At 42.8% G+C, this 132,726-nt stretch overlaps 5 protein-coding genes across 18 annotated transcripts; 2 read left to right on the top strand and 3 right to left on the bottom strand.

The window, feature by feature from the left end:
• Positions 1 to 2,674: 2,674 nt before the first annotated feature.
• On the bottom strand, positions 2,675 to 12,286 carry LOC308110995 (progesterone receptor-like). Its single transcript, XM_080465656.1, has 9 exons — positions 10,882 to 12,286; positions 9,689 to 9,825; positions 9,330 to 9,446; positions 8,748 to 8,891; positions 8,428 to 8,634; positions 7,703 to 7,847; positions 6,617 to 6,747; positions 6,316 to 6,467; positions 2,675 to 3,414 (listed from the first exon to the last, which is right to left on the bottom strand). The coding sequence occupies exons 1-9, from the start codon at positions 11,730 to 11,732 to the stop codon at positions 3,250 to 3,252; spliced, it is 2,049 nt and encodes a 682-aa protein (XP_080321782.1). The 5' UTR covers positions 11,733 to 12,286; the 3' UTR covers positions 2,675 to 3,249.
• A 244-nt stretch (positions 12,287 to 12,530) lies between these two features.
• LOC308110993 (moesin-like) lies at positions 12,531 to 22,683 on the bottom strand. 2 transcript variants are annotated; one of them, XM_080465653.1, is made up of 15 exons: positions 22,258 to 22,405; positions 21,682 to 21,729; positions 21,374 to 21,457; positions 21,201 to 21,296; positions 20,953 to 21,075; positions 20,180 to 20,331; positions 19,995 to 20,078; positions 19,767 to 19,913; positions 19,438 to 19,534; positions 16,459 to 16,622; positions 16,144 to 16,274; positions 15,817 to 15,977; positions 15,402 to 15,494; positions 14,868 to 15,101; positions 12,531 to 13,252 (listed from the first exon to the last, which is right to left on the bottom strand). In XM_080465653.1, the coding sequence occupies exons 1-15, from the start codon at positions 22,264 to 22,266 to the stop codon at positions 13,088 to 13,090; spliced, it is 1,788 nt and encodes a 595-aa protein (XP_080321779.1). In that variant the 5' UTR covers positions 22,267 to 22,405; the 3' UTR covers positions 12,531 to 13,087. The 2 variants fall into 2 exon arrangements, with proteins under 2 accessions (XP_080321779.1, XP_080321780.1); XM_080465654.1 differs by lacking the exon at positions 21,682 to 21,729 and having other exon boundaries at positions 22,258 to 22,683.
• A 3,156-nt stretch (positions 22,684 to 25,839) lies between these two features.
• zc4h2 (zinc finger, C4H2 domain containing) lies at positions 25,840 to 37,435 on the top strand. Its single transcript, XM_080465652.1, has 5 exons — positions 25,840 to 26,069; positions 27,115 to 27,286; positions 27,525 to 27,697; positions 35,542 to 35,704; positions 36,725 to 37,435. The coding sequence occupies exons 1-5, from the start codon at positions 26,017 to 26,019 to the stop codon at positions 36,836 to 36,838; spliced, it is 675 nt and encodes a 224-aa protein (XP_080321778.1). The 5' UTR covers positions 25,840 to 26,016; the 3' UTR covers positions 36,839 to 37,435.
• A 5,424-nt stretch (positions 37,436 to 42,859) lies between these two features.
• On the top strand, positions 42,860 to 47,971 carry LOC308111499 (ankyrin repeat and SOCS box protein 12-like). 2 transcript variants are annotated; one of them, XM_080466434.1, is made up of 4 exons: positions 42,860 to 43,076; positions 43,317 to 43,643; positions 45,093 to 45,621; positions 46,538 to 47,971. In XM_080466434.1, exons 2-4 carry the CDS (start codon positions 43,359 to 43,361, stop codon positions 46,681 to 46,683), a joined length of 960 nt encoding a protein of 319 aa, XP_080322560.1. In that variant the 5' UTR covers positions 42,860 to 43,076; positions 43,317 to 43,358; the 3' UTR covers positions 46,684 to 47,971. The 2 variants fall into 2 exon arrangements, with proteins under 2 accessions (XP_080322560.1, XP_080322559.1); XM_080466433.1 differs by having other exon boundaries at positions 42,866 to 43,071.
• A 2,099-nt stretch (positions 47,972 to 50,070) lies between these two features.
• On the bottom strand, positions 50,071 to 98,622 carry arhgef9a (Cdc42 guanine nucleotide exchange factor (GEF) 9a). Of its 12 annotated transcripts, XM_080466420.1 has the most exons (15): positions 98,538 to 98,613; positions 95,448 to 97,123; positions 91,884 to 92,216; positions 90,923 to 91,049; positions 90,698 to 90,804; positions 69,373 to 69,552; positions 68,008 to 68,097; positions 66,604 to 66,804; positions 63,388 to 63,567; positions 62,868 to 63,100; positions 61,715 to 61,844; positions 59,815 to 59,946; positions 55,938 to 56,181; positions 55,617 to 55,685; positions 50,725 to 52,245 (listed from the first exon to the last, which is right to left on the bottom strand). In XM_080466420.1, exons 2-15 carry the CDS (start codon positions 97,047 to 97,049, stop codon positions 52,070 to 52,072), a joined length of 3,804 nt encoding a protein of 1,267 aa, XP_080322546.1. In that variant the 5' UTR covers positions 97,050 to 97,123; positions 98,538 to 98,613; the 3' UTR covers positions 50,725 to 52,069. The 12 variants fall into 12 exon arrangements, with proteins under 12 accessions (XP_080322548.1, XP_080322547.1, XP_080322546.1 ...); XM_080466425.1 differs by lacking the exon at positions 68,008 to 68,097 and having other exon boundaries at positions 55,594 to 55,685; positions 98,538 to 98,622; XM_080466424.1 differs by lacking the exon at positions 68,008 to 68,097.
• Between the last annotated feature and the right edge of the window lie 34,104 nt (positions 98,623 to 132,726).

The raw sequence follows: 132,726 nt of genomic DNA, 5'->3' as shown, positions 1-132,726 counted from the left end.
ACTCCTCCTCCTTCAGCCCATTACACAGGCCTCTTTATGCTGCGCTAAAAGCTGCTCATGTTCAAACACTCCTGGGAAAAGCTCCTTAAAACATGTCAGGATGAGAGGCCCTGTCTGGTAAAATATTAATAGGAAGTTAATTGGTTGTTAATGGACTGGTGCTTGGGCAGGAATCACCCTCCATTAGATAGGCCAAACGAAACACCCCATTCAGGGGTGTCATCTTACCACCTCTCCAATCTAATTGGTTTCCGGTCATTGTAGCCCGTGTGTTGCAGTGATCTGGTGTTAAAGACATTATTGCTTGCGTTTTATGTAACGTCCAGCGAGTTGGACCAAACATTTTTCCTTTTGATTTTGGTGTAATGGGTGTTCGGTTACTCCGGGGTCGAGCTTTCACCGTCTCCACTTCTCTTTTTAATTGTGCACTCTTTATTTCATCTTTTCACACTGTAACTCATTCCTCGTTTCAGACTCCTTCTCCCTTCATCTCACACATAAGGAAATAGTTTCGACTTTTGTTGTTTGCGGCCAGAGCGACTGCGCGCTCTCTGTGGTCGCCATTACCCAACAGGAAAGAGGAAGGAAAAAAAGGGGAAAAGATCTCTCTTCTGCTAGAGTAGACATGTAATATTGATGCAGAGCAGACTTGGAGAAACAGAGAAATCAAATGGAATCTAAACTAAGTTCAAATGTCGACATCAACACATACATTTTTGATCATTGCAAACCTACGAGACGCCATGCCTTTTAAAGGAAGCCGCAGGGGCATGTGATGCGAGGGTTATATATTTAGAAATAAGTGATATTTCAGCGTGTCTTTCAATCCGGAGTCCGTTCAGCTCCGATTCATTTATGAGAGGGACAAATACTTGTTGAAAGAGGTTGCTCAGGAAATGGGACTTAAAATGGCGGGAGAGGTTACCCAGAAAGAGGGGCTTTTTTCTTTCTTTCTCTTTTATAGATTGGGGTTTTCAAATGCACCACGTAACTAAAATAAAAGCGATAACTTTGGAAGTAAAATGATATTCAAACCAGACCTTTAGAATTGTGTGAAATTTGAAAAAAAAAACAACAAAAAACTTTTGTTCATCTTTCATGGTTTCTTGATGAAAATTTCTAGGGATTCAGAATACAAACACATTCTAGACCAACTTAGAATCACAAATTATTGTCTATCCAATTGTTTGTGCACGGTTTATTTAATGTTACGGTTCAGTGCGATGAGGTTTACTCTCGTGACTCAAGCTATTTAACGGTAACCCCACTCAAACACTTAGTGAATCCGTGTCCAATTACAACACTAAGCAAATGTCAATGGGTCCAGCAGATGTTGTTCCACTACACACTCTTCGCCTTGGCTCATTTGACTAATGCAGATAGCACAGCCGCCACTAGATGGTATTCAAACACAGGCAGCGGCGGGTGACGTGCAGAAGTGGGGATTTCAATCCATTTTCTCGACCTGATTCATTCAATTCACTTTGTGTGGGAGGCTGCAGCCAATCCCAGGCGAAGGCCCGACAGGTCAGGACAAACACAGACAGCCGCACGCTCACATTCAAACATAAGAGAAATTTAGGGTCACAAATTAACCCGAAACATGCAAACTCCAGACGTGGAGGTCCTCAGGCGGATCCGATTGAGGATTGTGGGTATTGCTTTCAGAGATAAATTGATGGATGTATCAGCTGCGTCTCCTCTGACCAGCTCTGTGACGCGTTCTGCCTCCCTGCTGTGATCCATTACCGCGCTGGGGGAGTAAACCTGCATGTGGGTGATGCAGTGGTGGAGGAAGAGACTTTAATGTATTGCTGAAGGGAAATTAATCTTTCAGAAACACGAGACAAGGATTACCTCAAAGTACTCTGATTTCTTCCCTCAGTCCCCAAACTTGAGTTTGAGGTTAATTGTTGACCCCAAATGACTGTATGTAAGTGAATGTATGACTGTACGAGTCTCTGTGTTCTGGATTAGCTTGGATTGGCGCCACTGACCCTAATTTGGATAAAGGCAGTACAGAGGAGAGAAGGAAGAAACACGGGAATGTAATAATTAATAGACAGAGACCAAAGTTTAAGAAGTCTCGTACCAAACAGTAGCTCCATCCCCACTGTAGACGAAGAGTTACACAGTTGTGCGTCGTTTTTTGACTTCTTTTTATTACGTCTTAAGCTGGAAATATTGCAACAACTGAGCAGATTCTTGGCTGGATATTTTACGTTGAGCAAAACTGTCATCAAGCTACAATGAATGCATTATGATACACAACAAAGCATCTGCAAAAAACACTTTTAAGAAACTGTAGAAAAGTTACAACAGTATGAAATGTCCACTCTGGAAAATTTTTTACTTTAATAACACTTGGCACTCAAAAAAGCAAACAAAAAAGAAAAACCCAAAACAAAAGGCACCCATGTTTGTTGACTAATGGAATATTTTGTATAATTAGTTTTGTCATTGTTTCTGTGTGACCTTTTGACATCAAAATTTCATAAATATACAGTTTAAATTGGCAGTAATGCAATCATTGGCACTTTCGGAGAGTTTATTTAGACAACACATGGAGCCATTAGTCAAATATAATTTCTAATGGATGACAACAGCTCTCAGAAATGTTTTCATATGCCTTCGGGCGAGATAGCTTCGCTTCTTAGCATGCATGTCACAACCATTTATTAACTGTCAGTCAAGGTTTTTTTTTTTTTGTTTTTTTTCTTCGTCTCTGGCGCACACAGTAACGCTCATTGTGTGAAAAAAGCAAGTGCAAATGTCATAGTACAGCAACACAGACAAGCTGCAGGGATGGGAACTCTTCAAACAGGTTTTTCTCACTGCTGCCTCACCTTGTGAAATTAAATATTGCCTGTTGTCAATAAGCAACCGGAGAGGGACGAGGGAGGCTACACGCCAGGAGGTTGACCATTCATCGGCTCGTGTGGAGGAATGCATGCAAGTGCTTTAATCAGCCCCAGAAACACTTGATGTGCGTGATACAGTGAAACAGGCAGTAGGACGGACAAGAGTAGTTATAATTAGATTACATGAGACTGGAAGAATGTGCTGCCTTCTTCTCTTTTTCAGAGTATCTAAACACACCCTTTCACTCAAGATGATCCCTCACTTCTTTTTTTTTATTTTTTTTTTACCTTTTCAAATCATTTACCAATAGTGGCCATTTCAGCTTCATAGAAAGAAAAAAGATAAAAGAAAAGAAGAAAAAAAAAAAAGGTTGGTACAGCTCGTACTCTAGGCCGTGTTGTGGAAAAGGATGGGCTTGACCATGCCCGAAAGGATCTTGGGCACATGAACGCTTACGATCTCCGAGATCATCTCGGGGAAGTTGACGCGGGTCTGCAGGGACTGAGCCTGGATGAACAGGTCGTAGGTGAACTGGTGCAACTTCCTCACGATCTGAAGGAGAGAGAGCGAGAGAGAGAGAGAGAGAGAGAGACAGAGAGAGAGAGAGAAATAACACAGTGAGGTTATGAGGCAACAAAGACGATTTTGACTGACTGCGCACGGCGGACAGAAATAAAAGAACAAAGTCAGAAGATAAAATGACACCGAAGGCTGTAGGAGCCGGTTTAAAAAGATAACACTTATTGTGACACTCTTAAGCTCAGCGGAGGGAGGAAAGCCGAGAGGGGTTGAACTGCAGAGTTTTGATCAGCTCTGGTCTCCTGCCTAAAGGGCCCTGCAGACACTCTCTGGCTGCCCTCCAGCTGGAGAGACACAAAGCTGAGCGTTAAAGGGTAAATCCGCAGTGAAAGACAGGAGGCTGAAGCCTCTGCAGCCCGGCTCTCTGTAGGAGGTACTTGAGAGCATGTTACTCATCTCATTGTGATTCTGAAAATCTGTTTCTGATTCTGGTCATGGCCCTATCAATGCTGTCTGGGGCTTTTTTCCCCCCTCTGAAAACTAATTGTTCACCTCGTGGTATTAAAAGTTCTGCTGGTGGAAAAGTCAAAAAGTTGATCATCTACTCCCCCTAGTGGTGACACACAGCTCCAAAATATCTAAAACGTTTTATTCTTAAAGCCATGTCAGCACAGTTTTAAGAACAAACAGGTGAATATATCATATAGCATTTGTAAAAGTTTGTATCTAAACTTAAAAGTACTTTTTTCACACGTTGATTATGATGATATTCTGCAAAGTTATTTTTGCTTCCTTTTTCAAGGTATTCAAATAAATAAATAGCCACTGGATGACAGAATCATGCATTCATTTCACAATCTGGCTTTTAAAATATGTTCTGAGACTTTAGATTTATTCATTCATTTATTTTATAGCAAAGATTAAAAAAAGAAAAGAAAATAGATATCTAATTCATCTTTTAACTTCCCACCTGGAAAACAGCATACTTTGTTTTATTTTAAGGCTCTTGCCGAAGTACAAATACTTTCGGTAGCATTCGAGAGTAAATCACATTTCATTTGGTGTATTTTTGCTCATATTAAATATGAAATGGTCACTTTAAAAAAGGTGATTCTTCCTACACCCATCAGTCCGTTTCATGTAAGACAGACGTAAGGCGGCGTAGAAAGGAAGCAAACACTGAAGCTGAATGAAACAGACAAAAGGGAGTGTTCACCTCAGCGAAAACGCAACTATTGAACATGATGTGTATGACAGGGAGAAGTAGTGTCCACATGAAGAGATTGAAGGCAGCAACACACTGCCTATCCACTGCTTTATTTAGGACAGATGTTTAATGTTCAACAGCCTGCCAAAATGTTCTTTTACAAATATCTACTTTGTCCATTATAAGACTGGTACTATTTAACTTTGACTCGAGTTAAAAAGTCCCCGTGTTACATTTACTTGATAAATGTTTTATAGTCTGAACTTTAATTTAAACTAGTGGTTCATCCGGTTCATGTCGCTTGTACACAGCATAGGTGATATGCATATGAGGCTTTTTGCTCCTGGAAAAAAAAAAAAGATTCCCCATATCAAAGACCCTCTTGGTGCTCGTCTGTTAAAACCAGCCTCAGAAACCTCGGGGGTTAGGTTTTATCAGGCCGTGTCTTTCAAAGGATCATGCTTATACTACCTGAGAAATATTTCTAAAGTGAGGAGGATGTTGTCAGAATCGGATCTTGAAATTGATTTTGTCTCGTATTGACGACTGCAATTCTATTTTCACTTGCTTCAATGAGACCGTCCTCTGCAGACGTCAGGTTGTACAAAATTCTGCCGCAAATCTTTGGACAGGTACGCCTACATCGCCCCCATTTTGTCAACTCTTCATTCGCTCCCAGTCAAACTTCAAATTGACTGGAAACATTTTGTTCCTCACTTTCATTGCCACCTCAGGGCGCATCCTCCGATCTTCAGGCTCCTGAAGGTCCAAAGACCAGCTATAAAACCCGGGGGGGGGGGGGGGGGGGACCTGTCCTTTCAGGCTGTGGCCCCCCCAGGCTATGGAGTGACATGCCCCTGTCCCTCTGCACGCTCCACTCCACAGACTCTTTTAAGAATCACTGAAAGACTTTTTATTCTTTAAGAAAGCTTTTGGTTAAATGAATGCTCCACTTTTACTATGGATTTTCTGAAATTCCTATGTTTGTTTTTATTGCTCATATTTTATGTACAGCACCTCGTAATTTTTGTCTGTGAAAAGCGCTTTATAAATAAACTTTACTTACTTTTGACTAAAGGAAATCTATCATGGTGTGCAGAGAATCTGTAAGAATATTTAATATCATTTTTTTTAGTTGCCACAGTTCTTTGTGAATTAAGTGAAGAGTAGTTTTGTGTAGTTGTGTATTCTAATAAGGAATTATTACAGTACACAATTATTAAGGTCAGATATAAAGAAGTGAAGGCACTTCAGTAATATATTGATTCAATTTAGAGTCAGTTTAATCGGGTTGAATCCAGACACATTCTATGAGGTGAAATGTAAAAAAAAAATAATAAAAATACTGAAACTAAAACCCACACATCAGCTCAGATAAAAACAAATCTGATGTAACACTCCTCTGCCTGCAGGGGGAGGTAGTATAAAGAGTTGAAAAAAGGAGTCAAATCCACAAAGCCATTGTCACAAGAGGAAAAAGAGAAATTGGAAGGATTACTGATGCCAGCAAAGGTATTAATGACGGTGGAGTTTCAGCTCGGCATGAATAAGAATTGCCTTCAATTCTAAAAGCAACGCATAATAAATTCAGCCATGAATTTATCAATATAATGAAAAATGGACGGTTAATATCAAGGCAACACTGTCCTGCTGTGTGCGTGTCGTCGTCTCTGTGGAGAGGCTGAAAGTTGTGTGAAAGTTGTGTGAATGGGATTCATGTGTATTACCGACTGGAGGTAGTCCAGCAGCTGCGTGAGCTGGAACAGCCTCTGCGTACGGGTGGTCTCTCCGCGGCGGCTGGCCAAGCGATCCAACTCCTTGATGTAGGAGGTCCGCAGTTCATCAAAACAACGCTGGTTCTTCAGGCCCTCCACTGGCACTGTGACCACAAAGCCAGAACACAACAATAACTCTCGCAGACTTTACCCCATCAATTCTCTGGAGTACGGCTGCACTCCGCCGTAGTCGTATTTCACTTGCTGAGCTGACATTTAGGTTATTATTGAGACATAGTCCCGGCTGACTCACTGATGCTGAAGAGGACCAGGGCCTTCATGCAGAGGAACTCCTCCTGGGTAACCTTCAGCATGCAGAACCTCTGGGAGAGCAGCTTCATCCTCACGCAGTGATCGTACATACTGGACACTTGCATCCGCTGGCTGTGAGGAAATAAGAAAAACAGCGTGTGAGTGGAGGAAAAAAGGAGCCGGAGGTGCAACAAAAGAAGAGGAAGAAGTGCGAGGCCACGGGAGGGGTCGGGCCGAGAGGAATACAGAAAGGAGGAAGACAATTAACGGTTGCGGAGACAAGAGTGGAGGGGGGAAAAAAATGATGAAAAGGCGGCAGAGGTGAGAAAAAATGAGGAAGATGGATAATGGAAAAAGAGATCGACAGAGAGGCAGAGAAAAATGAGGGTCAGCGCGGAGGGCAGGCGTATCCATTACCATGCAGGTCAGAGGCAGCGCGATGCGGCGACAGAGGTCTAATGCAGGCCGAATGAGAGTTTTGCTAATGTTGCACAAATCACCATCCAATTGGAAGCTGCTCGGAGGGCCCGCGGCCAGCTTTAGCATTCACAGCATCGCCCTCTTCCAACAATTTACTGATAAGAAATGGCAGGACTGTTATTTATGTACACGGCGTACGTTGATTTGTGGCACCCGAGTTTTTTTCAGAAGTGCAAAGAGGAGAGGCGAAACAAGTGTCAGACACGTTTGAGTGCGGGCCTTGAAGGTTGCAGCACAAATCAAAACTTGTCAAAGTAAATAATCGAAGAGCGGAAACAGTTCGTAAGACCGTCGGCTGGCTTGTGTGCAGATGAAGGGGAACAGCGCTTTCAAGGTGGTTTCCTCTGAGGCCATCATGAACAGAGCATGCATGTTTACGGGCTCTTCTTAAAAGAGCGGACGTATCCTGTGATTATTCAGAGTCTCTCCCGTCAGCACGTACACCTGGGGGCCTCCCCCGCCACTCGTGAGCACAGGTGATATCGCAAGGGAAACCTCACAGCATCACATGGCACTCGGAAACTTTCCGTTTGAGAAAGACACATTTCATGAACTTTCTTTCACTCAAAAATAATCCAGGTGACGTGAACGTGCCGTTCTGACTTACTCATTAAAGACCAGGTCCGGGGCGAAGTAGAGCAAGGAGCTGTTGGTAAGCGTGTACGACCTCCACCCCAGAGCGAAAACCATCACCCCCATCCACGACAGCTGAATCAGTGACATCTGATCGTCCACATGCAGATCACGGAAACCTGTCGACAAAACCCATTAATTACCATGACTGCGCCACTCCCTGAAACCACACATGAGGAAGTAGCTATTTTAAATTCATTTCTAAAACAATGGGAAGAAAATATCAAAGATTACACAGCGCTGAAGAAGTGCTGTCACGTTTCACCCCTCATGTTTCACCTTAGATAGATTAATAGCTCCCTCTAGTGGCAAATATTAAAACCGCCTTGTTCACATTGCACAGGACTGACATGGAGCTTGAACTGGCACAGAAACCTGGCAACATCTTCTCTCTAAGATCTTGAGGCTTTGCCCAGCGCTAACAGATTTCAGATACGTCTCCAGATAACTTCGAAGCCCATCTCAATTTACTGGGAAATGTCATTTACTTAGAGGGTGCTCCCTTCTGCTTGCTCAGTGGTATCCAGCCCCCCCACCCCCACCCCCCCTTGCTGAAAACGTTGGCCTTGCAGTTTTTTTGTTTGGCTTTAAGTAAAAATGATATGTCTGGCGACAGAGTGAAGGTGAAACGGGTGCTGCGGCGGCCTATTAGCGCACATGGCATCTGCAGGGTGTTGCCTTGGCCATGGAAGAGTTTACCTGGCATTGCCTTGGCCCAGCGCACCACAGTTACCAGCTGTCTCTCCCCCAGCTCGTTGAGGCTGGTGAGCAAGGACGCGGGGCTGTCTGGCTCGGCGGGGTCGTGCCCGGCGTTCACCACGGTCGGCTCGATGGCCTGCAGGATGCTGAGCAAGGACAGGCAGGAGCGCAGGGTTGGGGGAATGCCAAGAACCAGGGCCTGAGACGCTGCTCAGGACAAACAGACAGACAGGATGATAAATGAAGCAGACGGACAGCACAAAGACTAAACTTGATCAGATCTTTTAAAGCGAAAGGTTCCGCCTCGACGGGATCGTCACCTTGAGCCCTGGCACCTGGATTTCCATGTTCCAGGGCTGCGTCTTTCCTCCCGGCCCTCTCCTCTCGCTCTCCATGCCCCCAACCACCGGGCTGTGGCTCCTCCTCCCCGTTTCTTGTCTGGCCGGCACCCTTCAGCCTGCGACCTTGAATTGACCACAGACAACACAGGAGAAAGCAGAAGACAAAGGGGGAGAGAGGAGCAAAGACGCTTACAATCTGTTTAGTCTAATTATTGCACAATAGATAGCTGGGAAAGTACAGCTACTATAATTGGGACTCCACTTATCATGCAACTCATGGAGCTTTCCCTTATCATAACCATGTGAGGAGGTTTTCGTCCGTTGGCCAATCAGCCAAAAGAAATTTTTTCTCTTTTTTTTTTCTTTCTTACCTCTGCTGAACTACATTTGTTACACTGTACTCAAGTTGGACCAGTAGAATCTAAGGTATCCGACTAGTTTGACTCCAAATCACAACTATTTTCCATTGTCTCTCTCTCTCTCTCTCTCTCTCTCTCTCTCTCTCTCTCTCTCTCTCTCTCTCTCTCTTGCTGAGTCGGCGCTCCTCCTCCCGTGCCTCACCTTTCAGGCTCATTCCTGACATGAAGCACCTCTTTAGGCGACATGAGGCGCAGTTTTTCCGCCTCAGCTTGTCGATGGTGCAGTCGTTCCGGCTGGCGCACAAGTGGTTCTGCTTGCCTAGAGGCACACAAAAAAAAAAAAGAACGAAAAAAGTGAGGGGAGCAAGTTCAACAATGGCCAGGGCCTCCGCTCATAGCAACGATATGTGGGTGTTTACTGATAACAAATAACTCGCCCTCATGATGTAAGGTCACTGTGCCCTGTTCACATCAGAGAGCAAGTGGATGTGCAAAATTAAATCACAGGCGCAAACGCACCACGCATGTTCGCCAGCGGAATGGAGAGCGTCTTTCACCCACCTGCAGCGGCCCTCTTGAAGAAGACCTTGCAGCTGCCGCAAGTGACGGCTCCGTAGTGACAACCAGAGGCATCGTCGCCACACACCTGGCACACTCTGCGGTCTGATAGGTACACACCTGGGAAGAAGTCCTCATGCCTGCACGTACAAACCACATTGTAGTTTGCATTTCAAAAGGATTTCAAACCAAAGAGGTTCTTACAAGATTATTCAGTTTTCTCTCATTAAGCACAAAAAGTCGACAATTGTGACGCAGGCTGTGAGGGCTTTCGTGCCGAATCGCATCCCACTTTCAACTCGTGTGTTTCTTATCTGTTAACTGATTGTACGACAGGAGAAGGCAGCGGCAGCCAAGTGTTTGGCAACCTGTTATTGAGGAATGGCAGGTTTAATCTCTTCATGAATCGGTAACTGGAAACATTATCCTCAATTTGATGCTGTTCTTACAGTGACACTGATACATTGATTTGTATTTCTGGGCCATGTGTTCAATCAGTCAAATGAGAAATGAGGATGTATGTGGACAGTTTCACAGCCACAAACTAGGATTTTTAAAAAAAAAAAAAAAAAAAAATTGGGGGGGGGGGGGGGGGTTCACACAGCGTCCAAACAGGATTTTTCAGGGCAATTTTACACCCATAAAATGGAACTTCTCTGAAAAGTTTCACAGGGACACATGATAACTTTTCAGAAGAGCTTCCCACCCACAATTAAGAATTTTTCTGGAACTCCTGGGGAAAGGTTGAACTTTAATTCAGCCTAACTTGCATGTTGAAACACACTTCGGTCAAGGCCAAGAAGAGTACACAGGGTTAGTGGAGTACACGCTGATTTTAATGCTAAAACTCAGCTCTGGCTGAGCCCGTATTAAACTACAGGGTAACAATCCAAAGCATGGCTATTAAAGCCATAATGTTTGTTGTAATTATGCCATAGACCTTTTTATTTGCCATTTTTTTAAAACGGAAAAACATGAGTGAATAAAAACAAATCTCAACACTACAAAGAAAAAAAAAACTGGCGCTTTGTTGACTGTGTAAACAGACACTCGCAAGCTGAGTTCACAATTAGAAAAAAGATGGAACACATGGGAGAAGGTGAGTAGTAAAACATAAATATGTGTCGTGGTTATTGCCGGGGTGGAAATGACAAGCAAAACAGAGGAGAGGGGCAAAAAAAAAAGCTGTTACTTACCTGAAACTGCGGTCTGTGCAATTCAGCCAAATTGGAGGCTCCGTCTTGATGTTGGAAAAAGTGGGTTGCCCTTGAGGAATTACGCTCGGGAAACTTTCCACTTGGCCGTACCCTTGTGCCATGGCTGCTCGCATGCCACCTTTAACACCCTGCTGCTCGCCCCTACTGTACCAGACACAGCGGCATTCCTGCTTGGCTCCGAGAGACGCTTGCTCACAATTACAATATTTACACTGGAAATTATGTCCAGCGGATGCGCATCGCTGTGGCTCGGCTCGCTCGCTGTACGCGCGCTCATTTGCGCACCACACTCCCGGGGCATCTCTGTACAGGGTGGAAGCGGCGGAGTAGGCAGAATATGGCTTCAGAGGCACAGAGACATGAGAGGGCGCGGGCATCTCCTCCACCGGGCTGGCGAACACGTTCGAGTCCTTGCAGACGTATCTGGAGATCACCGAACCGCGCGTCACAGCCTGCGCGCTGTCCATTTCGTCCGATCTGAACAGATCCATGCAGCTCACCTGTTGTATGCCGTGGCACACTTCTCCAAAGTCGTCCTCTCTGAGGCTGGAGTCGCCCAGGACGAACCTGTTGCTGTCCGAGTTCATGTTTCTAGCCTGGGAACGGCTCCCCGCGGCGGGGTCGCAGTCTGCAAAGGCGCTGCTCGAGCACTGGTTTGTGCTGTTGAGCGGAGATGCCACCGAGTCCAAACCCAGAGACACTGAGACTGCTTTGCTGAGCTCAGTGGTCGGGCACGCATACGACTCGGCGGTATCCAGGCGATCGCGCTCATTCATTAATAAAGAGTTCGGCGTTTCCTCTAAATCGGACAAGCTCGACTGAAAGGCCATGTTCGGCTTCGTCCTCGGAGTCAAAGCGGCGCGCTGTGTGCACGGAGAGCCAACAAAACAACACTTTCCTGGCGAGAAAACGCCTACCCAATGAGGCTCCACTCATGTGTGTCAGCGGATGGGGAATTCAGATTAGTCGTCGACGTAGGCTGTGGCGAGGGAAGGGACGTCCCGCACGACCCGACCAGTGCTTCGGTTCACACAAATGAACTTTTTCCCCCTTCCTGCTCTTCTTTTGACAAAGTAGCCTCTTAATACGTGCCGTCGCTGTCTTTTTACGCACACGCGAAAATGCGCGTCAGGGGCACGAGCGGAGGAGGACTTTGAACTTTGACGTGCGGAGTAAACAGTAACCCCAAATGTCACTATTTACCGAATTGGAAACTTAAGCCGAATCTCGCGAGAAGGAACCTTGAACAGACGGCATAATAACAACAACTTATTATACCGGGCAGCTGCTGCCATGTTTCCCCAGCTCCAGTCTCAGTCGATAATAAAAGTAGCACATTCACCCTAAACCGTGTGAGAATGACACAGGCTCGTTCACGTGTATTAATGTGGCACCGTTTCATGTGAAAACGCACTCTTGACCACGGCAGCGGGTATAGCGCAGGCTCCAGTGGTCATGCTGTACTTTCATCTGTTTATTTTTGGACAGCATGTGATTTATCAGCAACGGGAGAAGGGTGCAGATAAGTCTGCACACTGCTGAGACACGTATAAATAATGATATTTCTATAACCATATTCCAAACAGGAATAAAAAAGGGGGAGAAAAAAAAAGGAAAGAGAAACAAGTGCGGTGATGAGAGATGAACTGAAGAGTACACTTGTTTATTTATTTATTCATTTAGTTATTATTTACTTGTTTTGGACGGGCAGACAGGAATGCATCGATACCTGGCACAAACCTCACACAGATAAGCACTGCAGGATTTCCCATTCACTTCGTATAATTGCTTTAAATGTCAGAGCTTCAATTAATCAACAGTAGAAAACAAAAAATAAATTGCAGTTGTTGTGTAATCAGATTGATAAGGGCAGTCTTCAACTTATTTTATTTTTCAATATAACTGAAAACGTAGATAACCTGTTAGTCCTATATGTATAATAGTGCTGGGAACGTTTGTTTGTGGAGAAATTAAAAATAGTTTTTTTGACAGACAGTTATAATTCCTCAGTTGTTTGTTTACAATCGTGATGGAATTAAAAATCACAAAATAATAAAAGAAGATATAATATAATTTGTTGTCACACTGAAGCCCTTATTTCTTTATAATTTACAAAGCTACTGATGCGATAATCTCCTACACCTCTAAGAATTTCTCAGCCGAAGTGGGCCAACAGCACACCTTCTCACATGGATTCAAACTCATCAATGCGCTGCTTAGTGTTGCCCTGACGAATCTGACGCAGGGTCTTGTATTTATCGCGGCCCGCCCTCACATTTTCGGCATGGATCAGGTCATTGGGGGTCTTTTTGCTCTCATCCACAGCCTCAGCCAGCTCAAAGCTCAGGAACTGGGGGGGGAAAAAAAAAAAAAAAAGCACAAACGCAGTGAACAAAATCCTCCTGCCAGAGACTGTGAGACTATTCAGAAACCTTACCCCTCTCCCCCTATACTCCCATCAATCCCATCTGCAAACACTCTTTTGTCCATCATTATTAAGGCCATTTTTGTGTTGAGTCATCTTTACAACGTCATATCTCATTTTGGCTGAGAGATAGAGACCGTGGATGAGATTTGCAGCATGAATGAAATCAAAAGAATGATAATGCACAAATGCAACAATGTTTAATTATGTAAAGTGCACTTAGTTCTGGTGAAACGCCATTTTTTGGGGGGTGGGGGGGAACTAATTAGGCTGCCTTCCTTACAGCAGACTGCACATCTGCACATTTAACCACACATACAGAGCGAAAGTGTATGACAGGGAAAAGGAAGTAGCATGCAACATATGTGGGTGTGATAGGCTGAGTCACAACCATACGCTCCTCGGTGCCAGTGATCAGCCATAACATTAAGACCAGAAACAGTAAAAGTGAAAGACGCTGATTATCAATTTATCATGACATCTATAAATGCCTAGGAAACATTAGGCGGCAAGTGAATTATTTACTTTGGAAATTGACATGTTAGATGCAGAACAATGGGTGAGAATAAGGATTTGAATGAGTCTGGCATAGGTCAGACAGTAGCTAGAATAGTGCAGTGGCCTGCGTCCATGAAATGTGGTTCAAGGAAGCCAAAGTGGTAAACCAGCAATAGGGTCGGGTAAACAATTGTTGCACATGAGGAGTTAAGACTGTGTGATCCAGTCCAACACACAAGCTACTGTAGCAGGAAATGCTTCAGAGGTCAATGCTGATTCTGACAGATTGGTGTCAGATTACACAGTGCTTCATATTGGGTTGTGTTACAAGATCAAAAGGAGGATACACAGTAGTAGGCGGGTGATCGTAATATCTTTGGTTGATTAGTTTACAGTGAAACGACTATTTTAGGAATTACTTATCAAAAAACCATGACAGAAGAGATGGCGTGATGACAAAACTGGAAATAAGATGAACATGTAACTGCTATGTAACTTTGCGCTGTAAACACGTGTTTTGAACCCTGTGTGCTTGAAGCAACAGGTCAACATTCACAATGACAAAACTAATACATCTTGATACTTTGTACCTGACAGTTACTCCTAAAAGCAAACCGTCTGACAGTGTCTCAGATATTTTCATTGTAAAACCAAAAGCAGGGATGAGTGACCAGTGACTAATGTCAGTGAGAACAATTGTTCAATTCAATTCAATTCAATTCAATTCAATATGCTCTTCATAAACCATTCCAACTAAATATGAATTCCTTTTTAGCTCCGAGATGCACATATTTAAAAAGAACTGTGACAAATAGAAGACCACACCAGTTTGAATAACAGTGTTTTTGGAATCAGTGTCAAGGGCTTTCTTCATCCAACTTTGGTTCGGTGTTGGTATTTAGTAATTCATTCATCTCTTTAAAGCTCCCAGACAGCTTTGGGATTGCTCGCCTGTAGCTGAACATGACCTCTGACAAGGAGGTGATTAAGACAAAAGCAAATCAGTCAAATAGAGAAACTTGCTACACTCATCTAATCGTACCTTGAGGTTCTTCTGCAGCCTCTGGTTCTTCTGGGCCTCTGTTACTCGTTCCTCCTCGCTTCGATCTCGTACCATGCCCGGGGAAGTCAGCTCAGCGCTCGCCTCAGCGCTGCTTTCGTCCGTCTCATCATGCTCGTGCATATGAGAGTGGACGGGATCCTGGATGTGGACCCCCATGAGTTTTGTCTTCAGCTCATCTTTGGTTCGCTCCAGATCGGATTCCACCATCATTGCCTGGCAACACATGAAACAGGCGGCGATGCACCGAGGTTGCATATTGAAGTACACAAAAAAGTGATAAATCCTCCTTTGAATATGTGAAACCTTCTCATCAAACTTTTTATATGCATCACATGAATGGAAACTCATCCCCAAATAATGTGAGGATTTAATAGGTGCATTTGTATGCTGATTTGGTTCACATGCACTTTACACGTCAACTATGGCTCTGCAGGACTGAGATTTGATCCCTCTGGCCTCATGTTTGATTCATCCTCTATCATCTCCCTCATGGGGCCTTTTCTTGACTCTCACCCTTTGCTGCCATCTCTTTGCCTCCTCGTCCTTTTTCTTCTTCGCGTCTTCCAGCTGGGAGATCTTTGAGGTGAGATCTGCCAGTTCAGTGGCCTATACAAGCGCGGACACAAATGGACAGAGAGTGGAGTTAAGAGTGCACCTGCTCAAAGGTCATTGTGCTCTGTAAGTGTGCCAGAGAGGATGTGTGAGTGTGTGCCAGCGTGTGCACTCACGATACACGTTTATGTGCAGCGTCATGGCTCTTTCACAGAAAATTTGGATTTTTTTTTTTTGTCTTTTTGTTAAGACTGAGCAAAAATCCGACAACATAACTGACTTGAATTGTTTCAAACGTCAGGCTTGATGTATGAGTCTCTGATCACAGGGGGAATTTAAGTGGATCAGTGTGTTGGTGTGTTGCGCGCATGAGTACCAGGTTTTCCTGGCTCTTAATCTGGCTTTCAGAGTGGTGTAGCAGGGCTGCTTTAGCCTCGACTGCAGCTTTACGGTCCTTCTCCAGGCGCTCAGCTTCCTCCTGAGCAATTGTTCTCTCCTTTTCTAACTCCAGCGCCTTACGAGTCTGTTCCTCCAGCTCTGAAACAAGCACACAAGTGCACATGAGCTTTCCAACACACCCAAACGTACCAACATCCTATAAGCTTTATAGCTGTACTCAAAAAAAAAAAAAAATGAATCTTATAACATATAACATATTGAGCTTTTAATAATTATTTAGTAGGAAAGACTCAAGTTGTCAGACCATCTTGAGCTCTCTTTGTCTGCTCTTCAATCTGTCTCAATCTTTCCATCAGTTCCATGGTCTCACGAGCAATCTTCTCAGTTTCCTTCTCGGCGTTTTCTCGCTTTTTTTTCTCACTCTCGAGCAGAGCCCTGACAGGAGAATTGTGCATAAATACACATGTGGAGGAAAAGGAAGACAGAAAAAAGAAAATCTTTATCTCCTGACAGCTTTTCTTTTTTTTTTTTTTTTTCCCTCCCCCAAGTAGAGAGAACACACTGTAAACTGTAAAATAAATAAATAAATGAGACAGAAAAGCCTTTTCTCCTTCTTTACCTCTCCATCTGCCTCTTGCTCCTCTCCTCCCTGGCTTGGGCCTTCATCTGCTGCACCTCGATAGTGTCAGGTTTGCGTCTGCGCATGTATAAGTCGTGGTTCCCCATGCACAGCGCCAGGATGCGTTTGTTGATGCGAAGGCGAGGTACATAAAAAACAAAATCCTTGAACAAATCAAGAAAAAAACAAAAACAAAAAAAAACACCCATCACTGATTTAACAGACTCCATATTCCCATCAGCCCTGTTTCAAGTTTCAATAACTTAAGAGCAATGCTTTGATTTGGAGGATTTAGTGAGATTTTTTTGATTATTTTTTTTTAAACTCTTGGTTGCTATCCTGAAGTCTTTGCATGCACTCAGAAGGCAAGTCGGACTCAGGGGCTAAACTCATGTTCATAAATGAGATCAAGCAGCAGCTGCTCTTATTTTAACACCTACTGTAATGTATGCCGGTTATTCCTGTCATATCAGTAACAACATTATGTGTAATTGTCACACAATATTTGCACAGCCACATTTATCATATATGTGGTTCTGCAAATGTTTGCATACAAACGTGTAATGCTTCGATAATGAGCACTCTAGGTCTTGGAAAAGGAATGTCTACTTAATCCTCTCCACAAGCATCTATAAATGAGTTAAGCTTAGTTAAGCTTTTAATTCAGCATACCATCAAGGTGGAAAAAAAGGTATTTGGTTTCTCTGAATTTGCAAGTGCAAGTTGAGACCCTCTAAAATATACATATTGCGTCCATCCATACACAGAGACAGACAGACTACTCACACCTACGGTCACTTCAGAGTGACCCTCGTGTTTCTGGACTGGGGGAGAAAATCCATGTATGCGCAGAGAGAACATGCAAGTTTCACGCAGATAATCCGCAACCAGACTTGAACCGGCGATTTTCCCGCTGTGAGGCAAGTTTGTATTACTGCAAAGAGCTAAGAGTAGATCAAATTGTAATTCTTTTTTTGCAAAACCTGAAAAAGTTTAAATATACAAAGAACTTTCAATGCCTAATGGCGTAAAAAAGAATGTCCTCCGTTTGCGGCATGTATTTTCTTTTTAATATTGTGCTGCAAATCCTCTGCAACAGTATTTCTCTTTATGTTAACGTTGGTAAAAGCCCGACACGTCCTAAACCACAGGATTTCTCGAGCCTTCAGCCTGTCATTGTTAAACAAATTCACACTCACAGTATACAAATGACCGGTCATGAGAAATAGCTCCTATGTCATTTAATTGAACGTACACGGCCGCCAACTGTAAAGATGTTCGAAACAGCAGTTACTATTGTGAAAAGATTCCAGCGACGTTTTCTTTGTAATAGTCAGACTTTCCCACGAGACAGGTTGAACCATCTGGTAGGCCGTTTCTGGCCTGCGGGCCATATGTTTGACACCTCTGGCTTGTCTGGTCTAGTCAAGCATGGTCTTGTTTTACACGGGTGTTTGGTCTGTTCATGTTTTGATTTCATATTCATTATTTCACCCTTTAAGTATTATGTCTGGCTGTTATATTTCCAGTTGCCCTTTATGTGGTTTACCTGACTGGTCCGTTTGATTGTCTCCACCTGCGCGTGTGTGTGTGTGTGTGTGTGTGTGTGTGTGTGTGTGTGTGTGTGTGTGTGTCTCGCTCTGTCTTTGTATCCTTGTTGGCCTCTTTAGTTTAGTTGCCTTTCGAAGTTTGTTTCTTTTCTCCACACGATTTAATTTCTCTTCAGATTCATTTGTTTAGACTGTGGTGTTTCTGTTATTGTTTTGTGGACTACAGCTTTTGTTTCTCCTTCTATGCTTCTGTCTTTGTTTGACTTCTCCATCACTGCTCTGCTCAGCAAAAATAACACTTGGGCACATTTTCAGGTTGCTCATACCCAGTACACCTAAAAAATAGAACGGAATAGAATAGAATAGAATAGAATAGAATAGAATAGAATAGAAATACGTTATTAATTCCAGTGGGAGTAGAATTAATTTGTATGATCAAATATGAATGCATTATCAAATACAGTATATAAAGAACCATTATGCACCATTATGAGCTTGAACTGAATTCTGTCTTGGCTCTTGATCAATCATCTATATTTAGATTTTTTTTTGTCTTTCTAGGCCATTTGTATTTCACCCTCACTGATTTGAAGTTAAGAAAAACAATAGTTTCTTTGCATCTTAATAATAATAAATGCATTTTTTGTTTCTATACAGCTGTTTTTTCTACAGAGAACGGTTTTCAGGGGTGTACTGGAGTTCCTTGCAGTGATTTCCCAATCATATCTGTTTTCAATGTCTCAGACAAGATCCTGATGATTCAGTCCAGTTCTGCACTGTTTTTTTTTTCTTTCTATTTCTTAAATCTGTCTAGAGAATTCTCTGCATTCACGGAATCTTTCAACAATATTATGTGCAGGAGATGATGAAACCTTTGCCTTTGTTCATGCTGTGCAGCCTGTCGCAGAATAGTGACCTCCTCATTTTTACTTCTAAACTCTGAGATGCCCTTTTTTTATCCTCAATTATGATTCCGAACAGTTGCCTTTTAGCTTTATTGTTTTTTTTTTTTTTTTTTTGCCATTACACAACTTTTCTAGTCTTTTCTTTTCTTTTCTTTTGTTAAAAAAAAAATCAAATCTTTAAATGTTTTACGTTTCATATGTTGTCCTTGTACTACTTATAATAAATTGATATGGGATGCTGTTTTTAGTGGAATTCTAAACCATGGCACTACTTTTCGAGGACTCAGAATAAGAAAGCTGATTTTTCAACAAAATGTAATTCAAATGTCAGGTATTTAAATGCTTATGGGATGTATGAACACTAAATAATGGATGGAGCTCACTTGTTTGAACAACTTCCAACCAGTGAAAGTCCACTCATTCACACACAAATCCACACACACTCACCCCACAATGGAGACAACCATGCAGAATAGCCAAAACTCCAGCGGTCTTCATACTACAAATGTTTACGTTTCACTTACAGGAGCTTTCCTGTCAATCGGCTTGATGACGAATTTCTTGTCATTGAAGGAAATGTTTCTGATCTCACTCCAGGGGAAACCGATCTTCGGGGTCATTCTGTAACGTAATGGTTTAGTTTACAATTGGTTTGCAGTGTATATGGGGGAATTTATACTTTTCTACATCTATATCAAGATTGACTATACAGCAGTGTGTTATTTTATCTAGGGATTCCATATAGTTACAATTTAAGATTTAGACAAAAGACAAAATAGAGTTTTTGTTAACCAGCCAAATAATCCAACATTTTCAGGAAACAATCCATTGAGTTTTTTGAGTTGTGACCTACCTGTCCTTTTTGTCATAGATGTTGAGTCCCAGTGCGTCCACTCCTAACCACAGCTCCGACCCCTTCTTGTTCTTGATGCTGAAGTAGTTGACCCCATACATCTCCAGATCCTGGGCTATCTTCAGATACTCCACCATTGCATCCTCCCTGTGGTGGTGTGGCACAGTTCCATCACTCTCTGAATATCAAAAAGTGCATTGACACTTCTTGGAGTAAGACTTTCTGTACCTCAGCACTCCCTTGTGCTCCTGGTGCCACACCTGGATTCTTTCCTCCCACTGATTCTTATTCAGCTTGTGTTGCTCCAAAACCCTGGTTTTAGCAGTAAAGCGGATCCGCAAGTTAGAATTCAGATAGCCGACGCTGGGATTAAGTTGAACTGTGGTAATATTAAAATGCATAGAGCGGTCTACCTCTGCGGCAGCAGCTTCTCTCGAGAGAGGTATCCTGGGACGTGATAATCTTTCCGGTAGTCCCCATGTTTGACCTGGACGGCGTACGAGGCCAAGAGCACTGCAGTCTCAGGTGGACAATAAATGTCATCATTTAGGATGCTTTCTTTAACCTAAACCATGAAACAAACACATGAAAACCATGTTTTCACACATCAGTCTTTTTTCATTCAATGTAGTATATCATTTCGGCAACAAAGCTTTCTGATGGTTTAACAATAACTGTGGTGTGTCTCACAGACAAAGAGTTGTTTGGGTAATAAAGTGTTATTTAGTACCTGGACCTATTTTTCCTTCATGACAAATCTCACACGGTTTAACAATACTTTCATTAGTCACCACAGATTCAGTTGTTAGCTGAAGTTCACTATTTTATTTTGATTGCTAATGTTCATCCGTTATTATGTCTGCAGGGCACCACTCCTGCACAAGACGGCCAAACTTCAATCAACACATCCGCTGTGTCCACATTGTAATGTTTTTTTTTATAGGAATTCTGTGTTATTGCTGTTGGTATTTTTATGTAAATAATGCCTCTGTCCGGGTAATTAGTACATTAGTCAGAAATTAGAATAGTGCAATTCCCTTTCGCTGCATAAAAACACGCAATGCCACCTAATTCAGAAAATTAATTACAGCGACTAATGGTGATCATTACGATTCAGTGTCTCAAAGGTGCCAATTTAAAAGATGAATCTCTTTTTAGAAAGTCGGTGAATGCACTCGTCTCTGACCTGGAGGAAGAAGAGGCGTTGTGTCGCCTCCTGGATCAGTTCGTCGGCGACGTCCTCGGGGTAAAACTTGGCCCTGAACTTAATCAACAAAGGGTTATCCTTCTTTACGTCTTGGGCGGTCACCTGAGATTGACCCCAACACAACAGAAGGATGTCAGGGTGAATACATGCGTACTAATTAGCCTTGATGGAGTGACGCTGAGCCCCGTTTACTACTACGACGTCAACGACAAACCGTCCCCCCTCACCCTCTTGTTCAGTTTGAGCCAGGTGGAGAAGCCTTTGCTGTCGTGATACTGGAGGCCAAAGAACCAGGTTTCCCTCAGTCCGATGGTCTTCACTATCTGAATACATGAACAAATGCATCACAGTTACACTTTCATCTGTCGTAGCACCTGTGCGATCATAGTGTGAGATGTACCTGATCAAAAAGCTGTTTGCCAGTGGTGCTCGGCAGGATGGCAAACTCCAGCTCCGCATCCATGGTCGTAACTCGGACATTGATCTACCGGAGAAAAGACTCATGGTGAGTTACAAGGGGGAAAGATATCCATGCAATTCGTTCAGCTGTGTCTCCGGAGAAGAAACGAGGGGCATGCAGAGCAATGGCTGGGTGAGCAGAAAAGAGGAAGAGTACTACCAATTTAGTAATAGCGTTGTTTGTTCTTTGAAACAATGCGAGAGTGTTGGTTCTTTGACAGCAAAATGACCAAAAAGAGTGTTTCTTACATTCTTCTGTTCAACCAGGAGCATCCAATCGCAAGAGGTTGGTGGGGACTACAATCAAAAGATGAAGCCCACAGTGTTTTAGACCTAACCGAGTACATGGTTCCATCCATGATGCATAAGTATTAACGACGAATCAAAGCAGTGACAGTGTTATACTTGCAATTGTTGAAAAATGCAACCCAAGCGGAGTGTTTGCTCCATTCCTCACAAACCTTTCCAGGATGTGCTAAGCAAGGCAGACCGCCATTAGTGCCAATTTTAATGATAATAGAAATAATGTAGCCTTGCCGAACACACTGTTTCAATGAATATTCATGTAAATAAGGACAGAAAGCTTAACTTTGCAACTGTTTTGTTTATACTGGAACAGCACTGCAATAAGCCCAAGAACACCAAGCCACCAAGTTGGAAACAACTGGCTACTAGACATGACAAGCTGATAGGCACTTATCAGGCTTAAGAAGTGCACTTTAATATGATTTTGTAGCTTTTACAAAGCGGGTTTACACATTTGAAAGAAGGAGGCGGTGAAATTCTCGGAGAAATAAAGGCGTATAAGAAAACATGCGTACTTACAGTTGACATTTGTGTTTTTCAATCTGCAGCCGAAACACTTCTTCTGCTCCGTGTTCTTCCTTTTTTCAGAGAGGAGCCTGTAGTAGAGCCTTATCTCTCCAGAGTCATATGAGACTGCTTGCAATACCTACAAGGATTATGGCCGAGTGAGAATGGGCCATTGTGTTGTTCCCAAGTTGTTCCGTTAATCCAATGGCAGTCCTGGCCCACATGTTTTAAAGAGGCAGCTTTCTCCCCTCTGCAAACACTTTCCCCCTGAACTCTACAGTGTTTTCATGGTGGAAGACCTGTTTAGAACGCATGTGTGATCTTTGTTTGCGATCTGTTTATAGAGGAAAACAAATCAACCGTATGGGTGGTACCTAATGTTCCAGTCGTGGCAACGTCTCCAGTGCTCCTTGTAATCTAATAATCCTTTCAGTTTGTATTAATGTTGCTGTGTCATACGGTGATGTGTTGTTTGCTTTTTTTTTTTATTATTATGAAACAATTGCAATATGGTTGGGGCACTGTAGATAAAAACAACTTAAAATGATTTCCAGTTTTCATAAATCAAAATTTTCTACTCAATAAATTAAAGATAGGTGTTAAAAGTAAGATTTATTCATTTATTTATTTGTAATGGCAGAAACACGTTTCCCAAAAGGTTGGACAGGGACAAACTGCTGGGAAAAAATTATTAAAACAACACCTGCAGATGCATCTTGCAGCCAAATAGATTAAGAGACAGCAGGTTTGTATCACTGGTAGAAAATCAGCATTTTACAGAGGCATCTCACCATCTTCTATATAGCTTTGATATTTAAATTCAAGGTCACACAGTCCGGAGCGGATCCGACCTGAAGGGAGGGTGCGTATAACCTGGATACGGATCAAGGATCTTCTCGCTTTGAAGCGTGTGTGTTGATCGCTGCACCAACCAGAAGTGACTCATCCCCAAAAAATGTATGTCAACGTTGTAAAAACGCCATCATGAAGGAGTTATGATTAGACTGGAGTGATTATGGAATTTCACAGGCGTGACTGTGTACTGGAAACCACTGCACTGGTTCAGGAGTACCTCCCGAAGTCACCATCTGTTAACACAACTCCAAACCCAGCTCTGTGTGCTCAGAACAAGCCACTGGGAAGGATTCCGCTCCGTTATCAAGAATGAGCTCATTTGAAATGGACTGAGGCGAAATCTTCAGATGAATAAACATTTGAAACCCTTTTTTGGAAACCACTCAGGGTTTGTCATGAACAGTAGAGAGAAGAAGGACCGAGCTTGTTATCGGTTTAAGAGCGAACAACCTGAATGATCTCTGAGTGCATCAGTGTTTCTGAAATGGACACATCTGAAACTGGAATTATCCGTATATGAAAACATATTTTTTTTCAAAATGTGAATAAAATATGAGTTTGTGCAATTTGCAAATCATTGCATCCTGCATTTATATTTTACACCCGGTCGTTTTGGGATGAGCATTGCTGCTTGTTGTAGGGAAACTAGTTCCAATATTGCATTCATTTCTTTCGTGACTTCCTTATCTTCCAACGTGTAAATGACAAACAAATACGTAAAGGAATCCATTCATTCGAGTACTGTACCTTTTTATTATTATTTTTTTTACACTTGACGCTTCACTCAAGAATCTCCCTTTACTCTTTCATTGTATACTAAGTAAAAAGTTGGAAAATTTGATAATATTTATAGAAAAAAACTCAAAATTCTGACTTCTGAAATGACATGAAATGTTTGAAATTCCACTCTCCAGGAACAGCAAGAGATTTAGGTTTATGGCTCTGACCTTTTGTACAAAGAGGGCAGTTTTTTTTCTTGATTTATATCCACTGATAGTCCACTGAAGCCAACGTTCGGCTGGTGCTGGTTTTAATGTGCTGATCAGATGCTCGTTCGAGGGAGAGAGAACTCACAACGACTCTTCATCCTGCAGATAAAACGACGCCTTGCTGGGCGATTGCTGGTAAAGTCTTCTGGACACCCTCGGGTCAGAAAGCTTGAATAAGTTCGATTTTTACCATCTAAGTTGCAGGTTTTCATTGTTTATTTAGTCATGCCGTGTGCATTCAGGCTCATCAATGCACAGAGTGATTTTGTGTTTTTTTTTGTCAGTATTAGTGCCATCTGAGTAGCCTTGGCTCTGTTCACGTGGTGAATTTGATTCCCAGCTCACTCTGTCCATGTAAGTACACTGCAATACCCACATTGCTTCAAGTGTGCAAACACTGTACATGGTGTGCGTGGATGATTGTGTAAGCAAATGCTTTGCTTAGCAAAAAGCACTTTGAAACTACTCAAATAGAAGTCCTGGTAGATGGGAATGTTTTACACATTTCTGTCTGCTGATGAGGCCATTGCTTGATTTACAGTGGCTACACACATTTAAAAACTACATTCACCCATCCATTCAATGTATTGCTCCATCCTGTGCAGGGATTGGATCAAATTCCTATTGAACAGGCATGTTTATGTTTGAGTGAAAAAAATGGAGTACCCATATGGGGACTTCTAAAATAAAAGAGCCAAGTGAGCATTTCACCTCTGAAAAGTCGCGAATATTTTTTCCTTCTACCCTGCAATAAATAGAAAGGTTTGCTGGTGACATTTTAAAAACACTTCAAAGCACTGAAAACCTAAACCTGCATTTAATCTCCTAAGAGGCCCCTTAAAGCCGGAACCAAGTTGTGTTATAGCTTTACATATGTATCATTTGGAACTGTGCACCATGATGATCCTTTTTCATCACATACAATGTCCAGAATCCTTTATATTATTTTTCAGATATGAATATTTGTGCTTTGATGCCATTTAATTCTCAAATCATTGGTTTGATACAGCTCAGATTTATTTGTAGAATATATAACATGCAGACCTCTGAGGTCCTCTGGAAGAGGTTTACTGAGTAGCAAACAAGGTGAAGCAGCTTTTAGTATCGACGCTCCTCATCTGTGGAAAACATAAACTTCATCCTGACACACTCATATCATTAAAACACTATAATTTGCTCTGGCTTTCCATTAAACAATAGAATTTACTTATTGCATTATCCTTATACAGCTTATATTTGATCTATTCTATATTTTTTTACCATTCTAAAGCACTTTCTTTTAATTTATTTCAAAATTGTAATCGCTTAAGATTAAGATTTTTTTATTGCCTTGTTTTAATGCATTTCCTTCAGCTCTTTGTAGAGCACTGTGACTTGCATGATGTCTGAATAGTGCAATAGAAATACATTTGCTGTTTTTTACTTGCTCTGTATGCACACTGTAAAATAATTCAAAGTTGAGTAGTACGACAGTAAAAGTAATCCAGCATGATGATTACAAAGAGTCCAATGCACATGATACTCTTGCAGTTGATCGTTTGAGCATACACTGTTACTCCTGACAGCTTCTTGTGTGCATGTAGCATTAGTTCTGAGTGACTGATGTGTAAAATTGTGTTGCTTTTTTTGCACTTCATGCGACCGTGGTGTTGATTTCACCCCGTTGGCCACAGACCCCATGGCCGCAGATATAAAAATAACGCGCAGATACCAATCTTAATTTGTTCTGAGTGTTTATTTCGCCGCTTCCTCCGGTGTCTGCAGCGGGAGGGCACTTCGCTCTCCACCTCGGCTCGCGCTCCTCTCATTACGTAGCCTCTGCTTCCTTCGCACGGCGGGCGCGTGCTGGCGTGCGCGCTCTCGTGGCTCTATTGTGTTTTTATCCACGGGGGGGAGACCACCGGGGCGACAGGGGGCTACGAAAACCATGGCGGACGAACAAGAAATAATGTGCAAACTGGAGAACATCTTGGAAATACGGTGAGGCTCCGGCTGTCGAGCGGCACGAGCATCTGCCAGATGTTCGTCTCGCCTCGTCCGGAGGAACGTTATCTTAGCTTAGCTTAGCTTTAGCCGTCTGGGACTTCATGGCTTTTGTTACTGAGCTAGCTCCTATTAGCTCTACTTCCTCCAGCAGCATCGTGAGGCTCGAGTCTTCCCTCTGTTTTTTTTTTTTTATTATTTGTTCCTGGCACGGCTGCAAACGGATCCAATGTGGGATTGTGACACTCAAGCGAAACTTTTGGTCCATATGCACCAATATTCCAGATGTTAGTGCCAGATGTGCGCTGTCTGTCTGCCTGCGAGGCAGCTACCTAGCCTAGCTGTCTGTCTGTCATTCAATTAGTGTGCAGGGAGGGAGAATCCAGTTTGTTTACACTGGAGAAGCTATTTATGCCCAGGTTATTACAGTGATTAGAGTTACTTGAGGCTGTGTGGACTGTCTAATGTTACAAAACGAGCTGATCACTGAGGTTATGGAGAATAAACAGGAGTTTGAGTGTTTTCATTTCTAATTGTTTTGTTGTGTTGAGGAAAGGCTGCATGTTCCCCCTGTGTGGCCTTCTGGTAATCTGGTTTCCCCCACACTCCAAAAATCTGTGTTTGTGGTAGTGTTGGCCTAGAACTGTTAGAGAAGCCGACTTCGGATGTGGGGTTTCACAGGTTCAATTCCCACAGCGGACAGGTCACCTGAGCAAGATCCTTGACCACCATCAGCTCCATGAAGCGCCTTAATGTGACTTCCCAGTTGCTTTCTAATAAATAGGATGGCTGAATGCAGTAAAAGGGCTTCCCCACAGGGATTGATAAAGCATGATTAGTTTAGTTTAAATTGCCCGTCATGTGAATGTGTGTCCGTCTCTGTTTGTCCAGTGTTCATGGGGAATCTTGCTCTTGATTATTTTCAGAATTTGGATCAAGCAATATAGAAGATTAATAAATATTGTTACTTGAACAATTTAGCATCAGATAAGATTGCAGTAAATAACAGCTGTTTTTTTTTTTTTTTTTTTTCCCTATGCAGGAATAAGACCATCCAGATGCAGAAGATCAAGTCTCGTCTAAAGATTGAGTTTGAGGCTCTGGAGTCTGAGGAGAAACATCTGAAAGAATATAAACAAGAGATGGATCTCCTGCTACAAGAAAAAATGGCACATGTGGAGGAACTGCGCCTTATCCATGCAGATATCAATGTGGTGAGGGGTTCCTGCTCTGACAGATTAACATTGAATATAGACAACAAATTACACGTTGGCTTTCACAACAACATTGATAATGCTGATGCTACAATGTGAATTTATATCACGAATCTTTGGTTCACGAGGTCAGCTTCCCTTCAGAAGTAATTTATTACGTACGTAGGTGCAGTTCTGGAAAGTTTATACCAAAGATAATACACGAGTACTCCTCAAACATCAAACTTTGCCCTTTCAGATGGAGAGCACTATCAAGCAGTCGGAGAATGACCTGAATAAGCTGCTTGAAACGACTCGCCGCCTTCACGACGAGTACAAACCCCTGAAGGAGCATGTCGATGCCCTCAGGATGACTTTAGGTCTACACAGACTCCCGAACTTGAACGAAGAGGAGGAGAAGCTCTCCCTGGAGTTAGTGTACACACACACACACACACACACACACACACACACACACACACACACACACACACACACACACACACACACACACACACACACACACACACACACACACACACACACACACACACACACACACACACACCTTTGAGCAGATGTACTTGGGTAAAGTGTTTACATTCATATTCTATGCCATCTTTAAATCTCAATAGAATTTTCTTCTGGCTCACAGCAAGCCAATCATTGATGCGTAATACAGATAAAATGTATAGACATGTGACATTTCTTTTACACTCTCAAGCACCACGATGAGCTGTTTTCTCTCACCTTTGTTGTCAATGTGCAATTTGGAATCACTGTAAAATATTATCATAACATTACCACACACTCCCACTCTTAAATCATCTACTGTACTACCGTAGTATTGAGGTCACAGACAACAGTAATTTTCTTCTTGTAGTAAAAAAAATTACAGCATCTTGCGGAATGTACCCTAATCCTTTCATCACTACCAAGGTTTATGTTTGGAAATATTTTAGGACGCAGGACTGATGACAGGTGATGTTTCGGTATTCCTTCACATAAAGTTACATAACATTATGAAGTACAATATTCAGTCAGCAAAAAACAGCCACAAGTTCAGACTGAAGCAGATGCAGGAGTTAATCAGACTTGCTGGGCCATCCATAACTGGTAAGTTTAATTAGATCCATCATGTAGATTTTGGAGAAGAAAAAACAGACACCCAAGAATTGAGCCTTGTGGTACACCTTATCCATTCCTCATTCATTGTTGGGCTTAGATTCGTAGTTGGATTTATAGGTTTGAATCAAAAGTCTTTGTAGCTTCAATCATATGACCGTTTGCCTCTTTCTGACTGTTTGTGTGCTGGACCCAGGTTTATCCTGAGTTTTACCAGTTGTCAGCTTGTATTGGATCCAGCTCGTCTCCATACTCACTCCATGATCACTCACACCTTATATAGGATCCATCTTGTGAGGAAATCTTTAAGAAACTCTTAAACATACATTTCTGAAATAGATATTTGATTGTGAAGTGGAGCAAAAAGTCTTTAACTCTAACTAATTAGCTTAAATGAAGTGGAGAAAGAATAACAAATCAATTTTGGAACTGACCCACTGCTTTAGTATTTTTCCCTTTATGAGCACGCTTTGGCAAACTTTAATTATTGAGGAACAAGTCTTAGTTCGCTGCCTCTTTCTCGCTCACTGTGATGGAGCAACAAGCAAATCCAACTTTGTAATTTGTCAACAATAAGTTATCGTTCAAGATGAAAGTAATTGAAAATGGTTTCCAAAGGGGGCATGTATGAAAGCCAATGGCTTTGGCTTGCGTTTCTCACACACTTCCTCCAAATATTCAGACACAGGGAGAGGACAGACAGCAGTCTGGGAGCTTCATAATTTGAAGAAGTCTAAGAGGAATTCACTTGATGTGTTGTTGACAGATTCTAAGAAAACAGAGATTAATTAGCTCACAGAGAGAGATGGGGACAGTGCGAGTCATTAAGGGAGTATTTTTAAAGAAATTAGGGTATTTTACCCCAAATCAAATGTCCTGTGTTTTTTTTTTTTCTTTTAATTCACAGATTATAAAATCCCTTTCAAATGTCCAAAGTACGCCAGTCCTGTATTTATGTAACTGACACTAATGGTTGTGGATCTGAAATTAGGTACAAAGTCCATTGAAGTGGCAATTACATTGCCAAGGTCCAAGATGTTTGTAAGCAAGCCAAAAAGACGATAGAAATGGTAGACAGTCCAGTTGTCTTCTGGACTGTCAGCACAGTGGGGTTTCTTTTTTATTATATTTTTTTACGATTTCCTTGAATTGAAATTGCATTGTGACCAAAGTACGAACACTAAATTTATTGCGCATGCAATCATGCGTATAGTTATAAATATCCATGGAATAGTCCTATTGCCTGTCCTTCTGATAAATAGGGGGACAGCAGTTTATGACGCGGAGTTGATTTATTGGCGGGTTTTGTAGGGTAGCCAAATTCTTCAAAGAAAGCTGTTGACATGATAGACCAAGCGAGGTTATAACAGTCGGGCACTTTGGCAAGACGTGTCCAAGCACACATTGACATCATATCTCTGAAATGTCAAAGGCAAATGGATGCGTCCTACCGTTTGATTTGAATCATGTCAACATGATGGAACTAATTCTTTGCAGAAGACAAGCTGGTGCTAAAATTTGAATATGATGCAAGATTTGTGAAAAAAATAAAATAAAATCAGAAAGACATTTGGATCGAGCTCGGCTGTGAAATGTTGAATAGCCTACCATGGTGATGTGAGTGGAACTTCAGTCGGATGCATTGCCGAAAGAAGTCTGAGAAGGCTCAATAGCTGATCCTGATAGGATGCTGTACGAGTGGTGGCACAAAGTAATGACAGTGAGCGCTTTGGATTCAGACATGGTTGCACGACGTGTTATTTCAGCGCCGCATCGACGTGCGCATATGTAGTAATCATACCACGACAAGCACCAGTGCAGATGTACGTTGTTATCACAAACCAACACACGCCGGGACAAGGTTAAATCATCCGAGTGTCCGTTGCTAACCTGCTAATCCCCGGCAGCAAATCAAAATAGTCCAGTGTTTGTTTGGCCGGCGATGCTCAACGCTTCACTCTGTATATACACTTTGCCCAGGAGGCGGTCGTCTCATCCAAACCGGACAACAAATAGGATTCCGGCTGTTAAAAGTGGAGATCTGTTAAGAGGTGCTTGGCAGCGGACACAGGTTTCTCATTTTCTTTTTTAAAATTTCTTTTTGCTAACTGACTGCCTGTAATTATTGCATCAGTGTCATGCCACACATCCGTTTACCAATAAAAAGCCATATAGCATGTCTTGGCATGCATAATTTAGTCATACACTAGAATGTGGGCACACCACCTTTTTTTAGTATCGTTATTATCTGTGGAAGACTCACACAATCGATCAGTTGTGTTTAGTTTATTTGCCCCTCGGAGGAGGTTGGTTGGCTTCACACCTTGCGTGTTAAGGTTGACGCAGTTGGTTTCTTATGGAACCGAGTATAGTGCAGCGGTCGCACTTCCGCATGACGATAACATAATTGGATATTTCGGTTGCACCAAGGTGTGTCCCAACCGCCTCAGGGACTCTAGAAGTTGGAGCTAAAATACCTTCCCTTGTTCGACGGGATTGCTCCGAGAACATATTCGTATTTGATTAAAGATGGCAAATGAAAATACCAATAACTGGAGCCAAGCCAAGTCTCAAGAACTTCATTGAATGTACTGCGTATCCCGTGTTCAGTGGATATTTTATAGAAAAGGGTTTCGGTCGCTCTTTAAAATGGTGCCGCATGAAAGTTGCGTGGAATTCGCCCGTGCGCGTCATAGACGTGGCACTCCCCATGTCTCCGCGCTCAGTGGTGCTGGAAACGTGGCGCTGCGCCAGCTGGTCCGGTATTCAGACCAGAGCGTCAAAGTAATTACGAAAAAAAAAAAGTTGCCGGGAGAGTAGGTAGTACGTTAGCGTAACTCATTAATGCCACAAGTTCATAAAAAGTGGCAATATTCGAGTCTTACCTGTCGAAACTTTAAGGCCTCGGGACTGATTCTGCTTTCCCCCGATGCTAACTTTGAGTCATCTGCTGCCAAGAAAAGGCCACCGACTTTTCACAGAGTAGCAACTGTAAATTAGGACCATTGAAACAATTTTCAGGAGTTTAATATAATCCAATATTAAAAAAAAGAAAAAAAAAAAAAAGAATCCAACTTAACAATTGATATTTGTTCAGTGTGTTGGTTGGGGGCTCCAGCTTGCTCTGCACCATTATAACTGCAACTGAGTAGTCTTGGAAGTTTTTGACTTTCTGCGCAATAAACAACTAAAGGGGACACCGACAAATGCTACATTATTATTTATTTTGACGGTGTGTCTCCACCATCCTGTACAAGTTGTTAAGCTGCCCACCATAATAGTTCACACGTTGTTTTCAGTTACCATATTCTCTGGACTATGGAGACCAACTTACAGTAACCTATCACATCGACTCGGAAACCTGTGGGGGCTGTGATTGGTTCGCGGCACATCGACAGAGAGGCATAACTCAGCCTTAAGTCACAGTTTTTTTCAATTTTTTTTAAAAAGTGTATGTAAACGCAGTCAAAACACATTGATGGTTTCTGGGAGTTTTTTTTTTTTTTTAACCTCTTCACGATGCATTTTTTAAAAGATGCAACTCACACTCTGGAAAACACGGGCACAAAAATCCACTGTAGTTTATTCCGTAGAAATTCGGATAACAAAATAATTTGGCGCATTTAAAGTCATGATATTAAACTGTTAGAAATTCAGTATTTTGTTGTTGTTAGATGCAGTCAGTGGTCACATGTTAAAACTATATACAGTATTTAATCGATAAAGATTTAGATTCTTTCTTCTCTCACAGATGCATTTCATGACTGCCAGCTCTTCGGAGGTAAATCACTTTATATTCCACCATTTCTGGCATTAATTTGATCCAGAAGCCATTTGAATTAAAACAAAAACAAAATCTGAATGCAGTCTTCTTGAACATTTGGGCTTCTACTTGGAGTTTAGTATAAAATTTGACCCCTGATTTAGACGGTGTAGCTCACCGTCTTAATAGTCCTTATTATTTCATATTTTGAGGTTATAAATTCACTTCCACGTAAAACCGGCTGCAGACATTGTGTTGTGCTACAAGTTACTCTGCTGGCTGCGCGGAGGTCAGAAGTGTTTGAATTCATGCTTGGTCCTGCTAATTAATTAAAGCGGCGGCGAGCTCCGCCAGCATATGCGCGCACACACAGACGCAGTCCCTCTCCCCTCGTAAGGTACAAATCGTCTTCCAGGACACATAAAGAAGTCCAGTTGACCTAATTCCGTTCATTTCAGATGCCTCTTGCCTGGACAAATGAGAACATGCACAGACATATTTCCTAGCAGTTTTGGGGGAAAAAAAAAGAAGAAGAAAAAAAGACGCCCTCAGAATTTAGTTGGAATTTGAAAAGACAGCTTGAAAAGTTCTCGATTTTCCAGGACTGCTTTGGATTCGTGATGAGGATGAAGACGAAACAGACTTCTACCAAATAACCCACGCCTGTGTTCCACTGTGAAAGGCCACAGAGTGGAGACGCTCGGAAGCGTCTCCCTAATGACAGAATACCGCACATAGATTTTCATAATTGAGGGTCTAAAGTTTTCCGGTTTTTTTTCCTTCGGTGAACTGATGAAGCCACTTTATCAAAACATCTTCCGATACATAACCATCTCCAGTTGACCTCATTCGGTTAATTTAATGTGCCTCTTACCTGAAAACATGAGAAGCTGCACAGACATACTCCCTCTTTCTTTCTCTTAACTGCACATTTGCCAGAACCTCTGATACGACCACCAGGAGAATTAAAAAAAAAAAAAAAAAAAAATGAATCTTTTTAATAGCTGACATACATTGGGATCACTAGTGGCACGCTTCTAAACTCTGGCTTCTTCCAACAAAGACATGCATGTTAAGTTAAGTGGTGACTATAAATTGCCCGCGCGTGTGTGTGTGCGTGTGTGTGTGTGTGTGTGTGTGTGTGTTTGTGCTCGGGTGATTAATTTTCCCTGATGAACTGTCCACCTGTCCAGGGTGTACGCTTCCTTTTTGCCCAGTTAGCTGGGACCGGCTCCAGCTCCCCGTGACCCAAAGTTAAATAAAGTCGGTCTAGAAGACGGGGTGGATGAATAGACTGAAGTGAACCGGTGCTGCTTTTAGGCACCGCGGCGCTAATGAATCTTGAAAAGTGGTCCTGAAACGCACACTAGTAGTATATTTTAAATCCTCCGTGGCTGTTTTCCTTCTCCCAGCGCTATTCTGAAAGACCCGTGAAGGATTCAGCTTTTAAAAGAGAAAGGTATTTGCTTCTGGAACAGGCCCCGTTAAGAAACGAAGCCCAATAAATTTCGCCCTCCATGCGGTGAGGATCTCTTGCTTCAGGAACCAGCGAAGCTGCTGGTGAGGGGAGGAAACCCATTTCAGGCTTCACAAAGTCCCTGTTATCCACATTGTTGGAGGTACATGGTGCGGGCGTGGGGCGGGGAGGCGTGGGACTGGAGGGGGCTGGGGGGGGGGCAGGAGGGTAGGAAGGGGAGTCCAGACTCCCAGCAGCACCAACTCCCAAGCGTTGTGCGGCTTTACTGCGTGACTCACAGTTGAAGAAGGTGAAGGTTATCCCGGCTTTGCACAAAGACTCTCCGGTATCTGGGGAAGTCAAAGCACCGGCTTTTCGAGTGTGGCGAGCCATGGCCGAGGTGGGAGGGGCCCCGGCCCCGGCCCCGGCTCCTGTCCTGTGACACGTGATTGGATCATTTATAATTAGTCTGATTTATGTTGCTCTTTTTTCACGAGGGCACGTTGCAGGAAAGGACTTGTCATCAGAGAAGCTTCTTTCCATGCACAACCTGTTTGCCAGAATTGATTCTGCCAAAAATCTGTCGCTGAGCTCTCTCACCTGCAAGTGCGGCTGTCAGGAGGTGAAGTCGGCGCTCACTTTTTTTTTTTGGGGGGGGGGGGGGGGGGGGGGGGGGAGAAACTTCCAAACTTGCGAGCACACGGGGAATTAAAATAAAATATGAATAGTCATATTTTTTTTGTTGTTTTTGTCATTGAGAAAAGCTCTTTGCTGAGCTGATTTAAAGCTGAACCAGGGCTGGCTTGGCAGGCTGCTCCTCTCACTTTGGCTGTGAATTGTGTGGCGGCTCGGGGGGGATGAGTTCACTCCTTGCCAGGTGGTCGTCATCTCTGCTTTCCTTTCAGTGGCACGTTCCTTGATGTTTCCCCAGCGTATGCCTCACTTAAAAAGTTAGGGTTCATCACTTGTTGCTCTTCTGTGTTCCTCTTTCTTTCTTTTTCTTTTTTTTTTTATGGTTCGCTTCTCCGCACATTAGAACTCGGCCCCAGAGAAATGTTTACGATGGCGTCTGGGGAGATGCTGAAAGCATTATTTGCACTTCGTTCCGTCAGTAATTGTACTTAATTGTACAGCACTGTGATCATATTCGAAGGTGTGACTGCAGTTTCTTTGGGGGGGAAATTAAATCGCACCTTGGAAGCCCGCGGGGGGGGGCTTGATTTTATGATCCTTTTGCGAGGTGATAAATCAGCACAAAGCGGAGAGCCGAACGCCTCACAACAGGAAAAAAAAAAGAATAAAAAAAAAAACCAACAACAACACGTCGAAACAACAGCAGCCCCAAATCTATATTAATGGAACGACTGTGTATTTATTTCTTGAGAGCTCTTGTAAATGCGCTCCGCTGTTTGTGGCTTTGGGGCGGAAAAAAAAGAAGTGTAACACGTTAAATTTGGTCTGCGAATGTTCCAAACTTCTGCTCAATCACAGACTTATTTTGAGAAGAACCAGAGAGTGTAATGAAATGGGATATCACTTTTTTTTTTTTTTTTTTGAAAACGGGCCAGTCAGGCATAAAGTCCAAGGCCACATTTCTTCCCCAGCCCTCCCCTCTTCTCCCCCCCCCTCCCCCTCCCCCACCCTCCACCCTCCACACACACACACACACATGCATGCAGACAAACAATCTCACAATGACTGTGCTTTTTAGTTACACATGATGAAAAAAAAAATAAAAAAAATCGGGATGTGTTAGCTCCACTATAATGTTCTTCAATTTAAGTCTCCCTTTTATTTGGCTTTGCCGCTCCCCATCTCCCGACACGCGGGCGGCGTTGGACGGGGGTAATCTCAACTGTGATGTGATTCATGAGCCCCGAATAAAGACTCGCGGCTACACCGGCTTTCTCTCTTTCTTCTGCTTCCCAACAGTTACTTTGAGAAGCAAAAAGCGGAGTGGCAAAAGGAGCCGCACGAGCCCGCCATCCCAGAGTCGCTCGCCGCGGCCGCCGCCGCCGCGCAGCAGCTTCAGGTGTCCAGGAAGCAGGACGCCCGCCAGACGGCCACCTTCAGACAGCAGCCACCGCCCATGAAGGTATTGCTCCGACTCACTTCATCGGGAGCGATCTATGGGAATCGGTCCCGCGCGCAGTCGAGACAAAACCATCTGTCTCCTGGGAGTGATATCAGTCGTAATGTTCATAACAGCGACGCTCTTCAAGGGTGCTTCCACACCTGCTGGTGTGCAGACCGGAGCGTGACCCTGAAACGGACGAGGAGGTATAGAAATTTTGACGGATGGATTTTAGCTAGTTTGTGTTCACAACTACTTCCGTTGCTCTGGTGCAACCGGCTGGCCGAACATCATGTTTCCATGACGACGAAGCTTGTTGACATGTTTATGTGGCTACAAATGATGTTTCCCCCCAAGGTTTGTGGAACTCATCGATTCCCTGGTTTCCTTCTCTGCGCTATCGCTTCCCGCCATATAAAAAGCTTTGCACATTGTGGTTTCCTCTGGAGCCCATGGGGAGCTGGAGAAGCTCTTCTTAGAGACTTCACGCTGGCTGACATCTATCCTGCTGCACCACAGGTGTGAAAGCGCCCTTAAAAAAAAAAGTTTCAAAACAAGTCGAACCCCCGCCACTGAAGAATAGACATCTTGCCAGTAGGATGAGCACCACAGACCAGATTGAAGCTTCTCAGTGCAGAGTGTTTCTCTCTGCCTCAATCAGGCCATTAGTGGTGTTTCTCCACGCCGGCGTCGGAGGCAGACCGACGGCAGCCTTAATTAGTATAACCTCCACTCAGATTCCCGCTGGCTGGGCAGTCTTCCAATCGTCCTTTACCACCAGCTTCCACACCCGAACTTCTGAAATTCTTTTTATATATTTACAAATAAATGGACCAGAAGAAGCTGCTACAACTGGAGGCGCTGCCATGTTGGATCTTCATGAAGTTATTTTTGTTCTGTAGGCGAAACTCGTTTTTTGTTTTTGCCCGACGAGTAAAAAATATTGGCACCCGGCGCTTATCAGTTGAAATGAAGATGAGTCCAGACACTCCTTGACTGGTCGTTCTAACATTGCTGATTTTTCTCCACTTTCCATTGCAGGCCTGCCTGTCCTGCCACCAGCAGATCCATCGTAATGCTCCCATCTGTCCATTATGTAAGGCTAAGAGCCGCTCCCGCAACCCAAAGAAGCCCAAGAGGAAGCCAGATGAGTAGATCCCACACGCTACTCACACCTGCAGCTCCAGCGAGCAACGCGGTCCAACTCCCCGACCTCTTACCAGCTGCGTCCTGTACATGTGATTACATGACGGAAGTAACAGGACCACTTCCAAATGGCCCCCCTCCCCCGCTTTATCAAGCCCGACTTAGTAATTCACTCACCGTGTGTCGAGAGGTGTTTGTGTTTATCAGTGCTTTGGATGTGTTTATAATATGTAACTGTTTCCTAGACCCTAAACAATGTAAATGCAATCATGCAAAAAAAAAAAATAATAATAATAATGATTTTCCCCGATGTTGTTGCTCTTGTTCATTGCCTTAGATATGTTACTGTATTTTTTTGCCTTTTTTGATTTGTTTTCTTGCATTGCATGCTCGTAGCCACGGCTGTTTGGTGTGTATTTCTGTGCCAGTATGTAATCTAATAGGTTGAATTTACAAAGCTAAATACAACACAGTGTTGGTTTAATGTTTACAGCAAAACTGGAGGGAAAGAGAAAAAAAAGGCCAGACTCATTTGCTTGGAATAGTCTTCTGTATTCAACTTTAATACAGTGTTAAGAAAATAATAAAAAAAAAAGCGGTTTTGTACTAACCCTGTCTGCCTGTTTATTTTTACACTTAAAACAAAGCCCAGACATCCAGTTGTGGTGTTTTCGAAATGTGGACATGATTGCAGGTTCTTTGAAATGACTACACGTTTGTATTTAAGCCACAGACATTGTAATCGACGACCTTTGATCCTTGTCAGGTCAACAATCCTTTCATCCGATGAAGATCCAAGCCCCGTCACACCCTCGGGGAGAGCAGGTGTTTCAAAGGGCCATTTTGTCTGTCACCCCAAAAAATTATTGGCTGAACGTACCACTGGAATAAAATGAGAAATGCACAGAGGGAAAGTCTTTCTTACGTTCAGTAATGGGAGACGAGTTGATGGCGTTCGGCAGAGTGAAGCTTTGACTTTAGTGTACGTTCCAATGGCCGCAAACCACATACTCCACTCTACTGCTCGTCCCACAAATGCACGTTCCTTAGAAAAGTCTTCCCAAAGGTGTACGATCTATTGTCAAGGAGCAAAATTACAACAAAGAACTCCTGTACCGAACACTGGATTATGTTGGTCTGGCACTCCTCCTGCTTTTAAAGCTCCATTCGTTTTGCTTACACATGCCAGCCCACATGAGTATTTGATAAGACGGATCAATCCTTTTTTCTTTTTTCCTGTTACATTTTGTAGTGCTATGAATGTAAACAATGGGTGGTTTTAGTCCGTGTTTGGAAATAAAGAGGCAGGAATATGCTTGACTCCACACCATCATTGTGTCTTCGGCTGTATTAATACTGCGCCCAACATGTCTGCAGCTATCTGTCTGAAAAAGGACAGCCAGGTCTCGCTAAATGAGTTCCTGTAGCGTTTTTGTCAGGGTAACCCCTCATTTCATCTGTTGCTAGGGCAACTCCACGTTCCTTAGTGGTTGCTAAGGCAACCCCAGGTTGCTGTGACCCGCATATCTTCGCCAAGTAGTTCCTCCCAAATCCAGCGAGGGGCATTAGAGGGCTGTGGGAGATTTCTGCTCCCACAAAAGAACCCAACCCTGCAAGGAGTTCAGATTCCTCCTCACCAGAAGTCCCCCCCCCCCAAAAAAAATACATCACTCAGTCATTGGCACCGAGTTCATTTAAGAGTTGATTTTAAAGGTAGACAACAAGACTTGTCTCCTTCACCAAAACTGTGCCACAGTCCAAGGTGGGTTTTTTAAAAGAAAATTTATTTCTCTCTCTCCATCTACAATACTTTGGAATAACTTCTCTAGCGTCACAGCCTGGCGAGCTGTCAGTCAGCTTCTAAAGATTGTCTTTAAAAGCGTCTGTGATATAAACGGAGGTGGGAAATCTCTACGAGACCGGGGACCTGCAGCCAAAAGTAGCCCATTTACTCCATCTCCCAAAATGGTGCATCAGATTTTTATGGTTACTTCCATCTCGTGTCTGGCCGCACACGTGGTTCAGTAGACCAACCACCATTTGCATCACACCCTAAAACAAAACTGTTCCAATAGTTTAATTAGATGTGTCTTGATTGTAGTTTTTAAATTTCAGAAACACAACATTAATTATAATTCTGATAAATACAACAAAACTTTGTACTATATAAGCTTTTAAAGCTGTGAAATACAACAACAGAAGTTAGACTGAATGTTGAATGTTTTATGGAGTTAACAGAAAAGCTTTAGGAAGATATTAAATAGTGAGTAATAAAAGACGAATTCAATGATGTTAGCTTCTTCTTGTCAATGTGTAATAAGAGCTGGGGGTCCATTTTGTTTCTATGAATAAACATTGACTTGTTTTGCAGCTCCAGACGCATTTATGTTTTGTGAAAAGAGAATTGTGTTGATATAACTGTATCTCCTCTTGTTTTAGATTTATTTGGACAGTAAAGCACTAATAACTTCCGAGAAGAGTTTCATAAATAAAGTTAACCACTCTTCTTCTTGTGAATCAGTCGGACCCTCGTAAAGGTGATGTTGACAGATGAGCCTCTCAAAGCGATCGGGCTCGTTAAAGTCACTCTCTCCGGCCTGTGTTTAGTCTCTGGGACTTGCAGTTGTGTCTTCTTCCTCCTGATAAAAGTCTCCAAGGCCGGAGGAGGAGCCGGTGTCTGCCCGCACACACACCGCAGGAGCTCGGCCAGGCCCCCGGCGGTCCGGCCCGGTCCGGCTCGGCCCCGGAGCTCCGCCTCTGCGGGCTGTCACCGCAAACCACAGATATAACACACTCAAGTCTCTTTAAAGCAGAAAAAGTGAGTCAGGCGGTCAGGATTACACCGACCCGCCTCAGGCGGCCCTTTAACGTTCTGACCCTCGGCGTGGCGATCGGCGGAGGCGGGGCGGGCCTCAGTGACTCCCGGAGGGGGGGCTCTCTCTCTCCCCCCGCCGGGGGGCGGTTCCATGTCCCCGCTGCTCCGGACGGTTACAACCTCGGTGACCTCGAAACTCGGCCACGGTCCCGTCACTCCCTTTGGCAACCTCCATGCCTCTGTCTCCTCCTCCTCCTCCTCCTCCTCTTCTTCTCTTCCTCTTCGTCCATTTTCCTCGGGATAATAAACACTGGTTTAACACTTTGAACGCGGCCTGCTTAAACCTCATAAAGTTCACCGCGGGTCATTACTCACCGAGTCCGTTACAAAACAACACCATTTAAAAGAAGCAAAAATAGCATTTCCCAACCAGCCATTTTGTCCGTGTTCTATACACATTTTAAGAGAGAAAAACTTAACAACTACGTCGAAGTTAAAAGGTTCTCTTCCTCCTTTTACTGTCGTTACACTTCCTGCTATCAGCGAGTCATCACCGCCACCTGCTGGGCAAACTGTGTAACTACAAATTCAATTGAATTCTCTGATCACATTAAGCATGACTGCCACGTGAAAAGGGAAACAAAAAAAAAAAACCGGTTATTCAACTGGTTTATTTAATTAAATTCCATTTTGATACAGTGGCTTTGATTTACAACACCTAGAATTTCAAGAATGGTTTGTATGGACCGATAAGTACAACATTGCCAAATGCTTTGTCACAGTGTTTTAGTTCATGGTGAATTAAGTTCATTGCAAGCTTATTCTGTGCTGCAGTTTCTTGTTTTCGACACAGAAACATAACTAATGACTGATCTTGTGAAGAAAGCAGCCTCCGTAACGTTTGAAGAGAAGGACACATTGGAGCAGGTTGCTGGACACTTTCCATACTAAATCCACCCTTCCCTTTCACACAATTTCCTTGCACTGAGGGAAATACAGCCCAGCTGCTGCTTTTTGACTGTATAATCATGTTTGTTTAGTATCTTGGTGTATTTGCACTTTATTGCTAACACATTTAAACCAGAAAGCTGATCTGTTTAATTAGCTATTTTTGAAAGTTTAAAAAAAAAAAAAAAAAAGTATATGTTTTGGCATTCTTTTAGATATTACAGCAGTGCTGGGGGTTTTCTTAGAATCATTTAGCACTCTAAGTATTTTCCATGTTTAATTTCGGTACATTGCCATTATTCTTGTTTGTAGTTTTTGTATTGTTTTGATGTTGTAACAACACAAGTTCCCATAAGGGATTTATAAAATACCTATTGGATCGTACTTAAATAAGTTGACTTGTATTTCTTACATTTTGAAACCAATGTTTTGTCATTTGGAGCGACTGCTTATTTGAACTAATTGGTATCTTATGCAACAAACAGCACTACTGATTTCAACCCAAAATATTCGGAAATATCCTGAAGTGAAGAAAAGACAATTCACATATCAAGTATTTCCTGTACAACAAATGTATTATTCTGTTTTATTGTCAGCTCTAACGTATGTACAGGACATACAGAGGATTGAAACCGCATTACTACATATGCAACGGTTAGAAAACGGTGGAGAAGGGATGTTTATTTCCCAATGTGATTTATTTCAAACTGAGAACAAGCTAAAAGATGATGATGAGCCAATTCACAGGCGCAAGCGATTTTCTCATCCATGGCTTCATTCAAAAGAAATAGTTGCAGTCGTCAGCTTGAAAAGCCGAAACAGTCAATAACCTGAAAAGAGCTTCTTTTAATTTCTCCTCCAAACAAACACTTGTGAGGAATTGGAGAAAAAAAAAAAAATACTTGTAGTTTTGCTTTGCTTCATCAAAAAAGCTCACATGGAAAAAGAAGGAAGCGTCAGAACTGAACTGATCTCATGTGTCTTTCATAACTGCTTCTTTCTAAATCTGCCACGAGAACAGATGAAAAACAGACCGGCTTTTAATACGTGCAAAACTCTCAATTAGGATTTGACCTAATGATGGAACAAGTGAGCATCAAGGAGGCTGCTGGGATGTTAAGTAGAAATAAAAGAAAAGCAGAAAGCTGCCCGTGTGAGTGAGAAAAGAGCAGAAAAAACCCCCAAAACATACAAAACCAAAATGAACGACATGCAGTAACATATAATTTCAGTGTAATTAAGTTGCTTATGTAAATCTCTCTCCATAGTGGGAGGGACCAGAGTCACCAGGGCCACCTCTAACTATGGGCTTTATCAAAATGGCCGTGTTTTTATTTTATTTTTTTAACGTGCGAAGCTTTTAATTAATTAATAATACTCGCCTCAGACATTTGTACGTGCCATAACATAAATAGCGCAGCGGCTAAACTCCCCGCCGCTGCAGTTTCCAGGGCTGGTATTGTTCCCAGTGGCTCGCCCTCGCGGGATACTTGAAAAGAGTCATTGATGTTATCAGCAACAACCGCATTCAGAGTATCTCCAGTTAAAAAGCCCTTTGTATTTTATTGGAGGAGCTGATCGCTTTCATTTTGTCAGCGCCCTTTGAAGGTGACTCTGGGTGTTTGCATTAAAAGCCCCCTTTGAATTTTGTCCCATTCGCTTCTGCCGGCATAAATAAATAAAACGTCACAGTGTGTTTGTGCGATGCCAGGAATCCTGACTCTTGTGCCATCTGCCGAGAGAATGCGATGCGTCTCAGCCCCCTTCCCCCCCCCCCCCCCCCCCCCCCTCTGATCGTGGGACGGCATCGAAAAACATGGGTGGGTTTGGCAGAGGGACAGCTGACTGGCTTCTCCTCTGAAGCTTCTGACGGTCACGCAGCTGACGCAGCTAAAAATGGCCGCTTCGGTGTGAGTCAGGGAAGCAGGGTGATAACGGGACACGGGCGACACACCGGCTACCTTCCAGATAAATCATTTGCCGTTTCCTTCGCCCTGCGGGCCTGGATAGGGCCTGACACACTTCTTTTTTTTTTTCCTGTGCTCGTCTCGTTCGCGTACCGCCACTGACAAAGTCACACTCGCCAATCACGGAGCGGGTGTTACAACTCTGCCACCTTTCTAATTATAAACCTGCGCCGCCACTCTCCAAGAATGGAAGTTTAGCCAGGCCCATGTGTGGCCTAAAATTAGTCCCCTACCCACCCCCACCCGCACCACCCCCCCCAACCCCAGGAAGGAGTTCTGGCCCCCTCTGTCAGTTAACACACACACACACACACACACACACACACACACACACACACGCACGTACACAGACACACACACACACACACACACACACACTTAGGGCATTCTACACTTTTCACAAGTGGCAGCAGGTCTGGGAGCATCATCCACTTTCTTAACGTCCCGTCACGTGACTCACAATGGAGTATCTGCAGAGTTGAACTTTGGAAACACCGTCAACCAGCGTCAAGGTGAGGTAGGTGTGTTCCTGCTCAGTTCTGGGTCCGATCGGAGTTTCTCCGATGGGGAATGAGCTTTCAGGATTACATGTTTGTGTACAGTGACGCCAACATGACAAAAGGATGTCATCTCTGTGTGTGTGTGTGTGTGTGTGTGTGTGTGTGTGTGTGTGTGTGTGTGTGTGTGTGTGTGTGTGTGTGTGTGTGTGCGTGTGTGTGCGTGTTGTTGTCGTCGTCTCTCTCTGCTGCTGCTGCAGATGGAAAGCTTCTGACTTGGCGCCGTCGCCTGGAGTTGCATTATGGTTCTGGGCCAAGCTGCCAACATGAGTTTGATGGACATCTCCAAGATCTTCTCCCTGCTGCAGCCCAGGGAGGAGGACGAGGACGGCGAGCAGTGCCAGGCCTTGAAGAACGCCGTGAGCGGCGATGACGCGGCTCGGCTTTCCGAGCTGCTGTCCCAGGAGGACTACCGAAAGTCCATCAACGCCCGGAGCGGGTGGGGTGTCCCGGTGACCCCCTTGCGCACCGCCGCTGCCCTGGGACACCTGAGGTGCCTGGAGTTGTTGTTGGAGCACGGCGCAGAGGTGAGACGTGGCGCGGGGCTGTTGTTTCTCTTGGAGACGCACACGGCTGAGACGGCTGACGGGTGTTATGCACACAAATATCCTGCCCACTGAGCAATATCCCACAGAAGAGTCAGCCATCCCATAATACTTGATTCCGTTAGGCATCGACGTATTTCTCATACATTTCACTCTTTGGCCATAAAAGCTGCCAAAGATTCACATTTGCGTCATTGCGAAGCCATTTAAATCTTTTCTCCTCTTCTTCCCTCTTTCCATCCACGAAGCGTTTCGCCGTGATAAATGTGTTCAACGCACAAACATCCGGCTGCGAGAACGATGACGTTGTTCTCTGGCACAACAAATGCAGGCGACCTTTGACCCGGAGCCTCCATACATCCCCAGGGATTCAATCACAAGTTGGTCAGCAGCGAAAACATCTGCCCACAACTGGACGTCACAGCGGAGCTTTTAGGTTTCAGTCACACTCGATCATTTCACATTTACTCTGGACTTTTTAACTTAAGCTTTAAAACGTAAACATTTTTTTTAACACAAGCCCATGTGAATTCATTAGTGTTACGCACAGAACTAGAAACCCCCATCAATGATGGTGTAACCGGAGTGAACAGACCGCAGAAGGAGATTAAAACATTGAGAACACGCTGCTGCTGAATGTGGCGCCTGTGAGAGAGGGAGCCCGTCGCCACGCGGCTGAAGGGAACCAGATAACGCTGATAACGGAGCAGATTCAAGTGGCACAAAAACCGAGATGTCCTTCAGTGGGATACCTTTTGTCTTCCCGTCGTAACAGACACTTTTTTTTTTACACAAAACACACCGATTCATGAGAATTCCGTGCATGTCTTTCGCCTCCCCCGACCCGAGGCACGAGGAAACGTGTCACTCTGCTCACCACAGACAGACTCACCGACACACTGCCGGAGTGATTAGAGCTCACTGTTTCCCCCAGGGAGAGTTCTATGCCGTTTCCAATGCCCACGAGGAATTTTCTTATTAGGATAAAAGCAATGTACCAAAACACATTATGAATGTAAATAAGTGTAAATTGGTATTGTCTTGCCGTTTTATTGGTATTGTAAGTATTACTTGTATTGTATGTCATTTTGACATACAGCTTCATATCATATTTTATCTCCCATATTGAATTTGTATGCTTTTAGTGTGTCCCAATGAATAGCGTCATGAAGCTTATATTACAGTGTAACCCTAATATATCATAGCTGGGATGATATTCTATCAACTGTATTGCATCTTAATGTGACATTTGACATCGTAGCTTAAAATAATGTATTATATCATCTCATAAGGGAAGAAACTTTGAACTTTGCTGGCAGTGATTTAGATGATGTGTGGGTTGTTGTTACATGAAAACTTTAAAACTGCACCATACTGTACGAGTTCAGTTCCCCCGTCACAGTCGTCTGCGCTGCTTTGTTTTTAACCCAGATTGACAGTTTGGACGTGAAGGCCCAGACGCCCCTGTTCACGGCCGTCAGCGGGAAACATCTGGACTGTGTGGTGGCCCTGCTGAAGGCCGGGGCCGACCCCAACGGCAGCCAGTACAACAACTGCTCCCCGTTGCTGACGGCCGCCCGGGAGGGCGATGTGGACGTGCTGCGGGAGCTGCTGCGCTTCGGGGCCGAGGTGGACGTCAGACCCAAAGTTCCCGAGTGGGCCTCCAACGCCACGGCCTGCAGGGGGCCCCTCTACATCTCGGCCGTGTACGGACACCTGGACTGCTTCAAGCTGCTGCTCCTGCACGGGGCCAACCCCAACTACAACTGCACGGACGAGAAGATGCTGGCCAGGATAAAGCAGCCCAAGACGGTCCTGGAGGTGTGCCTGCGTTACGGCTGCGGGGTGGAGTACATCCAGCTCCTCATAGATTTTGGCGCCGACGTGTACCTGCCCACACTCATCATTGATAAAACCACAAAGCAGAACGAAGCTCTGCTGCTGCTGCTCAAGGAAAGAGGTGAGAGGAGAGTGGCAAAGGCAACGACGGCCATCTGAGTCGATCGGATTATTTATTTATGGATTTAATTAGCACAAAGGTTTGTTTTTTTTAAAAGAATATATCCCTTTTAAAAATGTAAATTGGGACAACTTCTACTAAGGTTTGGAAATCAGATCCGCATAGAATCTCACACACAAATAGAAAAAGAAATGATGATTTACAAAAGTAAAGTAAAACTGCAAATAACGTGAGAGATCTTTCATCCGCTGTACATTTTGTTAGCAGAAGTTAGATACTCCTGTATGCATGTGGCCAGGCTGAGAATGTAATCTTGAGGTGGAAATTCCTGCATGGACACTTGAAAAACCACCATCTAGGAACAGTTTATTACTGCATCCACTAAATAAAAGGCGATAAAAGGAAGAAAACTGAAAGTTCAGTCTTCAAAAAGGAACTTTTCCCACATCAACCTGAACCGGCCTGGCAGCAGAACAAACCCGTCACCTTCTGACAATACTTTTGAGCGTTGTGAAAATACACGACCATCAAATCCACTAAATGAGCTGTAGATCAGATCTGATGCTGGATTCGACCAACGAATGGAGAACAAGTTCTCTTTCTGATTAGAGTTCGTAAGTTCAGTTTTGTTTGCGTCCCCATAGGGCAGCGTTTGCATACTCTCCCTGTGCATGAGTGGATCTTCTTCAGGTTCTCCGGGTTCCTCCTTTAGTCCAAAAACCATTCATTTAAAGCTAATTCGCAACCCTACGAGTGTGTGTGCGTGTCCACATTGAGCCTGGATCAGCTTCTTCAGTTCTATATATGACTCAAACAAACACTTTGTGCCTGACTGATTTCTGAATTACATTTTAGACTGCGTCCCAACTTGGATTTGTTGTCTCACTTTGGTTTGCTGCCTCTGTTTCCTGGTTAGTTTGTCCCAAGACGCTGATGTCACAGTCTCGACTGGCAATCCGAGGATTCCTCCCTTTTGCTGATAAGGAGCCGGCGATAATCAGACTGGACATCCCTCTGATACTGAGGAACTACTTAAAGCACGACACCTCTGAACTCATGTGAAGCCTTGTGAAGACTGTTTTCTTTTCTACTATTCTTGTTTTTAAGTACCCTGATTTGATGTTTTTGTTTTTTCATCGTGAAGGGGGTTCATGTTGGAGGTGCAGCACCATAGTTGGCCACCAGAGGCCGCAGTAACACTGCACATTGGGCTTTGCTCAAACTTTGGGCTCTGCATTGGAAATTTTGATCATGTTTGTGCGCACACACACACACACACACACACACACACACACACACACACACACACACACACACACACACACACACACACACACTGCTTGTCAGCATCACACCAGGATGTCTTAGATCTCCCTTGAAAAAAAAAACACAGACAAAAATGATAAAAGCCCAGTCTTGCATGTTTGGACTTCAAACTATCAGGAAGCCGAATGAGCAGCAGGGAGAGAGAGGATTTGCATATCTTTCATTACTTATTGATTAAGGTTGTTATTTGGAGGCGACCATTAGCCGAGAGAAGTTTGTAATTTCTGAAAGATCTTTACTGTAATTTTCGTGACTTGCTTCTGATGAGGATTTTCATTCTGCGGTGATAAATCTTTCCTCTGTAATACATCCAGCAGTGAATGCGTCAGCTGCTGGGAACAGGCCCCACAAAACCAGGGAGACGATATCACAGGGAAGCCGGCACAATGCTCTCACTCGCACATCTGACGCCCTCGACACGCACTTCTGTAGAGGTTTTATTTTCAACAAAAGTACAGCTATATCAGATATGGATTTATTTTTTACAGCGAAGTACAACATATTCCCAGTGCTTCTTGATTACATCAAAACATATAATGTACATACAGTTGACATCTCCACTCTCCCATTCACAGTTTCTGGATTGAATAGGCAATTATTTTTCAGGTTTTTCATCTCTACAACAAATAATCCAACTGAAAAAAGGCCAGCGAGAAAGTAAATGACAAATGGTTTGCATATGGCGACAAAAGGATGCGGATATTGTGGGTTTGTCTATGAAAGGAAAGAATCCAGACCTTCAAACTAGATGGCAATATACAATGGAGTGTTTTCCGAGTGTGTGATGTCAGTCTTCTGCTAGTCGTTGCTGTCTATGAAAAACCACATCAAGATATGGCTGTTGACGACTTTGTACCCTGACCGGTCTGAAACAACACAAGCATGTTAAACGTGAACGAGTTACTGGCTCATGTGCACCCGGGAATTAAAAAAAAGAAAAGAAAAGAAAAAGAAAAAGGTAAATGTGAGCAACCTCTGATGCGTCCTGTTGTGGTTACGTGACCAGAAAGAGAGAGAGAGAGAGAGAGAGAGAAAAAAAAAAAAGAAGAAACAAACTAAATGAAAACTTCAACTGTGTCCAAAACTGTCCTCTCAGGTCAGATTAATAATTATAAAAGAAATAAATGTAACCAATATATACATCCTTGAAACAACGTGGCCAGAATTGGTACTATTTAATACTGCTGTCAATAAATACAAGTGATGAGTTCACTGGTAAAGTCAAGTCATTGTACTTCAAATAATCATTTCTTAAGTAGAAACAAGAGCATGACATGAATTGGAGTGAAGTACACGGAGTGTGTGCGTGTGTGTGTGTGCGTGTGTGTGTGTGTATGTGCGTCTTCAGGATTATGTTTATTTTTAGCCCATCCCAAGAGGTTTCGAATTTATTCAGCTCTTCTGCTTGACTACAAATCTATACACAAACACCCATGATCAGTGCTTAACTCCTATTTGGTTCACTGTTGTTATAGAAAAATTATACCCGTTTTTTTTTTTTACCTCTGCAGAAAATGGCATTTGCAAAAAAAAAAAAAAAAAAAAAAGATAAAATAAAAATCAACCAGCAGGCTGGAGGGTGACAGTGAAGGTTAAAGGTTAAAGTAAAGAAAAGGCTTTAAAAACAAGTTCAGTCTATAGTATAGTACCCATTTATGTGGGCAAAGAGAACACCAGTGCCTGTCAGATCACCAATCAACAGTTCAGCATGAGTGAAAACAACACAAATTCCCCCTGGACTCGACAATAAATTAAAAAAAACAACAACAGCAAAACAAAGCAGAAGCTACGACCTGTGATGTGAAGTGAGCAGGAGAGAGGTGGACAGAGGAAAGAACTCCCTCTAGTGAGACGGCATGGGTTCACAACATGAGCGGCTCCGCGTCGTCGTGGGGTTTCAATGCGATTCAAAAGGAAAAGAGTCAATTCGGAAGTCGAAATGAAACTAAACAATCTGTTAAGAGTTGCCTTAAGTCTCATGCAAAATATTGGATGCCACAAGCATGCATTTTTACCTGGTACTGAGGTCTACCGCACGCTAGAACTGGAACAACATTCGTCTCCAACGCAAAATACCAATATCCAAATATATGATCTGTTCTTTTTACAGTATTTACAGTGTGTAGCTGATACAGGTAAAATAGATGATTCTTCTTTTGATTCAGAACTCAGCGTTGATAATATACTTTCAAATGTGAAACCTAGGTCGACTAATGAAAACCTGCTTCCTGCTGTATATTCAAATGAAACCGTCTCTCAGCATGTTAAATAGATAAACGAACTCTATGTAGCTTCTAAACTTCTGAAATTAGATTCTTTTTGTGCAATAAAACTGCTGCTATGTAGAGTGCGATAAGAGTATAATAAGGTGGTTTGAAAAACAAAACAAAACAAAGAAAAAAACTCTATTAAGTGTTTCTGTCAGACAGCACAGTGTCTACTCATACGGAAAAGAAAGGGGGGTGGGGTGGGTGGGGGGTGGGGGGGAGGCCTGACCTCTAAGTTTCTGTCCGAGCGGATCTCGTGCACCAGGGAACGAGGAATTCCCACAGTGTACGAGAGAGAGAGAGAGAGAGCGAGAGAGAGAGAGAGAGAGCGAGAGAAAGAGAGAGAGAGAGAGAGTGAGAGATGCACTGAAGGGAAAATACATGACTAATTCAAATCTGCTTGTGAAACTGAATAGATAATCACTAGTGGAATGCTGGAAGGCACTGTTAGATAGCATCTCTCTTCTCCGCAGCAGAACGGGCCAGCGAGTGCGCGTGATTACGTGTGTCTACGAGAGTGTGTGTGTGTGTGTGTGTGTGTGTGTTTGTCTGCATGTTGATACCGGCGGTAGTGTCGAGTAGGGTGGTGGGAGATGGGGCAGGGTGGGGGTTGGTGGGTGGGGGGGCGGGCGGGGGGCGTAGCACGGGACCTGAGGTTATCATGGCCTGGGAACCATATCTTTTTGCTGTGCCAGACAGGAGAATTATCTTCCAGAACGATCTCACCGGGAGCCATCTCTACAGACACCAGCAGCCAACTCACCCGTTTCTCAACTTTCTTTTTACTGAAACAAAACATAAATTACACAACATACAAAAAGCAATTCTAAGGTCTTTTTTTTTTTTTTTTTTCTTTCTCCGTTAGTTTATAAGGCCTGTAAGAAGGCAAACGAATGACATAGAACAATATATAACTCTTTGATATCACGTTGTAGTGAATAGTGAAGATATATAATGATATATCACATTGCACAAGTTGTCATACTGTATATGTACTGTCCATCTGGTGAGAGAATTCAACACAAAATGTACTCCGGTATTTGAGGTCAAAGTATAATCACAAACTGTGGACAGATGTTTCACTTACATTCCCAGTGTAGAAAAGAATATATCTCGTATGATAAGCGTTAAAAATCCACGGCTTCCCCTCGGATCTTCGTTCGGGGGACTTGAGAGCCGGATCCCTCGCTCGGAGGCGGCGGCGGCGGCGGCTTCGGGGATTTTGTTGGTTATACAAGTCAATCTGATCGGGGGAACAGTCCTTCTTGTAAATCACTTAGCGGGTGCCGCAGCTAACTGCCAGAGAACACGGATCAGATCTGGGGGAACAACGTGACGGGGCGGCGAGCCAAGAGTTGAAGCTGCAGTCTTTAGAGATGCATGGATCTGTCAGAGGACACCTGCGTGCTACAGATTGAATTCACCTTTCTTCCTCCCCACGGTATTGGCCCACTCTACTGCAGCACACACATTCTTGTCCACTTTATGTCTTGCTACCCACTTTTTTTTTGACCATTTCTCCTTCACCAAGTGCTAAATAGGCTAATTTCTCATATGCTGTGCTTTTTTTTTTTTTTTTTTAACAGTGTAAGCAAAACAAAATGATTAAATCAACTGATTGTTTTGTTGAACGGCCGACTTGGAACGCGAGATACTATTTTAGACCTTGGCCGATGCGTCAACTTCACTTTCTGGTATCTGGAGGTAGGCTGTGCTCGTTCCATAGAAACACCCAGTGAGCTGCCAGCACAGTGCTACAGGGGTGGTCTCTAGGGGGGAGTGGGTGGGAGGTGGAGGCGACACCAGGCAGGTGGACCGCAGAATGCCTATCTCCTGCTCCCAGCTGTTTCGTCTGAGCGGGCGAGCTCTCCGCACAGATCCCCGGTGTCATCCGATATGAATACCCTGTCACAAGCGCTTGGTGGAAAGGATGTAAATATTCTATTGATGCTTCCCACTATTGATTTGTTCCCTGACCCATCGTATCATGGCCAACGGCAGCTTTCCGAGTGAATGAGAGCCTCCCTCCGAGAGCCACTGACTCATGGAGGCTGAGCAGGTGGATGGAGAGATAGAGGGGACAGGAGGGATGTGGAGAAGGATGGCAACACCGTGAACGTCGAGGGGGTGGGGGGTGGGGCTTTTGTATGCAGACGGCTAGAGCAGAGGGGAGGAAGGGAGCATCGGAGCGAAGAGGAGGAGACCAGAATCCAGACGTTAGCGGCCCGATCAGTCCGTGATGGGGCGGGCGGAACTCAGAGGTGACGTCCATAGTCAAGCATGGGAAGGTCCTCCATAGTCCGGCAGCTGAGGTCGTCGTTAATCTATCTCACATTCAGAAGAATGCAGCAAAAAAAAAAAAAAAAAAAAAAAAAACCCTCACAGAGCAGCAGCAGACCTCACCTCTCGGACCCCCATCACACTACTAACTGTGAATGTCCTGACATGTGACCTCCTGAGTCCAGATGGTGGGTTCAAAACCAAATCTTATGAGAATCCAAATACCTCCAGGACATTCAGATGGAGCGAATATGCAGAATCAGAGGGAAAGAGTTCTTGATGGGACGACTCAGCTGGAGAGGCATGATAACTAATAACGTTACTAACATATATGAATTATAAAGTTGTATTTTTTTTTTCCCTCCATTTCTTTTTTGGAAATCCAAGTCTTCAGTCCTCTTGCTGCTTCCAGTCGCTCTCTATATTAACATTGGTCCTTGACTTCCAAGTCTCTTGTGTGTGTGTGTGTGTGTGTGTACATGTTTTTCATATTTTTCTTCATCATGGGACATAATCATCCAGTGTTTAGTGCTTCTAAGAAAAATAGCTGGTCCTTCGGAAGAGTCTGTGTATCTCTATTTCTTAAATGGAGCTAATCTACTAAAATTCTGCCAGAAAGGAGCCTGGCCTCTTTTGGATTGACTGAATTCAAAAACCTCTCCTTGTGCCATGTCCTCCGTGACCTCATACTGCCCCACACTGAGGGGGTCCTGGGGGGGCGGGTATGAGGGGGGCGTGCACCTGTTTACACCTAAGAAGGCAGGTGCAAAAAAAAAAGTAGAAAAAGAGAGGGGGGGGGGGGGGGGGGGGGGGGGGGTTGAGGTAGAAGAAGATGGGGATGAAGAGCGGGAAGAGCGGGACGCGAAGCAAAAGAGAAAAGGAAGAGAAGTGGGCAGCAAAAAAAAGGGAAACGTTGTCAGTATTGCATCCAAGACGGGCACGACAACACAACATCAAGTCATGCGTCCACAGAAAACAGGCACGGAGACGTACAGGATGAGCCATCGGCGTTCACATTCCCGCATATTAATCCCGAGATATGACAGAGTACGACGGCAGCTGAATTTGGACGACGTGTGGTATTCAGCTCTAGCAATGACACAAGGGAGACTGAAGATGCTATTCAATCAAAGTCTGTAGCGGGCAAACAATAGAACCAAGAGATTACATCTGATACACTGAGGACAAAACCAGGCATTTGGACGTGGAGTGGGAGGGGGGTGGTGGTGGTGGTGGTGGGGGGGGGGACACTGTTCTTTCATGTTTGCTAACAGCACATTTGTTTGAATAGCACCCTCGACACTTGAGAAACACAAGAGTGGCGAAAATAGAGCCAACAGAAAAAACTGTTAATATGCACTTAACTACAGTCTACATTTTCATTTAGCTACGGTCTACAAGCATCACAACTATGCTCGTGTCATTAATCAATAGATACAGTCGATATTCGGAGATGAAATATTCAAAAGTTGCCATGGCATCTTGGAAACAAAACAAAAAAATGAAGGAAGATGAGAAACAGTGTCTTTTTGTTACAGGCGTTTTGACCCAGACACTGTGGTTTAGTGTTTTTATTTTTTCTTGTCTTATAGCAGTTAGAAGGGTTAGCGTCTGTTTGTGTTAGTGGAACCTGTTTATCTTGGGATGGTCAAGATAATGCTTGTAAACAGATTGGACGGTGACCGCATGCTCCAATGCCAACGTGAAACACGACGCCTCCCAATGCTGTTTGAGCAGTTGCCATGGCATCTTATTGTGCTAGCGCTAAGGAGAACTCTAATGCATATACCTTTATCATTTTCAAACCATGTCCATACAACATGGCCCTCTTTCTCAAGATGAAATCTATAAATGAATCTGAAAGTCAAGAGAGTACTTCACCTTGTGCCAGCCATGTACACATACAGCACTTAGAAACACACAACATTTACTTCTGACAGACGTCTAGAGGGATCCTAATGTCAGAGAGAACATTCCAGCAGTGGTCATTAGTTCAATAGTATCGTGATGGATGGTCATGCTCATTGCGAGAACAGATCAGTGATGGTCAATGGTACAAACATCTAGCCTAGCGCTAAAACGGCTAATACTTAAAGGATGACAGCAGCAGTTTGGAAATGCGGGTCCTCTGTCTGTGATGCTTTGTCAAGAGGTGGAGCCTGGAAGAACTCGTCTGACATGTTACTTCTGTTACTGAGATAGCCGGAGGCATTGGCGAGGCTCACTACTGTGTCGGCCGTGGAAGGTGCGGGGCCATCGTAAAACAAGAGCGTGGCCTGATTTTCCTCACATTAAAGGGGCGTGCTTTACAAAGTATGCAAATCAGGGCTGTATCAGAAACCAGCTGCGACGTGCTAAAGCGGGATACATCTCCCATCTGTGATTGCATTCACAATATGCAAAATCTGAACTGATATAGGTGGACGTGGGCAGGAGCCTTTATCAGAAGATCAGTCCTTGTTATTCTGACTAATCCATGTTGAAACAGACAACAACACTGAATTCATTTCACTGTGGTGTGGCGGTTAGCCGTCTCGTCTCACAGTGAGAATACTTGCATGTTCATGTTCAGGCTTGGGAGCTTGTGTCCTTCTGGTTTTCTCCCACAGTCTCCCCCCAAGAGGCATTTCAGTTTAACCTCTGCCCCTAAGTAAAATAATAGGAGGTAATGTCGCTCTGTGGTTGTCTTGTGATGGACAGCACTGAGTTACCTGAAGCTGTACGGAGTTGGTATGGGTATTTGATTTTACTGCGACGTCTAGTTTTACAGATACTTCAATAGTTTTGTTGGCTGGTTCACATTTCAAACTCGCTGGTGCTGCTCATGCGTTGAATAAATATTTGTCGATGTGAATATATTGGAAAAAAGTCATGAATGGAAGCTGTTTTACTTCTAATCTGAGGGAATAGAAAAGAACCTAAAAGTCAGTTATTACAGTGTTTTTCTGATTCTTATAAATCTCAGAAACTGGAGATTTATTTTGTAAGGAGCACATGAAGACTTTTAGGGAAGTGGCAATGAACCAACAAGTTTAATATGTTTCGACATTTTTGAGCATGAATAAAGAGTTTTATGTTCTTGTTCCTTCCTTGTTGCTGCTTGATTATTGTGATTGTGATTATTATTATTATTGCTAATGTATGTTCTGTTCTATTCATGTTTGAAATATATATTCCAAAACAAATATATACATATACATATGCAAATAGTGCACAATATGTCCTGTCTATAGCAGGGACAGTATGCAGAGTGTCATTATTGATCTTTTAACACACATTTGTGATCAAAATGATAACATTTCTGTATCCACACATAATTTTCTGTGCACAAATGCTTGATGCAAAATGTAATTTTTTTCAGAATCAGTTCTTTGTTGTTTTTTTTAGGCACGCTGCAAATTTTGTATCGCGACTTTCTACTACTTCATAAAATATATATATATCTAAATGTAAGTAAGTAGTTTGGAATACAGCCCAGGATTCACTACCATCTTCTGTTACATGCAAAAAATATATTAAGAACTCCTCAAATAATTAGGAAATTTAGAGTCTGTCTAAAGAGTGGGGGTTTAGTTTCCATGACCTTGAATGGAAACGGAAGCAAAAGTTTCCAAAAAAAAACCACCCTAATTCAGTAAAAGAGAAAGATTCAAAGCATTGTCTGAAGAAGTAAAATGTTTCAAGACAAGGGTGACACAAGACCCACATGCCACGAGCACCGGTATCGTCCTTTAAACTCAATACGTCATGCAAACAGCCCTCTGTCTTTTCATTGATGCTTAACAGCTGCTTCATGACTCAGATCAAGTCATCCTCGCCTTTATGGGCTGACAGACAATTAGCTCAAAAAGAGAGAAAATATCGGAAGTGATAAAGCGTAACGACATCAATCCTCTTGACTTCTCTAGCTTACGTAGCACGAGGCTATTCTAGGTCCATTCAGAAACACGGTGTGCGCTCGAAAAAAAAAAGGTGCGGAAGGCCAAAAGAAACCAAATGAACAGAAGAACAAGAACAAAACAGAAAGCAGGTTAAGAAAAGAGTAAACAGCGATGAGAAGACAGAGCACATCAGTGAGGAAAATAAAAAGGAAAATCACCTGATATCTTCTTGTTGCCTCACCTTTCTGTTTGGTCACCTTTCTCACTGTCATGGCTGCCTGACGCTTCTGGTACTCGGAGATCTCGAACCCTAAACAGCAAGCAAAGTACAAACGTTTCAAATAATGTATTTTCATTTGGTTTATTTAAAACGTGCACAATAAACATCACAGTAGCTCACAAAACCAGGCATGTTTTCAGTGAAACCCCTTCTTACACAGAAAAACTCTCTGTGCTACAAAATCCCCCATCTATCCTGCACACGTGACTGAAACGCCCGTTGCCATTGCGACTAAAACTAATGGCTTCCCAACGGGGAGGTGCAGAGAGTTGTGTGACCAACCGATTTTCTCGTCCTCCTGCACCATCTTCCTCTCCTCGTGGAAGGCCCTGAGCCAGCGGATCTTCTCCTCGGGCTTCTTGGCCAGGAAGATGTGGATCTCCTCGCTGTCTTTGTTGCACAATTTGAAAGCATTTTTCACGCTGACGTTGAAATCGTCGTCGCGGCCGTCTATAGCGTCCCGCACTTCGTAGCGGTCCATGTCGATGCGGCCCTTATAGTACAGGATGTCCCGGCGTATCAGATCCTGGTGGAAGAGGAGAGGAAGACGTCTGTTAATGTGTGTGTTTGCCTGTGTGAGAGAGTGTGTGTGTGTGTGTGTGTGTGCGCTGAACCTTAGAGGTGTCAACAAGCATCTCTCCCTTGGTATCCTGACAGTCTGTCTTATGCAACCCTTTCCATCTGCTGCCCAAACACACAAACACCTTCCACGCACGCCACAGAAAGCCATATTTCTTCGTGAATCTGCTGCTGGCCTCGTACAAACACAGGTAGAAAGTGCTCCGCGAAAAACAGCATGTTTACTAACTGTTTAGCAGATACGCCAAAGCTTTTTAATGCTCGCTTTATTTATGTGATGCACCAAAGGAAATAAAGTGGCATTAGGATTATTGGATGTAGCCAAGATTCGACATGTTTCGGGGGAGTTCCCAAATAAAAAACACAGAATTCAGTCAACCGTTGCTATTTTGGAAGTAACAGTCCAAATATAAATAGAGGAATTGTTTTTTCCTAACATTTTTACACCAGGAAAATATTATTAAAGGTGCCATGTTGAAATTGCAAGGTGGAATTGTTGATAATCTGATCATGACACTTCCTGAAGAGCCACTGCTGAACATCTGTGACCACACCAACTCCCAGATTGTGAATCGCCATTCACAAAAGTACAATTAGAACTTGTTTGAGATGTTGTGGCTGAATCGGAATAATTTATGCTTGTCAAACACAAGAGTCGTCTGCCAAAACCAGTTTCCAAAAAGCTCCAATCCAGCCGCCAAGCAACCAAGCGAGGGTGAGTTTGTAAAAATATGCATAATGCAACAGCTATAGGAGAATTCTTTTTTGACATTTCACTGTATTTTGCATGAGAATGTATCATTGAAATTAGCTTGAAGTTCAGATTGTAGTCATTTTCCGTAGTCATGGTTTTTCGCGAAAATATAGATATTTTCATCACGTTATTTTCTACGCCACAACCAAGAAAAACTTTAAAGTTTTAATTTAAATGTTATGGTGGCTCTACTCTACTGGTCTGGCTCACTCAAGATGAAATTGCGCAGAATGCGGCCCCGGAACTGACGCGTGTCTGACAGCCATGTTGCAGAACTCAGTAAAAGGATGTAAAGCCAGAAGACAACAAGCGGAGCTGAAGCAGAATGAGATGAATCAAACCGACTTCTTCAAGAATTAAAAATTCAGATTCAATTAAGGGTGACTGAACTGGAAACAATGACGTTATGGACGAGCGTGCTATGTTCAAAAACGCTCGTCCAAGAGAATTCCGACGCTCAAAAACCCACGTATGATGTTGACTGCCAGACGTGTGACCAGAATGGTATATTGGCACATAGCGAGCAGCAGTGTGATGTGTGCACAGTTGACGCTGCTTGACAGTAAATAAATGCAACAACTCCTCAAGATCCGAGCTAATCCCGCATGTTTTGCCACCTGCTGATCCCAACTGTTTGTTCATTTGGCAGCTGCAAGTGGAGGCATCTTTCATCTGAAGCTGTCAGACTCTTTTTAAATAGCTTCACAGCCCATTGCTTTGCAAAGATCTCCATGCAATTTATTTTGCTCATCTGGAGAAGAGTGACACAGACTACCCATGGCGGGGGCAACAGCAGTTTGTTCCACACTCAAGTGCCAGGCTGCAATCGGCGGTTGTAAGTTAATGACGGACTGCTGGAGAACGTTAGTGTCGCCCAACCCATGCATCCAATTAGCGTGCTGGCGCAAAGTCTGTGTCAGTGTGAGCAAGAGGGAAACCGTGAACTATCCCTGCATCTCGCAGTTGTACACACACACACACACACACACACACACACACACACACACACACACACACACACACACACACACACACACACACACACACACACACAGCAAAAATATGAACAGTAATCAGCCACAACATTATGACCACCCACATATTTGCTAAAACAGTCCCACCTATAGAGTCATGTGATCTCTGAAGGTGTGCAGTGCTCTCAGGTATCTTCATGAGTTGATATTGCAGTTCTGATTCATTCCCAATATCTCGTGCAATCCTATTGGATGGCCATGATCATGTCACTGGTTCACTGATTAGAATTTGTTGGACATCTTTTCTTGTAAGCAAAATAAAGACACAAACAAAGCCATGATCCCATCATCTGAAACTAAGAAAACACATCAACAAATGCATCACTAAATATTTCATTTCTATTAAATCTGTGGCTGTTTCTCATGCCTTTTTGTGTACTTCAGTAATCAATACTGTACCTAAATCAGTACAAGGTCAATAAATTAGTTCATTCATAAAAATCAGTTAGTTGTGTGCGGAGGTTTCCATCCTATTTCCAGCATCTTATTTGCCGCACTGATCACTTTCGATAGATACTGACCCCTGCAGATAATGGACACTCCACAGGAGCCTCACTTAAATACTCACAGTCACTTGTTTTCTAGTTTCTCATACAACAACTTTGTGGACTTAATGTTCACTTGCTGCCTAATATATGCCACTAATGGGTGCCATGATGAAAATATTTTCACTGTTGTTCACGTCATCGTTGGGTGGATCGCTTCGTGATTTTCCTCATTGGACAAATCACTTCGTATTTTGGCTCCACTCGTTTAAACCAAACTAAAATAACCTTAACCAACGTAATTTCCAGCCTCTAAAAGGAAAAGATGCACACGTGAGATAATCCTCATCATGACCTTTGGATTCAGCGAACATCCATTTGCACTGCCAGGGCAAGGAAGGTAGGAAGGAGAAGAAAAAAAAAGAGAGAGAAAGATCTGGCATCTTTTAATAAGCGCGCAGAGACAAATGTGCATCCATGTGCTGATAAGGAGGAGATGAGAGGAAAAGATGGAAAGGTACATGCAACATTTCCAGAACACACCCTGAGGGCTGTTAGGAGCCCCTATACATGCGGATGGGTTAAAACTGAGACTTGAATTTATAATTTAGTGCGTGTTGCAGCTGACTTTAGGCAGTGGATGAGAACAGCGACTACACATGGTGATCGGCAGACACGCTGTATGTCATTTGTGGAGCCAGAGATGTTGAAGAGTTGAGGGAGGAGGGAAAAGAGCAGAAAGACATAAAAACAGTGCATTTCTATGCCTTTTTAGCGCCCCCCCCCCCATCCTCGCTTCTCTGGATAGTGACGAAATGATTGCTCCTCAGTGTGTGTGTGTGTGTGATGATGATGCAGTTACCCGGCCTCTGTGTATGTCTGTGTCTGTCCGTCTGCATTTGCGTCTGTATCTCTGCGCATGTATCCAATCTAGCCAAGCGTGAACATTTGTCTGACAGGAGAGCGCAGCCCCGGTGCATTAGGGCCCAAACTACCATAGCTCCATTTTGTGAGAGGCGCTGAGGATTTGAACGCGTCTCCACTAAGGGCTGGTGCGTCTCATGCAGCATTATGTAATCTGTTTGCAGTTCTCGGCAGAGTTTGTAAGAAGTCACATTGTCTTCAAGCCGCCCCTGTCGGCGGCAGCCATGTGCTATGCAGCGACTTTCAAGAACACCGATTTGAGGATGCATTTTAGCTCATCAGCTTGCTTTCACCCAACCGCGTCTTCAAGTGAACGGAAGGAGCGGAACTATAAGGAGAAAGGAGCGAGGGAGGGAAGAGAGCTGGAGAAAGAGCGAGCCTACCTTCTTACAGAGGACCAGCTGGTGATCAAAAAGGAAGAAGACTCTCTGCTGGCTGCGTCCATACGGCTGATAGATCCATGACAACTCCCCGGTGTAGATGAGCTCCGAGCTCCTGTCCAAGATATCGTCCCCCTAAACGCAGATAAACATTTAACGAAGGAGAAAAAAAAAAAGAAAAGAAAAAAAAAGCCCCCTCATGGTAGAGTCACAACAAGTTTACTCATCGTGGTTAGTCCTACTCTGCCCGTGGAAACAGTTATATAACGTCTTCTGAGGCTCTCCAGGTCTGATCAGAAGACGAATGAAAAATGGATAAAGTAAAAACTTGTCATGTGTGGTACTTCAGTGGAGACAATTTGTAACTAATTTAAGAGGAACATGAATAAAACTGTACAAATTTGTCCAAGAGCAACAGTATTTACTTCTTTAAATAATGTTGGAACAGCCGCGCTATTGCTGAAAATCACATCTCGGTCTCAAAGTGCGACAGCAGATTCCTTTTTCAGTTTGCTGAAAGTTTCAAATAAAAGTGCCTGTTAAATAAATCAACTCACAATATTGCAATGACTTGGAAATTTCTCATTTTGAATATATGAGGAATGATTGAGGTGTTGGAAAGAATAAAAAAAAAAAACACCCTCGAACTATAGCTTAAAGGTAAAACGTTCAATATTATATTTTAATGTGAACTAATATTACCTCCAATAATAAGCAAAATGACACAAAAAAAAGTCTGGGTCTTATCTAAGAGGTTGTTTCATCACATGTTGTTAGTGTACCTACTAAAAATAGCAATTTTTTAAAGTTGCCCCAGCCCGTTTCCTCTTGCAATATAAGTTTGCATTACTAGATGCTGTATTGAGTCACCCACAAGAAGAAGTATTACTTGTTTGAAGCTTTTGGCTTCTACACAATGGTGTCGTCTGCAATATTGGCCTGGATCAGCATCTATCCAATGACTCTAAGCTAGAAATGCCATTATCAACCACAAATATGACCAAAAAAGGTATAACATCCTGGCACAGGACAGACTAATATGACTAAACAATCATTACCCAACGTTCACCAGAAGCACAAGTTATATTTCACATAGTTCTCCTTTAGGTTATTGCTTGTTCAGCTCTACTTCTAGAGAGACAAAGCAGCGGGAAAACAGCTGCAGCAGATTCAACACAATTAGCTTCACTAAAGATTTGAATAGAAGATTCAAAAAGGCCTGTTTGCCTGCTTTGATTCCTTCTCATCATTACCTCTGTTGGCACTGCTCTGAACTGTGCATCGATATCCAGTGGACTTGGTTGCACTAATGGCTTTGTTACGTGGCAGAAAAGAAGCAGGAGTGAAGAAACATGGCAACGATTCCAACGGGCACCGACAACCCTCACTTTTTAACTCATCTACAGACAGTGGCAGTGCTTCGATAGCTGTTCCCGTACTAATCTGGAAGGAACGTTGCAGGTTCATCCCCAAACTTCATTCCTTCACTTGCCAACAGCTGTCCGTGGCAGTGGGAAGCAACACCAAGGAGAAGTCTTGCTTTGTTTGTACTTGTAACGGCCAAATGTGCTTTGAGGCTGATAGCAGATGGGGGTGGTGATAATTGTCGCTTTGCTAAAAGCGCCAGCATTGTAGTTTACAGTTTCATCTAACAGGGGTCATTAATAGTAACCGGGGGTAAGTACGTGCTGCTTCTTTCTGTCCTGTTGGACTGTAACAGGCTCTTACATACAAAGTGGTGTTATAAGACGGGGGGGAGTCACATGAGCAGTGGGTAGATCGGCGCTTCAATTCACTGCAGCATTCGGGGCTCTCAGGGAAACCGTGACTGTTGTTTACTCTTTGAAACAAGTAGTTTAGCTGAATATTAAAGTACAAAGTACACACAAGCCGGTGCACATACCTCCCAGTCCAGGACGGAGGCCTGCCATTGGGCGATCTTGTCGATGTTCTCCAGCCTCCTCTTCCTCTCGTTGATTTGCTGAGTGACGTTCCGCATTACCGCCAGGGCCGCCGCCACGTATCGATAGTCACTAGTACAGACACAGCGCGCACATAATTACTCCGGGGTGGTAAAGGGTAAAGTTATAGCTCTTGGAGGTTGGCCACTAGAAGACCTGTGACGTTGCAGTGGTAAATGATACAGACCGGCCTATTAAAGACAAGGGTTATCAACTCAAGTAACAGCAATAAGTCTGTTGGACCGCAGTCAAAACAACACACTGCTGTTTAATTCCAATCAGCCACTTTCCCCATTCAGCGTTTAGTCTACCTGCGTCTGTGCTAACTGAGCTGGATTGACCCCTCCGGCTGCGATTGCGCCCGTGGAAGTGATCCTTATTTTGAAAGTGGCTGCGTGCACGTCTTCGCATGTGTCGACAGCGTTGCGCGCGGCTGTGTGGCAGCGATGGGCCTCTATCTGGCAGATCCTCCGCAGCTCCTCACAGTCAAACACTGTGAACTGGCAGGCCTCGCTGGCAGAGCTGGCACCTGTCCCTCCCTGGCTAAGAACGCACGGTTTGTGAATGACCTGGAGCCGGCTGAGACACGCTGAATCACTTACACCATGTTTCTGTGGGTTTTGCACGCACGGGTTCGCACATCTGGAAGCTCACGTATATGCATGGGAGCTCATCCGCAAATGTTTCTATTCTGTAGTCGGCTTCTGTGCCGCTGCATGTGTGGCGTGTGTGAAAGTGTTGATTGTGGAAAAACACCAGAATCATATTTAAAGTACCGACATGAAAATGATTTGCTTTTTGCACGGCGTTGCTGTAGCACACCTTCAATGCGGCTGGGATTCCATGATAAAATGTTTTCTTCTGACTCACTCAGAGAAAGCTGCTTAACCAGTGCAAAACAGCCTTTGTTTCACTTCATGCATGAGTAATTTCCATTTCAGTAGAACGAACCCAACACCTGCAACCTCTGCATTGCCATACACTCACAATGCATCTGGATGCACCGGTTAACGCCTTCTTTTTTCAGAAGCAATGGAATCACCCCGAAAGCACATTTGATGGATGAAATGCGATCTCGGCCACTGCGTTCGGTACCTGTGCTCCTGTGCAGTGTATTTAAGAAGCTCAGCCAACTGGAGCGGATATTTGCAGATCTTCTGGACAGGGGTGAGCAGGAAGCCGTCTATGGCGATGTCAATCATTTGCTGGAGAAGACGACAGGCCTCGAAGAAGTGCTGGTACCTGCCATCCCTCATCAGCTTGCTTAGCTCCATACAGGCGTCCAAGTGGTTGTTACAGTACTCTGAGTAGATCCAGAAGCCATCTTGCTGTGATGTGGAGAAGGAGGGAGTGTAATGAGGAACAAAAGGCTTCCTACAGATCCTACATTCTTTACAGCTCTTTTCTCAGGATCATGACTTAATTACCTCCTTATCTTAGGATAAATGATTTGCGGGGGGGGGGACTTAATTACCTCCACAATTTCAATGTTATCTCAAGATAACAAGATCATTAGGTTCAGATCGGGAGATAACGGGCTGAATAAAATTATTAATGATCGTGGCTGCTCCTGGCTGGACAGTGCAAAGGTATTTTTTTCCAATCTCATACTCACGTGTTCTAAAAAGCATGGCCCGATTTCAGAGAGGTGCGGCTCTTCCGTGTTGTACTGCTTCTCCAAATCTCTCACGAAACCCATTTGGAAGCGATATATGTCCTCGATGTTCCCAAAGATGACCTTGAGCTGGTCGTCATTAAACATGTCCACGCGCTTCCTGCACTGGCGCAAGTAGCCCTGTAAAAAACATGAATTAAAAGCTCCGTGAGGCTGGTAACGAATCAAACATTATTCACACTAACAAAGCCTGAATTGTAGTCGATGAAATTGCCCTGAAGTTGCAAAGTGAAAAGACTTGATGCAAGATATCTAAAATTCTCCCCACTGTTGCTGTCAGGCACGTGTTAATCCTTTATGCTGTTAATATTGATAAATAAAACTGTGATTTTTCATCTTTTCCATCAAGTTAACAGCAGGTAATAAATTAAAGTAAAAAAAATGAAGGAGGCTGATAAATTCTACAATAAAAAAAAAGTGCACCGTTGACACAATGAAAACATTTTGACATCAGGGAAACTTGGTTCTGTATTTCCAGCCAGTCCACAGTCACCTCTCTTACTCACATCTTAGTCCGAGCATAGATAACCGCTTCAGCACACGTCTCTACATGTTTATGCTAATGTGAAGCGTACTGGATGATAGCAAATCCAGGAGGAGGTGAAAAGGTGAAATTTACACTTCATTGCAACTATTCTTAAACACCCCGTTTCGCTCCCAGAACAAATGAAGGGTGTACAGAGGATTAAGGAAAGATGATTACATGGGCACAAAAAAATAAATAAAAAAAATTGCAGTACCAAAGCATCCAAAGTCAGAGTACTGCAAAGGTTTGTTGTTTTAGTGTGAGACGACCTCTAACCAGAATCAAGCTGGTGTTTCTGTGAAATTGTCTCAAATTGCTTTACAGGAAACCCGCAGCTGGGTGTGGATTCCTGTACATAACAGTATGTTTGCTTTCTTCTATTCCCATAGCTGTTTGTTTCTATCGAAGTGATTAGTAAGTGGAGCTGCTTCCACTTTATTTTTACATAATGTATGCAAATGATCTACACACAGCATATTAAGTGATTTTTTTTATACACCTCATGTTACTGGTCACATGCGTCAATCTAAAGTTAGTTCCAATAGTTTAAAAAGAGAAGCCATTTGCAAGTCTATCAAACTCATATTAGAACGCATTATTGATTCTTTTAACATCTCAAATCAATTTGAAACATTTTACACTACCCAAATTATAGCCAAAACCACATAATAACACTGTGTTGGTATGAATGAAAGACATATATATATTGGGAGTCTAAAACAAGTGAAACAAGAGGAGCAAGCTGGATTCGAGTCAGTCTCAGGTCAGGTGCACACAATTTACCAAGACCAGATTATTTAGTGTTTGTACTGAGGGGACGACAAACCAACTGTCGTGTTACATTGTTAGTAACAAGCTGTTTAAATGCTTTAAAATGTGGTTTCTAGGATCTTTCGGTTGGCCGTCAAGGTGCACTAAGCGAATCAAAGCTATATGTAAGGAGGAAAGGTCAACAAAGTTGTTAAGTGTGTCTATGGATGCATCTGTGTCCCATTACCTGTGTTTAAATATGTATAAATGATGTCTTCATTAAAAAAACAAAACTGTTTGCTTGATTGAGTTTGCCATAGAATGGCCGAATGAAACTCTCACAACCAAAACAACAACCTGACTCGCTGGAGTTGGATGTGTTTGGTGAAGAAAGCATGACAGCAAATAAATCTGGATTTGGGAAAATAAAACAAGGAAAAACTGGATTATGGGAGCTGATTGCTCACAGAGACAAAATTTAAGGTAAAATATCAAAAGACTTATAATAAAGTCTGTGATAAAAGTCATGGGGAGCCAGCGGAGGAAATGTCTCTCATCACAACAACAACAACAACAATAACAACACAATAAAAACAGACACACTAATAAGCAACCAAAGCATTTTCTGAGGTTCTAAATCACATTCTGTGATGTACATTAACCCATTAACATCACCCGCGCCAAGTATTTTACACTAACTTGTACATGTGCTTGATGAGCCACATTCATGAAGGCAAAATTGACAGTGCCTGATATTTGACTGAATTCTCAGTGCATTCCATCCGTAGGTCAACCTTCGCATGTGCACACAACATCATGTTTGCACACATCTTTATCAATACAAAGCTATAACAGACCCAGTCTGTTAATGAGATAGAAATATACGAGACACCATGGGTCATGTTTTCAAAGCAGTGATTATCAAAAAGTACCTAATGAGTTAAATGTGTAATTTGTGATGCCAATATTTTATGACTAGAAGGATTCATGCCTGTTACTGTAACTGTGATTAAAAAAGCTCCTTCTACGGGGGAAGTGATGGTAAAGATCCCTTGGAAATGAAAATAATACTATACTTCTGATATATTGGAGCATTGAACTCAATGTGATGCCTCGCAGCTGTGTTTACACTCAGATTATATTCATTCTAAAGATGAGCTGTTACAGTTTGAGACAAGTCCATTGAGTTTGGTAAATTTGTATTTAGATTGTATTGTTATCTATGCTGTGCCGGATACCGAATGACATCAACTCAAGGAATAGTTCAAATGCAATATTGTTGAAAATACACAATGTATTTTATTGATTTGCTGATTAGAGTTTAAATGAAGATTTCAATTTGGGATTACATTTATGAGGTGTCACTAAAGGATTGTCATGCTAAAAATATAACAAACAAAAAGCCTTTTGTTTCATGTTATTAGGTGTGAATTTGAGCTTCTCACTTCAGCATGATTCATAGTATAAAGACAAATTTAATCTGGACTGCCAGAACGACTGTGTACAGCTGACATATTGTGATTCCACAATAAAAAAAAAGAAGAAAGAATTATATTTAGACTGTTTTGCAATCGAAAGAAAAAAAAAATGCCTGGAATAAAAGTGTGACTGTGGGAGTGTTATGAATTTATGCTAAATCCTTGTGTAGCAAAAAAAAAAAAAAAACGCAGCTTCCTCTTTCGGTGCAGTTAATCCTCCCTGTGTACTACCTGTGCAGCTCTGGCTGGAAGCACTGCAGCAGCAGCAGCAGCAGCAGCAGCAGCAGCAGCAGCAGCAGCAGCAGCAGCAGCAGCAGCAGCAGCAGCAGCAGCAGCAGCAGCAGCAGCAGCAGCAGCTTGTGTGCACACGCGTGTTGGTGGATGTATGCACACGCTTCATACCTCGCAGATGTCCTTGAGGTGTTTGATGTAGTGTTTCTCCGTGCTCATGATCTCATTGATGACGTTGGCTCTCATCTGGTCTCGGTTCTGGAGGGGCGAGCCCAGGCACAGGCAGTCATTGGTTGGATCCAGGTGCCCGTTCTGCACCTCGCTGGTCCCCTCGGCTGGCTCCACTCCCCCGTCCTCCTGGTTCACCCACAGCTGAGGACAAACACACACGCACGCACGCACGCACGCACGCACGCACGCACACACACACACACACACACACACACACACACACACACACACACACACACACACACACTTGGATAAGAGATGTGTGCTGTTGAGTTTACGAAAGACAAAAACATAATGAGTAAACATTTTAATATTGCTGTAAAAACTCTGCGTGAGTGTCACTCAGGCACGCTTCAGTATGAGCATGAATGCACACACACACACATAAACACACACCTCACACACACAGAGCTTCACATGGAACATCTCCGGTAGCTTGGACAGTGAGTAAAACTCAGAAAGGTTGAAGACACACTGGCCAAATGCTCCAGAGTAATACATAAAATAGAGTAAAAGACTCTTTTCAAGACTGAAGATATTCTGAGAACGTTCAATGCACTGTGTGTGACTCCAACAAAACAAACCAAAAAAAATAAAAAAAATCTCCTTGCCCACCCTGCTACACAGACAGAATGCACGCACGCACGCACACACACACACACGCACGCACGCACGCACGCACGCACGCACGCACGCACGCACGCACGCACGCACACACACACACACCACCTCGTGATCTCCACACGCAAGCATCCGCGCACTCGCTCGCTCACAGATCCACATACACAGCGTATTCCACTTTCGCTCAGAGAGAAGAAGGGCCAAGTGAGCGTGGTTTCAGATGCCCAGCAGCCAACACCTGATGACACACAGTTTGCCAAGAGAACATCAAAGAACCGACGGGTAGAATGCCAAACACAAGATGAGGAATGTAGCGCCACAGACAAGCAGAGTAACGGGTGGTAGAGCACTGACTGCAGACGAGAACTAGTAGCGCAGCATCAAGACTGAGTATTAGTCAGAGTCAATAGTAAATGGAGTACTGAAGAAGAAAAGGATTCATGTTTGAAACAGAATCTTAACAATTATTCAGAAATACGTCTTATTCTACACACACTTTTGTAGAATTTTACCTCCCAAAAAAGCCGTTAAGAAGACATTTAACTTTAGCTTTACTCTTGACTCCTCAGTTCTACCTCTCTATCGACCCCGTTGAGGAATGGTGTGATAACGTCATGGGCACGTTAAATGTCTGGAAATGTCGAGGGTACGTTGCGTTGGACAGACTGGAGCGGGCGGGTGGGCGGGCAGGCTGGATGGGTGGATGAAGCTGGGAAAACGCACCTTTGACGTGGTGTTTTGGAACCGTGGAGTTGCTATGGGGTTGATATAGAAAACCTGTTTTGTTTGGGGCTGAGGAGGGTGGGGTTCCACCTTGGAGAGAGAGAATGACAGAACAGAAAGATACTTTTTGGTTGACAGTCAGTCAGCCTGTCTGCCCTGCCCTCTCAGGAGTGATTATGGAAAGGGTGGAGAGGTGGGAATGGCCATGAGGAGTGTCTGGATTTGGGAAAGGGGGGATTGCTTTAGTGTGAGTAGCAAGGATGTCAATTCTTCCTCTGCTAAATAAATATCGCCTCTCGACAAACTGTAAGCTGCATAAAAGTACTTTGCATGGACAATATAGAGGACGATGTCATAAATATATGAAAAACCTTAAATATCTGATTAAAAGAAATGTCTTAAAAGATTAACTCCCCTGTATTTCACTTGTTGAGTCAATTTCCATTGCAGATTTCAGGCTCAGATTGGAGTCAAGAACTTCTGCCTTTAAAAGGTGCAAATGTTCAGTTTCTTGAGATAATCAGAGTACGTTTGTTTGTTTTTTTTGGTTGCAGTTTGGAGTGGTGTTGCTCTCGACTGAATTCCATTGAGGTATCAAAGAATGGCAGAAAATCAGGAACACATTTTAAAATAAAGCAGTTCAAACTAACACCACTGCAAATAGAAGCCCAAAATAAACACGTGTCGGTTTAAATCCTCAAAACTGAACTTTAAAAAAGAGAAAACCTAAAAACTGAACGTATAGTTGAATGAATACCTCTCCTGCTGAGGCCACTAAGTGCATGTCTTCCACTGAGATTTCCACTTTCAGCAGAGGGAACTTCAAAGCTCCATTGTGGCGTTACACTCAATATTCATACATCCTGTGCGGACAGCTTCCAATATCCAATTAAATACAGCAAGTCAAAAGTGTGAAATAATATGCTGTGGCTAAATGGAACTTGTGTGCATAGTGTCTTTAACTTTGATCTGGGTGACATTATATAATCATGATGCAATGTGAGGATTGTTGTACATCTAATCAGATTTCAAAGGTGCTGCCAACTAAAAAAAAAAGGGGGGGGGGGGGGGGTGGCTCCTTGTCGTTTCATTGTGCCTGAAGACATTCAGCAAGCTGATCTCTGGAGTCTTAATTACTGTTAAAATACAGCATTATTTAATTGTGTATCTGTGGAGCAAGCATCATCAGTGTGTGTGTGTGTGTGATTCTTTTTGTGAGTGTGACAAAATCATTGTGCCTGTGGACTTTCCAATGTGTGTGTTCATCAGCCCGAGCGCATATGTTCGTGTGCCTCCATCTCTGTGTGTGCATGGGCGTCTGTTGTTCCTGTGCTCGCTGGCCAGCCATGGCTGCAGCTAACTCACCCGTACGAAGCTGGCAGGAAACCATCCTTCCTCCTCGTCAATCTGGCCCCACCACCAGTCCTTGTTGGAGGCGTCCAGCACCTTGATGACGTCGCCGGCCTTAAACGCCAACTCCCGGTCCGCCATGGTCACATGGTCCCATACCGCCTCAGCGTTGACGATTGAGCCTCCACTTATCAACTGAAGACATATGAGGAAGAGACAAGGGGACACCTTATGCTTTATTCTCATCACATGAAGGGACCACTAAGACGGGGATGAACATCACACACTGATCGGAACAACACACAAACCACAAGACCTACAACAGCGTCTCAATCAGATATGACTATGTCACACTTCATTAGTTTAAATTTGTGCAAATTGTGCTTGATAATCCCACTCAAGATTCCTAATGGTGCAAATACACACTCTCACAGCCAGGGCCCGGCGGTAGCAGCGGCTATGGAAGCGCACTGCCAATACACCAACACAATGGCCAACACAGACCACAGTCCACTCCAGGCATGTCAGTTTCATTAAGACAGCAGAATTCAAACACGAGGCAATGCAAACTGTCTCATAGAGGGGTAGGAATACAGCATGACAACAACGCAACGACACACACACACACACACACACACACACACACACACACACACACACACACACACACACACACACACACACACACACACACACACACACACACACACACACACACACACACACACACACACACACACACACACAAAGGCAGAGCTGTTAGTCGAGAAACAACAGTGTTCAGCGGCACAGCACCGGTCTCCACACAGAGACGCTAATTGGCCCATCATGACATTAGAATAATTACATGTGTTAATGCAACATAAATGCTGAGGAGCAAACAAATGTGAAGGGATAATCTGCTTTCCTTCATGTCAATGGGGCTTGTTATTTTATCTGCAGCACTGTCTTCCACATAACGTGGAAGGATGACTCATCAAATCTACTCTATTGATTTCAAAATCATGAATTAATAATGTGGACATTATGCGACACTGAAAGTAAACGTTTACACTGTGTAAACCGTCGCTAAAGGCCTGTGATGGGCATCGGACGGTTATAGTGAGGGGATGAGTATTCCTTGGAGCTTTGTGAAAAGGGTAAAGGTTGTCCTCGTTTAAAGGACGGCAGAGAGGGCTCTGACATCATCAATCTGCAGCGGCGCCATCCATCACACCACGACAGGAGCGCACACCCATGCATACGTGCGCACGTGCAGCCGCACTCCTCCAACTTTGTATGCACTACAGCCATGTACGCATCTGTGGCACAGTTCCAAGTGTTTGTTCCAATTGTTCTCTCCGGAGCAGTGTTCATCAGCATTCTCCCGTCCAGAGAGCTAACCATGCATCCCGTCCCCGGGGCCGTGGGCAGAGCAGCCAGCGCTAACCGAGCCTGACAGGAGACACTTAGGCTCTAGGTAAGGAGTTATCAAAAGCCTGGAGACTCGGATGTCACATGGACAGAAACGCAATTAGCCTTTAACTAACTCGTAGAGCTTTGCATATCAGGCTGAAGCGGTTTGTAAATTAGGCTGTAGGTGTTTTTTTTAATTATTCACAAAATGAGAAAACAAGTTAAAATCCCACTCATCATTTTCACTCAAAAATGCTATTCCACCTTCCTGCTGATGTGGCGTGTTTGCGAGAATGCTCTTGAGAAAGCAGATTGTGAGTGCCCTCGTGTGCGTTTGTGTGCTTTGCATGTGTGTGTGTGTGTGTGTGTGTTTGTATTCATCCGAAACTCCCCATGTCGACCTCGGCTCTCAGGCCCAGCAGTTCCGCTGGCCTCTTCAACCTGTGGACAAGCCCACTTCCCCTGATGGCTCACAAAGACAGCTACAGGGTGGGAGGGGGAGTGGGGTGGGTGGGGTATAAGCCAATCAGAGCCAAGGGAGTAAACACAAGGAGGGACGTGTATGTCTAGAGGAGAAAGAGCAGCCGTCGTCATGGTGACAGATGAGGATGCTTCGCCGGTATTGACAAGATGATGGGCTAAGGCAGGGACACTTTGCGACGTACTATAATGTTTTCAGGAGCATGTGTGTGTGAGTGTGTGTGAGTGTGTGTGTGTGTGTGTGTGTGTGTGTGTGTGTGTGTGTGTGTGTGTGTGTGTGTGTGTGTGTGTGTGTGTGTGTGTGTGTGTGTGTATGTGTGTGTTTGTGAGTGAGAGAGAGGCGCCACACTACGCCATGAAATAACAAAACATCTGAAAGGAGCAAGTCACACTGAAGTGATCGTTTGTGAAATGCAAAGTTACACTTTAGAGGTCTCTGCATGCAGACTCACACCTCAGAAATGCAAAGCTGGCACGTCTGTTTAATCAAGCATGCCTCTGGACTGGGAGCTGGGGTAACGATAGCTGGATCCCATACCTCAAAACTCTCCACGACAGGAAGAGAGAAGGATTACCGCAAAAACATGTGTCACGCTGCCATGGAAACACGACCAATGAATAGTGCTTAAAAACATTTAAAACATCATCACTGATTCAAAAGAAGGGGATTAGATTTAAATAATCTATTACACAATCATATTTAAAATTAAAAAAAAAAACTTGTAGCAATGAGTAAGTGCAAGTTAAGTAAGTTGTGCTTGATCGTCACCATCTGACACACGGACCCTCGGCCTAAAACCGTCCCACAGAACAAGCTCAGTGAACAGACGAGCCCTGGCACTGAGGTCAGTCTTGCCTCGTGCCCTGCCCATCCTCCCTAGAGCACCACTCCATTGTCAGCCCCATTCACTACAAGCACAATCTCTCCATACCCCATCAATCTGCTGTAATACAGGCAACAGACAGAAAGAGCGACAGGCAGAGAGACAGCGATCCATTCACAGCCAATGTTCCTCTCTTCTCATCGCTCTCGTTCTCCCTCATCCCTCCATCTCTCTAATGAGATCAGTACTGCCCTCTCCAATATATCGCATCCCCCGTTTTTCCCCCCTCTACAAGTCTGAATAAATTAAATGCATTACATAATCAATCTTACCCGTCCCTGCTCTAGAACAGCCCCATACCTAGCTTGATCAAATGGCATACAGTAAACACACAGAGACAAACACTGAGAGGTCTTGCTCATCGTTACCTGTGTCTCCAGTGGCTATAATGACCTATGTCATCATTTTAGTTACACTGCAGTTACAACATCGAAGATCAGAGGGCTACACGGTCCCCTTTAAACCGCAAAATCTGTATTTGGGTCAATGCAAATGAATGCAGAGGAATATAGCCCCTATACATTTGACACATGTGACACTGCTCTCTGTTCAGAGTTCCAACACGTTTTTAAACACAGACACGGAGCACCAAAAGGAAACATTAAAGAAGAGAAAAAGCCCATTCACTTGCTTATATCATCTTTGCTGCACAACACATCAGCATTCACTGCACTGGCTGATCCACTGCATTCCAACATCCTCCTCTGTCTCTAGCCATAGCACAGCACAGCTGCAGCAGAGCACCTATAGCATCCACACACACACACTGCACACACACGCTGCACACACACACGCCGCACACACACGCCTTTAGCCAGCCTTACCATGTTTGTGGCATGAAACTGTTCAGAGAGTGTATGCATGGAGAAGTCCGGTTCATACAATCATGATAATCGAATCCCTTTTTTTTTTTTTTTTTTGGAAGATGGGCGAGGTGTTGGTCCTCCGCGAGAGCCGAGTCTAAGATGTCAAGTAACAAGCTGCTGTATTCCAGAAAGAGGCTTCTCTTTCCGACGCACTGAGCGAGTCTCGCGGTACGTCCTCCCTGTGTCTGCCAACCCTGTTATGTAATACACTTATATCCTGAGTCTGGGAGCCAATCAAAGATGCTCTGCCTAAAAACCGGTGAGGAATACACACACACTCACACACACACACACACACACACACACACACACACACACACACACACACACACACACACACACACACACACACACACACACACACACACACACACACACACACACACACACACACACACACACACACACACGCTGTTGTCTCCCTTGCACACACCATCTGCACATTGACACTTCTGACTGCACAGCATTTAACGGAACTCTATTAGAAGGCACCTGCCCTGGAGGAATCACAAATGTGTGAACACTTGGGACGTGTGCAGGACTCAAGATTCAGAGAGGAACAACAGATAACACCCACTCAAGAATACCTCTCGCGCGCGCGCGCGCACACACACACACACACACACACACACACACACACACACACACACACACACACACACACACACACACACACACACACACACACACACACACACACACACACACACACACACACACACACACACACACACACACACACTACTTGACACATGCTTACATGTGAACACACATCTGCACGCAGCCCCATCTCATCACCTCTACCAGCAAGAGCCACAGCTACTGCAGTATGCATCATGCTCTTGTGACATTTTGATGACTATATATATATATATATATATATATATATTAACACACACACACACACACACACACACACACACACACACACACACACACACACACACACACACACACACACACACACACACACACACACACACACACACACACACACACACACACACACACACACACACACACACACACACACACACACACACACACAGAGAGAGTCCTGTGGGGCATCGGCAAACGGAGCATGCTTGTACTTTGTGCCACAGTGAGGAAAACACCAGCCCACATGCCAGGGCATGTGATGGAGGTATCTGTGTTCATAATACATGGGTTTCAAACATTTCTCTCCACACTAAGAGTTCAACATTTACCATTTTACTACACACACAGCAAAAAACACACAGCACTTAGCCAAAAGTGTGTGTGTGTGTGTGTGAGAGAGAGAAAGAGCACATACAGTATCTTAAAAAAAACAAAACCCTGAACCAATCTACCATCCCTATTAATAGGACTGTCATGGACAGCTCTGGGACAGGCTTTTAGCATATCTATTTCTGACATTCATTCAACATTCATGACACCTGCCTCCAATCCTTTATTATAGACCAAACCACTGCACTTCTCAAAGAAAATGGGAGGGAAAGGGAGTTTTACCTGACATGGATATTTCATTTGAATGCAGGCATAAAGATGCAATTTGAATTTTCCACTATTAGGTGTAATATTGTGCCGTATTCAGAGGCAGGGGCCATGCTGAAACAGTGCAAACAGGAGAAATGTGAATATTGGGGGCTATGAAATGGGAGCTGAGTTTAGCTGAATCTAAAATGGGGGAAACCTGGAGTGACGGAGGCCCTTCCTTTATTAAGGCCTGGCCCTGCCTGCTGTTGGTTACTGTTCAGCTGAGACTACAATGCTCCTCCAGAGTCCGCCGTCAGCAAGCACAAGCCTCTCACTGGCATCGCTATTCGCTACAAATATCACATTAACTTCTGTGCAGAGATCACTGCACAGCTATCAGCTGCCATATTGTGGATGTGGCTACAGTGGATCACAATAGAAAAACAAGTCCTGACGCAGCATGTAGGCTGTGGTTAAAACAGACACCATCAGATCTTTTTTTTTTTTTATTCACCTTACAGTCTAATTGTGATAGAATAAAAACATCAAGGAGGGGGCAAGGGGGGAGGAGGAGGAGGAGGAGGAGGAGGACATGTTTATATGAATTTCCAGTGAGCACAGTAAAGGTAAGAGCACCACAGAATCTGGATCACCGACCACCACCAGACAACACTAGAACTACCACAAACGGTGAGAGGAGACAAGACATAACGGAGGATCGGGGAGGAGGAGGAGGGGGTGGAGGTGGGGTGGTAAAAGGGGGGGGGGGGGGAGAAACAGAAATACATTATGTTGTACCAACGTCATTCATTTCAACGCGTAGCCGCGATGGAGCGCCGGGTGTCCCCGCTCTCGACCAACGCGCACCGCCTTTCTCTCCTCTCCCGTGCGACAGAGCGGTGCGCTGCGAACCGGGCCCCAAGCGGCGCAGATCCATTTAACGTGTACCGAGGATGAACATCAACAGCACGTTCACAAGCACCAACACCGCGATCACCGTAAACACCGCGCAAGTCTGGACGTCCAAGGCCATGGCGCAGCGCTGCGGGCCGATGCTGCCGCCGCTGAGATGCGCTCTCGGTTTATTCCGCTCCCCGCTTCTAGACACGCAGCCTCAAAGCGACCGAGAAATCCACCGTTACACCGAGGCAAGACTTGAAGAGGAGGAGGAACAAGAAGAAGAATGGAGGTAGAAGAAGAAGAAGGAAAAAAAAACCGATGCCCCTACGTATCTTCACACTACGCGATGTAATTCATAAAGGCACGGGAAGAGATGCATCATCCTCACCATCATCATCGTCATCAGTCTGCACCGCGAGTTCTCCCCGCTAGTCAAACACCTGCCGGTGTTTTCGCCTTCCTCCCAGTAAAAAGCGAGCGACTCCCGGCCCGGGGCCAACGGATCCTCCGAGCAAAACAAGACAGCGGCTGTCCGCGGGGTGCCTGCAGCCGCCCAGCAGCCTTCCGGGGGAGCGGGGACCGGGGGACGGTCGGCTGTGCGGCGCGGAGGCGGTCCTGCGTTAACGGCGGCGATCAGCGCGCTCCTGCCAGACTGCCGGCATCAGCCATCACCTACAGCCGGGGGAGGGGCTCAGCCAGCCCCCTCGCTGACTACATCGACCACTGAGACCAGAATCATAACCTCATTCATCTCCCACCCCCAATCTAAAAATACCACCGCGCCGTGATTTATCATTTATCATTAAGGGCTGCGCGATGAAGGGGAATAAATGTCATCATAATGGATGCCTGTTCCTCAGAGTGATCACCATCTTATAATTTTATTGGCATAATGTCAGCCTCTTCTGCAGGTTTATCAGTGGCCACACATTAATCAGGGACCGCTTGTCCACTTGATATTATATTCAACTGAATTTCCATTTTGTACACACCAAGTCACCCCAATGTGCCATCTCTATGACAATCAAAGCTTTCAGAAGTCATTCATTTCAAAATCATCAACTCAATGGTGTGGTCCAGCCCTATAGGACCAAGGTTGAGAGGTTACTGGCCTTCACGACCCCTCGAAAGTTAAGGTTGAAGATGCAAACTAACAAACAATAACACAGTTGATCGGACTCCTTGAAATAACACAACAAGGCCTTTTAATTTGGGTTCTCCAATATCAGCAATCACAGCACAGCTGGAGACATTACAGGTGAATCAGTGGGCAAGTTGTGTATTACCACACTGTACAGGTACAACTTACCCAGAACGCGACTAATAACGTCAGAACATCACATACACATCATGTTATTTGTTGCTGCTGCCAGTGATGTCACATCCAGATGGGGAATGAGTATCCGCATGGAGCTGAATATTCCATATATTGGATATTTGAATTTGTCCTGATAACTAAGATATTCCATTAAATGTGGAGAAGAAATCTAAAGAAAAAAGAGGAAACTATTAGAAGAAAGATTTTAATGCTTTTCCAGATGATTACATGTTGATTCTACCAAAGTAAGGAACAAATAAAGGGTTCAATGGTGGGGTTTTTTTTTGGGGGGGGGGGGGGGGGGGGGGGGGGGGGGGGTGAACAAAATGTTGCAGTAGTAAGAATGTATGTTTTCTAGATTACAGGAAAACTGCCATATGAGACCATAAATTGAGAAAGTCTTTATATGTCATCTATTGGCCAGTGCAGCATCTCAGTTTACAGCCTGAAACGAGTTTTTCTTCTGTCTTCCTCCTTCTGATTGGTCATCACCCAGCAGGTCTCTCTATCAGTTTGCTCACAAGGAGCATCAGTTGCTCGTAAGTTGACACCAGACTCACCGACTTGCTGGCTGTTGCAGTGCACTGAAGAAAATCAGCTGACATTGAACTGATCATTTAATACGGTCCTATGTTTACTATGAACCACATGTGAGAGTAAAAGTATACACAGCATGTGAAAGTGTGGAAACATATTATCTTACAGCAATAAGTTCAGTATTTAATGCATCTGTTTTTACAATAATATACACAAATAATAAAAAAAACCAACATTGATTTATTTACAGTGCAAAGTTAATACAGAGAAAAGACTTGATAATTAATATTGGCAGGTGGCTGGGTTTTGTGTCTATGCTGCTTTATATAAAGCTGTTGGCAGCGAGATTAATGTCACACACAGCATTAATACAGTTCTTCAGTCACTGACAGGTTATTCGGCATCTCTCTTTCACAGGATGTGACTTGTACACCTTTTTACAACTTTACTACAACGGGGATTCGAATCAGGGTCCCACACACTCAAGGTCAGGACCGCCACCAGGGCGTCACTATTGGCTGCTCTCATCATCCAAATTACAGTCCGCGAAAGCAACAAAATCAACCGAAGCGTTGAGACTTGCCGAGATCAAAAAGATGTTCGGACACACACAGTAGACAGAAGCAATAAGAATATAATCTATATCCTATTTGACACACATTCAAAACATAAATATAATGCAGCTTTGTGTAATTTCAAAGGCCACAAATGAACTATGTGATGTGAATATAGTTTAAAAAAATATGTTTGTATAGAAACAGAAGTGGAAGGTACTGCAGAACAGTATAATAGTATTTATAGCCAGCCTTAAATCCTGCTTATTACGACAGCAGGCCAGCGTCAGTGAAGAGGTAAAGCATCCAAACGTCAGCATAAAACCTGCTGCAGCTGTTCATTCACAGGAAAAACCGTTCTCAACTGTCAAAAATACACTATCAAACAGGTTGCAGGGCCAAGAAAGAATTGGGCATTTGGGCAAATGTATCACTGTTCGGAGTGTACCGAGCATTTCTATGAATGGTGGCAGGGCACGTTCTATTTCAGGGTGTTTATGGATGTTTTGACACTTAAAACTCCACATAAAGAAAAGCGTGACTGGAATCGACTGAGAATCCCTGCAAACATTAGGTGATAACCCCTTTAAAGGAGTGAGGAATATAGGTTTTACAGCCGCTCTCAGCTGTACGGCAGCAGCATGTTTGGTATTCAGAGCCTTGTTTGCAGTGCAGCCTTTCTTTAAGGGTAAGTGTTGTCAGCGACAGGACAAGATGCAGGTATGCACGTTGTCATTATTGTTGCCTTCATGTCCACGCTGATAGCTAAGGTGAGCATTATGTAGCATAGGAGCACATCTCAGCGCCTTATTGTCGGCCGCCGCGACACGATCGCAAAAGAAATTCATGCCGGGAGAATCACTTCATCACTCTTCATCCTTCACACCAGCATCCACCTATTACACCATCCGGCACTCACACTCCCAAACTACAATGTCTTCACATTCAGCTGAGAGCTCTGGGATGGATCAAAAGACCTCAGAATAGGTTTAGAAGAATAACACCAAAGGAGTGCAATATATCAGTATTTTTAAAGCCATAAATAATTTCCAGGGCACTTTCTACACATACATGCTGATAAAAGCAAAGGCCCCTGGAAGCTGGGCTTTCAGTGAGCAGAGAGCAGTGCGAGGCATCACAGCTGAGATATGACAACCGTCCTCAAACAGGCTTTTTTTTCCACAGTTTGCACTTGTGCGTGTGTGTGTGTGTGTGTGTGTGTGTGTGTGTGTGTGTGTGTGTGTGTGCGTGTGTGTGTGCGTGTGTGTGCGTGCGTGCGTGCGTGCATGCGAGAAACACAGAGCGAGCAGATTACATAAGCCTGCTCTACCTCTGTGGGCTCCCTCTCCAATCTCCCTGACATTTAGACAACAAAGGTCACATCTGAAAGTCTAAATCTGCACAGACACCAATGCTAATATACTCATGCATATACACAAAAGGGCAAGAGTTGAGGGTGGTTGCAGAATATCTCCCACCAGAAGGAGGATCCCATGTTTAATAAGTCGGCGTTTACTGAAAGAGCGTTATATTCTGCACAAGTCACATCTCTTTCAGGATTTCCAATGTTATTCCCCGATCTTTTCAGTGTTGATATGAGGCTGATGATACAAATACAAGCAATCTGGCACTTTAAAATGTAATTCTATCTATGTCAAAGCCATCTGAACGGACTAAAAGTTATTAAGAGGACTTATACAATGAGAATAAATCCGTCTTCTTGAGTGTTAACCAATACGCCACTTTGTACTTTTTACACAGTCTCATTTTCTTATTCCCACAAGGAAATGCAATACATTTCTGTCATCATTATATTGTGAACCTTGGTTTTTAAGCTAAGTGCAAACAATAACTTTAAATCTTTCAACCCTCAAGTATCAGTATAATTTATCTCTGTCTTTAACCATTAAGAACTAAAACGTCTGCTGGATAACCCTTTGGAAGCCCACACATAAAATGCTTGTAATTTCTCATTGATTGAACACACTGTATCAAAATAAACTGCAGTAATACTATTTTCAATATTTCACTGATATAATTTTGAACTTGTTGTCAGATTTATCAATCGATATTTATTTCATATTTCCACAATCAATACAGCAGAACAATCTATTAGCGCCATGTAATCAAGCTGCTTTTTGACTGGTTAAAATCCTGCTAATTATTACATATTTGAAAGTTTTTATCAGGACTGGTGTCTATAAAACAATTTCAACCAAAAACAAGCAGAAATAAAAAATAAATAAATAAATGAAGCTGTACTTTTATGTTGATAAGAGGGCAGTACATTTTGTCACGGTTAAAAACAACTTTTCTGGCTCGATTAAAAAAATTTAATTTGAATACTGAAATGCATCTAAGGAGAAATTCAATTAAAACACATGGTTAGATGAAGAGGAAATATTCCTCCAAATGGATAAAAATGTCCATAATGATCCCTGAGGGCATGCAACGTTCGCCTTAAAAACAAAAAGATGGATAAATAATCAGGAAATGTTTGAGGACTAGTGCTGGTTGAGAGCTCAGAGAAGCAATGTAACCAGTGGTTCAAATCCCCTTTGTGGCTCCCAGAGCAAGGCCCTTGACCCTCCAACTCCTCAGGTTACATCAGGAAGGACGTACTGCGTACAACCTCGTGCCAAATCAAACAAAGGCGACTCACACGATCAGCTGAGCGGCTCCTGGAGGAGGCAGTGGAAACACAATGTGAAAAGTGCTTCTGCTTGTGCATGCACATCATGAGCCTGGCATGATGCAATTACAGCTACCACTCCACCAAACTGACAATTTCATGATCTCACCATTCGTCCTCCCGTGTAACAATGACCTTGTCCTCCATCTGCAAAACCAGCAGCAAACTCAACACTTGACTCGGCCGTCTTGTCCCACGGGGGAACTATTCCAGAGCAAGCTGAATAACAAGGTCCAACTAAGCCAAGGGGAGGCGATAATCAGGCCAATCTCGTGTCCCCAAACTGGACTCCCCCCAGACACCCAGTGCACCTCAATATCCTGTTCATCCATACCCCACACAAACAGGAGCACAAAGCCTTGAGTAATGCTCAGCCGACGTGGCGCTGCCAGAAAAGAAACAAGTAATGCTGTCACAAAGCACCAATTTTCCAATGTGTGCCTCGGGGCAAGTTCTATAATAGTTAGAATCCGTGGATGGATGTAGGCAGGAAGCTCCGCTCTTGAGACAGCAGTCGTTCACTGCAATCCTGAAATCATCCGTCACAATGACGCGCACCTCGCACGTGGAAGTCAAAGATAGTCAAAACATTCCGTGACATTTTAAAGCATTACTTTAATAACTGACGACCAAGGCAACTCCAAACGGACAACAGATTATACTGATTTCCAAAATAATTGTTCACTAGATGTTTTCGATGTGTAATCCATGAAGCTAACGCAGCTCCTAAAGTTTCATATATGCAGTGGTTTTGAAAAAAAATAAAATGTCGCATTTATGAAGTTTCAATTACAATTTGGGGATGGTAAACATTTCTTTACATTTTCGCAGATTTTGAACATGACTTCTTTTCCTTCTTTTTCTTTTCAGATTTTTTTTTAGAATAGAATAGAATAGAATAATTAATTTATCCCAGAGGGAAATGTCTTTTAGCATTGCTCCACACAAGATAAATATAAATAAAGATGAATAATACCAAATAAGACAGGATAAAACTAAATGTGTATTTTAAATATGAATATGCACAAGGCATAACAGTGACTAAAATAAATACAGAAAGGATGAAATCGGCCAAAACACATAAAATATAGGGAGGATATATTGTGGCTGCAGGAAGAAAGCACATTTGAGCCATTTTAATCATTTCATCGACTTTTTAAGCAGGTTTACATGTTTCTATCTTCAATTTTTTCTTTTTTCCCCCTTTAAAAAAATCCTGCTATTTTTGCATTTTTTTCCCCCCATTTCTTGTGGTTTGAGCAATTTTTTTCTCATTTTAGTTATTGTGCCATTTTTTAAAAAGCCTTTTTTATCCGAGAGATAAAAGTCATTTTGAAAAATGTGTCTGGTGTATAAATACATAAAACGAAGAGAGAATATTTATTTAGGTCTAATTTAGTGAAAGCTGCAGGGAGCCATTACAAATGTGTCAAAGAGCCACATTTGGCTCCAGAGCCGCAGGTTGCAGACCCCCGTCCTAGACCTTTTTGCCGTGAGGGGGCAAAAGCTCTTTCAGCTCTGGGATCAACTGCCCAACCTAATTATCTATTTAGTCCCCATTAAAAGTAAGTACTGAGCTGGCCATGCCTGCATTCTGCTGTCCGGCATCACATTGAGCTCATCTCTGAAGAACAGTGGACATTTCAGAGCTTGCAAATGAGGCTGTTTGTGGTCAGTAGGTATTTCACTAATGGGAGGCAAAGCCCACCACACCCATTTCCCCTCCAGTCTGCTCCAATTCTTTTCTTCTCCTCCTGTCCCCACGGCAACCACACTGACTTCCTGCTTCCTCCCAGGCCCTGCAGCCACAAAGCGCCCTAAAAATAAATTGCTGGACTTTTCCTGAACGCAGTTTTGTCACCATTGTTCATCCATCAGCTGTTTATTCGTTCAGCTCAATTTGGCTTTCAGTAGAAAGTCAAGTCAGTGGGTCAGAGCATGGACAGATTTGAGAAACAGCCCGAGACAGCTGAGACAGAGGAGAGAGGCTGTGCCAAGTAGGGTGGAGAAACAGTGGTTAAATGCATCAAAAAGCAATATCATACCATTCCTCTGTCTCACAGCTTCGGGAGAAATAGTCCTGCCCGTGCACGATGTAGCCATGGGGCCAGAAAAGGAGAATCGTAATTTAATGACGAATCAGAACAATATCTGTGTGTTCTGAGACGGTGGAACAAGATGAATCTACCCTGCGACTGTGTTCTCCGTGTCGGCCCCTTGTGAGACTGCGTAACATTGTGCAGCTCCAGCAGAACTGAAGGCAGAAAGTCTGTGAATAAACACTGCCTGAACTTAAGGAATATGAAGTCTCTCGTGGAATAAAGCCAGGGTTTTTGAAGACAAGGTTGCTGGGGAGAGACACAAAAACTACAAGCTTACTTGATGTACCCTTTACCTGCAATCCTCACTTATGCAACAAAAATGGAACGACGCTGTTGTGATAAAAGAGAGAAAAATAAGTGTATTTCTGGTATTTATAGTTATGCACAGAAGTCCAACTCAACACGGTCCTTCTGTACCTCTATAAAGAAACTAAATTAGGTTGGAAATACTCAGATTACCACTGTTTGGATTAAAGAAAGCAGTTGCTGGCTGTGGCTTCATATTTATTCCACACTCTCATGAAAGGCTGCAATTTTCTCATTTCATTGGGAATCAAATGTGCACATTCCCCCAATTATGTAGCTATATCTGTAGACATGATTATATTGTGTACTACATTTGATTAATAATAAAAAATGAGACATATACTGTAAATGATGAGATAATGAAAGTATTTCACCCACTCTGTCTCGGAAAAGTACGCTCTTTCTTTTTGTTTTTGACTCCTCAACTCTGAAGCTTATTAAACCACCTCCTCGAAACGTCTAGGGAGTGGAGTGATTTAAAGGACCAGTGTGAGAAGTCTGTTAAAAAAAATTTGAATATTCTCATGGAGGGAAAACAATGCCTTCTGCTAAAACACACTGTAACAAGCTCCCCGAACGCAGCGCGGCAGCTTTCCACAAACTGAAACAAAACAAAACAAAAAAAAAAAACAGGCATTAAGGAACTCTGTTGAATCTACAATCTCATTTTTCCAATTTCTGTTTCTGTTCTGCATCAGTGCCGATGTGTACTTAAATAATTGGTCATTTGAGACCCCAGCTGTGGCACGAGGGATAAAGCCAAAGGACCTTTGCGAGGATTTGGTTGCTTTTTCTAAACCAGCAATTGCACTGTTGCTGGTTGTGAGCGTAGTGAGCGTGCTCGCTCATGTCACCATTCATCAGAGCATCGCCCGCCACCTGCGGCCCCAAACAGTGGGGCGGGCAGGAAGAGGAGCCCTTCTATTTTTCCCGAATTCTCTGACAGCAACATTTACATGCAATGTTTGCTCTGTGTTGGTATATTTAGATTTTTATTGTAGCACTTCTGGCATCACCTGGGACACCGGGGGGGTCGGGCTACGAAGAGCCCACTCCCAATGAACTGCCGTTCCCCTGGATTTGGGGAACTCTGGGTGAATGGTGGGGAGGTGGTTACAGAACTCCCCCTGCCCTCTGAGCAAGAGCGATTTCACATTCTCACTGCTTCCTTGCCACCAGAGTTCAAAAGCAGAACAGCAGATTGAAATGCAAAACTCTGCAGTGAAACCTTATTTGGGTGAAGGCTTGTTTGGTATTCTGTCTTTCTGAGCGCTCTTCTTTCAGTTGATAGGTCGGCTCCCGCCATCAAAGACTTTGCTGACTGCACCTGATAGCGTGCAAAACATTCCCTAACAAGCCCGTCGTCCCGAATGCACGACGGCACTCGGGCACGGACGCTCACAGAGACTTGCGCGCTATCGCAGATAGAAACACCATGACCGCAGGAAGCAGGTGTTTGTCACAAACCTGGGGGGGGATGAGGGGGGGAGAAAACTCCATTTGTGGGGATGAGAGAATGGAGAAGGGGCTGATGGAGGGAGGGAGGGAGGGATGATGAGCTATATGGGGTCAGTAAGAAAAAGGGAGGTGGGTGGAGGGTGAAGACGAAAAAGAAGAAAGGGAGGTTGCATAATACCTATATGTGATTCAGGGTATTCTGCGATGCCGCATGTGGTGGAGCAGGGAGTCGGGGAGGTCAGAGGCAGTAAGTTAAGCTAAATAATGTATACAAGAAGTGGCAGCTGCCATAAAAATCCAGCCCGTCTTTCACAGAGGCCTGCAGGATACATTCTAACTAGCAGCATACTATACAGGCAGTTAGCTTCTGTCTCATTGTGTCACGCCATCACAAAGTGAACAAACTGTAGAGCTTTGCATTTTATTATCATTACGATTGCTCAATTGCATAGTTAGTGGAAGCTCGGCATGCTCATGAGGTGATGTACTTTTTAAAAAAATATGATGACCACCCTGCCACCCCTGGGGTCGCCACCCATTTGACTCCACCAGTTTCCTGCCGGGTGCTCCTACTGATACGAACCCTCGGTGAGGTTCGGGAGCACTGGGATTCCTGGGCCTGACCTTTCAGTCAAAAGCTCTCTGCGTTAACCTCTCGGCCAAGACTACTTCTGTACATAGTTGAAGTGTGAAGAGGTCGATTCTCACCCTCTCCATTAAAACACAACCTTGTGCCCATTGGATGAGTCACTGGCGGTCCAGCGTTTCATGTATATTCAGAAAATCTACATTATACTTCATGCCAGTTGAGGTCAACTATGAATAGGATAGGTTAAATGTGGAGAAATATCATCCCCAACCGATCAATATAGCACGCTTTCTTTTTCTTCCTTTTCTTTTCTTCCTCCTCCCCACAGAAACGTCTTGGAACCCACAACCTTCTCCCGACGAAGGAGGAGCGCTAACCACTAACCCACCATGCGTCCCTTGTGAAAACTGTAGTAGAAGGAAAATGGATTCAAAATATCTTATTTATTCTTCAGCTAGAAATAAAAATGCGAAACCATTCTGTTATAAAGATTTATAAAGATTCCATGTACAGGTAAACCTCACATTGCACACATACGTTTGTAAAAGCTTATATATATATATATATATTCAATTTTCCACATTTGCCTTATTGAATAGAGAATATTGAGCCTGTGCTTTAATGAGATTTACAACATCTAAAAATTGTTTATGATTGCTTTGCGGCAAATAGACTCAATCTTCAGCAGAGATGCTGCCGTTGTAGTGCTTCCTCCTCTGGCTCCACACAACTACTATTTACAGACTGTACTAAAAAGATGTTTTCTGTACTGGTCTCTTTTTTTCATTCCTGCAATCTTTTCAGAATCTCTTCTGTGTTACTACACAGCTATGATTTAGTCACTTTTTTTTTGTCACGCACTTGCCACTCCATCTAATCGCTTCATGGTGAATGCCAGCCAACAAACAAACAAACAGATAGTTTGTGATCATTCAAGTAAAGAGGGCTGAAGTCACACATTTTAGTACACTTTGTACAAGATCGTAGTAAATCATGACACAATTCATGCTATTTTGAGAGGGAAGAATGCCACGAGTCTATTCTATTGGCTGCACGTTGTTGTTGTTGTTGTTTTTCTTTTTCTTTTCTCAGAAGCTAAAGTTATGCATGTATTCCCTCTGAGTTGATGAAACTGCCAGCAGCCTTATCGACTTTACGATCTGTGGATTTCCAAAGAAGGGCATTGTGTAAACAGGCAAACCAGTTTGACGGTAAGCACTCATCCATGGCATGAAGGAAAGTGTTAAGTGTAAGGTTAGGATGGAAAATGACGCTTCACTCACACTGGTCAGCTGTCAGACAATCACACACAGCTGTGATCTTCAGTCATGAGCCACACCACTGCACTCACTTTGTGCACAGACAAATCATTTCCTCTGCATAAAAACAGTATTATGCACTTGTTTGGCAAATCTGCCCACGTAATAAGAGCACGCCGCTGTACAAGTGTCTGTTAAAGTGAATGGGATTCGAAATGACCGGTTCAATTCATTTTCAGGTCAAAATGTGCCAACGATGAATTAGGTGACTCATCATTTTAAATTTTTGCCCGAAAAAAATTGCGAAAATGAAACTTTTATTTGAACAAATGCAGTTGCACCATATGCACTGTAGATTTAAATCTGATCATAGGATCAATCAAAAAAAAATACCATGAATGTTGACAACATAGTATCATTTTTACCTGTCATGTAGATTTTGCACATTGCAATCATATTACCGACCAAAAGGTGACTATTTTTGACTTAGGACCAGACAAAGTGTTTTCCCCTAACATCAAGTTGTCAAACCGCAATGAAAATAAACAGTGCATTACACAAACGGTGGACACCGACGGCTGAGGGTAAATCAGAGCGAGAAACTGTCACAAATAATCCAACTGGTGCTGCTTAACAAGCTCCAAAGTGCTTCAGGCTCAAAACAGTCTCATAACAGAAATGACTGCATGTTGTGATATCAGTGAAGCCATCCACCCAAATATCCCCACTGTCCCACAGTGGCAGCACCATGACAGAGTTTGAGTGATGAACTTGTACAAATACTGGCTCTGATGAGATAAGTGTTCCGAGAAAGCACAGGCACAGATCCGTGCGTGCACAGACATGCATGACCCGGCAAAACACGAAGCCTAATGCGGAGATGCTGTGAAACAGGATTCACCAGTGAGTCAGGGCGTACAGACACAGCCCAGCTCTCCCAGTACTGGGGAACATGCAGCTACACAAAACCGAAAAGAGCTTTTATGTGGAGAAAAACATAAAAAAAACCTAAAACTTCCTTTCTCTGGAGTTACGTAAGACAAGTGCCCTGAGCCCCAGTCTTCATAACATAGAGGAAAAACACACCTACATGTCAGCATGGAGTCACATGACCGTGCTGCACGCCCATGACAACACCAGCACAAATACACACACTTTGGAAGAACATGCCTCAGAAGGTTTTGCTATGACCACCTGCTGAAATCCGGTTAGAGACACTTTTAATTTTAATCAGCGCCCTCCACCTCTCACTAAACATTAGCTGGTGACTGAATAAAGTCAGCACATATGTGCTTGCACCATGGCAGGGGAACAAGGTTAAATGAACTGCTGAAAGACCACAAACTGTAAATGTGGTTATTTTGCACAGAACCTATTCCCTTTTTTATTTTTTTAACAGGTTCCTAAAAAAAAAAAAAAAAAAAAGAAAAGAAAAGAAGCCTCGGGTGAAACAAATGCTACACATTCACAGTGTGTCTGACGGAGACATCACAAGCTGGTGCGATTCATTCCTCACCAAATAATGAAGTTGTCAATGCAATGACTCATGCATCCTGACAGATAAATTCTCAATACACTGGAGGAGCACGCGAAGTGTGCACATCAGAGGGCGTATGGTCGGGGCTAAAGGCCTAATACACAAAGCAGAAGAAGAAGAAAAAAAAAATACATCTCTGCATGTGGTTGAATTAGACGAATAAAACACACGAACACAAGTGTGTACGTATGAGGACTCATTCATCTCAACATTGTCCTTTCTTTCCCTCTCTGCCATATTTGCCCAGCTCGCCACTGCCTGCTGACTCATGCGTTCATAATAAATAGATCGCATTGCATAATATGATTATGCCCAGACAGACCTAGGTTGGCCCAAACTTAATCATATAAGATTTCTGTTGAAACTCTTAATCTGCATGGAGCCTTTAATAAGACAGGCCCTCTTTTTTTGACACGTTGACAGCAGCTCTTCGGGCACAGCATTAGTAACACACAGGAAGACTGTCCTCTCATCTGCATCGGAGAGGAGAGGAGAGGAGAGGAGAGGAGAGGAGAGGAGAGGAGAGGAGAGGAGAGGAGAGGCTGACTGGGGGAGAAATCCATTTAAATGAAAGGGAGAAGAGAGGCGTCAGCATTAGCACTTAATCCACTGCAGTGAGAATGCTTTCTCTCTGCCTGCGGCCTCTAAGCCTGACATGTCATCCAAACAGGAAGATTGTAACACACACTATCCCGGATCTCAAGCAGCAGATCCGACCATGACGAGCCTACGAGAGCCATACAGCTCTCAACCATTCAGCTGCACTGCAGAACCGTTGCCGTGCTAATGCTGCATTACTGTTGTCATGCCAAACACAGTCACATGCAGAGGTAAGCACACGGCAGGGAAATGAACCATCCAACACTTTCACTCCAAAAGAGTGGCAGTTAATAACTTCTGTCATCTGGTAATTTATCGTGACAAATAAACAGATCCCTACATTTATAATGCCAAAATATTCATGTTGTACAATCAAACATTAGCTTGAATGCAGTATTTCTGGGATTTGAATTTGTCAAATTTATACCGGATTGTGGGAACTTTGACACCGTCATCCTTTAAATTTCAGTCTGCTGCACATGGACTTCTGAAACACAAACACACACGAGGCATTTCCAGTGCAAAGTGTCCATGTTCCCTGCCCCGGGGGAGGGCCACGACAAAAGGGAGCATCTCTCTTCCCTTCTCTCCCACCCCTTTTTCTCTCTCTCACCCACACACGTTCTCGATTTAGCTCACGCTTAAAAAGGCTGCCTAAAGATAGAAGCACAAAGATGAACAGGAGCCAGCGAGTGTCATGGCAACAGCGTGTAGTGGTTCACAAACACTATTTAGATCAGTAATGAAAAGTTATCATCAAAGCCTAAATGCGGTAGTATCACTTCTTTAAACGTGCCGTTTACTAATTTTTTAATGTGGAGGCCAGTTCGCACCGAGAACCCACTGTTTCCGATTCTAGAGCTGAGGAGAAAACTGTGATTAAAAACCAGGTTGCTTACTGTAGCTCACGCAGTATATCGCAGTCAAACCTCAGTGAGTCCTTGAAAAAAGTTTGACGACTGCAGAAAATATGACCTCTATTCCCTTATTTTGGTTGTAGTCTGTTAAATTACTCGGAACATAATTAATATTATTTTTATTTTTTTAGCTCACGGCATGTTGTATTTGGCTGAGATCTGTCTTTGGAGCTTTTTATGTAACAAAATGACACACGTGTGCGCGCGTGGAGTTATTTGTGTCTATCATGAGACTGATGCACTTAAGATTTGTGTGTACACAGAGATGTGTTAAAATATGTGCAAATATTTTTGTGAACATATAGAACAATGTGTGTGCCTGTGTAATACGGCGCATAGCATGACTAGTGCAAGGTCCTGTAAATTTCTGCCTTCACCCCCACCTCCGACAGATCTCCGTCCTTTCTCCTGCTCTGGCAAACAAAAATTGGTCTTTAACTGCATTTGCTCTCAATGTCGGCGGGCAGTCTCACGCCTGTCAAGCTCTTTGGGTTTTGGTTTACACTGTCTCTCCTTAGCTATGGGGCAGGAGGGTCGAACATACGGCCCAGGGACCAAAGCTGGGTCCAATCCGGCCCGTGGGATAACAATGACAAAAGTAAAACATTAGTGAGATGCCATTAAGTCGTACAACGCTGAATGTGGAACTTGTGGAACTGACAAAAATCATTACACGATGTATACACACACAAAGCCCTCCGCATACATAAGCACTCGTTATTTCACGAGTGTAAAAGCTCCATACAGTTTGACTCTACAATGGCTAAATTACATGTAGAGCACAGACCTTGTGAGTTGTGGTAACATAGTTGTGGGTGCTGGAACAAGCCCCAGAAATGTGCACTATCCTGTCAGGATATTTTAGAAAAACTCTGAAAAAAAACGGTATCTCTTCCCACTACTATCCCCCCGAGGCGGCTCGCACATGAAAGCACCAATTCAGAAATGCCTGGTTTCTTTCCCCGGCTAGTATGACTCCAACATACTCTGAAGCTAATTTTACACCACCGACAAAGACACTTCTCAGAGATTCCAGCGCACCAGGTATAAAGACATGATTTAATGTCACTCTTCAGTCAGGGAACTGCACGTGCTTTCGGCATGTCTGAAATTCTGGGTGCCCAACTCGGGATAAGTAACTCAGGGTGAGTAATGGCCTGAGAGTACTGCACGGCATCAATCCACATGGACACCCTCTTCATGGATCACTCCCTTCATTATCTGATGAAACATTGACCGGTGCCTTGTCATCTCCATCTCACACGATCAGTAAAAGGTTATCAGTCATGCGTCTAATGAATAATAAATTGCAGCCACGTGTTTTCATGTGTCTCCCGAGGGAGCGAGTTTCATGTTTGTGTATGTAAACATTACCTTTCCTAACCAATGTGGTTTTCATCCACTTGTGCAGACAGTGGAGCGAGTGAACGCAGCGACCACATGAATCCGCATTTGTACGTGTGTTTTTAAGGGTTGAGTGGCACTCACTATGTTAACCTGCAGCGGTTCTGACCCGGGTCTGAGCAGCCGCCTCCTCCTGCAGCTACCGGAGCCTCCAGACCGCAGGCGCACGGATGACGAATGGCCCACATCTCCTGGGGGGGGGGAAAGAAAAACAAAAACGCCCACACACATAGTCACACGGGCAACCAGAGGATCTATGTACCAAATACGTATCACTCAAGATGTTGCAAATAAAAACATAAACGATACCTGATGGAGGCAGGAGTAGTGCCAGAGCTGTGAGAGTGCTGGGGGGTAGTGGCAGGGAGCGACATCTCTGGAGAGATACCCTGTGTGGGGGCTCTAGCGGTGACACACCCAGAGGGCGAGACAAGGCCTGGAGGGGACTGAGTAGTTAGAACATTACCTATACTCCATACATTGCTATTCTGATGCAGACACACACACACAAGGTTGAATACAATCACTCTTCTGTCCTTCACATGAAAAAAAGAACTCCTTTTTTTTTTTTTTTTTTTGCTGTGAATTAAAAGTATCTCACATCAAGCAAGTCTATTCTGGTGCATTGGTCGGTGTACATGCCCTGCAGCAAACCGTGAGAGACTATACATCATGCCAACCAGGCGATCTCTCAGGTTAAAATGAACTGACTCTGAGTTAGGGCAATGAGAGGTAGAGCTTATGGGAGCGATGAGGCAGAAAATTGGCCACAGAGAAAAGACTGGTGAACAAGGGAGAGTGAAAGAAAAGCCACAAAGAGAAAAGAAAGAAAGGGTTTGAGAGAGAGAGAGAGAGGGGGGGGGGGTGGAGTGGAGGAAGGGAGGGAAAAAAAGGAGGAAGAGGAGAAAGTGAGCAGAGGGAAAAAGCAGCATCCAGAAATACAGGGCAGTAGAAATGAGGCAGAGCATGCAGCCATTGTTGCAGCTAACAGCGAGTGGTGTATAAATACTGGGTTAGCATTGGGCTGCCCTTCAAAGTCCGTAGTGTGTGTTTGATTCATTATGGGCCAGAGCTATATTTATCTGTGAGTTGGTGGTGACTACGAGTGAGACTTGGCCCTTCTGTGCTCCTTTTTTTTTCCAACACAAGGATGAGGTATATTTATATAAATACTGATTTTTTTTATCTGGGTATAGTTATAGGGCTGCCTATTTGTCAATATTATATCAGTGAATATATGCACGAATGCCTGTGTTGTTTAACATCTTACTGTGTGATGCAGCTCCATGGACTGCGTCTCCCTAGTAACACTGGTCTCTATGACAGAGCACGGCCTGGCGCGAGCAGCCGTCCGTCTCTGCCCCGGAGAGAGTTGCACGGTGGCGGCGGGCCTGCGTCTCCGCCGGGCCAGCGAGCCCACCTCGCTGTAGTGGCTGTAGAGATCTCGGTCCGGGTTTAGCCGCCGCAGGTCCAGCACAACCGAGGCCGGGCGAGGGCGAGGGCGAGGGCGCTTGTGGGGTACAGAGGTCCTCTCATTGCTGGAGTGGGGCATGGCCGGCTGTCTTAGGCTGCAGCCTCTCTGGCTGGCAATCTGCTCGCACAGCTGGGATTGGCACAGATTCTCAGCAATTTTGGCCCAGTAAAACGGTGCAACATTGCATTTCTTGAGTCGGGAATTGGGAGAAAATGTCTCAGTAGATTCGACAACAAAAACCTCATATTTCAGCCGTGAGCTCCTGCTCCTAATTGCAAAGCATGAATAGATAACCAGTTGCCAAGATCATTGGCAGCCACATCTTGGAGGAAAAGATAGGTAGAGTTTATCTTTAAACATCTGATGACTAATGGTGAGGATTTGCCCAGTGCGGTCACGTCTCCTAAGCATATTCCACTCACACATGCAGGCGTGCGAAAGTGACAAATTATCTGTGTGCAGCAGTGTGAGTGACTCTTGAGTTCTGACACTCTTATTAGCAAAGCTCAGTTTACAAAACATTCGCGTAGCCGCTTCCAACTTTTCCCCGGCAGTAATCGTCGATGCTGCCAAAACTGTTAATTTGACAACTTAACTCCAAAACAGGCCGAAACCAACGTTGCACTTGTTGGGGTTTGTATCGCTCAATACACTTTGACACAACAGCAGCGTCTGCACTCGCGAGAGATTGTTTATGAGGTCAGAATAGCTTCACTCTCCAACGGCAGTGTACATGTCAGAGTGAGCCGAGGGTTTTAGTACTTCTAAGAACTCCCATCAGGCGAGGAGTCGCCGTGAGAGGAACCGCCGGCTGATCACGTTACGATCAAAACGTGACAAAGGTTAGATCAATGTGTTAAATGGTTCATCAACTAGTTCTGCTACTATCTGCTCAGTACTTTAGCCGCAGCTTTGAAACTGATCTCTTATGAAGAGTATCTGTAACTTTTATAATCTGGCCATCCAACACATATGACTTCATCTAAATTTATGAAACAAATCACATCAGATATACAGATGATGGTTAAAATTTCAGATAAAAAAAATTAGAATAAGATTTATTGGAATCAGGGGGTTGTTTCTGTGGAGTTTGCATGTTTGTTCCTGTGTGCGTAGATTTTCTGTGGCTACTCCAGTTTCCTCCCACAATCCGGCATCCTACATTAAAAGTTAATTTGTGGCTCTAAATGTTACATAGATGTGAATTAATGCTGCATAATAACAGGTGAACAGGCAATATGCAATGATCTTGTCTTGTATTGCAACAACAATACATACACTTCAGTAGATAATATTAATATCTTTTGGCTTTGAGATTTTTTTTTTCTTCCAAAACAGTGCTCTGTCTCTTGCCCCAAATTACCACCAGCTGTTACTGCACCGGGGTCAATAATGCATGAATGCACGGTGCATTAAAATGTGATATATTGATAGTGATTATTATAACATTAATGGTTATCCTAGTGACTTCAAAGTGCACTTGGGTTTTATCTAAGTACTCCGCTTCTCTCCCGCATGAAAAATAAGAAATCTCAATTCAAGGTTAATTTGTGACTAAATATGTAATGTTAGTCCTGTGCTTGTCACCAGTCCAGATTTTAACTGGTATAGAAGATGGATGATGTTCTTCTGGTCCAAAATGTACAAAAGCATCTGCTACACTTTTTAAAGATTGCAGGCAAGTTGTAACTTTTTCTAACAAACAGGTCATTCCTGGATCAGAAGAGCTGCCAACCAGTTTCTTCTACTTATTACAATTTCCTCAGAATTCTGAAGAAGAAGATATTGCAGTGATCATTAACTAACATGCGATTCCCCCAAAACATTTACTTCAATAGCAACCAGTCCAGAAGTGCTTAACTAGTCCACAGTTCCTCTGAAAATGTTGAGCTAAACAATGACTAATCTGAATCCGATAAAAAAAAAAAAATGCATCCATTGATCGATCTATATCTGCTTAAAGCAGCCTGGAGGGGTCCCTGGTTCCTCACAGGGCAAACAGAGGGACACACAGTTACCCCTACACATACACAGAGACAGTGAGTTTAGATTCACCAACTACTCTAAGGACCACACTTTTTGAATAGTGGGAGAAAGCAGGATAAAAACAAAAAATCCACACAGGCACCGGGAGAATATGCAAACTCGACACAGAAAGACCTTGTCAGTTAGCAGGACTGATCCAGGAACCTGCTGTGAGGTGACAGTGCTCACCACAGCACCGGTCTGCAGCCCCGGCTCCAACGTGTACACGTAAGCAACTTGATGACGGACACAGGACAGAGGATCCATTGTCGACATTGACAGTTGAAAGAAGTTGGGAGTTTCTTGCAACATTTTAAAGCAGGCAACACTGCTTGTTTTCAAAAGCTTTTTCCCCGTCTTACACATACTGTGCTCTAATGTTATTATTCGCTTGTAAGTAAGCCAGGCGCGAATGCCCTTAGACGGCCTAATTTACATGTCTTTTACAGGCATCCAAAGACACACGTAAGACAAGAGACAACCCTACCAAATTATTGTGGGACTGAACATTAGCACCCTTCTTACGGACCCATTCTGCCAAAGCCCTTGCCTTTGCATAATAAACCCCCGTGAAAGTGTGCTGAGTGTTGAGATGTCATATCTCATTTAGTCAGGAGGAGTCGGGGCTAACGTGTCCTGACTCATTGGTGTGACTAGAAGGGGGATGACTAATTCCTCCAACGGAGTGAGAAGGGAAGGGTGCTGTCATGAAACGCAGACGTCACAGAACTGTGGGGCTGATGCAGCCACACACGGCCGGCTCTGTGGGACACGTCGGGTTTCCTTGGAGGCTAACATGTGGGTGGCTGAACAAGGGAAAGGACAAACTCCTTACAGGATGGCTGCGTGCACCTTTGTGATCACCATTTCCTCCTCTCGCCAACAGATGGAGCAAAAGGACAACGACAGAGCAGATGAATAAACCATTGTCCTGGCAGCCTGCTGCCTTGCACTGTTGTTGTTTCACCCTGACAATTCATGTTCCAACACCTTCGACTCATGAGTTTAGCATTAGCAACTGAGCGTTTGCGATGATTTTTAAAAAGCAAAAGAATGACCACGGTTAAAGCAGTAACATAAATGATATTTTGAGCATTTATGCAGTAATTACATGATGCATGCTCCTGGCAATGTTAATGATGTGGAAAAAGCCTGCAATGGAATGTGATTATGGCATAAATGTGGCACATTATACATGAAAATGCTATTCTCGAGGAAAGAGACAAACATAACAGTAGTTTTAGCAACACAAATGACTGACTTCTTAAGTGAATGCATTTATTACATTTCAGTGGCTGGTAATTAATGCAGCTCACTCTGTTTGAGCTCACGTACCTTGAATATTTCTTCTGTGGAATCTGATGCAGGCCCACTATTGGTCATGCTCTCTTTATCACCATGTTGTGATTGGACATTTGCTTCCTGTAAACGGTGGGAGTCAAGAGGAGCATCCCTGGAATCCTGCTCGTTTCCTGTCTGCCCCTCTACCTTTTCCTCTTGACAGAGACAGTTCAATTGACCTCTCTCAACTTCTGCTTCTGTTTTAGCTCCTGTGTTTGGATGAGAGACGTGGTTTTCCACAATGGCTGTGGATTTGTGGTTTGCCTCTCTGTCCACAGGGTTTTCAGTAACCTCAAAACCCTGAAGCCCATTGACAGCTGGATATCCCGGGCATGCCCTGAAGCCTTTCAGCACCACCTTGGGGGATCGTCCACCCGTCACAGGTGCTGGAGCCTCGCTGTCAGCTCCACCGGAGTGTGGGGAGTTATCGGTCAGTGGCGATGACGGGGCAGGCTGGGATTGTGGGAGTCCTTCATTGTGGAGCGTCAGAGACAAGCTGTGAACGCTGTCTGCCGCGCACTGCAGCTCCCGCGGGGAGTTCACAGGCGACCTCTCTCCCTCCGGAGGAGAGAAGGAGCGGGACGTTGTGCGCCATTTTCTCGCCGTCTCTGCCACGCTGTTGAAAAATTTGAACAAGCCACCAAAGTGGCCCTTGGTATCCGATTGTTTCGGGGGCGGCGGCTGAAAGTCTCTGACGCTTTCAAAGTCTACAGAGCCATAGTCAGAGTCCATAGTCTTGTCCAGTGAGGGCAGCTCGGATTCAAAGCTCCTCTCAGAGTAGACAGGATTGTTCTTCCCCAAAAGGGAAATCCTCCTCAGGTAACTCCACACATCTTTGTGTCTCCTTCCTGCACTGTGGTGGGTTCTTGGACTGCCCTTCACGCTGGGCTCCTCACAACTAGCAGCAGTTTTTTGGCAGTTGGATAAATTGTTGTGGCTTTTTTTAGAATAGGAAACTCTTTCAGATGGTTTAAAGCCATTCTGAGTCACGGCCTCTCCTATTACAGTCGACTGATGGCCGTCCATGGGAGCGGAGAGGTCAATGTCTTCAAATGAGCAGTCGAACTCCGCTGTATAGCCAGCATATGAATGCCGCTTGCCACGGTGTTTGAGCGTGCCCCTGCTGGACTGCTGAGGAGTGCCGATCTCACGGCAAAATGACTCCTCGTCTACGAAGGAGCTGCTGAACTTGGCATTGGACAACTTTCCCGTCTTCCCTCTAAACACAGCGGGGGATTTAAGCTTCTTGAAAGAGCGAACTTTGTCAGCAAAGGAGAGTTTAGGGATGGACGCCTCTCCCGGCAAGATCATCGAGTGTGGCCTCCTCTCCAGCTCGGAGACAGCTCTCTTTCGATTCAAGATCTTCCATATGCCCCCCGTGGCGCGGGGCCTCCGGTTGACCTCCTGTCTGTCCTTGACAGGGGTCTGACAAGAGGCAGCGTGGATCTCTCCTTGCCCCTCTGCAGGCCCTGGCCCAGTCTCCTGAATATAAACACTGCCGGTTTCATTCTCCACATCCAGAGAAACATTAAACACTCGGTTGACAAACCCATTAGGGTTGTTGATCTCAGGGGCAGGGTTGTCTGTCTGCTCCATCCTCTCTCATTCTACAGTGTCAGCTATCACTTCCAATGGACATCATTCTTCGGGCCTCTCTCTTTCTCAAACACCTGCAGTAACAAAAGAGTACATTTACAAAAGAGTTTGACATTAAACCCACTGTCTTGTCATTTCAAATTGAAAAATAATATGCCATAACTTTCTGAAAATACCAGTAGAGGTCTGCCCTAAATGCAAAATGCACCAGGGATTAAATGCAAGATCAACATATACAAAATGCTAATTAAACACTAAAACAAAAAGTGCATGAGGGGTCTCTGTGATTTGTGATTCTCAGATGAGGACTTCTGTAGCACGAGTCAACATGCACCACCCTCCCCTGCCCTCCCCAAATTTGCCCCATATCATCCAAAGTAATTATTTGAGACACAGTCCCCGTCCGCCATTTACGCTGGGAGGCTGCGTTGTCATGGAAACACTCACTACAGAGATGCCTGGTTATTTCAGGCCTGCTCCAGCTGTGACATCATCCCAGCTCAGATAAGCTCCTTCTGAGGAAGAGGATGCTCAGACAGCGCTGCCCTTACCACATGCTAATTTCCCCCGCCTCCTTCCCTCTTCTGTAATCCCTTTAATGTATGGAAGCATCTTGTATAATTGGGGCCCCCAGCAAACATCTTTGTTGTTACATGAGATCATAATGGCAGATGGGTTTCAATTAGGGCAGCCTTTTAACAGAAAGCCGCAATTTAATTTATAAGCCGCTTGTCGATAAGGACGGAGGAAAAGTGGCTCCTCAAGCTTTCAAATGCAAGAATGTCAGTTTAAGAGACAAACCACATTATTGTTCATGCAAGTATTCAAATGAAATGGTTCAAGTCTGGCTTTTTGCTTGAGGTGTGTGTGAAGTTTACATGTTCTCCCTGTGTGTTAATGGGTTTTCTCTTGAGTTGTGTGTGTGTGTGTGTGTGTGTGTGTGTGTGTGTGTGTGTGTGTGTGTGTGTGTGTGTGTGTGTGTGTGTGTGTGTGTGTCCGGTGATGGACTGAGGACCTGTTCAGCTAGTAACCTGCCTTCACGCAGAGTCAGCTGGGGTCGTTTCTCACCCTGAAGCGACCCTGAACTGGATCAAACTCTATGAAAGATGGACGGATGGACGGATACCTGCCCAGTTTGTAATACAGTCTGCGTAAAGGACTGACAACCACTGAACTACGCAGGCTGATATCATTGTTGTTTTTAGTTCATTTATAGTTCGAGATCGTAATGTAAAGCGCTCAGTTCCTGTTTAAAGTGATTCAACTTCCATGCGTCTGACAGTCTTGTCATTAACACATAAAGTGTCAATAAAAAAGAATATATACAAATGGAAGCGAGTTAGTTTAAACTTCTAAGCAAAAACAACTTGTCCAAGTTCGGTGTCGCGGGGGGGGGGGGGGATGAATGACCGGACATATGATAACCGAGGGAATTTAACAGCTTTTATCCTGTAAGATTTAAAGTAACTTTTAAAAGTGGAAACTTACCCGTTGTTAAAGAGGGAAAACACCGGCTGAACTTCTCCGGTGCGCTTCTTCTTCCCTGAACTCAACTTCTGTCCCTGAGAGAGAGAGAGAGAGAGAGAGAGAGAGAGAGAGAGAGAGAGAGAGAGAGAGAGAGAGAGAGAGAGAGAGAGAGAGAGAGAGAGAGAGAGAGAGAGAGAGAGAGAGAGAGAGAGAGAGAGAGAGAGAGAGAGAGAGAGGGCGGTGAAACATCCAGCGACTCCCTTTTTCCTTCTTCTTTCTGACACTCGCATGTGTTTAATGTTTGCCCCGAAAAGTCCACAACTATATCGGCAGAGTTGGAGAAGAGTCCCCTGCTCGCAGCAGGAGGAGGAGGAGGAGGTGGAGGAGGAGGAGGAGGACAGCCCGGTGAACTCTTGCCCCGCCAGCTTCTGCAGACGCAGACGCTGTGATTTGTGATAAAGCTCCCACAGGCGCGCGCACAAGCGCGCACCTCAGTACACGCACACACACACAAGTGTATGCGCGCTCACACACCCGTCCAACACTGATACCACTCCCCGCGCACAACCACACACATACAATAAGGCAAAACATTAAAACATCACGGTAATTATTTTTAATTCATTTAAGTGCAGGGGCGGTGCTCGGGGTTGTTGTTTCTTTCATGGAGGTGGGGGGCAGGGCTCGACTTGATGGAGCACTCAAATAAACTTTCTTGAAATTAATTTAATTGCACTTCGTTTTGGAACTGTCAGTGATCAAATACTGTGATATTAATGTCATTATTTTACAGTGATAAAATATCCACTCAAAGGGTTCAGGTGCGTTTCAATAATGTATGATGATGTTTGGCATGTTTACACATTGAAGTGAGTCACTCCCAGCCAGACATTATGATCTATCTCAATACATACCAGCATAGAAGCTCAGGTAATGTTTAAATAGGGATGAGAAGCCGTGTAAAGACAAATATCTTATTTTGCTAAATAATAATAGCAAGGATTGTATAGGTAATTTCATTTTAAATATTAAATTAGCTTACATAGCCAACATTATTAGAGCACATTTACTGTTTGTGTGATCATAATTTGATGTCTCACTTTAACATATTCCTCATTGATTATTTAAAGCTGTTGCAGCATATGTGGCTATCCCTTGTTTATTTCCATCTCGCACTTGTTGGATGGATTCCTGAAAAAACACTCATAATTTCTAAAGAAACATCAGAGAAAACAAGTGATTGACTGAACTCTGGTCTCACTAGCTGATCCTCCTTTGGGATTTGCACTGAATGTGAAAATCCTTCTATTGAAATGACACAATAGGGAGAGGGAGCTCGGAGGGGGGGAAAAACTGAAGGAATTCACAAAACTAAACAGCTCCAGAGCTCCATAGCCGTGAAAGAGGAGATGGTGGAAGAAGGGGGCCTAAATTTAAACGTTTCCTCTTTGTCCTGTTTTGGGCCCATTGTCATCGCATGGCGTTCTCCCCTTCTGCACAGGAAGGAGTGGATCTGACATCAACGCTCTCAGGCTGACAATGCCAGGAAGTCTGTCTGACTGTATGTAAATATCTCTGTGTGTCCATGCTTCCCTTACTATCCCGTGGAACCGTACTCCCTGCCGCCTGGCCCTCTCCCTGGAGCTGCTCTGAGCACTCGAGGGTATAGTGGTAGTGGTGGTAGTGGCGGCAAGATGGTGATTTACATGCTACACTTCCCCGATAACTCATCCGCGACTGTCACTCCGTGTTACGCCAGACTCATCTGCAATTGACCTCTCCTGTGAGGAACATCTTTAGTACACAGCGCCATGTGCAGGCCTAATAGGCTCCTCTGTCATTTACATGCAAGAATAGTAGAGCTGTCTTTTTTTGGGGGGGGACTTTGATGTTGTGTCATTTCTTGGTGTTTTCTCATCATACTTTGGATGTTTGTCGCTGTGCTTCGCTTCCATTCCCTCACTTCTTCCCTCCCTTCCTTTACTCGCCGACTTCCTCTGAACCCCAAGCAGTCTTCCTGCCGTCCCCGGGCTGTCACAAAAGACATCCTGGCTCGAACAGGCCGAACGTTTCACCTTTTGAGACAAGCCTGTTATCTTTAGTGAAAAGCCACTGAAAGAAGAGCAATTTGTATGAGGGATTGAAAGCAAATGAGAGATTTATAGACTCTCGGCAAGATGGGTTTGTGTCTGAAATGATAAGTTTTGTTGACATTTGGCGAGCCCCGCATGCTAATTCCTTCCACTTGGCTTTGTTGCCTATTTACGACATGAGTGTTGAGCGCTCCGAACAGAGCTCTTTGAAATGATGTCATTGGTTTCTCGTTTACAGAACAATCAACCCTTTCCTCCTCTTCCTATGACACGGTCCATGCTCATAAGCGCTCAGCTGAGATTACAGGAGACAAACACTTGCCTAATTTTTTATTTTTTTTAGACCCAGCCATAATTATTTCACCAGTCTTTGTCAAGGCTGCTGAGTGAAAACAGGCTGCCGTGAAAAAAGCAGCCAGACAGGGAGAAAAGGGAGGGTGGGGGAGAGAGGGAAAGAGGGAGGTGAGGGGCAGATATGTTGTGATATCAAATGAAAGGCTTACTAAAGCCTGGGAACAAGGATTTAGGAGGTGTAACTTGTGTGAGAACAGCTGGGAGGTCAGTTTAGATGTTGTTTTCAGGGCAGGTGTTAGGGAACAGTACCGCTGAGCCACTGTTTGGCCCTGTAAAGTCCTGCGAAGGGGAGGATTGGGAGGTTTAAAGAGGACTTGGGGGGGGGGGGGACTGATGTGGGCATGTATACATAGTGGCTTCCTGTTGAAGCATCCCGGTGTGCTGGCATACATTCAGATGAGCATTTTTGCCCACTTTTTCCCAAAAAGAATAAAATAAAAAATGTTCAGGTGGTGCTTGGCTCTGGTAGCAGACTGGCGTTTGAATTACACCCACATTCCTGGCATTCCCTCTGCACTGACCTGCATACTTCCTCTGCCTTGGGTGCACATGGCACTATCCCTGCAACACACACACACACACATCTGAACTCACGCCTATAGGCTACCAGTTCACACTTTGACATTTGACACTTGGAGCCCTACTGCAATCACTTTGGACTAATCAATCAGTTTCAGCCCTTTTCCACACATGCAGGCTCACCTGGCACACACATGGACAACTGGAATGTGCGGCGCAACGGTGTGAGTGTCGCGGGCGATATGGAAGCAAAACGACTTGTCGAGGAGCCATCTGAGAGACATGGAGAGGGAGAGATAGAGGGAGACAGAGACATGAAGGGAAAGGAGGAATGAGAGGGATCGGACAGGCAGGGTGTGTGTGTGTGTGTGTGTGTGTGTGTGTGTGTGTGTGTGTGTGTGTGTGTGTGTGTGTGTGTGTGTGTGTGTGTGTGCGTGCGGCGTTCAGCTGGGGACTTTTGGCCATTATCGGGATGAATCTGAAAACAGGAAGGCGCGTTCCAATAAACAAGACGAGCGGAAGACGACCACAGTTCTACTTCCTGTTTTAGAGCAAGGGAGGAAACAGCAGATTTTTTAGGAATTCAAATCAGAAGCGACACTTGGAGGACCATCTTTAGAGAAGTTTTACATTTAAAAATATATATTTTCTTCTTCTTTGTCAACAGTTGATTTATCACTCTCTTTTATTTTGTTGTCAAAAATTACAAACGAGACAAAACAGAAATATACTCCAGTTTTCTGTCATAGTGAGTTTTTATGCGGCTCCAAAACTTCCGTACCTGGGCTGAGCTGAGCAGCACTGACTGAAAAACACCTCAACACACCCTTTCTGCTCATACGGGCGCTTTCATCTTTTTTAGAAGAGGGGAAGAACCTGCTGATTAAGAAAACTCAGGAGCCTTAGTGATAAAAGGTGGGATTACGGTCAGTAAGAAGAGGGATATTTTACTGAGAAGAACAAAAAGAGATAAAACTTTGCAGATCACTCCGTGTTGGTGAGTAAAAGGCTGAGATCCGAGAGGAGATAGGGCACAATTAATGGCGTGATTGATAGTAAAGTGGCATTCCTCGCACTGATTCGAGTTCTCTTAGACTTGTCTGTTTTATCTCCTTGATGAATGTCGACCTCTGACCACGTCATTGTCTCTGGTCAGCGTCTGCTGGGCTGGTTTAGCTGTGGAAATAAAGTGCTATCCGGCACCGGGTTTATTGGGGATAGAGCACAAGCCATATTATTGGTCCTATCAGTTATCAGCAGACTCCATTCTTCGGTTGGTGTCCTCTGCAGACATTTCAGATGGAGCCAAAGGGCGCGTGTCCCTTTCCTCCCATATTTTACCTTGTGACCAAGAGGACAGGAATGTTTTGGAAAAACTCGGCATTTTTAAAAGTGAATTATTTTTCTTACAAACATAAAACATTATTGCAGTGTGTGTGTCATTAAAAAAAGATGAAACGATATAACTTTAATTCAACATTCTACCACTGCAGCTCAGGTGAGACAGTGGACCATCGAGCCCCTGTGTTTGAAGTGTCACTGGGAAAAGTATCTCCCGTTTGTGAGCAGCAACTAATATTTGTGTCTGTGTGAATGAATGTTTACGTGAACATGTAAAGCTGTAAGATTTGCTTCACAAGTGGCCATTTGTGTGTCCCTCCATTGCAGGCTCGCTCGGACCTTTGTATTTTGCACCGAAATAAGAGAGGCTTGGAATATTGGACACAAAAATGTATCAGAAGCGTTTCATCGATTTATTCATAAGTGACAATAACTTAACTTCCATCAAATACAGTGAGGTAAAAAGTGAAGGTGAAACATAAGGGCACATTGTCAAAGAGTGAAGCCATATGACTAATGTATAGAAAAAGTGAGGTTGTTATCAATTAACTCTAAACATAAATTGAGAGTTTTAGAAGATGAATTGATTATTTCTCCTCTGATAAGGTGATTTTCTGTTGATCACAGTGAGAAAAAAAAATCCCTGGTTTTTATCCAGGCTTAGGGCAATTTCTATGTGAGGTTTGCATGTTCTTATATGTGTTTTCGAATACTCATTTTGTTCCCACAGCCCATATACGTCAATATGATGTTAACAAGCGACTCTAAATGACCCCAAAGTGTGAATGAGGGTAGGTGCTGTCTGTCTGTGTCTCACCTGAAGTGGTCCGGTACGTTTTCCTATATTCAACTATAGACTGACTCCGTCACCCTATGGTTACTGAACGTATAGAAATGGAGGATATATGAGAATGATGGATATGTGATGCTCTACTGGGTGGGGAGAAGAATTATACCACCATCCTTGCTCTAATCTGCGATTCTTATCTAACTGTAACTTCAACACAACAACAACAGAAATCTTAACCCTTACAAAACCTTGTAAGAACCAGAATTCTGGTCTCAACCAGGGATATCAGATCCCTCAGAGTGAAAATATAAGACTGTAATGAGGAGGGAATTGTGTTGTGATCATGCATGTATGAAAATCATCAGAGGCATCTATGTGGAAGAACTTTAATTTTCTATTCAATGATGGACCCATCTGGTCAATAAAAATGCTAATGTGCTTATTCAGTCGAAAACGCTTTATTAGTTTTTTCTACCTGCTTAAAAATAACCAATAGAAACCTATATATAGTATGTATGCACTAAGTCAAAAACATTACTCTCACCCATTAGGAGGGGAAGGGACATGATAGTAGCAATAAACAATAATATATAGGGATATACAACTGTGCCTGCTGCACAAAATATATATATATATATTTAGAGAAAGAAACAAACCTAAAAAGAGATTTCTTTCAAAAAAAAGTGTCATGTGAAGAATTCCAACAAGAAAGGAAAGAGGAACACGTGTAGGAAATGTGCAGTTCTGGCCAATAGTAATTTAATAGCTGAGGTCACAATTAGGTCCAACTACTCACTGTGAAATAACAATGTAAGCCTGCACAGCAGGATGAGGGTTAAGTACAGAACATTTCTAATCACTACAGTGACATAATGCGGCATGCTGCTGCAGGTTCCAGTGGTCGGGCAGCTGCATGGAGTCAGGAAAAGGGTGTTTCGTTCAAGTCCCACCCCCTCTTCTTGCACTATCTGAACAATCAATTCTGCTTTCCCACTCCTGGAGACCTATACCCTCATTTTAATAGGCTGGAATATTTGCTTCTAGTCATAAATCAGAAAAACACTCTGGTGAAGAGAGACATCTAGAGGAGCCAGGCGAAACTACTGCCATGGCACAGTGGATAAACATTTAGATTTACACATTTAGATTGATAGTTATCAATACAAAATAGAGTTTTTTAGTGAAAAATAGTTTCTATCATCCAACCATGCTGTCATCGTACTTTCAGTTTTGTTTGCAACCTGAGTGATGCAAATATTGTGACTCACTGCAGTTGTTGGCCTCCTCCACATGATGGCACTCTGGCTCTGCCACAGGATGAGGCCGCTTCCTGCCACTCGGAACGACGATTACAAGACAATCCGTTATTATTAAAAATCAGATATACCATGCATTTGAGAATATTGTCTATTTCAGGAGTATTACCACACAGGCAAATCCAGTTTTCTGGGGAATCAAACTGATACAGTGAAACTGGAGGAATTGATCCAGAATGATGAAATGAAATTGGCCAAATTTGCTTTGAGGATTTTAATTAACTACTACCAGTATTCCCAGGTTTAGTTCACACTCTCATCACATCATTGGCTACTGTTAGGGGGTGTGGGTGTGTGTGTGTGTGTGTGTGTGTGTGTGTGTGTGGGGGGGGGGGGGGGTTCAATAAGCAACTGCTACTAAATCTGATTAAGGGTTGTGATTGTGCTCGGCACAGGTCTGCTGCCGAATTTTGGTCTTCCATTAAAAAGAAAGAGGTGCCTGAAGGCTGAAGGCTCCTCTCTCTCCATAATGAAGGTGCAGGTACATGAGCAGCAATTCCACAAAAAAAAAAAAATACAAAAAAAAAAGCCGAGATTCCTGGTAGCATGAATGAACGCAGGAATACTCTCTATTTGGATACAGCCTTTAGCCGTGTGTCAATCAATGGATCATGGTCATACTGCTGAATCTGTGACCACAGATACTTTTTTGGAGAAAATGTGCCTGAAGCTAAGCAGTAATTTGGTGTGAAAGTAAAGAATTAGACCTCGGAGATGTGGCCCGCATTAAAGTTAGATGTGATTAAAGCTACAGGCATCGATTGGATCTCTGTTACAAGGTACCGAGCCCGGGGATGTTCTGCAGAATAGTGGGATCCCTCTCTTCGATTTCATGATTTTCCACTGTAACACAGCCAGATGATTTCATTTGCTTTACACATTTGCAAAGAGGCCCGGCCAGGAGAAGCATGATCTCCGGCTTTTGCCGGCCAGTTCCATAGAATCCAGGAATGTTTAATTGATACAAGTAAGGTAATGGGTCGGTTTTAAATTAAAAACCACAAGTCAAGTGGAACTTTCTCATCTTTAATTCAGTGGAGCACATCGTCCTTGCTTAAAGGCTTCACAAGGCAAGATTAGAGGCTGTTTAATCTGTATATTTGAGACATACCTCTGTTTCAGCTGTCAGTCTGCATCACTCAGGAGACACACGCTGCTCATGTGTGTTTATGTGTCTTGAGCGTGTCTATCCATTTTACCTGGCTGCGCTCTCGTATTTTTTATGCATGCTTACTGAGAGTAGCCTACAGAGTATGCGAGCGAAAAGAGGTATTGTTGTTATTAGGGGGGGAAACTGTTGAAGAGGTTAGAGCCCAGCACTCCAAGCTGAAGCCACTTTTGCTTTCATGTTAGCAGCTGTCCAAGTCCAAAATGGCCAATTACCATCATTTCTCTGCTGCTAGTGGTAATGTTAGTGAGATAGTCAGAAAGGGAGAGAGAAAGAGAGAGGTAGAGAGAGAGAGAGAGAGAGAGAGAGAGAGAGAGAGAGAGAGAGAGAGCGGCAGAAGGGGGGTGAAGGGGTGCTGAGAGAACCGAGAGCAGATGAGGTAGAGGCAGCCGAGATAAGCCAGGAAATAAAACCATATTTCCACAGCACGGAAATCAGACAACATCCACCATGACAGAAGGTGAATCCATCATCTGCAAAGGAAATAGATTCAATTAGATGGGTCCCTCTGGTGTGTGAATATACACAGAGATTGTTTTTATGGTAATAATGATTGGATTGTAATGGTAACATTTCTTAGTACCTCCACATAAATTATATTGTACTGTGTGTGTGTGTGTGTGTGTGTGTGTGTGTGTGTGTGTGTGTGTGTGTGTGTGTGTGTGTGTGTGTGTGTGTGTGTGTGTGTGTGTGTGTGTGTGTGTGTGTGTGTTCTTTGTGGTTTACAAACATCATGCATTTAATAAACATTACTTTTCTTTCTCAATACATTTGTCTCTCTTTTCCTGCCTTCATACATAGACAAACGACTGTTGATTTACTGTTCCTGACTACTTCAACTACTGCTACTACTCACATTACCTAGTTCATCAGAAAATCCAACTATTCCCTCCAAGAACCGCCACAATTGACCAAAGACCTCCAGACAAGGAGACATGTGAGAGATGTGTGCATGACAATCAAGCAAGAACCAACAAATACACAGCAGTATCGTGACTATGAATATAGACATTTGCACAAAATTTGAATATTCAAATAAAATCCACCTAACCATAAAGGTGTGCTTAAATTTCCATGTAAAACAATGAATTCTGACACAAACGATTTTGATGAAATTTTAATTAGCATTTCACAATAAAATGTTAATAGGCATTTTCAGTGATTATGAAACTGAAACTGCAGGACACCACCTACCTTGTGGGGGTATGTATGGGTGAATATGACAGCACTTTGAGAAAGAGCTAAATAAATGCATTTGTCCTCCTAAGGTCACGGTGAGGAGAGGGTTGGGTTAAGGATACACTTGAAACTTAGGCTGATGGGGCTGGGAAATGCATTCTGTCAATGGTAAGGTAGCGCAAAAACAGCACCGCAGATAGAGGAATAGATAACTAGATAGATAACAAGCAAATACAAAAAAAAAAAAAAAAGGGAAAAAAGAAAGTGTCGGAGTACTTGACTCTGTAAGCATGCATGTGTTATTATTATTGAGAGTGAGATGAAGACTGACTTCTCCCCAGAGACTCCTTCACTGATCTGTGTCTTAGTGTCTCGAGCTGATCTTTGCCAGGAGGTAAATGCTGTTAGAATTTGAAAGATTGCCTCTGCATTATTTCTTGTGGGAAATATACCATCTTCGCTGAGAAGGAGCGTGATGTTTTAATCAGGTTTTCTCCCACTCTAATCAATGCGGGCCAATCAAAGTCACACAGGTTATTTGAAAGAAAAAAATATCCCTTTAAACACTGTGATTTTTGACAACCCATCAAGGGGACACCCAGTGCACCTTTTGGTTTTTGCAGAAACAACAAAAAGTGCTGCTTGTACCACAGGCGAGAACCGAGTGAAACAGCTGACATTTTTCAGGTCAGATGAAAGATTGCCTCGTGTCTTTTCATCAGGATTGATAATGCAGCAAGCAGCATTACATGTGGGTGGCTTTGGTTGCTGCTGAAAAGGAATATAGAGTCTGTTTTTTGACCTTTCATTCGACCGCCCAAGACCTCACCAATGGGTTGACATCAATATCAGACAGTGTTGTGTGAAAGAAAAAAAAAAAAAAAGGGAGAGAAACTCAGTCCGCTTTGGCGACAGCGTGCGATTGTGCGAGTTAAAGCGAGCGGCGGCGGAGAGACTTCAAAAACACCTGTATGAGAGGCTGGTGACACAGAGGGAACAGCCACTGCACGTTTTAATGGCGCAACGGAAAGGAAAATAAAGAAAACTAAACTTAACAAATACTTTGCTCATGTCAAAGGCTGCGGTCACTCTGGCCCTGATCCCACCAGGCTGCGATAAGTTACCGAACGGAATGAGAGAAAGAGCTCTGACAATATCTTGAGACGTTCGAAGGCTGCTTGCAACTTCTTCCTGTGAGTCACGAGGCCACAGAGCTTTTGTAAGTTGTCGCCGAGGTCTTCAGTTAGTTTTTGCACATTTAAAAGTGTGACAATAATTGATTGCAGGACTGGGAAGGTGAACTTGGTCAAGTATTCATGGGTTTGTCTTGCACGGCTGTTACACAACTGTTGCACAACAGAACAACCACCATGTGGAGTGAATGCAATATAAGGAAAGCACCAATTCAGTGGGATTCCAAGGGAAAATTGTTCCCGCGCATTGTCCCGCATCTTTTTGTGTGTCCAACTATTCTCAAGTAGTCGCAGCCCAGTGAGAAAGGGGGTTTTGAAGCGCCCGATCGTCCTCCGTGGTCCAGTTTCAATCAAGACCCAGTTAAATTCTCATTTCAGGTCCTCGCATGATAAGTAATCAAGCACTCCTCATGCCGAGTTTATTTTCGTTTGATTAATTCTAATGCAGCTTTGCCCAGTCTGTGATAACAATGAGGGTTGCATGTCTCACTGCCTCCATCTGTCCTACTAGAACATATCTGGGAACACAACATCACCACAACACCAGAACGGTTAATCTGCCTTATTTACTTCTCCCAATATGGCTCCTTTGTCACACACATCATTTGTCCTCCAGGATAAATATTTCCCTAGCGTCGGTGCACACTAAATGTTGATTTATCCTCAGCCTGTTAAACTGGCCAATCTGCATATGCTGTGTTTGTGTTTTGTCAGGATGCATCCACTGTGACAATATATACTATAATTATCGTCTAAGTGTGGAAGCAGAGCTGGAGTCCATTCATCGGAGACCTGCACATGTGCATGTGTGCGTGAACCCGGTTGTCTTCTTGGTGCGGAGTGCTGAAGAGATCTTATCTGACAAAAGGCTGATTTAATAGAACAATTTAATGTTGTCTGATTTAATTGTAATGAACAAGATCTTGACTCATTTTGTTCTCCTGAAAGGGAGAGAAATAAGGGGGGAGTCAGTGGGAGAGAGAATGAGAAAGAGATGAAGATCTGATTTGTCGTCTGGCTATTTAGGTTGCTAAAACAAAGGGAATTTGGAGCAGGCCATTTAATTTAATGCTCTCTCTTCTTTGCTAACGGTCTGAAGATAATTAGCATTACTAATCAAAACACTCGTGCCTCCTCTCCCCTGTTGTGGCATCTTCCCCCCGGGCCATTGTAAACTGTCTATTGCTATGAAGGGCACTCAATTGTTCTTTTTATGTTTCCATTGGATATACATGGGCACAATGTAATGTATTTCCCATCTGCACCGTTTATCGCTGCAGCTATAATGTCCTCAATTCATTGTTTCCTTCATGTGAGTCATCAGATATCATCCTAAAAACACTTTAAATCACCACCATACATTTCTGGTTTGGATCCAAACACATCAAACAGTCCTAATTGGATGGATTAGCACGGGATTGGAGCAGGTATTCAGCATGGGAAAGAAAGAAACAATGAGCGATTGGCTATCATGCGTCAATAATTCACTTTAATGCCGCAACAGTGGGCGATTTAATTAGATATTTATGATTATTGCTGATCATTTGAACAACCTGCTGGATGAAACTGCAAAAAAAATGATCTGCTTGCTTGTCAAATCTCCACTGAAAGAGAGGCGAGACCATTTGCAACTTGCAAGTCATGTAGTTCTGCTAAATATCCAACGAGAGTTTCTACAGAATCCAAGTGAAATCAAATATCTTGTTTTGTTGCAACAAACAGTATAAATCCTGAGGACAGTTGAGAAGCTTTAACCAGACCCGGTCGGAGAAACAAATATATGCACAGGGCGTCAAGTTTCCATGAGCAGGCAGGAGGATTTTACATAGAAAAACTCACAATAAAGAGTCATTAGTTTCATTTCTGAGGGGTATTATACTTACAGAGCTTATTAATTTAATTCCTTGTCAGTTCACTCAATTCTTTGTCGCAAAAAAATATCTTTTGAGAAGATTTATTTTTCTGCACAAGCAAAATACCTCTTGTTAATGAGGTTTTCTGTACAGCCGTATCCTTTTCATCTCTCTACTATTTTGCTGCTGGGACAGTGTCACGCTTTATCACTGACTGCAGTGTTGAAATAGACGACAACTGGTACACTGACAAGCAGAGAGGCAACAGAAAAATGTCATTATTTTCTGACAAATCTCCCCGCATCCAGAAATGGAGTTGGACAAAAAAAAAAAATAGGCTGTGGCAGAACCAAACCAACAATATTCATCCAGACTTCCTCATCTGGTTTGTGGAAATGTGACCGAATATTTTGGTGATTTTGGCGCGTGGGCAGAAATCAAAGCAAATTCAGAAAGATGGATTACAATTCAAAAATGATATATGCTATAAAATGTAATCCAATTTACATTTAAATCGCATGTATGGACAAAATCTCCCAGCTAATAGCACACAATTATATTATTTTAGAGTCTTATATATATATATATCCATGAAAACATAGTTTTTTAAACTGTTGCATGAGCTCCCTCGAATAGTAAGGGGTTGTGATTAATCGTATAATTTTTGGCCATCATGCTCAAGCCCCTCGTTGCACGCAAAATTCAACAATGAGCTCAAAACTCACATGTTGTAGATTTTTATTATAAAGATACTACAAAGGTACCATATAAACCAAAATGCAATACAAAATTTGGTTTAGAAACATTTACAATGAAAATTACTTTTTGAAATGCAGTGTTACCTTAACACAGTAGTGGATACAGTATTTCATAGGAATCTTAACTTGTAAGAATTTTATTTTTTAGTAGAAAGTGTTAATGTCAGAAAATGTTAATGAAGCGGCATCCGTTTGGAGCTGTCCACTTTTTTTTAATAGGATTGTTAGGTTGTTGCGTTTCTCTCTGCAGTGTTTGTGTGGGTGAACTTGTTGACATCAACAGGGCCACTTGCCAATGGAGTCCCCAAGCAAAAGACCAAAAACACCCCTAAACTACTTTTTAATGACAAAAAAGTAACATACTTCATTTTTCTGTTCCATCTTAACAATGTGCACCAAGCTTGTTTTTCTTGGAGCTGAGCTGTCAGCAGTGTGTAATGACTGAATCACTCATCAAGTTCACCTGCAGTTAGTAGGACTGAGCTATTGAAATGGTTTCTTTTCTGGTGCACATGCTCCTGCGATGTGATTCTCTGCAGTCTTGGTCTTAACAGGACATTGAAGGACTGGTAACATCTGCTGCTGGAAATAAATGAACTTATTAATTAGAAAGTCAACACGGAAACACTTGTACGTTCATTTTTTTAAGATTACACCTCTGAGTGAAGTGCTTTTTCCCCTTAATTGCCTCGGATACTATTTTTATTTACATCTTCTAGATGTTGATTGGTTCGGACGACATCAATCATCATGGCAGTGTGGTTCTGTGACGCCCTTTCTCACCTCACTGACTCTCATGAAAGTGGTTCGCAATCAACCGTACCGGCCCGTAATTGCATCACATCTGTTGATAAAATAAGTCTCTACGCTCAGCGAGTGTTTCTGCCTGCAAGGCGAGGCAGCCCTGGGATCAACAGGGTGCATTGTATTTAAACCGCAGTAAAAGTCTAAGCTGCTTCAGCAACAAACTCACCCTTCTCCCTTCCACACGTGCACACGGCAAGGAGTGGGTGTGCAATGACCACGCGATGACACCATGAGACCGGAGAAGCCAGCTGGGAGGTAAGCGTGACACCCAGGTTACTATTGCAAAGATATCGGAGGTGGTCGACAATGACAGTGAGACACTGTATACATGAAAGACTGAACTCGTCTTTGAGTGAGTTTTTTTTGGGTGTTTTTTTTTTTTAAAGAGTTCCAGGAGTGTGCCGGTCACCGGACCGAGTAATCTGCACCATCACACACCAATGGACAGGTCACTACAGCGGGCAACACAGTTAGCCTACACACACATATATGCCACAGTTAGTCTATGGATAGCTCGCCTTGGATGCACAAACATGGAGGGACAAAATCTGGTGGAAGCCTTTAAAATGAGTTTTCAAGAGAACTCTTTTGTGTTTGCATTTCAGGAAAGTTTTGCATTTACAGGGCAACATTTTGAAAACGATGTCCGTTTCCAGGTAAACAGCGTAAACAGCGTAAACACCGAAAACGATGTAGCTTAGCATGCTCGGCAAGTAGTGGGTGCCGTTGTTTGTTTTTGTAATGGAACCACACAAATTCGCGCAGAGAACAATATGCTGTAAACATTATCAATGACGAGTAAACTGACATTCATATGGTTTAATTCAAGTTTAATTAACGACAATAAAACTACCAAGTCCCAGGAGAATATGGACTTGGAGTCACGGCACTCTGGAGGCGGCCCTTGTTGTTATTGTCTAGCTACTTTAGCGTGTGCAGAGCAGGTATTCACCACAGCTGTGATGTCCATGCACAGTACCAGCGTTTCAGAAAAGTTCCCCCTGTTTCCACGGAGAAGGAGTCAGAGCGTTTTCAAAAAGATGTGTTTTCGATCGTTACCACGGGAGACGGACTCGGAACATCAGAATGCCCAAAACACAAATAAAGTTTTCTGTTTTCACCTGAAAACTGAGTACAAAAATTAAAATAAGAAAATATATAATACATAAAATGTGGGTTTTTATTCTAAATATCTGAGGAAACACATCTGTTATTCTTATTGTTATGGCCTACTGCACTCATTAGATAAACATGCGTTGCTTCTGGTTAGGATGAGTTTTAGTGCCTGTTTTAATGCGCCTGCTTTGTACAGTGTGGCTTTGGCTGGAAAAAAAGATCAACAATTAAGTGGCCACATTACTGAACTCTCCCAATTTATAGACAATTTGTCTCACTGTAGAATGGTGAGTAAAAATAGTCTTTCAGACGTCTGTAACCTCTTCCAGCTTTACGATTGCAATAAATCCCGACCATACTTTTTCAGAGATCTTGTTTTGACTTGAATCACAGTGAAAATTGAAGTTTTTAAAGGTGTCCGGTTTGCTGCTTTTTGAGTCATAAGCTTAGTCAAGTTCACTCAATATTTTGATCAGCAATGTGAATGGACATCTTTAATCAAGAGATTCACTACAAATGGATATATTAGGTTGAGCATTTAAATCAGATCACGTTCTAATCTGTTAACGCAGAAGAGTAGGAAATTACAAAATACTTATTATTACAGTACTGGGCGGTTTCTCATCATTTGTTGTAGCCGCGATTCCCGTGAGACGACACTTTACCCAGAATAGTGGTTGGCAGAGATGAGGGAAATCATTGTCTGCGACTTCATCTCAATAAAATACAGCCCGTCATGGATTATAGGTTAATTAGTCTTTACCTGAAAGCAATGAGTGGAATCCAGTGGTGAAAAGACCAATTTTACACATCTCTGATTAAATAGTGTAAAATTGCTTTTTAGAAATATGAGCCTAAGAGGAAAATGGTACAGTTTCTACTCACTGAACTGCTCAAGAAGTTCCAGTAGCAAGGTAAAAGCATTGAAAATGATGACATGAATTTAAATTTTAAAGAAAAATACCATTTGTGAATGTGAGACAAGGCTTTAAAACATGCTGCAAGGCCAAGACGACGCTCTGAAGAGTTTGCAAAGTTCCTTTCACTGTGAAATCTCAGTTTGATAACGTACAATGGAAGAATGATGATACAGACAAATCAATGGCTGCCGGACCAGATATATGTCATTTTAAAGGTAACACTGTTGACGCTCCAGTCGATATTAAATAAATGAATGAATTAATAAATTGAATCTGAAAACATTTTAAACCACTCCTTCCACTGATGACGTTTTGCTACACAGACCTTTAACTCATGGACCGACAGAGTGACAACACAACGGGACACAAGGTTCTTTCTTCGGGTTAAATTTAGAGACCTTATGTCAAGACAGAGACCGTTTGTTCATCATGTTAAACTAGAACATGTTGTCATTAAAGGACCAACGTGTCTTCATGTCTGTCGATGTTACCTAAAAGCTATTTATTCAAAATCAGAATGTAAAGGCCAAAGCCAAAGCTGTAAACCACTGGGATGCTACACAAGGATTCTTAATTGACACCCTGATCGATGGCGTGTCAGAGGAATGAAAATCTGAGTCCTAATTCACAATCGAACACCTCGCTTCTTTATTAACATCCATAACTTACAGTGTCTGGTGAAGTCATGCTCATCTTACCAAACATCCAGACTTGTAGCTCGCTTCAGCGATCAAAAAAACGATTCTCTTTCCGGCCGTAACGTCCAACACAACAAAGAAAGGTTCTCCTGTATAAACAGTATTTACTCCAGCTGTGGTGCACATGCGCAGTAGCAGTGGTTCGAAAAAGCTGCATTTCCTCCCGTTTAGATGGAGAAAGATTCAGAGCATGTTCGAAAAGTTTTGTTTTCAGTTACTCCAAGCATCGTGGTCAAGCAAACAGGACCAAAGCCTGGAGCACAAGTTTTTTTTTTTTTTTTAATTCCTTCACAAATCCACATATACATTTCTGCATGCAGATTTGTTCTTAAAAAAAATGTATGAATGTGTCTGGTTTCCATTAGTTTTCAAAAGCCGTTCAGGTGTGAATTTAAACCTACTGAATTGCACAGAATGCTACGGTACCATGTCGCATCTCACCTTACTCCCCAAGAGGTTTCCTTGTGAACGTTTCTATTACACTCACAAACAGATGGAGTGCACGTCAGAGGCCCAGGGCAGCATTGCCTCCAATTTGCACAAGGAAATGCCAAAGAGCTGCTTTTCAGAGGAACGTCCGAGGGATAAAATTCCCAATTTACCATCCCAGTCGGGACAAATGTGAGGAGGAGTGCAACATGTGTTAACCCGGCATGTGTTGCTCTCTAACTAGAACGCTTGATACCTCAAAACTCAACTGGACTCATAAATAAAGCGAGCTCAGGGCAGAGGTGTTCTGGATGCGTTTGTGTGAGATCCAGACAAAGAGAATAATGCAACTGCACCAGGGCGTGCTCATGCATGTCCATACTGTTCAAGGTTTGATGGCGCTTGCAATAAGACCAAAGCTATTGTCAATATGTGGTATGGCGTCCCACTCTGTTGAAGTCAAGCATGAAGCACTCAAAGAAATACGGTGAAAATATTCCCAGACTTCATCCTGTACTTCAACTGGAAGAACGACGGCGTGTAAACATAATCAGTTGAAAACACACCTAATGCAGGCGCAAAGAAGCAAGAGAATAATATCTCACCGAGATATATATTTAGTGGTGTAGAGTATCAAACTGCACCGTCAATGTACGAGCAGTACAATCCTTAAAGTCAAGGGACTGCAAGCACTAAAAATGGACTTGATTTTATTTTTGTGGTGAGTTCCGTGAGAGACCTGGACCAGTGCATGTCTGCAGAAGTAGTTGACACCCTTAAAGAAGTTCACCACGTTGAACCCCCAGTTTGGGACGATGAGGAGGGCCACATCAAGTACCGGAGGGAGAACGGGGACCGTGTCAAGTGTTTCGATCAGGACACCGATCTCAAGAAATTCAAAGAAATGCACATCATTGTTGAGGAGTTTTGTGGCCTACAGGTGCATCAGAAGTGGACCATTTTTCTTCTTTTTTTTTTTTCCTAAGATGGCCCAAAAGCATTTATGTTACTCAGACAGACTGAGAATTGTACAGTTTGTCCTTTGCACTTGCTCTTTTCGCAATGCAAATGTTGAGAGTGTTTTGAGAGCCAGCGGAATGAGGAGAGGAGGAAGCTTCCTGCTGATTCACTGAAGCGGATTCTACAATTAAAAAATAAATAAAAATGTCTTGGAAAAATAAATGTCATCCTTATTTGTTCAGCAACCCCCAAACCTGCTGGGAAAGATTAACTCTATAGCAATATATGGATGGGCAGAGAAGACAGATGAAGAAAAGAAGGATTGACAGGATGAAGACAAAAGTATAGGATTGGATTTTTTATTAAATAGTATTTTTGTAATGGTAATGTTTTATTGTTTACAGTGGAAAAAACAGGGAGAGGAATTTTGTTGATGCAGGAATCTATTTGTCTTGTAACACTTGAAAAAAAACAACATTTTATGGTGTTGTAGTTTGGCTTTCTATAAAAAAGAGACATTATTTGTTAGATTATTTATTTTCTGATGTTTTCAGGGTTATTTTGTAGGTTTTGCTATTGAAGAGCAATAATTGTATGCGAAGAAGAGCATGCTGAGTAACCTTTAACAAGCCCATTTGAATTGGTGTCTTTCTTCATGTGTCTAATATTTTACAAAATTCACTTTCTGATGGTTTTCTAACCGTAATATGAGTCCCCATAGCCTGTGTATGAGGCCCCAGAAATGAAGAGAGTCTATCATTTCATTTCTTTATTTTCCCACAATTTCAAATATACAAAAATTTGTTTGATCTGTGCATGAATTTTGCAAAATGATGAAAAAATGGACAACCCCCCCCCGTCCCCCCCCCCCCCCCCCCCAAAAAAACCCCCAAAATGTGGCGCTTATCATGTTGGGGTCCAACAATAATCGTGCTCATTTACTCGCCCCATTGTTTTTTAGCAAATGTGCGCTCCTACAGGTGAATCAGAGATTTTCCCTTCATGACTTCATCTGGGGAAATAACCACTCCCTCTGGTAATCACGTTGGCCCTCGAGAATTATGAGCGTTTTCCAAGCAAATGTTATGAGAAAACAGACATGGAGTCGGCGTGTACAGGCGCAGCCCATTGTAAAGACACAGAAACGGCCTGTTCTCAGTAGAACTCACTAGAGGAATTTCTAGACTGGCTGAAATTTAGGACCAAGGTTGGATTTGGGGCAATACGCTTTGAATTCACATTTGTTGGACCTCTGACAACAACGGGAGATTGTTGAAAAACTGTACAATATGGCACCTTTAAGGTTTTGGACTGGCTACAGTAAGAGCAGTACACAGTACAGCTCCTTATCAAATCCCTTTGGAAGACGTGATAGCTCTCTGAACTAATTCTTATAGCATATTCCTCGTTCACTGTTAGAAACAGAGCCAATCTCACTTCCCTGTGTTGTTGTTGTTGTTCCGCCTGTTTGTTTCTGCTCCCTCACCCTGCCTTTGCCTCACGTTTTGACGCTGAGTTTTCTTGCGCTCGCTTTGTTAAAAGAATGAACGCCGTGACTTTGACATTACAAAAGTATTCATCTATTCTTTCAAATGGCAAATCCTCTATTAAGTTACCTCGAGGCCATTTGTTGAGTACATACAGAAAATAGCTCGGGATTTTCAAAAGGAGCGAGACAAAGGTCAAAACAGTGATCAGAAAAAAGTAACAAATGTGCGTCGTTGTTAAGCAAATGATTTTCGAGGTAATTTTGGTCCCCTCTGAGGAAAACAGCCTACGAACAAAAAGTAGATCGCAAGCTCTCACATATTATAGTGTTTAGAGAAAATAGACAACTATGAGCATTTTGTGACGGCTTTGGTGAAGAAAGGCAGGAAGCAAATGAAGAAATCAATTGAAGACTGTTACCTTTAAAATGTCTAATTCACTCTCATTTTCATTGATAGTTGTGAGTTATAATTTAGTGGCCAAAAAAATAGCGAGGTGTGCTCAAGAACGCAACAAATACATTTCAATTTCTTTGAAAGCCCGACATATTGTTTGTTACTGTTTAGTTTTGTTGTCGTTTTAAATCTAATGTTTCTATACAATGTATTTTTTCCCCCAAATCTTTATTACGGCTCAATACTTTTGAAACATCTTGATTAAAAATGTACTCTTCCACTAAACATGATTTGTACCGTAATGCCTTGTTGATTTTCACTGATATGTCTGTTAAATCCGTGTAATATCAGTTCTGTGTGTAATTTGTAATTTTATCTATTTTTTATTACCACATCTCAATAATGCACGCTCATCAACCGGCGCAGGAGCTTTACAACAATTGATGTATTATTCTCAGTGCGACAACAGTGGTGGAGAACTATGTGGGCTCCGCTAACACATTCCTTCTCCACAGTTAAAGAAATCATTTAAAAGAGAGAAGGCAGTGAAGCAATAGTGGCTCACGTACTGATATTAACACCTGTATATTTGTGTAACAGTGTGTACTGCCTGAGAAAATGTTGAGCTCACAGAGTACCAAAACCATGACCAGCCTGAATACACAGGCTTACCTGATTATCTATGGACGGTTCACAAGGGAGACGTTTTCACCCCTAATCTGAGGTTCATTTATTGATCATTTCCACCAACCACAGCCACACTGAACAAAGCAGTCGCATTATAACAAGCATCATTCTAAACTCAAGATGCGGCACCTCTTTATCTCATGAATACATCGAGCCAAAACATAGAAAATAACAAGAATTGTTTTGTCCAATATAAAGGGAAGATGAGTTTGTGTTTTATATATTCTTATTTTTGAGTTTTGTACTACATCTGGCACAGGAGCAACAGATACCCCACCAACAAGATTGTCAAACTATCAGCTGAATCTTAATCATGATAAAAAAAAGATTGAATAAATGTGATGGTAAAAGTGCAAAACGTTTTTTTTTATACGAGGCCAAGCTTCATCGGACTTATTTCAACTATTCCAGAGATGTTATCAGGAACGTTTTATGATAGGAGCTGATTCTTCTCCATTAATGTCGGTACATTTCCTTCATACACCCATTACTTTGGTCACATTTCTGCAATACTTTCTCAATGATTGTGCTCAATGAAATTTTTGTTTTTGACTTCAACACTGCCATGTGATGGATATGAGATTATATTGGGTAAGACCACATTTTTGAATATGAGCGTAGGAGGAAACTTGTCCGGTTTTAACTCAATGGACTTTGGTGTATGTGTGGATTAGACTGCAGAATGGATTGGAGGCAGGCTTTAAGACGAGCTGTGCTGCACAGGAATGGAACTATGAAATATGTGAAATATGAGTTTGATACACCTGCAAAGGAGGCATGAAGATACTGTCAGATCGATGGCTTTAGAAGCGAAAACACAGCATTCCAAGCTGCAAATTCTCACAACCAAGGTCAGCCCAACTGTTTAGAATGAAATGGGGGGGGGAAAAAAACAAAAAACTGATCAAAACAAACATTAAAATGAAAATGTAAAACAATCGTATAAAGGAAGAGATTATGTTCTGATTAAAACAAAACAAAAAAACCCTTTGCCCAGCTCGAGATAATTAAATGATGAGCAAGGTTTACTAAGATATGCATTATGTTTTAAAACATTTAAGGAGGCCTCTTTTGTTATGTAGCACACAATATCCCTCTACATACACAAACACAGCTTCAACTAAAAAGGCCACCATGAAATAAACTCTATTGAAAATAAACATAACAAGTCTTTTGAATAGAATCTAAATAGTTGCTTCATCATATTAATTTAACCAGGATCACAGTAGCAAAGAAAGATGCAAGGTAAACAATTAAAAAAGAATCTTTTGTTTTCTTTGTTTTTTCACTAGGTACTCTGAGGTCTCCATCACTTTTATGAGACACCGACACATCAGTGCCGGCTTCGCATACGCTGCAATCTGTAAGTTGGGCAGTTTCTCTTGAATCCCCCTGAAAAGCAGCATTTCAGCAATATACGGACAGATTAAAGACTATGCCGCTGCAGTGTCTATTTTTGGGGATATTATTTTATCTTGGACTATTAGTGAGCATTACAGAACCGCTCACAGCCCCATTGGGGTTTATGGTCACACGCAACAAAGTACCATAGCACTCGATGCCTGCCTAAATTTCCCTGAAAAAACAATGAAAACTAGACATTTTCATGAATTCAAATATATAAATAAAATATTGGATGGATAATATGAGAAGAGAACATGTCTGAGCCAATACAGACGTTTATTTAATATTCCGCCAATCCTTTAAAGCCGCATGATAATAAGAGATTTAAATAACATTGAATTCGCAAAGTAACTAGTCAGTATGTTTTAGAGCAACTGAAACAATCTGGGGGATCTCGAGAGGAGTTAAAAGTTCACGTGCGTCAGTAAAAAACAAGAAATTCACTAGGTGTGACGTGGTTAGTTCTTCGTCAGTTTGAGTTTGAGTCCTGGCATGTTGTGCTTACTGACACCGGACTGAAAGTTATGACGATCATCTAACCGGGGATAATATCGATGACCTTTCCCAAATGAACAGAACCAAGAAATGATCTTTGTAAAAAGTTCAGTTGTACAAATATATGTGTGTCCTTTCCTGTTGATGTTGTCAGTGTAGCAGTTAATTCCAGCACAAATGGAAAAAAAGAAAAAGAATCAATGGCAGCCCGATAGCTCTCCTTTGACCTCGCAGCGAGAGGGCAAACACAGTGGTGGAGTATATTTCTCCATATTTGTCACATTTGTGAGGACCACTGTGAGCCTGAGGAAACCAAAAGTTTGATTACATTGTTTTATTTAAGGCTTTCACGCAGTCGAACTCACCAGAGCTCACTAGATTAAGTAGCTTTGTCTGTTTTCAGGCCTCAAGTTTCCGTAACACTTCAAACATATATTGTCGGCTTTATTGGTTTATTACAAATAGGCAAAAAGTTAATGATGGATGGATTTTTACCTACTTGCTTGTTACTTGTTTAGAAAAAACTTTGTAGAAGTGTGTTTTTTCAGTACATGGCAAGGGCAATCATAGTATCCTGTATTATTTCACTGTCAAACTGGATAAAAGTCATTTTATCTGTAAAATCAGAGCAGAAGCAGAGCTGTCACCTCAATGAAAGAAACTCTCCCGACTATAAACTCACAGTGCACACACTCATGCCAATCAGGAAGTTTCTACTGGGTTCATAATAAAATATATCAATGACTTAAAGGATGATCCAGACATTTGTTGACTCTGCTGTCAAAGTGTGGCTAAAATGAGGCGAAAGCTGGTTAAAATCTACTTTATATTTATCATAGTTGTGTTGGGGTTTCAGCTCTGCCTCACAGTTAAACTTGGGGCATTATTTTAACTTGATGAGTCACTTTGTAAAATGCCTCCAACCAGGAGTTTCTCATCACATGAGGCACAATCACATTTTATTAGATTAAAAAAAAAAAAAAAAAAGATCTTACATATGGTTTGATATTTGGGCCGCAGATATGATTATCTTTATTAATTCAGTGGTTGATTATAATTCGGGTAAGTAGATAACATTTTATTTTCAATTGTATTTTATATTTTGTCAAAAATAAACAACAATCGGAGACTTGATATCTGACCATGCTTTCAGCCAATATTTAATTATATAACATTCCTGTACCTGATGTGTGTGTCTCAGTGGGTATAAGTCCACGGCGGCTCTGTGCTGGAGCAGGTACAGGATGTACAAGTTGCTTTATTGGATTCTCTCAGGCGATCTGTGTTTGTCCAGGAGAGATTTACCGGGTCCCTGTTGTGAAGATCATTGACACCCTGCTTCCTCCAAACACTCCTACATCCGGAAAAAGGGCTGCAGTGTTGAGTTTATTTCCTGAAGTTGAAACAATTTATTAAATTTAGTGACCTTAGATTAATAAAAAAAAAAAACATTATATTAAGTGTGTGCACTAATTTGGTTACTGGTGAACAGGTTTCGAAGTTAAAGGATGAGAGATTGATCAAAAGGACGATTAGAGGGATTTAAGGTGGACTTAATGAGAAACAAATTGTGTAACCAGTAAAAGAACGCGTCTCTGTTGGCAGTGACCAATGTACTCAGGACAGTTTTAAGAAGCTTTAGTTTTAATTTACATCCAAATAAAGGATTTTTTTAATGAATTGGTTGCAAACCTACTGCTGTTCTGCTCCTCTCCTTTCTTCCCACATAAGCTAAATACAAACAAAATCATCAATGACCAATTATCGCCTTCAATTGCCTTTGTTTTCACTGAAAAATATTGGTAGATTAAAGAAAGGAACCACCAGGTATGATAAAGAACAAAGAAACTCTAAAATGCAAACACCATCTTTTTTATGATAATCGTTTGAGCTCAGGTCAGTAGATCACTTTCAGTTACACTGCTGCAATACCTTGACTGCCACTGTACTCATTTCTCTCTTGCCACACATTCATATGTCACACACATGCACGCACGCACGCACGCACGCACGCACGCGCACACACACACACACACACTTTCTCCTGTAAATTGTGTTTTTCTGAAAAAATGCAATAAGATGCCTATGTTGTGTTCTAATTGTTGCTATATAAGTAAAACTGAAAGAAACTGAGATAAATTCACATTTATCACATGGCCAGATATATACATTGCTCTACATAGGTATGTAACATAATATGTAATAATACTTGATCGAAAGAAAACACCACAGTAAGTTTCCCACAAGGACATTTTACCCGATGTTAAAGTATCGACTTCATACACTTACTGTTTATACTGTCTCTTGAAATATTTATAGAAAAAACCCCAAAAATCTAATTAAAAAAAAAAAAAGCACATCAAATGAATTTTTAAAATTATAATAGTAATGATGAAATACATTTCTTGCAAGAATAATACAAAAACCGTAACACTGATATATCTTTTTTAATCTAGATTTGAATAATGGTTTGTTTTTTATTTAATCTGATCAGGTTGCAGGACTTCACTACACTGATCTTTAAGATGCAGGTCCAGGCATGAAGTCACCACTCAGTGTTAAAAACAGATACTGACCCCAAAAAGAAACTGTTAGCCTGTTGTGGTGTGACAGTCTGCAGCATTTCTGGACCAAGCAACACAGCTTCTCATTTGCACGTTGAAATCCTGAACCCGATAACACCCGAGTTAATAATAAACACTGAGTTGGTTGATACAATAAGCATTTATCACAACGAACATCTATTACCTCTATTACCTACATCTCTAGTCCCATGAATTAATTAAAAGTCAACAGTAATGCTAATGGTAGTCGCTGTTCCACTAAGAACTAATTCATTCATTAATCCAGAAAAACATGAGAAGAAATCATGTTATGTCAAGAAAGTAAATGATCACTGATTTTCCCTATTAAATGTGGGGAAAAAAACAACCCTTTTTAACATCGTTGCCTGGCTTACCGTTATCTGATACATTTTGTTAAGATCAATGATTTATTAGAAAAAAAAAGAAAAAAAGAAAATGAAGCTTTGACAATTTTGGCTGATGGTTCCCCTCGATAGCTCTCATTATTACTGATTTGGTCAAAATAAATCCTTAATTATTCAGACTTAGACATAAAATACAACAATCTACACGGCAGACCGCCTTCTCTGCCGGGAGGACGGGTTTCTGTGCCAATATTCAACTGAGCCAATAGCTTAAGTCTGAACTTCATGAATCTCACACACACACACACACACACACACACACACACACACACACACACACACACACACACACACACACACACACACACACACACACACACACACACACACACACACACACACACACACACACACACACACACACACACCAAAACGATGAGTCAGTGAAGATTAATGATGACGCACCTGTTGTACATGAAAAACAAATGAGCTAAACTTGCTCCAAAATAGCAAATATAGCAAAAACTCCCTTGAAACAAACGTGCAAAATGAAAAAGTGAAAAAATGGCTGAAATTGCTAGAAAGGGTGAAAAAGGGAAAAGAAACTGCTAAAAAATAATCAACAAAAATAGCTAAAAAATAGATGAAATTGTTCTCTAATGCGGCTTGAATCAGTAAAAAATAAATAAGAATAAGAAATATATGGAGAAAAGCTCAAACAAAAGAGTCAAAACAGTTGAAACTAAATCCATTAAGGAAAATCTAATAAAATGTTTCTCCATCTATATTCTACTCATGAAACTTCAATGCAACATAAGTTGTTTTTTGTAGATGGGGGAAAACTTTACAAAGTTGTACGCCGTGTTATCTTACTTTTCATGGTTAAACATGTTTTGTGGCTCCAGAATATTTTATTCAGTGGAAAGTGACAACAAGTGACTCTAAAGGTAACTAGAAATGTTAACCAGTGGTTACATATCCACCAAATAGATTGCCAATAAAATCCTTGGCTTGTAAGAGAAAGTTATTATCTTTAGGAAGCCCACACATGCACAACTGGAACATGCAAACTCCATAAAGGAAAAAGCCCAGAGCTCAGAATCAAATCAGAATCTTCTCACAGCCTTTCACAAAGTCCACCACGTTGGATTTTTAGACGGCAGTAGTGTGGAGTGACATTACGCCAGAGAATACGTCACATCAAGGCCTCCCCGAACGACCCAGTTATCAACATCCATCTCGCCTAATATAAAACTATTGAAAGATAGAGACGGCCAAGGAGGAATTACTGCAAAAACACGATACGATTAAAAGAATCATCCACCAACTACAGAGTGTGTCGTGGATTTGAAAAGATGAAAGCAAACAAACATGGTGATGAAATTCCATGGCTGCGTTCTGTGTCACCTTGTCTGGCCTCTATACTCCCGAATGGCTCCGAAGAATAACGTGAAAAATGTGACTTTCTTTTTTCTATGGCTTTTTTTTGTGTGTGTGTGTGTGTGTGTGTGTGTGTGTGAAATGTCAGCGACGTTCTTGTGGGCGTCCCGGTGCCTTCGGGAGTCGCGGGGAGACGGCCTCAGCAGTCTCCTTCTCCGGTAATCTCGCCCCAAAATTGGAATCGTGTCAATGTTGTGTCGATTCCAAGTACGGGTATCGACATGATGCCAAAGAATTAATTTACCTCACTTGAAAACACATTATTATTCATGAGTCACCTTTTTGCAGGGGGAAAAATCAGTGATCATCCAAAAAAGCGGTTGAGGGCTAAGCCTGGATCAAAACGCAACAAGACAGTGAGGAACGTCTGTGACTAACCGTCCCTGGAGAGAACGCAACCTTGATGGCTTCCAGACAATGCCGCTTTCTGACAGGGTTGTTTGGTCTCTCCTCAGTGCCCCTTATTCATGAAACTTCTCTGGAAGAAAAAGAAGAAAAAAATAAATAAATACATCAAACTAGCCTTCGTGCTCCTTGCGTTTGATGATAAAAAAAAAATAAAAAAATTATATCTAAATAAAATATGAAATCCAAGTGTGTTTGAAAGTTTTTCTTAGTTGTTTATTGTCAGATACTTGCAGGGTGCGTGACAGCTGAAGAGGCGGCAAGCGTGTATTTGAAATGGAAGGGGGGGGTAAAAAAAAAAGAAAAAATAGGAAAAAAAAAGAAAAAGAAAAATGTTTGCTAATTTAAAAAACTCATGCATATTCAGATATTAAGGTAGGGCCGCCTGACTCCTGGAAGACGTTTCAGAATGTTCCAGCTTTACTCGTCTGTCACACTCTTTGTACTGTGCAGGAACTCTACTGGGAGGAGGTTCATATGTTTTGCAAAAGACTCCCTTTCAACATGTGCTTTTGGCAAGCGATCAGCCCCTTAAACCAGCTCAGCTGTGATATGCATGTTGGAACTAGCGCATCGTAAGAAAATGATCTTTAGAGTGTAAAGAAAAACTATCATTCTTGCTCGTTTACTCTTCTAAACTCATCAGCGCAGGGTTCCGCCGCAGAGGAGAGCGCGTTATAATGCAGCTGTTGCGATTAGGTACAATGTGCACTCATTGTGCGCGCGTGAATAATTCAGCCGCACGTGTTTGCGTGCATTACGTCTGTATGTGCGATGCGTGGGCGTGTGTCCCTCTGAGACGGGATTAAGCGTAGATAGAGTTTTCAGAGTCGAGCCGATCTCCTCGGAGAGACGGGGAGGGGTCTCCGGGCTCCGAGTGCCCAGCCCCAGTTCTCCTCCTCTGCGTTTCCCTCCCACTCCTCTCAGCACCACGCTCAGACACTGCAGGGCTCCGGGATGAATCCTGGATGCACACGATGGAGTCTCAGAGCGGCGCTTCTTCCCATTTAATGGCAGCCTGAAAGCAGTTTTTTTCTCTCTCTGCGAATAGCGCAAAGGAGAGAAGTCTGCTAATGGTTAAGATAGTGGGTACGGGTAAAGCTTGGTCCGGATCACCGTGGGTGTCGGGCTTTAAAAAATGAATAAATAAAAAAAAGTAAAAGTGAAGTTCTGCGCACGGCAGTGTCCGAGCATGTGGAGGATGAAGAGGGGGAGAGAAGGACCCTGTCACACTCCTATACCCGGGATGTTTCTGTTTTTCATCACCCGGTGTCCGTGGGAGACTTTTCTTTTTTAGGCGTGCGAGCACAAAACAAAATTGCAAAGACAAGCAGACATTACCTTGCAAAGTCAAGACCCAACATTTGCAATGTGTATTGACATATTGATTTTCCTTGGCAGTTATTGGCAGAAGGAGTAAGGAGGATGGGGCCGTGTGTGCGGGTCCTCTGGAGCTCGGTGAGATCCGGGCAGCATTATGCACACCAAGAGAATGAGGCTTAGCATATATTGAGTGTTTATGCTGCAGAATAGAAAGTGTGGAGCACCTTTGCTTAAACTCACTGACTGTTAAATTGGGCTTAACTAAAAATCCCTCTTACACAAACAGAAAGTGATCCAGGGGCTTTTTTTTTTCTTGCATAAAATCTTTGACACGGAGACATTTTTGCAAAACGTGCTCTTTTTTTTTTTTTTTTTTTTTTTTATGAATGTCTGATTGACGAGAAATCACACACATACCCATGTATATGGAAGAGATCAGGAATTGAATAGATGAAGGATAATGTGTTGGAAGAGGTGATCTGGAGGAGAGTGAAGGATATCCATTGTTTGTCTTCTTAAGGGCAGGGCACACATGGGGGACGGAGCTGGAGTGTATGTGGATTAGAGTGAGGCTCTGCCCTGAATATATAACCGACCCAAGGTCTCCTCTCCTCCTCGTCTCTCCTCCTTCCATACGATGGCGGATAGCAGGAGCTGTGAGATTGTGAAATATTAACACTCTTTAAAGTATTCTTACTGGACGCCTCTTTGATGTGAACACATAACAAGTACAATATGTGGCAACTGCCGAGCTCGTGCGGTCCGCTCCCATTTCATGCCCGATGGGTTCAAAAAGTAGAAATGAAGGTTTGGGGATGCATTTTTTATGGATTGGTTTAAAAAAAAAAAAAAAAAAAAAGTCTAGCTTGTCAGAGTATGTTTAGATACGAGAAATAAAACATTCTAAGTGTAAAGCTACAAAATAATATATCACACATAAGACAAAATGCATATTTGTATATGAAAATACAATATTTTCAATAAAACGGCTCCACGTGCAAAATCAAACAGATTAAATGATCAAACAACCAAAAAACAAAAAAACACACCATCATGCAGCTGAGGTAAGGTGCTATTGTCATGTTGCTTAGCGCTTCTTCCAGGCTTCTTCACTGCTTTTCCACGAGAGACACAGTGTCTCTTTGTGGCAAGCATATGCAGTCTCCCAAACACCTGAAGTATTTCTGTGCCATGCATTTCAATCTGCTCGCTCCTCTTATTTGCTGGCAATTAAGAGCTTAACGCGGTAAATCTTTGCTTTGGCTGTGTGCAGCACGCAGATGGCAGGAGTAATAAAGAACACAAGCAATCATGTCAATTTTGTTATGACTTGTGTTTTTTTTTTGTCGAACGGCCAGCGTTCGCCGGCTCAAAATGAACGCATTTAGCCGTGCGGCATAACAAAGGTCAAACTGTATTTTCCACTATTCCGCCCCCTCACTAACCCCTCGCTGATAAGAGACCCGGCAAATGATTGTGTTCGATTTGTGGTTTGCTGTATGCTGCTTAGGAGTGATTTAGGCTTGATGACAAAAGGTACCGCGCACAGATAAAATGTGTTTCTGGATTGGTTCGCAGGGTTATGCTCTGTTTGAATGGCGTAACCTCGGCTGCTAATGGAAGGTACACAAAGGGCTTCAGGACTAGTTATATATATATATATATATAGATGGTCCTCTTGAGCACCATGTGCCTGCCTCTGTATGGCTACCTGCAGCTTTTACAAAGTCATACTTGCATCAAAACCATTTTGTCTTCTTTTAATAACGAATACAATAAATGTTGAGTTTCTAACCAAGTGATTTTTACGATTCCGGTTCCTTTTTCGATTCTGCCTGACGGTTCGGTTCCTTATCGATTCTCTTATCGCTTCTCATTTGGAACAAAGGACCTGCAGATACATGCGGTATTAACGGCAGAGGACGTGCAGACGTTGCCGCTGGTTGAGATTCACTCCGGAAACACGACATTCATTCAATGTGCGGTGTGTGAAAACGTTTTTGCGAAATGGTAGTACTTCCTGCAGAAATAGAGGCAGAAAATAAAGACGACTTGATGCTGCTGGTGCTGAATGACAAAGACGACTGAAATTGTCTTAACAGCCAATAATGAAATGAAAATAAATATACATAGTATAAATTTTGTTGTTAATACAATTATGATGACTCCCCCAATCTACTACACCTATTTTGATAAGCAAACTGTACACAACTGGCAAAAAAGGCTTTTATTTCAGAGGAATCCTGCCTTATTTATACGTTGTTTCATCATCGGATGCAGTTATTAGATCCTGAAATCCTGAAATAACTTATCCCACCATTGGCAGGTACTATGTTTTTGGGCCATTATTGGTCATTAAAGCTGTGATAAAATGTCAATAGTTTTAAGACATGGCTCATAAATTCCAGAAATTAGTACAAAAGGTACAATTTCAGTAAATCTAATATGTAAAAAACAACAACTATAAGCTGTGCTATCATCATTTTAACGATTCAACATCTTTTCTTTGTTGCGTTCAGTTAATATTTGTTAGAAAATGAACAGAAACTTTTAGCCCCTATTACCAAAGTAGTGCTGAGTTACTTCATGGAACCTGAAGCTTGATGTACCCATAAGTTCAATATATTTGACCTTAACAATGATTAGAAAGGGTTCACAAAAAAAATGAACGTGCTAAAAGGGAGCTAAGGCAGTAAGAATAAAACTAAATTTAACGTATATATTTTAACTACAAGTGCTGTGTTTGCTGTTATTTGGCGGCACTCAAGCACTCATAGTTATATTTGCAAAATTAAACAAGTTATTGGGTGAAACTATAAAACTCACCAATCACAAAGCTTGCAAGTTACATTACATGTTTCATTTAAGGTGAGTAGGTTTAACATCCATGTATGCGGTACCAGTTTATCCCCATTGTCAAACATAAATGACATGAAACTGTCATTTTGTAAGAGTAACAGCTTTTGTGTGAAGCTGTAAAACTGTCTGTGTATGAAAACGAGCTGACAACGCTGGGTTCACATTTCCACTCAGACAAAACAACGGGCCCGACGTCAAGGTTATAGGATGACCTATCTTAGTTAGTTTAGTCTAGTTAGTTTCTGTTAACAGTAAGTTTGAATGGAGATGGGAACTTTCAGCTCCCTGGAGCTCCTCCGAGGCTCAGACAACTTGTATCTCACTTGTTCGGACAGATTTTGTTAGATTTCAGACAGACGCAGGGTAGATTTTCCACCTGTTTCCAGCTTTTGTGCGAAGCTGAGTTTGTTGACTGAAGCATCGTTTTCACCACAAACATTTATGAGGGCTATCGATCGTTTCAGGAAAACAAGTGTGTTTTTTTGTTGTTGTTTTTTTTTATAAATGATCGAACTATCACAGTTCAGGATTGTCTTTTACAACCCCACTTCACCAGAAGAGAATGGCAGCCTGAAAATTCCCATATCTGTCAAATAAATGCGATTTATATACATTCAGGACATTTTCAAGCACAGCTGCACCGGCGAAGGCTTTTCAAAAATACTGTAAACCCCTATAAGCCACCAGAACTTCAAAAAGCCTCCATTTGTTAAAGTTCAGCAACTTTCCAGAGCTGAAATATTTTGAATTGTGATCCATACGTAGAAACTCATCAGCCAGCTCTGTCCACATTTTCATAATATTCATGACAACACAGATTCATGCATGGTTTCATATGCACTCCAGTCATACTTTTTATTATTATTATTATTATTATTATTATTATTATTATTATTATTATTATTATTATTAAATCATCCATATTAACTGTGTCTACTACTGCATTCAAACAACTGACCAATGACTATCAATTTAGTGAATTTCTTTATTTTGAACATGAATAACAAAATACAGACATGAACTACCAACATAAATGTAGTAATAATGATAATATGTCTTTCCAAATGCTGAAAAAAAGAGTAGGGTGAAATGTAAGCTTTTTCAATCCTACCCCTTAACTCTGAATATTTTCTAAAATCTTGACCAACAGTTTTCTATCATGAGACTTTTCATTTTCTACAAAGTTTATTCATCCACCAACCACGAGCATTTAACTCAAAAGAAAAGGTCAGATGAACTCAAAATATCGAAATCAGACTAATTAAAGTTACACTGCTCATTAAGTTTTGCTTTGGGTTTTGGTGTTTACCTGTTCCTCTAATTCTTGTGCTTTCCACCTCTTTTAATAGAGGCTCACATACGACGGTTTGAAGCTGAGAAAAGTAACACATGTAACACATCGCCGTTATGTCTCAGTTGATGCTGGAGGGCTGACGGTAAGACACAGCTTACCCCCGACCGAGCAGGCATGACTTAGCCTGAGTTTTACAACTAGCCTTATTGATTTACTCATTATCTTCTTCACAGGCGATCCCCTTGTAGGGGGATCAAAGGCCATCACACTGTTCTCCTCTGTTCAGCTCTATGCTTCCCACATTAAAAAAAAACAACAAAAAAAAACACATTTCAATATCGTGACTCTTGCTGTATAGGTAAAGATTCACCTAAATAGTAATACACAGGCACCGGGCCTACGTAGTGAGGATGCAGATTATTTCAGGTTTCATTCCACAGTTTTGAGATACTGTATCTAGTTCTGAAAAGTACTTTACGGCACAGAAATATTCACAATGAGAACCGCTGACAGTGAGTTTTGTGGATTATACAGATGAACCAGAAAGAGTCACAAGTTTCCAAATGACATTTTTCAAATCTCTGAGAAGCCCACTGGGAAGGCAATTAATAGCGCTGCTGGTGAAATTGGCTTGCTCGGAAATCGCTCCCTATTTACTGTACGTATAACGCACCACATTTACCAAGTGAGGAAATTTATACACTATGTAACACGTTCTAAATTCAACAAGGGATTGAGGGAGAAAAAAAGCCTATATATTCTATTTCAGTGGTTTTCAAAGTGTGGGGTGTGGCTTCCCTGGGGGCGGGCGGTGTAGCAGGAAAAATGTGTGAGTCTTCTTCCCTGCATCAAATATTCTTTTAAATATTATAAATAAAAAAAATAAAAAAACCTTAGATCATGTTTGTCAAACACATTTTAGTTAGAAGAAATGTTGATATTTTCACAAAACCAAACAATTACTTGTGAAAATTATGACGATCTCAACATCAAGTCAATTTTAATGATGTAAAATACAGTGATAGTTAAAAAAAAAAAAGTTGGATTATGTATGTGGGAACAAACTCATGCTAACAGCATGTCTTTGAGGCTCGTTTAGCAGCAACAAGGCAGCTTGCATTCATGGCAGCGTCACTGATATCTCAGCTCTGGTCTCAGTGTTGTGTTGTGTCTGCTAGTCTTAGGCAATTTGTTATAAAAAATACAATCTATGTTTACTTTAAAATGTTTACAAGGAGCTTGTTGGTTTGGCCAGATTGGCACTTGTTGCAAGCAATTATAAATTATGTTTGACACCCTGACTTTTTTTTTTATAACTGAATTTAATAAAGTTTAATAGACAAACTAGGACGACAAAATACTTTAAAATCGCAAGTGTAACTCTACAATCAGAAGGCATACTATAAGCAGAGGAACAGTTGTGCTTGTTTGCCAAAAGATCTCAGCAGCCAGCGACATGAAAAACATTTATAAGCTTTGCATGTTTTCCCTCCTGTTGCTGACCAGAACAACTCTTTGGCTGGATTGATGGACGCCACATGTTGTCAGACTGAAGACATCCTGATATAATTGCATTGCTGTAGGTTTGCTCGGGAGAGGTGGACTCAAAATGTCAGACGCCGCTGTGGAAAACCAAGGAGGTCATTTTATTGTGAAAAGGTCAGGCCAAAAATCCAAACTCCAAAAGTCCACAAGTTCAAGGGAGCTCAAGTTATCACAGGGAACACGGAGACTCGGAGACTGAAGCACAGAAGAACAGACACAGAGACACAGAAACACAGGACAAGTTTACACCTGGCACTAACGTGCGTTTCTGGTAACCAGGTTACCGGTACATGTGGCGAGACCTGATGCAGAGTGTTCACACTCGTCAACATCTCGCGTTTCGGTCTAACCACTAAAAGGTGAAAGAGCCCATCATGCAGTTATTCTGTCCCCAGACAAAGGCTGAGCTTGGTTTTACCTCGGCGAACTAAGAACGGCAGAGATGCTTCTAG

This window comes from Lipophrys pholis, assembly GCF_963383615.2.
Source record: "Lipophrys pholis genome assembly, chromosome: 6".
Lineage (NCBI taxonomy): Eukaryota > Metazoa > Chordata > Actinopteri > Blenniiformes > Blenniidae > Lipophrys > Lipophrys pholis.
This window is presented reverse-complemented; position numbering and strand designations above follow the sequence as displayed.

Excerpts from the sequence above, each read along its gene's own strand:
- LOC308111499 (XM_080466434.1), top strand. The coding sequence starts at position 43,359 with ATGGTTCTGGGCCAAGCTGCCAACATGAGTTTGATGGACATCTCCAAG. Across the intron at positions 43,644-45,092 it reads TGTTGGAGCACGGCGCAGAG|ATTGACAGTTTGGACGTGAA; the intron begins GTGAGACGTGGC and ends TTTTTAACCCAG. Across the intron at positions 45,622-46,537 it reads GCTGCTGCTCAAGGAAAGAG|TTTGTCCCAAGACGCTGATG; the intron begins GTGAGAGGAGAG and ends TTTCCTGGTTAG.
- LOC308110993 (XM_080465653.1), bottom strand. Across the intron at positions 20,079-20,179 it reads GAGAAGCTGCTGCCGCAGAG|GGTTTTGGAGCAACACAAGC; the intron begins GTAGACCGCTCT and ends TGCTAAAACCAG. Across the intron at positions 15,102-15,401 it reads CAAAGAGATGGCAGCAAAGG|GCAATGATGGTGGAATCCGA; the intron begins GTGAGAGTCAAG and ends ATGTGTTGCCAG.
- arhgef9a (XM_080466420.1), bottom strand. The coding sequence starts at position 97,049 with ATGGAGCAGACAGACAACCCTGCCCCTGAGATCAACAACCCTAATGGG. Across the intron at positions 68,098-69,372 it reads TTCCTGCCAGCTTCGTACGG|GTGGAACCCCACCCTCCTCA; the intron begins GTGAGTTAGCTG and ends TCTCTCTCCAAG. Across the intron at positions 55,686-55,937 it reads GCAGGAGGACGAGAAAATCG|GGTTCGAGATCTCCGAGTAC; the intron begins GTTGGTCACACA and ends CTTGCTGTTTAG.
- zc4h2 (XM_080465652.1), top strand. The coding sequence starts at position 26,017 with ATGGCGGACGAACAAGAAATAATGTGCAAACTGGAGAACATCTTGGAA. Across the intron at positions 27,287-27,524 it reads TCCATGCAGATATCAATGTG|ATGGAGAGCACTATCAAGCA; the intron begins GTGAGGGGTTCC and ends TTGCCCTTTCAG. Across the intron at positions 27,698-35,541 it reads GAGGAGAAGCTCTCCCTGGA|TTACTTTGAGAAGCAAAAAG; the intron begins GTTAGTGTACAC and ends GCTTCCCAACAG.
- LOC308110995 (XM_080465656.1), bottom strand. The coding sequence starts at position 11,732 with ATGGCCTTTCAGTCGAGCTTGTCCGATTTAGAGGAAACGCCGAACTCT. Across the intron at positions 8,892-9,329 it reads GTCAGGAATGAGCCTGAAAG|GTCGCAGGCTGAAGGGTGCC; the intron begins GTGAGGCACGGG and ends GGTCAATTCAAG. Across the intron at positions 7,848-8,427 it reads CTGGGCCAAGGCAATGCCAG|GTTTCCGTGATCTGCATGTG; the intron begins GTAAACTCTTCC and ends TTTTGTCGACAG.